This window comes from Athene noctua, chromosome 20 (assembly GCF_965140245.1).
Source record: "Athene noctua chromosome 20, bAthNoc1.hap1.1, whole genome shotgun sequence".
Lineage (NCBI taxonomy): Eukaryota > Metazoa > Chordata > Aves > Strigiformes > Strigidae > Athene > Athene noctua.
In genome coordinates, this window is record NC_134056.1 from 2,225,587 (window position 1) to 2,341,219 (window position 115,633).

The 115,633-nt window shown below is 46.5% G+C and overlaps 2 protein-coding genes across 6 annotated transcripts; one reads left to right on the forward strand and one right to left on the reverse strand.

Moving 5' to 3' along the window:
* Window positions 1-14,715: 14,715 nt before the first annotated feature.
* On the reverse strand, window positions 14,716-52,334 carry LOC141968648 (carboxyl-terminal PDZ ligand of neuronal nitric oxide synthase protein-like). 2 transcript variants are annotated; one of them, XM_074923572.1, is made up of 11 exons: window positions 52,124-52,334; window positions 48,106-48,177; window positions 24,229-24,321; window positions 23,492-23,550; window positions 22,010-22,118; window positions 21,471-21,612; window positions 20,929-21,089; window positions 19,189-19,356; window positions 18,042-18,207; window positions 17,256-17,613; window positions 14,716-16,825 (listed from the first exon to the last, which is right to left on the reverse strand). In XM_074923572.1, exons 1-11 carry the CDS (start codon window positions 52,226-52,228, stop codon window positions 16,336-16,338), a joined length of 1,923 nt encoding a protein of 640 aa, XP_074779673.1. In that variant the 5' UTR covers window positions 52,229-52,334; the 3' UTR covers window positions 14,716-16,335. The 2 variants fall into 2 exon arrangements, with proteins under 2 accessions (XP_074779673.1, XP_074779674.1); XM_074923573.1 differs by lacking the exon at window positions 19,189-19,356.
* Window positions 52,335-62,217: 9,883 nt separating this feature from the next.
* TTLL11 (tubulin tyrosine ligase like 11) lies at window positions 62,218-115,042 on the forward strand. 4 transcript variants are annotated; one of them, XM_074923843.1, is made up of 10 exons: window positions 62,218-62,611; window positions 69,316-69,412; window positions 71,194-71,327; window positions 79,216-79,791; window positions 80,392-80,487; window positions 81,015-81,133; window positions 104,833-105,090; window positions 107,508-107,614; window positions 111,008-111,339; window positions 111,411-115,042. In XM_074923843.1, exons 1-9 carry the CDS (start codon window positions 62,249-62,251, stop codon window positions 111,295-111,297), a joined length of 2,040 nt encoding a protein of 679 aa, XP_074779944.1. In that variant the 5' UTR covers window positions 62,218-62,248; the 3' UTR covers window positions 111,298-111,339; window positions 111,411-115,042. The 4 variants fall into 4 exon arrangements, with proteins under 4 accessions (XP_074779944.1, XP_074779945.1, XP_074779943.1 ...); XM_074923844.1 differs by having other exon boundaries at window positions 111,511-115,042; XM_074923842.1 differs by having other exon boundaries at window positions 111,008-115,042.
* Window positions 115,043-115,633: the final 591 nt, after the last annotated feature.

The window sequence follows — 115,633 nt, forward strand, 5'->3', positions numbered from 1 at the left end:
TCTGTGAGGTGGTGTGCACCTTTGCAGTTTCTTGCAGATCACTGCCAGCATTTCAGAGCAGCCATGTACTGCTGAAGAAAGATAACCCCTTTCCTGCAGAGACTGAAATTAGGACAAGCTTGAGGTCTAATTACATTCAGCTGAGTGAAATGAGGTTTGGCCAAGCAGAGGATAAATTGTTCTGGGATGTTAACACGTGTCACATCTGATCTTTTGTTGCTGACCCACTCCAATAGTTAAGCAACCTCACAGAAAGTCCTTTTAGAGATTACTTACTAAGTTTTGCTAATAACTTACTATTGTCAGCATAACATATGAACATCAAAAGCTGAACATCTGCTTTTGAATAAACAGGCATGGGCATTCCAGTAGTCGGCCCCTAATCATAATTAAGAGTATTTTTCCCAATAAATTGCTTCTGAAAAGAATGACATGCATAAATAGGGGGGCAGGTTTTTTAAGCAGCCTTTTACGAACCCCACCTTTAAGCTGGCTAGTACTGTAAGCAAAAAAAAAAAAAATGATTTATGCTGCAGCCTCAGAGGTTTAAGGTTGTTCATCTGTTTCATGACAGCTGAATCTGCTGCCTCTTGCGTGGTTGGTCCAGTAATGATCTGACCACGTTTGAAAGTCAGATTTAACTGTCCGCTCACCTAAAGTCCCTCTTTATTTTCAGTCAGGAGTGGGCAGGTGAATGTACCGAAGAGAACAGCAGAAGAGGACAATGAAGAGATAAAGTCAAGTAGAATTCAGCTGTATCATGAGCACTTCTTCCATTAACCTCTTTGAGATAACTGCTGCTTGTCTTTATCTCTTGGCTGACTCTCTGAAAAAAAAAAAAAAGTGTTGCCAGAGGTCTGTTCCTTGGCGCTTCGGACAGTGCCTGTGTTTAGCTGTTCCTGTTCAAAATCATTGCGTGGCTTTACTCAAACATAGATGCCCCCTTTGGAGCTGTAATGTTTTCTTGGAAACTTTAGAACAAGTGAATGTCAAGATTGAGTAAAGACCATAAAAGTATTTTTGAGGAATGTCTCTTGACATTTTTTTGGCAGCTGGAGAGCAGACGCATACAGATACAACACAGATATTTTACTGGCGATGTGGGAAGTGTTATTTGTTATGTTGTAGGCTCTTAGTTCTGCCAGAGCTTCTAATCACGTGTGTCGAATTAGCAAAACGTTAAGCCAGCATCGTGGTAGCTTGCCACACCGTGGGTTAGATTAAGCAGAACCTGCTCTTTCAGATTATGGATGGGAAGAGTAAAATCCCAGTGTACTTTCTAACCTCGGTAAGGTAGAAGGGTGCGTTTCTGGCGCAGCAGAACTGTGGCGCTAGCTGAACAGCATCCTTCTGAAAAGAAAGTTTCCTCTTCGAGACATCTGGCAGTTTGATGTGCCCTGGTCTCAAATGGCTCTGCTGAGCTCCCAAGGCAAAAGAGCTGGAGAAGGTGTGCAGTAAGCCAGAAAGGCCGGGAGTCCACCAGTGACTCCCGCTCTGCTTATAGCCACCAGATCTGAGCCCGTGGTGGGAAGCAATTGGTTTTATTTAACTTCCTTGCAAGCTCCATAATTCTGTTGCGTGTCATATTACACCTATTATCCCTGCTGTAAAATACACTTTTAGAAGTTAGTTCAGGTGGAACCAGCGTTTCAGGCATTTATAAGCTGAGATTGGCTGTGTAAACCACCTGTGTACTCCCCTTCCTCTGCCTTCAATTGCAGTGTGGTTCTAGAATAGATAAAGAAAGTAATTTCCCCCACCCACATTCATAAGAAAAGAAAAACCTGCATTTTTACACCTGGGATTCATCATTTTAAAGAACCTTTACCTCCAGAACAAGGATACTCCTATAAAACTAGAGAAGAAAGTTGGAGCTCAGGATAACTCTGTAAAATCATCTTGAAAGCTTGTTGTGTACTCTTGTACTAGACGAGTTTTGAAACTAGAATCCATCTGGGTATTAACAGGAGATTTAAGACTCCCTCTTGTGGTGGCATTAAGCTGATCTTGGGCATCTGCGTGAAGATTTTACCATCACGGACGTCTGAAGGCTACTTCACTATCGCTGCTAGACACTTGGTTAGGTTTTCTGTCTTTGCCACAAAATTCACTTGAACATTGTCTCTACTGGATTTTTCCTACACATAAAAATCTCTTGAATTGAGTATGAAATAAGAAGAGGAAGAAAAATGGTTTGAAAACGTTCTGTTCACCCCAATCATGTTTGGTGTGACTTAAGGAAGTTAAGGTGGAGCAGAAGTAGATGGAGGTGGTTGAGAAATTGCAGTGTAAAGTGTATTTGCTTCTCTGGCTCCAGAAAGGGGGTGTCCTGGTGCTGCCGAGATCAGGATGGTTCTGAGCCTGTGGGGATGGTGCTAGCAGTGTGTGACAGGCAAACAGGGGAAGCAGGTTAACTGCAGTGTTTAACTTCGTGTAAAAGCACGTTATTTCTCTTTATTAGGAATAGACATGACCTTACCGAGTGGTATTAATAATGTAACCCTGTGCTTCTGTTAATAATTTTATGGTTATGGTTTTTCATGTGAGCCCTTCTAGCTGGGGCCTTGATCTGAATCTGACACCTCCTGCGTGGTTGAGTGTGGTACAAACAGTACTTTGGCAAAGGGAGAAGGTCTGAGAAAATACAGAACAGCAAACTAGAGGCAAGAAGCCCGCGGTGGTTTTTTGGATATTCCGGCAGTAAATCAGCCCCGCAAGCAGAAGCAGATGCTGGCAGGGGGGTGGGTCCCAGACCCCAAGGGCAGGTGAGCAGCGCTGCTAGGTGCAGGGGTTATTCCTGGGTTTGATTTCTTGCTGCTTCAACAAGTGTCTCCGCTCCCTTACACGTGCTGCCAAAGCTTCGGCAAGCCCGACGCCAGCGTGGCTGCGGGTTCCTCTCGTGGGTGATGTCTGTGCTTGGGGGGAGCCGCAGCGAGGGGAGCTGCGTTGCCGGGGTGTTCCCCATCTGCCTGGCTACTTGGGAGCTGCTCTGGGCTATTGCAGGGCTGGGACAGGCACAGAAGCTGCTGGGACACGAAGAGATTTGCTGAACCTGCCTGGATCCAGGAACAAGGGCTCAAAGAACAGAAATTAGAGCCTTTAGTAAGGTAAAAGCTCTTCTCTCCTGCCTGCATCCCAAGCATCTCCCTGTTGCTGCTGCCTGCGAAAGAGCTCAGATCATGTTTGTCTGTTGCAGATGCCTGAACAAAAGGATTCCAACCTGCGTGTTCCCGTGCTCTCGGCTGGGCTGGCGAATGCAGATGGTTCAAGTGAGTGTTTCGTTCCCGCTGTGTTCTGCAGCACAAAATGGCGAACAGCTTTCGCTGTTTTGATAGGGTTTAAATTAATTTCTCCCTTCTCACCAGGGGAAATGAGGGCTGGGAAGAACGGCCATGCCTGTTGCTTTGTTAAGCTCGGCTTTGGCTCCGATTTTGGCACCAGGAAAGCAAATAAAATACAGGGAAAGGTAGCTTTGTAAAAGAGCTATGGGTCTGCTCCCAAGTTGATAGGTTGAACCATACAAAACAGCGACTCTGAGGCATTGCTCTAATATTTGTAAAATCAGCATGGCAGCTCTGTTAAGGGCTGTGAGTCACCCCGAGGGTGGTTCAGCTCTTTATAAGTAGTAGCACAGCCTTCTGCTTCCATGCGAAAGGGAGCGAGAATTTTAATGGAGTCAGAATTACCCCTTTGGTTAGAGCACTGGCTGACCTCTGCTTTGTTCTTGCTGCCTCCCGTTTACAGCTGTGTGAGAGTGGAACCTGACCCATCTTTGTCTGGGAGAAAAGGACTGGATCGAGCCCTTAAACGTGAACCACATCAATTGTCACCGTCCCTCCCCGCCGCCCCTCCTGCCCCCAGCCCGCGGCTCTCTCCAGACTCCTGTGTCTGAGCTCTGCCCGGCCGGTCCTGCAGGACGTGGTCAGGTGTGGCCCGACTTGGCTTTTGTGTCCGGGAAGCCGCTGACAGCAGGGCTGACCCCGGCCATGTGCAGGCAGCGGGAGGCTCTGCCTGTCCCCAGGCGCGGCCTCGGGCGCTCGTGGCAAGCCTGCACTCCAGGCTAAACAGAGGAAGGTGAGGGTCAGCGGTGGAGAGCTCTGCCCAAGACTCAGGAAGCACATTTTGGCAGAGGAAAGAAATACAATACAAGCAGGGAGGGAAACTCAGCTTCCATCCAACCCCCTCCAAGAAGCTTTTGGCTCCCTACAGCTGCTGGAGTCTTTACTATCAGTTACTGGGCTCTTTATTGTTACAGGCTTTCATGTGTTTGTTTTCTGTCTTTACACCAGTATGTTGCGGAGGGGAAAGAGCGGAGCAATAGAGGAGCAGCACGGAGCGGAGGGTAGAGCCCTGCTCTGGGGGACAGGCAACCCGGCTTCCCTTTCCTGCCTGCCACTATCTCATTGTGTGGCCTTGGGGCATGTCACTTCCCTCTCTGCCCTGGCTCCTCTGTGCGATGGGCTGGTTCCACCCAACACAGCTCTCCCGGCTTGTTTACTCTTTGTAAAAATGTCTTTGTCCTTGTGAAGTGCCTTAGAGGAGTGATAGGGGAAGCTCTGCAGGGCCGGGGCAGGCAGGGACCCATCGCTGGAGGGGACCCGCAGCCGAGGGCTCTTCTCCTTCCCCAGAGCAAGCGGCCGCGCAGAGCCAGGGTGTGCGGGTGGGGAGAAGGTCTGCGTGGAGGGGTGGGAGATGAGAACTGTCACTCGGAGCATTCTTGGAAGGGTGTTTCCCAATTTTCAACAGCACAGGGCCTCTCCTGCCTGTCAGAGATCGTAAGGGCAACACCCTGCTCTCGGCTCTGCACTGTCCTTGGCGGCGGCAGGGCGATGCGCGGCCACAGGATGCCAAGGAGCCAGGGAGGTGCTTGCAGGAGCGAAAGTCCCCGAAACACACGTGGCACCAGTGCACGCGGCGCTGGTCCTTGCAAACCCCTCTCTGCTCCCCATCATCGCTTGCTCAGAGCCTTTGTTTCTTCTAACCATGAGTGAAACCAGTTGTGGGATGTTGTGTTCAGGGCATGACATAATCTGAGTCTGGGACTCTGCTGGAGGAATCCTTTTGAAGATTTACTAGTCTGGCTAATTACAATAAAACTATAAAGGTGCTGCACTCTAAATGATTAACAGTTAATAAGTGGAGGTTTCTTTTTTCTTGTGCTTTTTGTTAGGAAACAAACCAGAGCAACTCTGGCTACGTCAGTGGCATTTTCTTTGCGGAAGGAGGTCTGTCAGAGGCACGCTAACACATTTTTACAGAGGCACTCTCCATCCCTGTGTTGCTGGTAGCAGATAATTTGACTAAAAATCTAAGTCACTTCTTTGCTTCTTTCCCAGTATGTTGCCTTTCTGTGTTTCTTTGAGCTTGTGCAGTGACAATAGCCTGCAGGATTTACCTGCTGTTTGTTGACATTTTTACTTTCTGATGCGCATCCTTACCTTACCCTGTGGAGTTCAGCTGTGTCAACCCCAGGGGGATGGTTTGAGGAAAGGCAGCGTTGGCTGGAAATGCCCCCTCCACCCTTGTTCCATCCCTAAACGCCCACATTAACAATGCACTTAAAAAGCCTGAATTTGAATATCTACTTCCATACATATAGTCCTGTTTAGCTGCTATTGTCCTTAAAATATTTGCTATTCATCTCAGCATCTTCATCATGGTTTTGAGAGGATGTGTCATCACATGTCCTCTGTAGTAAGTCCGTAGTTCTCTTTCTGTGCTGCACCTCCGTGTTCCTGCTCACCTCTCCCTTCCCCTGCGCTGCCACCTGGTCTCCGGCTGCTCTGCGAGGGCTGTCCCCGAGGTGTAGGGGCTCACACAGGCAGGTACCACCCCTGTAGCTTCAGCATCGGTGGCCCACGGCTGTGAAGTTCTGTGTGCTAAACGGAAGCTGCGAGGGGTGAAGGTGTGGACGGGGTGAAGGTGTGGACGTGGGAGAGCGATGAGGGAGGGGCTGGGCTGGGCTGGGCGCTGGTGGGAGGCGGCAGCAGCGTGACACCCCCAAGACTCTGAAGCCCTGGAGAACCTCGGTAACGCCAAACCCCACCTTGGGGTTTCCTCCAGCCATCACAGGCCAACCGCCCCATGGATCTGGGAGGGAGAAAGGCCAAGCCCCACAAACGCTGCTGGAGCCCCGTGTCCACCTGTCTCCGGCATTTCCAGAGTACCGGCAGCTCCCCAGGAGCGACTGGAGCTACTGGGTCCTGGCCCCGGGCCCGGCCCGCTGCCGGGATGTGGGTGGCTGGGCCCTGGTGCGGCAGGCAGAGTGCTGTCGGAACAAAACTGAATTGAAGTGGTTCTTTTCCTCTCCCCTTGGCCTGCGAGGAAATCTTTTTCCATTTACTATAAAACATGGTCCTTAATAGTGCTGAAGTGTTCTACGTATTTTAAATAAACATGAGTGGATTTGAGCCCAGGAGGACATGAAAGAATGCAGCATTTGCAGGGTACCGGCCCGGCACACATGTCAGCAATTTGGCTGCCTTGTGTACTTTGGCTTTTAAAAAAGCATTTAAAAGTAAACAAATGAAGAAAATCTGGCAGCTGGATTTCAAAGTAAATTGCTTTCAGCTGATATACCCTGTTTCCAGCTTGCTTGGGTAGTATCAAGCCATACACATCCAGCGAGAAGAGCGAGCGGCCAAGGAGAAGAGCGGGGGCGGGAGAGAGAACAAAAGCAGGGAAGTTCTGTGGGTTTAATTCTTCCATTTCCTTCCTTCGCACCAAACACTCCCTGCCTGTCACTGCTCTCGTGACAGACAGGCAGGTTAGTGCTTCAGACAGAAAATATGCTCCATCTTCTCTCAACCCCTGTCCTGCTGAGTTCTGCTTCCCTTCCATCGGGCCTGGAGCGGGGATGGGATGGGATGGGATGGGATGGGATGGGATGGGATGGGATGGGATGGGATGGGATGGGGAGGGATGGGATGGGAGTAGCATCCGTGGGATGGCATTAGCTGGCAGAGCCGAGCCTTACGCTCAGCTGTGATCTGCAGCGCTGCTTGAGCTGCCCCATCAAACCCTCACCCCTGCAGCTGCCTCCACCAAGGGTGGGGACAGCCCCGTCCCTCAGCCCCGTCCAGGACACGGCCCCAAACCCTCTAGACCGACGGGATGAATCGGTCCCTCGAGGGATCCGCGCAGGCGTGGGCCAGGGCGCTGCTCCCCCGGGCCTGCCAGCCCAGGGAGGGCATCACCCCTCCACCGGCGGAGGGAAGTGGAGCTGGAAATGGCAGAGATAACAGAGTCGTTAGAGGAGTGCGGGCTGTGGTGAGGCCCCGCTCCTCCGGAAGGGCCTGCTGCGTCCCTCGAAGGAGGAGACTCAGCAAATGCTGACAGATAATAACGAGGTCCCAGGCTGGACAAAGAGGGGAGGTTGCTGAGGTCACGCTTTGGCTCAGCTTTGGTCTCCTTCTGCTGTGGCTCGCGTTTCCTCAAGTTTATAAAACTTTCTGCGGGTTGGCTCAGTGGAAAGGGCAGAGGAAACTGGTGGGTCTTAAATCCTGGCGGCGTGAGGCCAGGGCAGGGCTGCTCTGAGCCCAACAGAAAACATTCCCCAGGGCTGTGAGCGGTGAGCGGTCCCTGCTGCGAGCTCGGGGCGAGGGCAGCAGCCACCAAGTGTCCCTGAGGGGCTTCCACAAGCTCCTGCGGCGACATGGGAGCATCAGGGGTGCGATGCTGCAGGCAGGGCTGCCCTGGCCTCAGCGCCCCTGCAGAGCCCCACTGGCCTGAGCAGAGCCCAGAAAGCCCTGGGGTGGCCTCGGTGCGAGCTCGGTGGCTCATGGCCCCGTGGGACGGTGCATGTGGCCAGTGGGACCTGCGGTGGCATTTGTCTGTGTCTCTGGGGACCGAGGCCATGCTGCCAGCAATGCCCATGGGGCCACCCTGGTGCTGCAGTGCCCCCCGAGCACCCCCGAGGCGGGGAGGGAGGCAGACAGCAGCAAAGGAGACGGTGTCCCTGCGCAGTGCCGGGCTCCCTGCACCTTGCTGCGAGAGCCGGCTCTGTGTGATGCTCTGTGCAAGGCAGCAATTGGAATGATCCCCTCGAACGGCTTTTCTCCTCCCTGTAACTCAGCAAATGAGCTCCTTTTCCTGGCTTAGGACTAAACCACCCAGCTCCTGGCAGCGCAGAGGGGCTGCCAGCTGTAACCTGCAAGGCAAAACCTTCTGGGTGAGCCTCTCGGAAGGCAGAAGGCAGCCGGGGCTCCGCCGGCGTCCTTGACACACGCTGCCGCGATGGAAGCCAGCGGGGCTGGCTGCGCCGGCGCTCCGGCACGGCGCTCATTATCCCTTGGCACAGGAGGCCCCTGGCACCAGTGTCGGGAGCTGGCAGCGCCCACACGCACCTGCCGGCACCAGCGAGCTCACCGGCAATTTCTTGGCTCTCATGAATGTGATGGAAAGTCATTTTTTGGGCCCTTTCCTCTCTGCCACCCACACGGGCTCCAGCACCCTGCCCTGGCTGGTGGGCGTGCTGGGGAGGCAGCCTGCCCCCCCGCAAAACATGGGCAGGGAAGAGGCCACTGGATGTAACACAGAAGAATCTTCTAATTTCTATAATATTTTTTTAAAGTAAGGCAGTCGGCTCCCAGCTGGTCCCTGTGGGTAGCAGACAGGGCTGTTGAGCTTTACTCCAGCTGGGGAAGCAGGTCTGCACCCTCCAGGTCTCACCAGCGTTTAATCACTCCCTGGATGTTATTTTTGCGAGTGAAGCAGCTGAGTGGGGCCCCCAGCCTGTCTCCCACAAGCCACAGGGTCTCCTCCACGCTGGGAAGAGCCACCCCACAACTGGGAAGCTCAGTGTGTGTCCCCCATGCCTGCTCCTGGGGGACCACTTTGCTTTGCCTCCTTCGCACGGGTTCATGCTCTCTCTGCCTGGCTTTTGCTGCCTGCTCTGTCTGAAACAAAATGTGGAGGTAACTACCGTCACCTCCTCCGTGCTGGAGGGTTGTGTTTGATCCCAAAGTGCCAGTGGGCCAAGACAGCTGTGGTGGGCTGAGGAGGAAATTGGGAACCGAAATCTCTGAGGTGGGGTTGATGTGAATAAGTGTGGACATCTCCAGCTGACCCCACTGCTCTGGGTCCTTTAGCGATGACAGAGGTCAGACAAATACATCTCCGGCAGTCAAGGGTTTGATTTTTCTCCTCCTGACGGGGTTTCACCCAGGAGCTGGTGCAAGGGCAGCGTGGGGTCTGGCCGAGCTGCCACATCACTGCCCGGAGGTGCCAGCGTACGCGGGGAGGGGGAGCGGGACCCCAGGGCCAAGCAGAAGCTGCTGCATCGTGGGGTTCCCACCGTGCCCCCCACCAGCCGACCCCAGCAGGGCTCAGGGCAGCCCCGTGCCAGGCACAGCGTGCCCAGTGCTGGAGGACTGAGGGTGCAGGCAGCTGCCCGCGGCACCGCGTGCAGGCAGGAGGCTCCGGGGACCCTGGGGAAGGGGCGATGCAGAGGGTTTTGCTCTGGGGAAATCTTCGGCAGGATGGAACCGACCCCCGGTGAAGACGGTTGCTCTGGATGTCCCTGTGATTAACGGGAAGCATATGTAAATGTATATGGCCGTTGCCATAGCTACCGCAGGAATCCCGGCTGGTGCTGGGGAAGCTGCAGCCCCCGGCCCAGCCTGGGTCAGGATTTGCATTCCCAGCGCAGTCGCACCCCGCGCACCCCGCGGTGCTGGCACAGGAGCAGCCGGGCTGTGCCAACCCCCGTGCCGCTGCCGCGTCCCTGGCACGGGCAGGGGGACAGTGCCCTGGCACATCGTCCCACCGCTCGCTGTCCCGTGGCCGCCGGCTGCTGCATGGCAGCATCAACCCGGGGTGCTGCAGCCTTTCGCCAAGACGGGCGCACCCCAGGCTGGTCATGGGCTCCCCAGGGAGAAAACACCCTCGTGGGAGGGACGTGCCCGATGCCCAGTGTGCCCGTGACCCTCCTCCTCCAGGTGCACCAAAGCCCGAGGCCCACCCAGCCCCGCCTCACAGCAGGCCAAGGAGAAACCCTTCCCGGCAGCTCCCGTCTGGCTGATCCTCTAAAACCGGGGGGGAAAAGGGGCTTCCCCTGCACGGAGCCTGCCTGTGGCTGTGGTGAGTGCTGTGGGTTCGGTGTTGCAGGGGGGTGGGCTGTGCCACGTGTTGGGCTGTGTCACTCCCCAGTGTGGCTGCCACCAGCCCTGCCAGGGGCCCTGGTCCCTCGGTGGGCATCGCGCATGCTGTTGGCAAGTGCTTGTGCCCGCACATGAGCCCTGTGCCCCAGGATGTGCCAGGTGGCCCCAGCTAGAGGGTGAGGTTGAAACCCACTGGTGTTCAAGCAGTCGGACCTGAGGAATTCCTGGTTACCTGTTGTTTGCACATCTCCTTCCCCCCGTGGGATGAGTAAAGGGGGTTAAAACTCTGTAAAGGAAACCAGTTACTCCTGTAAACCAAGAAATGTGGCGGGGGTGAGAACTGAGCCTGCACTTGGTGTAACTCGCGCTGCGGATGCCGGACCGTGGCCCTCCCGGCGATGAGGGTTTCTCAGGGATAAGATTCATCCTGAAAACACTCATTTTCATATTTACCCTCAAACTGTTTTGCAAACCTGACTTGAAGCAAGACCGTGGATTGCTGGTCCCAAACGGAAGCCCCTCCAGGTGGGATGGATGGGGCTGGGCAGGGACCCTGCGGTGCCAGCTCAGCCCACGGCTGGGTGCGGGGACCCCCGGGAACAGGGGGACCCCAGGTCCCACAGCCCCTCCCTGCCCAGCCCCGTGTTTCTCCACTGTCCAAGGGCTCAGCCATTACCAGTGACAGGCGCGTGCGGCCGGGCTCTCTGCCTGCTATTTCCTTATAATTTAAGAGCCTTCCTCACATTAATCTTTTTATTTTTATTTTGACAAATGTATGTTTCCAGGAAGTTGCTGAGGTCAAAGCAGCATCTGTTGCTCGTTATTTTGGGGGATGCAGAGGGTCTTTGTGAGGGTTTCCAAAGCAACAAGGAATTAAGTGGTTTGTAAAGCAGAGAGCAGGAATGAGGAGCGGGCTGGGGCTTCCCGAAAGGCGGCTGAAGATGCTGATGAAAATCAGATCAGCTCGCCTCTATTTTCTTGGAAACTTGATCTATTTTTCTTGTATGACTGTCAGCCTGGCTCCTGTATTTCAAGTGCTTGGCCACCTCAAGCTCTGTGTTTGGGTTCTGGGATGGGCATGGCCCCGGTCAGACTTGCTCTTGCTGGGTCACGCTGTGCCAGCGGGGAGGACACGGGCTCTGTGGGATGGGAGCAGAGTGAAGCTTTTTGGGAGCAGCAGTGCAGGTCCCCGGTGTGGCTCTGGCTGGGGACACGGGCCGGTAACCCCCAGGACAGTCACCAGCCCTCTCCCTCCACCCTGGGCATGTCCCTCATGCCCCAAAATCACACCACAAATTGCCCAGCACACCCCATGGAGGGACCTGTGGCAAAAGCTGCTTTTTTCCTTCAAAACAACCCGAAGAGAGTCCGGTGCCAAGGCGAGGGCTGTGAGGAGCCCAGGAGATTTATCGCTGAGGAAATACTTTCTCCAGCGAGGGCCGACGGCCGCAGCAGGAACAATGGGAGATTCGCAACGTGAACAAAGCTGATTTCGTTCTTCTTTTTATCAATGCATTTTCCTTGCGGAGCCTCCCTTCCTGGAAGTGGGAGATGCAGCTTCCCCCGAGCGCTGGCTGTGTAATCAGCAGGAATGGCCATATCCTGGCTGGGAAGCGAGCTGTGAAACGCTGTCGCCCGCTGTGATTTATGAGCCCGTGGCAGCGGCCAGCGGCAGGGCTGGCCCAGGGACAAGGTGCCAGGGCGCGTGCAATATCCACGTATTCTTTCTCCTCCTCGCTGGGTCCCCGGGGAGCTGCCAGAGGAAGTTAATGGATTAGACACACACGTTCCAGTTGATTTTTATTTTTTTATTGCTGTGTCTTTCCAAATGCCTTTAGCAGACGCGCGAGCACAATGGGGTCGGGTGGTGAGCATCCCGGTCAGGCGGGCAGTGGGGCAGCAGCCTGCCTGGAAAGGTCAATGCAGAGACTATTTGCTTGGGGACACGGGGACAGCCTGTCCTGAGTGGGTATATTCCTTCCCTGCCGGGGAGGGCTCGCAGGGCTGGTGCTCGGCACCAGCTCATTGCCATGGAGGGGCAGAGTTAAGGTGACTCCAGATCCTCGGCAACCGGTGCTGACCAACAGCTTCGGGGCATCACAGCACCTTGCCCGGGGGGTTATTGGTGCCCGTCAGAGGCAGCCGGCAGCGAGCAGGTTCCTCACCGTGCCCAGGGCTGTAACATCCTTCTCGGGGGGCTCACGCCCGTGAGAATGGGCAGTTTTACTCCCGGGCTCACGCTCCTGCCACGCCGCATTATGCAATCCTCACCCGATACCGGGAATATGAAATAATTATTCCAAGTGATCAGATTTTAATTATGCCACACAGAGGATGATTATTGTACGCCAAATTGGTGCCGAGTGCTTAGTTATGTATATGCCAAATTTAGTCTATACTATTATACCCAGTGGGTGGCCGTAGACAATCAGGAAGTAATTAGTTTTGCTGGAGGTTGTTCGCCTGCCTGGTTCGCTGTGCTGTCTGGGGAGCGTCTTGCTGTGCTCTGTGAATACCGCGGGCTTTGAGTTCAATACCGTCTTTTTGTGACAAGCTAATAAGCTGTCTGCATGGCGGCCTGTAATTAGCGCTGTCGATATTCATTTGGAAACGGAGACCGCGCTGAGCGGCTCCGCTGACGGCGCTTCCCTTTGTCGAGGCTCTGGGCCGGTCCCTCCTCGCCTCCGAGGAGCGGCGGAGGGATGGGGATGCGCCCGGGGGATGCGTTCGTGTGTGCGCGGCACCCTCAGGCCCCGCCGAGGAAAGCGCCCAGCCACGAGGGGCTTGAGCCCCCGACACCCAAACCTGCCCCCCACCCACCCCTGTGCCAGCCTGGCCCTGGGCCTCATCAGGGAGGTGCCGCTGGGGCCCCGGGTGAGGGGTGTCCGGGGGCCCTGGCCTGTGGTACGGGCTGGGAAGGCTGAGCCAGCGCAGGGAGATGGGGACGTGCGGGGTTTGGCTGGAGTGGCCGTCCCCTCCCCAGAGCCACGGGCTGCTCCCCCCAGGAGCCCTGAGCATCGCCGGGAGGTGCCGAGGTGCTTCATGGTCGCACCTTTCCAAGGCGGCCTGATCCTGAGGGGTCTGGGCTCAGCTGTTGGGGCCTCGCATGCAGAACTGCCGGGGGGCCTCGGGCTGTGCTGGTCACTGGGACCACTGGGGCATCCCCCCACCGCCCTAGGATGCCGTTTGCAGCGGGTCAGTGTCGTGGGGCACCAGGAACCGGCCGCCTCCACAGGAACAGCCTGGATCTGCTGGGTGGGAATTGTCTGAAGTCCAGAGCAACTTTTACCTCTGTTACACAAAGGAAACTTTCCTCCTCTTTTTGTTGGAGATGCTCACTCCATTGAGATGATTGGCATACTGGAGAGCTGAGAAACTAAATTGTTTATACACTAATGAATAGAAGCTTGATTGCAAGATCCTGTTTGGAAAATTATAGTGCTGAATTGAAGCCGTACAATTACATCCAAAATGCTGCATATTCATTTCATCTGCTTTGCATAGAGATTAACAAGCGAGCCCTAAAGCAGACTCTGAAATTAAAGCTAACACCAGATTTAGTCACAGGTTACAAACTAAATGGCATTGTTTGATGGATATGAATCTTTACCACCTGCCTGCCTGATGATTGCTAGCAGCTTACCAGACAGCAAAGGAAAAAGTTTCTTCCCATGAAGGAAGCATAATAAGATGCTGGGCTGGAAGTGCCCCCTCCCCGTGCAGGCAGCCCCCCCAGGCAGATGTCTGCAGTGGGCCTGGGGAAAGGGCTCCCGGATCCGTCGTGCCGGAGGCTGCACCCGCTCCGTGGAGGGATGGAGAGTGGCCCCCAGACCCCCGCAGAGGCCCTGGGTGCTGGGTCCATCCAACCTCCAGTGTTGGGCTGGGTCCCTCCAGCTGGGTCCCCTTGCTGCAGGGGGGGGGGACAGTCCCATGGGGTCCCCCATCCTTCCTGCAGCCCCCGTGCTGCATCACCCATGGGCTCCCTCCCTCCCCTCAGAGGGGCCAGGGTCAGGATGCTGCAGAGGATGGGGGTTTCTTGCCCCTCAGGGGGGTGGGCAGCCGCTGGGGGGTCCCTGCACCCCGGCACGTGGCTGGTCCCATCCCATCCCGCAGCAACGGGCTTTGCCGCCCGCCTGTGACCTGCCTCCTCTCCCATGGTGCTCCCACCCTGCGTGCTGGAGCCAGGATCTCTTTGGGGAGCAGAAATGAGGACAAGAAAGGGCAAAGGGGGGGCGTGGGGAGCAGGGCTGTGCCCGGGGGCTGCGCCAGGCAGCAGTGTTTGGTGCTGTGCAGCTCGGGGAGGGGGGTTTGCATTGGAAATGGGCCCCGTCCCTGACAGAGGAACCTGTCCCGTGTGGCAGCACGTGGGGGACATGGGACCTGCTGCTGCCGCCAGCACTGCGTGAGGGAGCGGGGGGCAGCTGGGCCCCGTGTTTGAGCTGGGGCTGGAGGACGGGGGGGGTGCAGGCAGCAGGCTGGCAGCTCGGGGCAGCCCTCATTGCCAGCAGGGACCTTTGGGGATACTGGGGCGTCCCCAGTCTGCATCCAGTGGCAGCAGTGTGGGCCCCAGTGGGTCACAGACCACAGCACTTGCTCTGCAAATCAGACACCTTTATTTATTTTTTTTCTTTAAAAGTCAGTTACCAAACTGCAGAGTACTTCATTCCTACGGATGGGCTGGTCTGTCTCTACCACACTACAGGACAGCCCAGCCGCAGCTTTACAAGGCCCAGGCCCAGTCCCAGCACCGGGTGATGCCACCAGCCCCCACCCAGCTCTGGGGTGCGGGTCCTGTCACCCCCCCTCCCCGTGGGAGCAGGGCTGTGCCGGGCACAGGCAGCACGGCTGCTCCGAGTCTCCATCTCCTCCATCTCTGTGTGACACTTCCCCATCTCGACTCTCCAGCACTTCCCCAACTCCCTCTTGCAAACAACCGAGGGGGATGAGCATCTCCTCGGGTCCTTCCCCAAAACCTGACCGGGTCGAAGGCGACACGTGGCACCGCCAGGGCCTTGCCTCGGCCCTTCACCCAGGGCTTGGCTTCTTCCTTAAACCTTAACTCATCCCAGGACTCTCACGCTTCCATGACCAAACCCAAACCACATCAGAAAACCTTAAAATCAGCGCGACGGAGCAGCCTCCTGCCTGCAGCCACTGGCGGCTTGGAGAGGTATGGAGGGTTCTTCCACCCCAACCCCAAGACACGGGGTGCACCTTCCCTCCGGGGGGGGGTCACCCGCCCCAGCAGTGGGCTCCCAGGGCCAGCCCTGCACCCTATTAGTAGTGTCTGGGGGGGCTGGCCCCAGCCTGTGCGGGCAGTGGGTGCTGGGGCGTGGGAAAAGGCACCTGTGGAGGGAGGCAGTGGTGGCTGCATGTGGGGACGTGGCGGTGGGGCTGCCGTCCCCAAAAGCAGCGTGGCACTGGTGGACACAGGCTGCCCTGGGGACACCTGGCCCATGGCAGCGTGGTGGCAACCTGGCACCCACCTCAGGGAGCAGGGCAGGGGGGCAGTGCCATGGCTGTGTGCCGGTGACAACCGATGAACCGATGAACCGATGAACCGGGTTAGTGACAGCAGCCTTGTGTCGGGGTGTTCCCCACCCTGCGCCGTGTCCCTGCCTGGGGGCTCCCGTTGGGCAGCTCCTGGGGATGTTTCTGCCGTGGAGCATCCCGTGGGGAACACTGGCTGGGTGGAACGTCCCCGGAGCCAGTCAAACCAGTGCCATCCCCATCCCGCGTGCCCTGGCCTGCGGCTGTGCCATCTGCCGGCTCCTCGCCCTCCCGAGCTGCCCGGCAGCGATGGCACCACTCTGCCAGGGGCTGGCAAAGGCACCCGTCTGCTGCAGGAAGGCTGGGCTGGTGCGGGACTGCCTGCAGCCGCCCGGCCAGCAGAAGGGATGTAGTGACAAATACAAACTGTGCCTCTGCCAGGCAGCAGCAGCGGGAGGTGCCCGGAGGCTGGGAGCCCATGCAGCACCCCGCTGCGGGGCAGGCAGTGGATGGGGGGACAAGGCAGCGTGAGCTGGGGCAGCCTGAGGGCAGGGGGCTGGCTGGGTCGCATCCTGTGTGGCAGCCCCGTACATGGTGGGGAAGAGCTGCTGCGTGGGACAGGGACAGCGACGGGACATGCTTCCCAGCCTGGGCATGGGGGCCCCCAACCCTGGGGGCTGGTGGAGTGTTGGGGACAGAGCTGCTGGCACTGCCTGCCAGCCAGCTGCCACCTCCTGCAGTCCCACTAAGAGGGGACCCTGCTGGGCCCCAGGGCAGTGTCCAGCTCTGGTTCAAGTAGCTCATCTTCCGAGAAGCTGATGTGCAAGCAGGTGTCATCCGCAGGGGAGAAGGGCAGCGTGCTGTCCGTGGGGCTGCCCAAGGTGGCCAAGTCCTTGGCCAGGGCCTCAGTGGCTGCAGGGTCGTGGCCACTGGCCAGGGGGGACATCTGTCCACTGTCCCCAGTCCTGTCCTTGCCCAGAGCGCGCTGGCAGGCTGCGGCAGGGCCGGGCTCCGTGCTGGAGGCAGCGCTCCGGGCAGGAGTCCTTGCCTCGGGGTCCAAGAGGGTGAGCGGGCTGGCAGCGATGCTGGTGAGGCTGGAGACGCTGGGGCTGGGCAGGCTGGCGTGGGCAGCGCTCTCGAGCTTCACCTCCACTTCCAGGCTCGGGGAGGTCTTGCTCGACCTTTTTCGTAGGATGGGTGGGGGCGGGTTCAGCTTGGGAATGGGCTGCTGCCGCCTGGGAAGTGAAAGCAGAGAGAGGAGGTGATGGGCAAGTATTTACCTGCATGGGGGGGCCTGGGCTTGTTGCCCCAGGCTCTGTGAGAGATGCTTGTTTGGTCCCATCAGTGCAGCTCATCACCTACAAACGTTGGAGCTGGGTGAAGTGATGTGGCAACGACCATTTCGTGGCTGGGGACAGGCGCAGGGTAGGCAGTGACCCCCAGCAGGGCATGGTGGGTTCCTTGCCCCAGCTTATTGCACCTGAGCCTGTGCACAGCCCCTGGGCTACCTGTCCCTGCCCCTGAGTGCCCAGAACACAGCCCGTCCTCCTCAGCCCCTGCTGCTGGGCCTCTGAAACGTGGCCAGGGCAGCAGCGGGGAGCGGGGGGGTCTGCTCAGGGTGTTCCCAAGCAACAGCCATCAGGAGATGGAGGTGGCACATCCTACCTGTCCTCGTCCCCTCTGTCCGTGTCGTCCACCTTCTGCCGGCCGCTCCCGTTGAGCAGAGAGAACTCGCCGACCTCGGAGCCCTCCACGCGCCGGCTGAGCCCGTCCTGCCCCTCCAGCACAGCCAGGCACTCGTCCCCGTCCTTGCTGCCGTAGCGGTGGCCGCCCCTCTCCAGGCTGACGAGGTTGAGGTAGGAGTCCCCGGGGCCCAGGGCTGGCAGCGAGCCGGGGGCCACAGGGCTGCCCAGGATGCTGGCAGGGGTGGAGGTGGAGGGCAGGTGGATGTCCAAGCTGTAGTGGTTCTTCAGGTTCAGGGAGAGGGACTGAGCCAGGGACAGGTTTTGCAAGGAGCGGTCAGCTGGTGAGAGAGGGATGAGGGGCACGTGAAGAGCTGGGGACCTCCAGCCCAGCTGCTCCTCTGCACCGTGAGGGGTGCAGAGATGCTCTAAGGCCCCCCAGAGCCTGCTGGGAGGGTACTGGGAGCACCCCAGCTGCTCCCTCGGACCATGAGCAGTGCAGAGATGCTCCAAACCCCCCCAGAGCCTATTGGGATGGTACTGGGAGCACGCCAATTGCTTCCCAGGACCTCAAGGGGTGCAGAGATGCCCCAAAGCCCCCCCTGAGCCTGCCAGGATGGTGCCAGGAGCATTCCAGCTGCTCCTGGGACCATGAGGGGTGCAGAGATGGTCTGGAGGGATGGTGCTGGGAGCACCTCAGCACCCAAACAACCCCCACCCTGGGGTGAGGTCGGGGTGGTGGACCCGGTGCAGGGGCCACCGCGCTCACCCGGCTGCCGGTGCTGCTCCCGGGCTTCCAGCACCGTCAGCTGCCGCACCAGCAGGGAGACGTGTTGCAGGAGGTCACGGTTGGTCAACAGGAGCTGCCGCACCCGGGCCTGCGCCTCGATCCGCGCCGCCGTTTCGGCTGCCAGTTGGTCCTTCAGCAGCTGCACCTGCGGGGGGGGACGATGCGGGATGGGGGGTGCGGGATGGGGATATGGGATGGGGATGCGGAGATGGAGGATGCAGGAGGGGGGGATGCGGGACAGGGATGTGGGATGCGGGATGGAGGATGCAGGATGAGGGATGCAGGAGGGGGGGATGCGGGACATGGATGTGGGATGCGGGACGGGCCGAGCAGCTCCGGGATGCCCCGGGATGAGCCGCGCGGCGGCCATCGAGCGCCCCCTGCCGGCCGCGCCGCAGCAGCCCCCCCCCCCCCCCCCCCCGGCCTTTCCCGGTTCCCTCAGCCCCGGTCCAGCTCCGGGCAGGGGGATGCGGGGACAGGAGGGGGGGTCCTTTACCCCCTCGGTAACGTGAAACGAGGTGGGGAGGCACCGAGTTCCTGCTCTGATGCCTGTTTGGGAGAAGAAGCACTCGGGGGCGGGGGGCTCGCTTCCACAAAATGGGATGAAACGGGTTCCAGTGGCCCTGTGGGGACCCCCTGGGACCCTGCCAGAGCCGCCTGGGCTTACGTGTGCAGCCAGCTCCATGCCTGGGGGTGCTGAGCTGTGCTGGAGCAACGCTGCGAGCTCCACTGCGAGTAACGCTGTGAGTAATTCTGCCAGTGATGCCGTGAGTAACGCCACAAGTAATATGGCGAATAATGCTGTGAGTAACACTGCAAGTGATGCTGCGAGTAATACTATGAGTAGTGCTGCAAGGTCTGCTGCAAGTGATGCTGCGAGCAATCCTGCGAGTAGTGCTGTAATACCCTGAGTAATGCTGCGAGTAGTGCCGCAAGCTCCCCTGCGAGCAATTCTGCAAGCTCTGCTGCGCGTAATGCTGCGAGTAATGCTGCGAGCTGGGCTGTGAGCAACGCTGCGAGCTCCCCGTCCCGCTCCCACCCCAGCACAGGGCTCCTGCCGCCGCCAGCCCAGCCTGGCCGGAGCCGGGAGAGCAGGAGGGCTGGTGCTGGCCGAGGGGCCGCGTACCTGGGCCACGGCCACCTGCGTCTGCTGCTGCTGCTGGAGAAGCTGCTGCTGGAGCAGCTGGAGGCAGTGCTGGGAGGCCAGCGGGGTGATGGAGGCTGAGGAGCAGGGGCTGCCGGGGCTGAGCAGCTGCTGGGAGCTGGCCGGGTGGAGGGAGCAGTTCTCGGCATCCTGGGCACAAAGAAACGGGCAGGGTGAGTGCACCGACCGGCTCAGGCCGGGACTCGGATTGGGGTTGCCCACAGCGCGGAGCCCAGCGTGGCAGAGCAGCCCCCGCACCCCTGGCACCATGGGAGCGTTGAGGGGGGGCAGCCCTGGGCTCCATGTCAGGCTCTGCACGTCTGTGTGATCCCCAAGAGTGTGTTTTGGGGCAACTCCTGCTCCCAGAGAGCTGGCAGGGCTGCATCATCTGCATTTGGCCGTAGCTCCACACAGGGAGGGCAGGTCCCCAGGGAGGAAGTGGCAGGGAGTGACCCAAACACCCTGTCACCTCCTCCATGACGAGGCTGCCCAGGCTGGGCAGTTTCTTGTTGCCTGAAGCATTTGCCAGGCGCAGCAGCAATGGAGTGTCAGCGCCATCAACGTATTCAAAGTCTGCAGGGGTCCCAGCCCTCGGAGATAGCCCGTGTGAGAAGGCAGCGCATGCACTGACCGATTTCCGAGCAGCTCCGGATGCAGCCGTGAGCCCCCCGCACCCCCATGTGGTGCTGAGTCCCGGGCTCTACCAGTTCAGCCCAGGGTGGGTGAGCTCACAGCCACCTCATGTGCCTTGGGACCGTGTGGTGGCCTCGTGCATGGCTCACCTGGCCCTCCGTAGCACTGGGGGTCTCAGCAGGCAGCCCAGAGCTGAGCAGTGTGTCCCCCCCAGGCAGGCAGCTGCCCCCCCCGGCAGCGGGGGGTGGTTTAGGACAGTTCCCCTCACAGAGTGCCCCACTGGGGGCTGGTCTGGGGCTGCTGCCTTTCCTGCACCCTGCCCTCCCCTGCTGGGGCAGCTCCAGCACCCCAAAGCAAAGCGCAGGGACCCCCGGCCTGTCCAGCCACGGCAGCGAATCCCACGGAGCGCGTTTCACCGCAGCTGTTTTCAGCCAGACCCTGCGAGCGACACAATTGTGTGAGATGAAGCGATGCCATTCAGGCCGCCGGGAAGCGCTCGCAGAGCTCTGCAGAGGAGCTATTCATTACGGAGAAACCGGGGGCCTGCGCTGCCGGGGCTGAGCCCCCTCGCGGATGCTGATCCCTGGGTCTGGGGGGGTGAGGGGAGCCGGGGGTTGCTGCCAGGGCAGTCGGATGAGTGACTGCTGCAGAGCGGCACTGGGGGCACAGAAATCCACCCTGTGTGGCAGGGAAATGGTCGTCTTGCCAGAGGTGCCTCCTCTTAGTTTCTGCCTGTTGTGTGGATGCTGCTGCGGGAGCAGGGTCCTGCCTCGCTTCTCCTTCCTAGTGCTGGGTGACTGCTCCAGCAAACCCCTCTGCCTGCACCCCTGGGCTCTTCCCAGTCACGTTTGAAGCCTGCTCAGCCATGCGCCGCAGCCCCGCTCCCAGCTCTCTCCTCTCCCCCTGCCCCAGGACACAGCTTAGCTGTGGGTAAACTGGGTGCTGGACATCCCGACCTGCCACAGGGGCTGCAAGGGGGGTCTGCAATGGGGTCTCCGTGAAAGCCCCTCCAAATCAAGCCATGATACAGTGACCCCTAGCAGAGGGACCCCAGCAGTGGCAGAGCACATGGACCGTCCCCTCCATTACCTGGCAGTTCTTATCCTTCGGGGCTTGCCCAGGTTTCAGCATGCCGAGGTCCCCCCTGGCAGCGGGCAGCTCTCCGGGTCCCCTCTCGGACACACAGATGCTGTCAGAGTCGATGCCAACCTCGTCTACATCCGCGATCTTGGAGCCCTTTATCTGATGAACTTCAAACAAGACGGATAAATAAACCCGAGCCCCCCACCCTCACTGCAGGATCGCAGCAAGGAGCCGCGGTGGCACCTCAGGGATGAGGTCAAGACTTGTTTCGAGTCTTGGTGTGCTGTGGAGGGGCAGGAGGAAGGGGCTGGTGCCTGCAGACCCCCAGCCCGATGGACAAGGGGGCTCAGCCTCTGCCTTCTGTGCCCAGGACGAGTGGGCAGACAGGGTGGATTCCCTGTGTCCCCCATCCAAAAGGTCCTGAAGCTTTGTCACTAGAGCTGTCCCACGAAGGACATGTCACCTCACAGCTCCCCACCCCAAGGCATCCCCGGTGCCCCTGCTGAGGGAGGGGTCTGCCCGTGCGCCCCCAGGGAGCCGCATGTCACCTTCCAGTGGCTGCTCCTCGGCCGACTTGTCGCTGGCGCCGTCCGCCTGCCCGTCGGCGTTCTGCAGGGCGTGCTGCAGGCTCAGCTTGTGGCACACCTCGAAGGCCTGGCCCACCGTGCGCACCACCCGCATGGCCTGGCTCTGCGGAGCGAAAACCCGCCTGCCGCTCAGCCAGCAGGAAAACGGGGAGCCTTCCCCTCCGCTCCCCGCCCCGGGGCTGCCCCACCTCCAGGTCTCTTCCCATGCTGGGGGGCTCCAGCGTTGCCCACCGTGAGACCCGACAGACGGCGGCCCCTGGCCCCCCGCTCTCGGAGACGGGTGCTCGCATCAACCCGTGGGCCGGGCCAGGCGGGCAGGAGGGGGCAGGCACCAGACAGGATTTTTGGGGATGTTCAGCACTGGCGTTGCCTCGGTGTCTCCCCAGGGATCTGCACCCTCCGACCCAGTGGTTATTGTGGCTCCTGCACGGGAAGGTGTGGGGTCCCTCGGAGACCTCTCGCCCGGGGATGACCCAGCCATCATCCCCGGAGTATCCTACCTTCTTCTTCGATTTGAAGACGTTGCACCTGAAGGAGTTGTTAGCGCCGTCCCTTGCGATGTAACTGAATATTTTCAGGTCTTGCGAGTCGTGTGACACGTAGAAGATTCTAGGTGGGAGAGAGACAAAGGGAATTAAACACTGAAGGGAGTCTCTGTCCCCCAAACAACCTCAGTGGCTCCCGTGTGTCCCCAGGACAGGCTGGCTCACAGCACCCGGGGCTGGAGGAACGAGGCGGTGCTGGTGCACAGCCCCTCCTGCAATTTTCAAGGCAGGAGACGATGGATTTAGAGAGTGTTTCTGGCCTGATGGAAAACCTTCCGGTTTCTGAAGTAGGCAAAAGGTTTTTAAAGACGCTGTGGGAGAGCTAAAAAAATCTATAGTATTGGAAAGCGTGGGGCTATTTTTAGCCCCAGTAATAAATCCCTGCCCAGGCTGCAGCGTGGCACAACTGCCTGTGCAGCAAATGGGTGCAGCCAGCCCGGGGACGCAGGCAGGTGGCACAAAAACCAGCATCCCCTGGACGCCTCTCCCAGGAGAGGATTTCTCTCTCTCCTGTTCAGGCTGTCTCTTTCTCCTCCCTGTGCTGCAAAAAACATTTTTAAAGACCTTTTTGATATGTTTGATTTAATTGGGTAAAAATGTGACAAGTGAGTTCAGCTCTGAATAGAGAAACCAAAGGGATTCTTGAAATGGTTTTATCTTTTACTCTTTTCTGCCATTGGAATTTCTTTGTGTTGAACTTACAATTGGAACAATTATTGCTGATGTACCACATGTAATAATCTTTAAAGAATGGCAGAAGTGAGAGGTAGGTGTGCGGATAATGCATCAGCACGTCCTCTCCTCCTTTTCTCCTCACCAAGGGCTCTGACCCACAGAACTGGTGCTGGTGATCCCAGCCCTTGGGGCTGCGGGCCTCGGGCTCGTGGTGCACTTACTCACTGGGCAGATCTAACAGCCTGGTGCAACCTCTGCTCCTAACTGCATCCGCAGGCTAAACGCCATCGCTGGGGTTGCAGGGCTTGGGGTCTCCAAAACACTCTGAGATCCCATGGCAGGTGCTATGGGAAGTCAGTGCTGTCTTGCCATGTCCTGTACGGGTTAATTCCCTGTAAGCACTTACACCTTAGAGTAAGGCCCTTCTTCAGAAGCACACGGCGAGCCATGCTCTGAAGGAAAACCTCAGGAAGCCTGTCTTCAGAGTTGGAATCAGAGAATAATTCAGGATGAAGACATCTCTGGGGGTCACCTAGTCTAACCCTGTTCAAAGCAGACCCAGCTTCAAAGCTAGATCAGTCCACCTCATACTCAAAAATGTATGAAAAGGATTCCCCATCAGTGGTAATTTCGCAACCGTGTTAATTTTTCATGGTCCTTTGGAAAGCCAGCCTTGGTGGAGGTAACTCAGCAAGCAGGAGGACAGACACGTGTCGCTCAGGGCTGACTTGACCTAGCTGGTGCAAATCCCCTGCCACGTACCTGTACACGGGATCGTGCATCACCACCATCTTACTCTCATCCCAGGTCCACTCCTTTCTCTGTAAGCAGAGAGCAGAAACAAAACTACAGTGAGTCAAGTAAAAATGAAACTCCACCAGGCTCATGTGCAGGAACCCTGGAGAAGGGTGCGTTTGTCCCAAGACAAAATCTGGGCTAGAGTTTGACCAGGAGCAATGGCTGTTTCATCAGTATCTTGGCTAAAAACAGATTTCTTCAATCATTTATCATGTCTGGTCATCTGATCACAGCCTTCAGGGCTGAAAACGGTCCCTAAGATTAATTTATAGCCTCAAATATGCAGAAAAGTAGCATGTTTTGGGGAAGAAGGCTCTGAGCTAGGGCTTAGGAGCTCTGGATACAGCTGCTGGCTCGGCTCAGGGGGAAGCACAGCCTGGGCGAGGAGCTGAGGAGTGCTCAGCCCAGGCAACGTGAAAAAAGCCTACTGGTATTAACAAGAAAAAGAAACTATTTCCTGAAAGCTTGACATTTTTTGGTAGAAAAGAAAAAAAAATCCTCTTCCCACGGTGTCATTTTCCCACTTTTTTCAGCAAGGTTTTGTTAATAGTTTGATGAAAAATGGAGTGGTTTTTTTGTGAAAATTCTGGGTGGTTTTTAAGAAAAGGCCAGTTTTGGTAGAAGTGTGACTATCCCGAGCAGCAGTAATACCCAGATGTGCTCTGGCCCCCAGTGCTCCAGCTGGGCTGGAGAAGTCTCACCTTCTGCTTCTTGCGCAGAATCACCTTCACCCCATCCACGGACACGATGATGCTCACTTTCTTCTTCTTAATGTTCTTGGCTTTGAATTCATACTGATGGGAAGAAAAGTCCGGGTTAGAAGAGAAGCTCTGTTGGGGGGGTATCTGGGACAGTGTGCAGTATTAGTCAGTGTTTTACATGAAAATGTCGGGTTTGTGTTTAATCCCAGCTCCTGAGGGAAGTGGGAATTTGTTTTATTCTGCTAAGAAAATCCATGTTGGGAAGGACCTGCTGCTGTAGCCGGGATGCTGGGCAGGATCCTGGCTTTGTCAGGCGTGTCCTTTGGGAGAGGAGAAGTGGAGCTCGATCCTCTAGACTACATCCAGAGGCATCGATTCAGGTCTGGGAAGAATTTCCCTGAAGCATGGGCCCTGCCTTGTCCAGCAGGATTCTGCACCAGAGGCTTGACAGGGAGATGGCACTTGCAGCAAAAACCAAGCAGAGATTTATGGCCTCTCCAGTGCCCTTGTATGTCAGCACTGCAGTGCAGGGGGAATATAAAATCACTTATGAATTGCAGGGAGGGCCAGATGGGTGGCAATAACGCAATTATACCTCAGTCATTTACATAATCACATTAACCTCAGTGGGCTCGGTATCTCTGGAGAAAAACCCAGCTCCTCACCTGCAGGTGTCTTCAGTCTGAACTCACCTCCACTTGTGTTAAAAATTAAACTGCTGGCTTTTAAATGTTGCTTTTGCTGACAGCTAGAAGCATTGCAGAGCCCTTCCACTCCAGAGACCTGTGTTTACAGTGCTGATCCTTACTGGCCCCATTTTAGGCACTATTTTCAGCTTCCAGATACAGCATTTCGATACTCCATATTTTTCACAGTCCCTATCTGAAATCCAGCCTTCCTGGGCCAGATCCTCAATTTATCTAAACCAGCACATCCGTTACTGGCAGTGCGGATATTAAAAAAAGCAATCCTTTGGATTAGCTTGATGTGCTGGAAAGCAGAGGTTACAAATCCCCTGTTTTAACAGTCTAATAATGTCAAGGGTGCTGTAACAGAGCTGGGACTCAGCAAAGGGGACATCACGGGGACAAGCGGCCGCAGCAAGGTGATGAACGTGAGCGAGCATGACCGACCCAAGCCTCAACCTGTGCCTGCTCTGCCCTCACTCCCCCATGGCTCTTGGCTCCCTCCACATGCTGTTAGTTGTGGTCTACCAGAAAACAGGCTGTGGAGGGCTCTGGCCGTATCTTCCATCAGTCTGTCAAATTGGAAGCAGCTTCTAAGTTTTTCCCGCTAAGGTACCAGGGTGGTGCAGCCCCCTCCGTGGCGTCCTGTCCCCCTGAGGACAGCCAGCCACCATGGAGCCTCCCCGGGGGCTGCTGTGCCGGCCCGACGGGCTCATGGGGACGGGAGGTGCCTCCGCTCCATCGTCAGCCCCCCTCTTTCCTGGGATGCCCCTGCTACATCACTTTGGAGAATCAACACAGACTGTGTGATCTGTAGACACGGAGGACAAGGCGATGCCAAGCGGCGGAGTGCAGCCTGCAGCCTACAGCCTACCTACGCTGTGTAATTAGACATCTAATTAGAAATCTTATCTCTTTATACAGTCGGTGGAGCTGCAGGTAGCAACTGAGATGTTAAGAGAGACTGGGCACCTCTTCCAGGAGCCTGAAGTTGAAGGACTCTGTGTGTGGCACCCAAGCACTGCGGAGGAGATCTGCATCTTTCCAGCTCCTCAGCACCCATTGTAAGCCACGCCAGCCTCACAGGCAGAAAACTGGGTGGCTTTCATGTTTATCAGGCTTTTGATGCTGCTCATTGAATTCTTAGCGCTCTGCAAGGTTTATGGTATCAGACAGATCCCAGATTAAACCATAGCCTTTTGATCTCCCCATGAATTACTACTCTGAGACAAGCTCTTTAAAAATCTATCTATAGCACCATTGTGTGTGAAGCCAGAGCTAAATTTGCTATACGCATTTTTTATTTATAGGGAGGAGTGAAACGATGGGTGAGGCAGCGAGTGCCTCCTGCAGACTGCTGCAGGTCGGGGGGGGCCCACGGGAGAGGCACACACCTGCGGGGCCGAGGCCGGGCAGCCGAGCTCGCTGGCTTCTCCCACCCTGTGCCCGAGCAGCCCCTCGGTGCCCTGGTACCCCCCGCCCAGCACGCTGGGCTGGAGCTTCCCCCTCCCCTACGCTCAGCCCCGCCAAACTGTTTCTCCTTGTCTGCTAGCATGAATGTCAATAAAACCGGGATAGATTGTTCTGCCCGCTAAAGAGCTATTTATCTTTCTTTATACACAAATGGCTGGGAAAATACTAGCCGAGCTTTCCAAGAAAGAGAGAGCAATACAGTGTATTTTCCCCTTGTAGCAACAGGGGTGCAATTACATTCAAACAAGGCTCTTTACTCAAAGGCTTTAAGCAAAGTCCAAGTCTGGATTTTGCAGAGATGCTTTTTCTTTCTCTCTTGGACAGAAATGAACAATTGGGAGCAGCAGCAGTGCATCGCCGGGTGCTGCCAGGAGTGATGGCAAGTCTCTAAACCCAGGGAACTCCAGCTGCCACCCCACACTGCCCCAGCCTGACTTCGGGACAGGTCCGGGGCTTCAGCCCCCAGCAGAACCGTACAGCTGGAGTGAGCTGCCCGGCACGCTCTGCCCTGGCCCACGGCGCGAGCCGGTGCCGAGCCGCCGAGCCATGCTGGGGAGGAACATGGGGCAGGTGGGAGCAGAGCTAAGAGCTTCTCCCCTGCCCCAGGGACACACATGCCCCACACACAACATCAGAAGCAGTTTTGACCCTTGCAATCTGCAGGCAGCACCCTCAGGCTCTGCTCAGGATGCGGCCCTTTGCCACAGCATCATCAGCGAGGCAGGAGGCCGATGGGTTTTGCCTGTCGTGCTCGCCCCGTGCAGCTCGTGGCCGCTGCTGCACCCTCACCACTGCACCAGCAAACGGCCAACGCATGCTCCCCAGCGTCCCAGTCAGGGCAGAATTAGCTTGGCCTGAAAACAGTTAAAACTCATTGGGCCCCAAATTCCTTTCTGAAGGCTCAAAACCCTCAAGCAGCAGGAGCTGTAGGATGGCCCAGCCCTGACCAGCTGCTCAGCACACGGAGGGCACCGTGCCCCAAGAGCAGGGCTGGGAGAAAGCCCCGCAAGCCCACGCTGCACCAGCTTGGATTGGACTCTCTCTCCATCTCTACACATAAGAGGCAGATGGGATACAGCTTCAGTCTTTTAATTGCTTCCTATCAAGCAGGAATCAGTATTTTAATTAACCGTGATTTATATAAAGACACATGAAAAAATGCACTCCAAGAGAGCAGACTTTATCTCCTATAAAAATGTTCATGCTTAAACCAACACACATCTGAACACGAGGCTCCTGGCTAACCTGGCACTGTCGTCAAAAAGGAAAGTCGTCACTGATTTTTTTTTGTCTTACTATTGAATTGATGCGAATTTTTTTTCAAAATTTATCAAGGATACTGACAAATCCAAACCCACACAGCAGTGTTCATCTTCTCTGCTGCCTTCCGAGATTTGATCTTTATTCTCCTGCTGCTTGTGCTATCCTATGGGTGAAAGCTTTCCAGATGTTAAAGGATCTGGAGTTGCCCTTACAAGTGGCAATTCGGCAGGCAAGCCTGGCAGCTTTCTTAGCTATGGAGACAAGATGGGACATTTTATAAAAAAAATCAGGTCAAAAAAGGGCAATGTATCTCATTAATTTAGCAGCTTCATTAATTCTATTTCTGATGTGTCTGACCTGGAATACTTTCCATTTCTGCTTTTAAATCCCTGTGTTTAAGTCCTTGCCTTTCATACGGTCCCACATACTGTTGGCATGTAATATTAACCTACCCAAGAGCTAAAGACTGTATGACTAGAAATGTTAATGGCGCCGTGTAATGCATATTTCATCTGATAATTCCACCCAAGCAGATATAAATTACACATGCAGTTACCAGCTTCCATCTGCTGATGAAAGAGATCGGCTAATGCACGTTGGAAATCATATGCAGCTTCCAGCACTAAGAACAACTTGCATGAATAGAGTTATTCAAGGAAGCAATTCTTAATGTGATTAATTACTGAAGGTATCAGGGCCTTCATTATGCAAATGAAAACTGTCATAAAACAGTTTGCACGTCTTAGAGGCAGCCTCTGTTTCCAAAAAATGCATCTTCCCCATTAACAAAGAGCAAAGGGCCAGACCTGAGAGAGCTGGCAGAGCCAGGACACGCTCCCTGCCAAGGTTCAAATGGTGTTTGCCGCTGTGCAGCTCGAGTTGTATTAAGGGAAATCAAGGCAAAGGCTCTCCAGGTTTTTGAAACAGGAGTACATCAGTGCTCCCAATTGCTGCTGGGTATGTACTTCGTCTGAATGCCCAAAGGAAGATGCCACAGACTTGGAAATGGATGACTTCTTCCTGCAGCTGGAAATTCTCCAGGCAGCCCTTAGCCCACTGCCTGCCCCCAGCCTCCCCTCGCCCCGTCCCGCCCTGGCAGGCTGCAGGATCTATGTGTCCATAAACAACCCCACAACAATAAGCAGTCCCAGCCCCTTCCCAAACCTTGCCTGCCGGACAGACACGGGGAGCATGGCGATGAGGAGGGGGAAATCTGCTCAGCCCTGCGCCCCAGCAGGCAGCGTCACCCCGGCAGGACCCACTGGTCCCTGCTCCTGCTCCCAGGCTGGCACACGGCCGTGTGGGAGGCATCCTTCACCTGCTGGAGGAGGCAACCTCCGACACCGCATGAGCGCCATGTTAGGAATTAAAGCCCTGATGAATCCAGGTATCTCAAGTTTAGGAATGTTATTAATTTCAAACCAAACTGACCCAGAGAGCATGAGGACAGGGCGTTATCTCGACTGCTGTTTGAATTACTGCTGCTTGGAGTGCTGCTGCTTGGAACTGATGCTACAGAAAACTCCTGAGCTCCTCTCCCAGCGCGGGCAGCTCAAACGAGCTGACAAACGAGCAGCCGGTTCCCACACCCTTTGGCCCACAGGCTCCAAACCCCCCGTGCGTCACCGCGGCCCCTTCTGCATCACATCACACCTTCCCGCCGGGCAGCAGCTTTTCCACCGGTCAGCCACGGCCTCCAGCTGGAAACCACTGGGTTATGGCCTCTCCTTTGTTCACCTTGGGAAGCATGTGCCTGTCTGAATCCTATGAACTCCCAGTGCCCGGCGGCGGGGCGCACGCTCCCGGGGACGTGGCCGGTGTGAATGCGGCTGGGCATAGTCTGGGCCTGTGCTGCAGTAACTGGGCAACACGGACACAAAAGCAACGCAGGAAGCAGTGGAGACCAGGAGTGCACCTCCTGCCCAGTGGAAAAATGAGAATTTATGATCCTTGGAAACATAAAACTGTTTAGTGGAAAGCAGAAACCGAAGGGGGAGTACAATAGGCAAGGAGAATGCTGGCAACATACCCAAAGTCTTTTTTTCTCATTTAAATTAGCTCCTTCCACCATCCAACAAATTCTCTGTAGATACCACAGACCGCTCCCCACACAGTGAGCTGAAGGGGGCTGAGGAGCTATCACGGCCCCGCTGGGTTTCTGGGAGTCCCTGGAGGGGCAGCAAGGAGATGTGATCACAGTTCATCCCACAGGATTGATTTATTTATTCCTAGTTCTGTGCTCTGGCAGCAGTGTTGCTGCCTGCACAGCCAGGCAGGACTCGGGCTTCTCCAATGATGCAGAACAGCACTTGCAGGTTTGTGAGCCCTGGAGTTGGGGCTGGGGTGCTGGGATGTGGCTTCAGCCCGTCTGTGGGGAGCAGCTATCTGTCCACGCTTCTGCGCCATGCCACGGGTCAGGGCCCACCCTTCGGCTGGCCCAGCGATCCCTTCTCTCCTTTCCCAGTTCCTCTCAGGAGCTGGTTGGTCAAGAGCTGAGTTTGCACATTTGAGTGCAACCCTCTCTGTCCCCTTCCTAATCCGAGCGCAACCTCTGGTGACTGACACCGTGCCCTTTCCCCTCAGCACCAGCCGTGAGGTTCAGGACCCCAGTGAGGACCCACCAGAAGGTCCTACCAGGCTCTCCTTCCCAGGACTGGGTGCACTGGTCCTTCCCTGCCTGGCAGTTTGTGCAGATAACCCCCCCCCGAGACACGGGCAGCAGGAGCAGGGGCCCCGGCTCAGCGCACTGTCCCTGCAGAGCTCCACAGGCTCCTGCTCGAGGAATCAAGCTAAACCACAGGCTCAGCCTCCACACAGCCCACCCAGCAATGCCAGTGTTCCTGACCACAGCCTGAGCTGCAGAGACCTGCTTACAGACTAAGCTTTGATTAGTCTTGGCAAGAAAAGCACCACGGGATAAACTAACCACAGATGATTTATTGATGGGGTTGCTGCGGCTGGCCTGGAGCTGGTGCCCTGCGTGCAGCAAAGCTGCAGATGCTGCTCAGGTGCAGGAGCTGGAGACAACTTGTCACATAGCTGTGAGGAAAGGATTAACAGGAAAATTCAGCCTATGTGTACAAAATCTCCCTAGCAAACCACATCTAAGGTACACAAAAATCATCTGCTTTGCAATGCTGTCTTAGCCAGGCAGACAAGTAACTGCTTTTTGAGAGCTGAGAAGTGGAAGCAGAGGTACTTGTAGGTTGTCCAAAGGGCAGAGGATGGACTCCAGGATTATGGAGTCCCAGGACAGCCCTCCTGCTCCAAAGCCTCCCACCAAGCCCAGCTGCCTTGCTGGGACCATGTCTCGATGAGCTGTGCTGACACCTCTGGCTCTTCTCACTTTGGCCACCTCACAGTGACCAGCTGTGAGGTGTTAAAGGTCCTGACCAGCCTTACCTGGGCCCTCTGCCCACACCCCCACACACGGGCCCCCATTTAAGCTCAGCTCTGGGCCTTCAGTCCTTTCTTCAACTCCAGCGTAGTAGTGTTGGGCTTTAGCTCAGCCATAGCCATGCCTAGCCATGATCCCAACCTGAAGACTGACTTCCCAGCTTAGCCTCAGACCTGTCTGATCAGTATGGACCTGGACTCTTGGTTGAACCTGGCTACTCCCCAGGGTCTCTGCTCACCTCACCCAGGGTTGATAGGATGGGGTCCTCCCTGCCTGGTGAGGCCCCTGCCCTGCCAGCCATGTTATCATGGTTGGTTTCTGGCTCCTCCTCCGTGAGGGAGCAAAGCCACCCTCGCTGCTCCCTGATGCCAGGGCAGTGTGTAGCCCCTCACAGCTGCCTTGATGCAAGGAGATGCACAAGCATCTCAGTAACAAGGGGTCTGTTTGCTAAAGCCTTCACTAATCCCCAGCCTTGGTGGTCAGTCCCTCGCTGCAGCTAGAGCTGAGCAGTGATGTGCATTGAGGGGGGAGGAAGGATGGAAGCCAGTGAAGAAACTGCAAAAACTTGAATTAAGCTAAGAATATATTTGCATTTCTGGAGTCTCCTGTTTGGCACTGTCAGCACTCTTTTAATTGGTCTAATCTGCAGGTCTTCTTGGACCTGTGCCCCACTGCCCCTCAGCCAGCACAGGGGCACTTCAGCTGTGTTTGGCTAGTTCCTGGCTCAGCTCACAAATGCAGCTCCAAAAGTAGCTTCTTGAAAGTTGCCTGTAAATGGAAAAGGGCATGCGAGCTTGGCCCTGCCCTCTTGTGCTGCTCTGGCTGTGGTTTAGGTCTCTGCAGAGATGCAGGTGTTTCCCGTCTCCCTCTAGGATGCCCTTTAGGGGACAGGGGTTTCTGGAAGAGGCCACACCAGGAATGCTGGGCATGCCTGGCCTGGCTGCCTCCTGCTAACTCCCGGTTTGGCTTTGGAGATCCTCTGGGGTGATGTGTGTGAGTGAAGCCACAACAATGCTTAGGGACTAAGAGGGGAAAAAAATCCCTTAGGAAGCAGTGCCAAGCGTCAGCCTCCTGCAGGCTTTTGGAAGCCACAGAGAAGCAGTTTGTCGATAACAGGAGAGCAACCTGTGGATCCAGGCTCTCTCGACACTCCTTCCCCCAAAGAGCTTTAAGGCTCTGGTTGTACTGAAATAAAGCACTGACAGGCTGCTTCAGCCCAAACAGCCTGTGTGCCCTCTATGTCCCCTTGCAGACACCCTGCCTGCTATCATCTGAGACTCCTCCTGCCTGTCACCTTGGTGGAGTGAGTGTTCATGGAGAGACTGAGGTAAACAAGACTCCAAGCACTGCTTTGGGAAAACTGTTCCTTTCAGGAAAGGAGCTGTACAGCCTGGCAAAACATGCCTGACAGTTTTCTGCTTATATAAATATTCAAAACCAGCCGCACTGGGAGCTGACTAATCCGAAGACCTTCCCTGAGCAGGGCTTTCCATGCTTCAAATTGTTTTGCAGACATGAACCCTGAGCTATAGCTTTTCCATGAGGTGAGCAGACATTAGTCAGAGTCCCAACATGGGAAACTGAGGCTGGCTTGTTCACCAAGAGTTTACCTGGCAAGTCAAGGCAGAGCAGAGAGCTGAAATCAGGAGTTTCCAGCACCCACTCACAGTGGGGATTACACATCCCCACTGCATGTACAAACTTGTGATCCCCAGCGGGGCTGCAGTCCCCATGGCCACCCAGCAACTGTCTGTGGAGCAGCTCAGGACCCTGTTGCACCCTGTTGTCTTGAGCCATGCTCTCTCTGACTTTGAGAGCCTATTTAGAGTGTAGTTGGATTTGGAGAGAAACACTAAACTGCTCCGTAGTGTGAGGATGGAGAAATGCAAGCAGGAACCCACTTCTATCTGTAGGACTGAGGTCTGCTCCTCTGCAGCAAGGTGCAGGTAAAGGTCTGCCTGATGCCCCCCTGCTCGGGAGGGCTGGGATCCACCAGTTGTACTGGATGGCCTGAGAAACACAGGTTTCTAGGAGGGCTGCCCTAACTGCCAACAGAGCGGGGGTTTGCTGTGGGTTGTGCTTCAGTTTGGTCATTACACCTTTGAGAACCTCCTCCCACTCCTCTGTTTGGGAGAGAAGCTGTGGGGCTCGGATGGGGCGGGCAGGAGGTTGTGAGGATCCCGCCTCTGGCTGCAGCAGCTGGAGGTTTTGGCAGATAAGGGGGAGGCAGGGGAAAGAGCTGCCTTTTATCCAGGTCTCTTCTGCCTTCTGAGGAATCCTGCTTTCTGAGGCCCTGCAAAGCATTCAGATGGGCACGTTAATACAGACCTTCCTCTTCATCCTTCTCCCCATCTTCAACAGATCTTACCCTTGGGAGGTCTCAGACTGTTGGAGTCTCAGGCAGCCTTTAAGGATAGCTCAATCTTTCCATCTAAAGGTGAGGTGGCAAAGGACAGGGTTGGAGTTTATACATTCCTCTGAGCCAGCCAGAAGGATGTGGAGCAAAAAGTGGTCAGAGTTACACCCATGCGGGAGAGCAGGGCTCCTGCAGGTGATGGGAACTGGTGGGGAGACCAGCAGTGGCTCTTTAGTCTTTTCCACCTCTGAAAACAGGCAGACTGTTCTGGAACACAGCTTCTTCGTCTGTTTTTTAAAAAGGGTGGGATAAAAGCAGCCTTTTCACTGCCTCCTCCCTGTTAAAGAGATACTGTGCTACTGCTGAGCTCCATCCCATGAGGCAAAAGCAGCCTTGCAGCCCAGAGCAAGGTGACATCATCTGGCCTTTGGTGCCTCTCTGACAAAAGCACCATTGTGTGACTGTCACTTTCAGGAACCCCCTGCTGTCCCCAGGTTTAATAGGGAGCTTTCCCACACGCAGCCCTTCAGTCCTTGTCTCACCATGGCAGGCCAACCCCTGCTCACAGGGAAGCTGGGTTTTATTTTCCTCCCTACCTCTATTCATTTTGCAGGAGAAAACAAATTACCTTTTCCGTCCGCAGTGCTTTGGATGATTAATTAGCTTCAGTAATGAAGTAGTGTCTTGGGACCCCACCCCGATGGAGTCTCATGTACCAGGCACTGATTGCACATGAACATGAAAATGATCCCTACCTCAAAGAGCTGCTAGGTTACTGCAGATAAAAAGTGCTAATTTCATTAGAAGCAGGTCAGATTCACCTGAAATAACCCTTAGAAGTGAAACTGCAATTAGACACTGTGATACCTTCGAGTAATTCTGTATTTCCCTACAAACATCAGTTTCAAGAGACCTTGCAGAGAAGGTCCTGGTTTTGTACACACGTTTTGTGTCCTAGTTGCCCTCCAGTCTGGTATGTAGGACAAGAGGCAAGTTAGAAGACTGAATTGTTTTAAACCTTGTTCATCAACGTTCAAACCACAAAGCTCAGAAGAGCAGGAGCCAGGACTCTGTGGCAGGCTCAGAGCTCCATGGAATAACGTCAGCCCCTTGACATGGTTGTGGGAAGGTAACAGAATATTTTGTGCATCAGCTTCTTATCCACAGAGCAAGGATGTTCATCTTCTACCTCACCCATTCAGTTGTTCTGTTTACAGCCAGTCCCCTCTAAGTGACAGCATCTAGTCGGCAGGGCCAGGCCACCAGATACTGCTCCTGCAAAGACATCAGCAGGGAGCAACTGAGGATTTCTGCTGCTCGCTCCAAAATCCCTATTGTACGTTTGGTCCCCTCGCAGTGCTGCCTCTGAGCCTGACAGGTCGCTAACGAGCGGCACATCAGTGAGCTGCAAGAGCCCTGCAGTGGGAGAGATGCTCCTCACTCCCTTGGTACGATGGCTGAGCTGGGCAGGGAGGGAAAAGAGGGGCTGATGCCCTCAGAAGCAGGAGGGGGAGATGGGATGGGGTGATTAACAGGACTGCTTTGCTCTGTCTCTGGGAGCTGCTGTTTATTGTTTGGACAGAGAATAAAAATTGAAAGCCAATTTTTAGTTCTTTTGTGTCTCTTCACAGGAGGGTTTGTTACAGCTGTTCTTCAGGGAGCAGAGCACCCGTGCAGACCACGAGCAGCCTATGGCCATGGGAGCTGGGCAGGACCCACCATGGTGAGACTGTGTGTGGGGTGGGGGCTCCAGGGCTGCTTAACGAGGGCCCTGGCAGGGGCTCACACTGGCACAGCATCGCCAGGGAGAAATCCTAATCCTGCTGCCACGCTGAGGCTCTGACAAAGGCAGGTGCCAGGATTGCAGGCCTCTAAATAATGCAACACTTCCCTCCGCATTTATGTAATGATGCTATTTCAGTGTAGGCAGTCCAAGTGAGGGAGGATGGCAAACCAGAGGCGAAGGCAGTGCGAGAGGCAGGCTGGGGGAGCCACGCTCTGCGTGCGGGGATGGGGAGGAGGCACCGGCGCTCCTGCGCCTCAGTACAGGCAGGGGAGGTCAAGATGGAGGGGGCAGAGGAGGCCCAGGTGTTCAAAGCGGTAACTACGTCAGCCCAGCCCCTGCTCCCAAGAGGCCCAGGTGTGACCTCCTGTGCTTCTCTGCTTCCAGCACCCGTGCTGCTCTGCAGCCAGGAGAAACCGTGCGGCTGCAGCCTCCTCCTTAGAGCCTCTGGGACTTCAGGATGCGGGAGAGTGATGCTGAGCACGTCCGCCCGCGGTGGATACTCCTCCAAAGGAGAAGGAGGAATCTAGTTTGCTGTTGAGAATCTGGAGAAGCTACATCTGCATGACGAGCACCTGCTTTTGGTAAATGCTGCAGGGAGGGACCATCTTCTGGCTTCTAACTTGCTATCACACACCATATGCATCTCGGGTGCCATCCCCCAGCTCCGGAGTCTTGTGGTTTCTCCTAGCCACCCCCTAAGGAAATTAGCATTTTCCTCACGTATCTACAGCAGAGGTAGGAAGCTGGACTTGGCACCTCTATCTTTGAGCAAGCAGAATTCAAGCTAGAATGAAGACTTGGGTCTCCATTTGTATTCAGAAACAGCACTTGATTACAAACTAGACCAGAATGAAAATGTGAGGGATGCTGAGCTGCCTAGTGTGCTGCTCTGTGCAGACCAGGTTTCATGCCTCGTTTGCTAGGTGCAGGCAGGCTTCATTCTCTTTCACCCCAGAGAGCTCTTTGTTAGCTCAAGCCCTGGGTGCAGCTGAACCTTTCTACTTCTCAATGCCAGCAACTTTCATGAACAGCCTTGCTATGTACTGGTCTGAGACAGAGACTGAAATGATCTGCTTTATTCCCAGGCAAGGAGACTTTTTCTGTGTAGCTGTTAATACTATCAATCTCCAACAGCTCCACTTGAGAAAACATTTCTTAGAGAAAGCTCAGTGACTTGGCCTCCAAGCGCTACACAGAAACGATGTGTCGGCATCTGAGAGCACCGACTGTACAGTAATTCCAGCCAGGAACAGGCCTTTGAGCTTGGAGGGGGTCAGTCACCGTAGGGCCACAGGGACTGCGAGTGTAAGGTCTATTAGTAAAGACTTGGCCTGCAGTACTGAAAGATCCTGCCTCCTTAGTAAAACCAGCAGAGTCAGGTCTGATGTTTAGATGCAGCTATTAAGAGGGATTTACTAAAGCACACAATTCCTAATTCCCATTGACTTCAGAAAAAATCTTGGTTGCTCTGAACAACACGCAGGGCACAAATGTCTTTTGAAATCCGCCCAAGAGCTCTTGGACCATGTGCAGTCCTGGAACACAGCAAAAGCGAAGCCAGCAAGAGCTCACCCCTCTCCTGCCAGGCTGCCCCTGGGCAGACATCAGTCGCACCCAGGTATTACCCAGATGTGAAGCCGTGAGCAGAGGCAGGCACAGCACGGCTGGCATGCTGCTTCTCACCAAGTGGTCCTTGGGTAGAAATTATTGACTGCTGATAAAATTGCCAATAGACCACAGTAACCCTTCTCCGTGGCAATCCCTAAATCTAAAGAAAGTTCTCTGGGTTCTCCTCAAATTGTCCATAAAATCTTCTTCAAATTTGGAAACAAGACTCTTACTATAAGAGAAAGAAAACTTAACACTAATTGTGTCATTTCCAAAACTCCAGAATATTATGCAGTTCAAGGACTCCTAGCCTCAAGGGAGCCACTGAGGTTAGTGAATCATGATGACAGAAACAGTCTGGGTTTAGATAGAGGGAATTATGAAGAGGGTTTTATGCTATCAGCATTTACTGTCACAGAGGTGTTGTCATCAGAACTGTACCAGAGCATCATACAGCCAAGGCAGAGGCAAGCAGCCCGGGCTGGGCTTCCAGGCTCTTGTACAAGAGGCCACTGGATGATTTGTCAGTTGTTTGCAAGCTCACGGTGCTGGGCAGTGTAGAGAGGCATGCCAGGGTCAGCTGGGTATGCAGCTACTTCACAGATGGGTAAGTAAACATGAAGAACTTGTTACAGCCAGCCACAAAAGCAGCAACAAAGAGTAGGAACGCACCTGGCTGTTCCCTGTCCCCCTGCTCAGCAGTGACCAGCAGCCACCCTTGGGGCTGATGCTTGGTTCCACTTTCCTGATGCCTGCTCTGCTCCTCAGTGCCACTCCTGGTGTCCCTGGGCTAGCAGTGCTGTCAGCAGCTGGGTGTGGACCTGTGGCCATTAATACATCCCGCACTGCTCGCATACAGGTCAATGATTAACCACAAATGGTGTTTGCTGCCCCAGCTCACAGCTTCTCCTGCTCTTGGCTTGGATGTAAGGAAGCAAGACAAGCAGGAGACCAGTATTGCCCCGGGGGGCAACAACATCAAAATAAGAAAATGTGCCTGTGCTGGAAGTTTGGACCCCATAATCATTAACAGCAGGAGCGCAGGCTGCAGCAGGACTGAACTGGTCCGTGATGGCTTTGGGATCACTGACCTCCATGAACTGCCCATGGCTCTGCGGTAGGTACAGGGCACTTGGAGGGGCAGCAGGTTTGATGGCAGACACCAGCGTTTGGGCCAGTTCTACCAAAGGACCCACATGCCTGAGGAGTAACTGTGTGCCTTATGCCCTCCTAGAGCCAGCTGTAAATGCTTTGTCCTCCACCACACCACATCTTGTCTTAACATGTCCCACTGCTCTTCTTCCCGTGAAAAAATAATTTGCTTTTAGAGAGAAAATCCTGGAGCTCGGAGGATTTGGTGGGATTCCTGGAGTATGCTGGGCCTGGCTGTGTGGGCAGCAGGGTGATGCGGGACCCTGGCCTGTGATGCTCTCTGCAATGCAAGGGGCCCCATCCTCCCCTCCAGCAGACCCACTGCCTGGCAGTATCTCTGCAGCAGCAGAGTGACAGAAGGATGGAAGAAGGGGGAAGTGACTCAGGTGTCCTGAAAACAGTCAGGCAGTTGCCAATTAGTCCAAATAACCCATCTGGCCTAGGGAAAAGCCATTTAGAGAATGTCTAATCACTGCTGCAGGAAAAAAAGAAAACCATTCTGTAATGCCTTTGAAAAATCCCTGCTCCCTCATCAAAGTATCCTTCCCCCCAGGGACCCATTCAAGACTTTTATTCTGTAGATTTATCATAGAGTTATTTGGTCAAAACCTGAAGTAGCTTGTCAACGTATTATGTTAAGTAGTGCCTATTGTTTGCCTTCAGACCTCATTTAGTGCAGAGCAAAAGCAGAATGAAGAAAGCAAGTGTAGAACCAAGCTATTGTTGGCAAATCTTCATTTACTAGGCAGAATTCTGCTTTGTGGTCATGGTCCTTCAAGGTTCCCTCTCCTCAGAACACTGAACCATAAAGTACAAAGGCCCTTGCATCCGACAAAGTCCAGACACCATCTACAACAGCACCTGCTGCTGCGGCACTAGCTCTAGCCCTCCTCCCGTGTCCAGTGGGGACACGCTTAACCCAAGAACAGAAAGGCTGAGGTCAAAGCATGAGGTTACACTATAGCTACAAGCTGATTTTTTTTAATTTTTTTTTTTTTTTTCTCTGCATGTTGATAGCTTCACCCATGTGACAGGTTTAAGTGTGTTTATTTTCACGGACAATTCTATTTTGTTCCTGGTCCTGAAACTCGTCAACCTGCTCTAGTGGAAATCAATGCCTGCACTTGTATTAGCAGCCCAGGGAGGGTCTCTGCTCCACCAGCACAGCAAAGGCTCTCCATGCCACGGGCAACCCGTTCCTGTGCCCTTGCCCATGCACTTGTCTCTCAGATTAAGGCACCTCCTTGTTAACAAGCTAATCCAATGTGCTCTCTACCACCCTGGTTGCCATCTCAGTTACATTTTTTCAGGCACCAGTCAAGAAGCGGCTTTGAGTTGTGGCTGATTGTTCTACACCAGAATGTAATTTGAAAGCCATTATACTTCATCTCCGTAATACTCTACAACCAGTAACATAATTGTTGAAAAAGCTACTTTATTTCAAACTAGATAAAAGCTTTGCAGAGATCTCATACACTGATATTTTAGCTTGTGAAAGCAAATGCTTCAGTAATATAGTAATACTGTTAAAGACATTTTATTTTACAATTAAAAGGTGCCTACCTCATAGCCAAGATTTAGAATCAGACAAAAAGCTCTGTCTTGTTCTATTTAGTACTAACATTTTAATTTAGCTTTTATCTGTTTAACCGCTGCTTTTATTAGCCTTCCCCTAAATTCCAATCCATCATGACTCTTATGCAAAACAATATTAATATGCCTCACTAGTTCCACCCCCTCGTTGGAGAAGCCATCCAGTTTTCAGTACTCTGAGGAAGGCATTAAAAGGTCGCTGTTGCTTAGAGATGGCACATTTCACTGACTGATCCCTCCATCCATCTGTTATCAATCATACGTAGCGCACTCACTGAACAGGGTATAAGAACTGAGGCATCTATAATCACCAGTCACTCCTCAAAAGTAGGTCATAGCACGTGGCTCCTGAAAAGGCTCTAAACTGTCTTCTGTTACAGTGGCCTGTATTGACAGCTATACCGGTCCCCACTCATTTCAGCTCAGAAGTGGCGGAAGATAACGAATCATTATTCCGCGGCAAGAAGTCCAGAGGTGATTTAGGGTTGGAGATGAGCAGGGTGGAAACCTGCAAGAAGTTATAAGTCATTGAGGTGGCTCTATGACATGGTGAGCCATCCCCCAGCAGTGAGCAGAAGGCTGGATTCTCATGTAATCTCAGAGGTGTTTATTCCTCTCCTCCTACTCAAGGCGGATGAGCAGGGAGTAGTCAGTTCTCCACCATAGCCACACGATGCCGCCCAGAAACACTGCGCATGACGCCACTGCAGAAACATCTCATTAAGACCTTCCTCCCTTTGCGTTATGATAATATAAAGCAGAAACTGGATAAAACGATGTGGAGTTAGTCTGAGACATGGCAGATCCAATTCTTCTAGAAAAGCAGCTTCCACGTTTTTAAAGCCATTTCTTCAGTTCATGAAAATTAAATTTTCTCTTAGGCTAGTAGAGCAGCATACACATGAAACACACTTGAGCCTGCCAAGGCAACCATAGACTGGAGAACGTACATAGAGAGGCCTAAGGAGCTGCACCTGCATCACCCATCCTTCCAACCCCAGCTCTCCCCCTTCCTTGGGCAAGGGACCTCTGGGACATCCAGTCCCACCTGGTGCTTTGGCTAATTAGGGCTGCAGGGGCATAGTGGGAAAGGGGAGAGGTGGTAAAACTCAGGGGCAGGGTAGGCAGCCCTTCCTGGAGGTGGGGTGGGAGCTGGGTGAGGAGCAGGGGCTGGGAGGTTGAGGCTCTGTGTTTCTGCCCGTTGCCAGGGGAAGCCCTGCAGTCTCAGGCTGAGGCCACTTGTTTTGCCTGGAGAAATGGATTCGTGCCAGACCTTCTGCCAGAGGACTCGCCTCCTTCCTCAGCATCCTGGCAGCACTCATGCTGCACAAAGGTAAGACCCACAATGTGGCTGTCATCTCCTCACGTAAGGTGGCTTCCCCTCCCAAGGGCATTTCTGTCAGGTCCGTTATCTTCTTAAAGACCAGCAAACGCACTGTGGGAACCAAACTCGGGTGCTGTTTGTAGTGCGGAAGAGTAAAATGCTTTTCAGCAGAGCAGGGTGCTGAATAGTAGTAGTTTTGGTACTGCCTGCCCTTGTTAAACCCACTAACTAGTCCTCTGGCATGGGAGAGGGTAAAGAGCCTGATAAGGGGGCTGGAGTGGTGAAGACTCCAGCAAAGGAGTAATAGGAAAGGATGTGAAATCCACTTTACTGTGAAAATGGGCTAATGTGTGTGTCTGGGCACAGAGACCCCTGCAGAGCTGCTGACTAGATGCTAATTAGAGCGTTCAGGTCTAAGGGCCTCTGTCTCCACACCCAGATCTCCCTCTCTTGGGTAGGAGGAGGTAAGAGGCTTCCTGGCATGGCTCAGGTAGGACCCTCAGAGCGTGGTGCAGGACTCCTCTGCCTCCCAGGAAGTCCAGCCTGATCCCCATCCCTGTGCAGGAGACTCTGCGATAGCTGCAACAACTAGAGGAAGACAACCTAATGAGGCATTAGGGCTAAACTTAGCTGCAATTAACACTAAATTACCATTCTGAAAACACTTGCTGTATTTTGCCAGGGCCTGGAAAGGTAAAACCAATTAGCTTAATCTTGTGTGGTAGAGACCTTAAACTGGCTCAGATGCCTGACATGGATGGGACCCTGGGAGTAACCGGTGTTTCCGAGACCATCATGCCTGGAGGTGAGCACTCCTGCAGGCGGGCCCGGTAATGAATGGGACACAGCTCTGCTTGGGGCTCCTGGGGAAGAGAAGGGCCATATGGCAAGGATGCCTTGAGCCAAGTCATCCCCTCTGCTCTTGATGTCCTCTTGCCAATCTCATTTTTCTTAGCCCACTTGTCTGAGAGATTGTTCTGTGCCTGTAGCCCTTTGTGTTGACTGGTATCTTCCCTTAATAAAGCAGAGAGCAGGTAATGTTGCAGGCAAAGGTACATGAGCTGCTGGACAGGCAGACAGAAGTAAGAGGACAGAAAGCCATCCATGATTGCCGTAAATCTCCTTCCAAGTCACTAGTGTAAGTTCCTCATTCTTTTCTTGGGTAGACTTGTAGGCTGTACTGAGGATTGACTATAGTCTGATCATGTACCGCCTGTGTGAAGCTGCATGAGCCTTTCTTAGGCCTCTGCTTTGGAAAGGAGCCAAAAGTGACACCAGACTTTCTGCAGAAGGTATCAGAGCAAGATAGTACATGCTCATGTATACTTGGTTTGGATACCTAAAGCCACTGCTCTCTCCCAGAAGCTATAGACTCGGTCTAATACGTATCAGTGTAAGCAACCCTTGCATGGCTCTCCAGAGAAGCAGGGAAGGCATCCTAGAAAAAGATGCTCTCGGAGCACATTTTGGGGTAAATACATAGCCCTTTTGGTATAGAGGAGAAGGAGGAAGAGAAATGTTGGGGAAGCTTGTCTCCCTGAAGTCCTCCTCTCATGTTCTTATACTAAGGTCTGCTGTCTGCCTGTATGCTTGTCAGTATAAGTGTTGACTGGATCCACGACCAGACTATCTTCTACAGTGCTGTTCCTCCAGTGATCTAGTGAATGTCGCTATGTGATGACAATATTTATTTAAAGGCCTTGGGTGAACTGACATGGCCCAGTTCTGTCTGTAAAGCTTCTAGTAAATGAGACTTGGTTACCAACATGGAGCATTTTCCCACAACCACTGTGTACTATCAGCTGTGTCCTTAACTGGCTCAGGGTGTGCTAGAGGGTTGGAGCAGACATTCAAGGTGCTCGTGTTTTACTCTCTAACCGTGTAAGAACTGTCATATGTTTTTCCTTCACCTTCCTGTAAACGAATGGAAGGTGCATGGCATTCTGAGAACTAAGGGTCAGTCTACACCAGCAGTCTGAGGGCTGTTGAAATATTTTAAGCTAGGATTGTTTTCTTTCACAGCCCAGGGCTGTCATTAATTGAGCATTTGAATGCTCTTCCAAAGAGGCTGAAAGGAAAAGCCCTCCAGGAACTGCAGCAGAATAAACTCCCATCCAACAACAACAGATCCCAGCATGCAGCTACAGAGGTCTACACCAGGGCAAGAGCTTCAGCAGTTTGCACTTCCACATCTGAGTCTGTGCTTCAGCTGCAGCAGACCAAATAACTTCATCATAGTGGGAGAGGCTGCAAAGATGAACCAAGAACCCAGCAGCTGGGAGTTCAGCTTCTATCTTTTTTTAGTGCTGATCACAACTCCAGCTCAGATTAACATGAAGCTGGCAGGAAAACTTAGCTCCAAGCATAATAACTTGGTCTTATAGGCAGAATACATCAGAGAAATCTATTCAGCAGTTATCTTGGTGAACTTCTCCTCTGCATTAAGGCTGTCTGTCTGGGAAAACTAAAGGAACCGTGTTCTAGAAGAATGTCATGAACAAGTCTATTAAATGTCTCTACCTTCCAAGTCTGCCACACAGTGATAAATTGAACTGAGATGGCTGAAGACAGACACCCTGTCCTCTGCCAGCTGTCCACCTGGTTCCTCTCCTGTAGCAAGAGCAGATAAATGACATCCATATTTGCTCCTGAACCACTGGAGTTTATAGCCTGGTGTGGCTTTAAGTGCAAGCTGCCTCATGAAGCCAGCCCAGCGTTCAGACTGGGAGCTGCTGGGGTGTGGGAGAGGCAGGCTCTGTGTGGCCGTCCCTGCTGCCTCCGCTTCGCAAGGTTGCATTGTAGGATTGTAACTTTCACTCATCCTGATTTAAACTGATGGCATGTCACACTTCAACACTACCAGTTGATATCTGACAGTCAGTATGACTTACAGCGTGGCTACATTGCATTTCCTCGCTAGAATACTGTGTGGAGAAATTGCAAAGCATTGAGGCTCTGCTTGAGTGTGGATGCAGCCAAGAATGATCAGGGTAACAGGGAGGCTGAAGTGAGAACGCAGGCATTTCTGTTGTATCCTGCGTCAAGATTTATAAATGTTCCTGCTTCTCTGGCACACTGGCCTCTGGGGAAAAAGACTTCTCAATTAAATTAAGCCTAAGAAATGTGGAGGTAACAGAAGAAACACATTAGTCTGGATGCCTGCCTCCTGTTTGTTCATCCTGGTGCTTGGATGGGCATAGCACCAGTTGGCTGTTCCCTTATGAAATGATTAAATAATTCAACATCTGGCTCCTTTCTGAGTGTTAATACCTGCTTAGGTCCAAGCTAGACCTTCCAATCAGACCTGAAATTTCTAGGCTTCTTAGAATCTCAAGTGCAAATTCCAGGGAAACTGATTCTGCGCTGTAAAGGTAATTAAATGGAGTGACTTGGGGAATTGCTGGCAGCAGGCCGTCTGTGGGGATGACAGGCTTTGACGCTTACTCCTGTCATGTCCTTGTGCAACTCATCACTCAAAATAGCAGCATTTCACAAGGGCTGCTTGACTGGCTGCGAGGTGCTGCACTGAGGGTAGAGGTGCTCTGACTGTGTCTCCTCTGGCCAGTGCTAGCTCTGCAGAAGCAGGGGAATGGATGCAGGACGTGTTGTGATGTTAAGCCTTCACATAAAGCCATTCCCTGGTCTCTCAGGGCAAGATTTCCCAAGCAACCTCAGGAGCTTCAAGAAAATGTTCTGTGTTTTACGAAACTCATCTTTACCCCTAAGCTTGTACCCATAGGTGTCTTTAGCAAAGCTTTCCTGTTACTGTTTGTGTTGTGTGGTCTCCACGACCTCTTTCCTCTTAAATTTTGTGAGATCCTTTACCTGGCTAAGGGGAGAACTCGGCTATTTAGTTGTTCACTAACAGGCAGCAACAAGTCACGCGTCTAGGCAAAGGGTGATCCTGCTGAATCAGGGAGCTATTTGGGCCCTCAAGAAGGACTTTCACATTCTTCACATTAGCTGCCACTTCTGCAGGAAGAAAAATCTTATATTGTACATAAGCTCCCTAGAGTGCTGAGAAGGCTCAAATATCTGCAGATGAATCCACTTCAGGAGAAAGCCAGCTCCACCAGAACGCTGACTCCGAACGCAGGAGTCGGAGCGAGCGCTGCCAGACACCCAGACCTGGATGGCCTCGGGCAGCAGGAGACAGCAGATGTGGCGTGCGGCTTCTCCCTGGGAGGTGGAGGAACGCCTGCCTGCACCGGGTGCTTGGAGCTGTGCAATGAGTTGGACTCTCATAAACAGCAACTCGACGCGCCTGTCAGAGCACAGTGTACTTATTCAAGTAGCAAACTAATTTCATCATCTTCCCTGCCAGGGCAAAAGGAGGCAGAGGGATTAGTTTGAACTCTGGTGATCATATAATAACATGGCAGCTGTATGTAGCTAATAATCCACTGGATTAGCAAATTTAAAGTTGTCTAGCTCTGCATAATGGAAAGCTAAGAACAGCAGCTTCACTGTTCTACCTATTGCATTTGCATTCCCTCCAGTGGGAGCACAGAACATGACGAGACAAGGTTTTCCAGTCTGTTATGAACTGGGAATCTAGTGTGTGCCTAATGGAGTACTGCTAGTAATTCTACAAGCATCCATTCAGTCAGGAATATGGACTTAAGCTTTACTGTGAGAGTGCATCTTAAATACCGACTGCAAAAGAGTGGACTGCAGTTTCAGCAGACTAATGTGAAAACATGTCATTTCAGGCACGCTGGGAGTAATGTCCTATAGCCTGTGCACTCTGTATGTCCTGAAGTCTGCAAGCAGACAGCTCGGCTAACGCCTGGAGAATACCACTGAATTCCTCCCAGGTTCCCTGGCATAATTCATATGCAACTGGCAAAAGAGCCCGGTACAAGACACAAGACAGTAAGATGCCAAGGAGTAGACATAGCACCTGGAGTTGCTACTTTTCTTACCGCCCTCTCTCTCTCCCCACACTCCAAGGACAACTTTAAGTGTTAGGTAGCTCAAGGTTTTTCTTCCCTGGGGCAAGTGCTTTTAATCACAGACCGGAGACCAGAATCAGACCTGGTAGTAGGAAGGCAGTTTCAGCTTGTATCCCTTTACTAATGAATAACTACAGTAACCAGCTCTGTCAGAGCCTGGAAAATACAGAGCTGTGACTCCTCATCCTCCTCCCTGGTTCCCTTTTGGAGTGGCAGAAGCAATGAGTAACCGCCTGCCCGTGCTGTGGGGCTGCCCCTGCGCTCAGCCCGCTCCGTCACCGACTGCTCCGGTCACGGCTCATGCTGCCTCCTCCCATGTCGCAGGGCACAGAGAGCAGCAGAGGAAATGTTGTGCTGGGGCTTGTACTGGGCGACTTTTCGTTTCCGCTCCAGCAGAGAATTCCAGAGGAACACTGGAGTGCACAAAGGATGAAAGCTTCAGCACAACGTGCCCCTGCCAAGACTTGGCAGGGCTGCAGGACCTTTCTCGTTCTTACAGTGCAAACTACCACTCACAATAAGATGGTAGCAAAATACTAGTTTCCACCAATAGCTTCTTCCAGTGTTTCCTCCCAGTTGCAACTGGTGCTGCTGAAAGTCCATGGGAAAAAAACTCTAGTACAGACAAGGCCTCTGCATGCAAATGAACGCTACATAAATAACTCCCATCTTCCCTCAGTTCCTAGGTTGTGTACTCTATGCACCAGAATTCTCTTCAAAGACCTCCCAGTTCATTCTTTATGCTCTAATTAAGGATCAGTGCCAATTAACTATCTTCAATAGAGGAGCATCTTCCGCTCAGCAGCCAGGAAGTGTCTGAATAAGATCCTGCTGTACAATACGCACATGAAAAGGGAAGCCCTCCCTTTTTGGAAAGGGCTTCCAAGATTAAAAACCCAGTATAGAATACAGGATGCTTACTTTAAAAATATTGTGTGATAAGATTAACTGATGGCATCCATGAATGCAGAGTGGTTTCTTATATGCTTCATGTAGCACTCAGGCATGCTACTGCCCTGCCAAGTCTCTGAGCTAGATACCATCATGGCAATAGCAGGGGTGAAAACAGAATGCACCACTTTCTAGAAACTGGTATTAAAAAAAATACTGTCTGCTTTTTCTTGCAAGAGTGTTAGCCAGTCAAAGATCGGCAGAAGTGAAGCGTCAAATCTGATGCTAAATATTGATTCAGCTCAAAAATTACCAATAGTTATACCAGCATCTAAGTTGCCCTGGTAGTTCTCGCTTATTGCCTTTAGCTCCTATAGATGTTCACCTGTTCCATAAATAACCAGGCAATTTAGACTGCTGCTGCACCGTGTTCTGAGCAAGAGCTGTGCTAATAGTCTGAGCAGGCAAAGGCAGGGGAATGTCATTTCTGAGCTTGGCTGGAGATGAATACATCAGCTCCCCAGCCGGTTACAGGCTAAGTTTAAAAAGCACTATTCTAAATGAAAATTAGATGGTTAAACACTGCGGGGGGAGGGGGGGGAAATAGGATAATCCCTTCAAAGCTTGAAGTGGAAGATTCTCAAACCTTCTTCAGTTGATGTGAGACATATGAACTGCCTCAGGATTAAGACCCCTGCAAAACTTGAGCCAGGCACAACAGCTGCACTGCCTTTTGGGGTAGATACACTTGAACTGGTTATACATGAAGCAGATGTAAGCTAGCTACCCTGCTAATCGTAGCTAAATCTGGTGACCATTCACAGGCTGTTCTGAAGAATAAAGGGCTACAGGAGGAAGAGCGCAGACTTGATGATGAGAAACAGGAACTGTAAAACTGTACTGGAGGATGGGGGAAAGCAGCAAATTATTCCATAAGCAGCAGAATCCACAAAGTCTAGCCTGATGGGATTTACATTCATAACATCTGCCAGGCCACTTATATTTCAATATATAACAACATAATGTATTTGGAACTGCCAATGAATTTGTGCTTTTGTGGAGCTGATTGTGTACATCTCCTTTTTCACACACACAAAAATCCAAACAGGCTAAATGCATCTCTTAGGTTCAAGAATTTCAATGCCTGCTCAGCAGAGACTAGGGTTTTATGTCTGAGTTTTGCTAACTGAGCCCTTCGCAAAGAGCAGGGGATGGGTCTGTCCTAATGTGGCTTGGGAATTTCTGGAGAAGGTTGTAACAATCCTGATTGTGCTGAGATTTGAGCTCCAGATAGGAAGGGTTGGGGGGAAATGCAGAACAGCACACTGCAACCAAGTCACTCCAGTGAATGTAACCTTTTATTCCAGGTGGGGTTCAGCTCTTTTGAACTTACCCGAATCCTTCTCATGGCTGCCACAATCTCCACGCGGCTGTTGGGCCTGGGTACGTCCAAGCTACCGATGTACTGAAAGACAGAACAGTGAGATGTTTGTAAAGCAATGCCCAAGTTAATGGTGTAGGCTGCTTCAAAACAAGCAGTGTCTCGTTAATTTAGTCCCTGCTTGGTTAGATTCCCTTGACCCAGGACACAATAGGAATATCTGCTGTGGATAATATTATCAAAGTCAGGAAGAAGTTCATGGATTTCTAATGTCGGGTGTGAGCCTCTGACCTCATTCAGATTCTGGATGTGCCTTTACCAGTGCTTTGCAGGGCAGCATCTGTTGCTAATCAAGTCACGATCCCGTGGGCCTGAAAATGGGACTGTCCATCCTTTGACATTCCTCACTACACCTGCTTTTAACAGACTCAGAGCTAAAAGCACTTAAGAGTTGAAAAGTTGCCAGGATGTGCAGCAACTAGGTTTTCCGGAAAAGGCTTGTGATACTGGCCTAACTTTTCAGTCTGGGCTATCCTCCTTCTGGACACCATTGTCCCTGCTTGGTTGGACCAGCTCAGCTCTGCAGAAGCCTGGTAAACTAGCTTAAATCTGTGTCCTACATGAGCTGTTTTTAACTATGCTATGGGAGCTTCAGTCCTAAACGAGCTGCCTGGCTGAACTGCGACAGCGGCTGCCCTTGGCATTGGGTGTCTGCATTTAAGTGTCAGCACCAGTCCCAGCAGGGCCCCTTACTGGGGCGCTGAGCTGCGGGCAGATGGTGGGTTCCCAGCACCTCCGCCTCTACCACTTCACCACACCTACAGCTTTCTGCAAGTCATTTGCCTGTTCCCTTGCATGCAATAGCAGTATGTGGGTTGTTAGGGAAGACCTGAAGGCAGACAGCTTCCTGCTCTGTGCTGTTCCCTGCGCTGCTTGTACTCTCCCTTTACGCCGGGTTGTAACGCTGGTGTGCCAAAGCGGGTTCCGGTTGTACCTGTTGGCAGGAGGCGGCTGCTGCAGGGCGGTGGGACCTGTGGCAGCACACGTGGCACAGATGCACAGGAGGGAGTGCTGCCCGCATCACTGCCAAGCGGAGGAGGCACAAAGCTGCCAGCTCAGCCTTGGGAATGAGGAAAACATGCAGTGTCCTAGACAGTCACCTCGCACGTGGAACAAAAGGACATTACAGTTGTGCAGCGCTGTGGCTCACAGCTCTGAGGAATAACTTGCACGTCCGGGGCATGTTAGTGAGAGCAAGAAAAATGCCATCTGAGTGAGAGGGTGAGCAGCCCGATGAGAAATGCGAGCGTTCCGCCAGCACGGGCTGGTGCCGGGTGCGGTGCTGTGGCCCTGGAGCCAAGGGCAGGGTGCTGGACCCAGGGCTGGCAGGTTCCCAGCAGGCTCTGTCAGCTCCCTCAGTGCCACACAGCCCATCTCTGCACAGCTGTCGCAGGCAGGTTAGTGAGGGGAGCAGAGGGCAGTTTACAAAGCTTAGTTACCCTCTCAAGAGCCTTTGGTTGATGAATTGCATCCGGGTTTTGAGTGTGTGTTTTCAAGTTGTGGGGTTTCAAGATTTTTTTTTTTTTTTGAAGTTGTTCCCCTATAGAGAGGGAAGGGGAAGGGGCAGCTAATCAGGAGGCCCATGCAAATATTCAGGGTGATAATATACATATGAACAGAGACAAAACAATTCCCCAAGAGCAGCCCCATAGCTATCACTGGTACTGACACAGATCTGGTTTTACTTCTCTACCGTAACACCTGAAATGGGTTTTATCTTGGAAAACTTCTACTTGGTAGTGCTTTCAGAGATGAGTTCTCCTGGCTCAGTATTTACTGCTCTTTCGCCTGCCTTGAAATAAACACCGCAAGCAATCTGAAAGGTCATCTGGCTTTTCTGATGCTTCTGTAAATGCCTTTGCAAAATGGCATTTTTAAGAGCAGTTAAGTTCAGCTATAGCCTTTGGTAAACCACACAGACCATGAGAGTTTGAGGGCAGCAGGGAAGGGAGCGATAGAGCCAGGATTTCCCTCTGTGCCGGTGGCGAGGGCACATCCGTGTGGCTGCAGATCTGTGGTCTCTTTGCTTTGCAGGCATCTCCTTCCCTGCTCTGTGGTGGCTGTCAGTACAGTCACAGGTAATCCCGATCAATCCCGCGCAGCCGGCTGGCCTTGTGATGAACAATAGAGCTGCGGTGGGGAACAGGCCACGCTACCAAAGATGAATTAACAGGTGGGGGCAAAAGGAGAGCTGGTGATGGCTGAGCCAGAAGAGATTCTCCCAGACTCCCTGCTTTGGCCTTCCTGTAGAGTTTGGGTACTTGTGCTCCCACGCAGAGCCCTGCCAGCTCACAAAGCTCTGCAGAAACAGCCCCCTTTCCACAAGCAGCTCCCGGTATTGACCTCGTGAAGTTTGTCACTGAAGATTATAGGGCAAGTAAGACAGTTTGGTATGTAGAGATTAGGGACTAAATGTGGTCAGTAAGATTGCCTGGTGCGAGACACCTGGCAGGCAGTTACGGCCTTGTCATTGTCAGGGTTGCAGCTGACTGTTGTGCCACAATGAGTGTCCTAACTGGAAGAGACAGACTTTAGAGCAGAACGGAGTAAGCACGTTACTAAGGTAATGCAAACCCCATCTCAGACCCACACATCTTAACAGTGTGTTATCTACTCTCCAAATAGCTCTGAAGCTGTCAATCTGAAGAAGCCCATTTCACTCAATTAAAGGTACAGTTGCTTTACATCTTTTAAAAAAAAAAAAAAAACAAAATAAGGATTTTTCTTCTCCTCAGCACAGTCTGTGGCATAAAAAAATGTTAACTTAAAAAAAGAAATCAAAGATTAATTACTTTTCCCCTGTAAGGAAGAGAGAGATTTTTAAAATATGTGATTAACTGTCTATTCAGATCCATCTTAAACCTTACAGCTCTTTTAGCAGGAAAACCAAAACGCACAAAATCCATATTTCAAAGCTTTATTTGAATATATATGCCCCTTCTTTCCAGCTCAGGAGACAGCAGGCGTGAATTCCATTTCTAATCTGTATTAGGCCACCTGCAAAGAAGGGAAGGCAACCCTACAGTTGCTCCAGCAAAATGTAATTCTTCTTGTCAGCTGAATTATAAACCCATTCCCTGCGCTGTCTACAGAATGTCAATTCCAATGGAGTCACTTTCGAAGAGTGATGCTGCGCTGCCAGACCGTTTTCATGATCAATATGAAATTTCTGACAATATCGGTATTTCCTTCCGACACCTGAAGACTTGCACGCATCTAAACGAAGACGTTGCCCGCCCAGCTTTTCACGCGGGGACAGGTCAGATGGAATAAGGCACTACCGTGGTTTTAAGCAGCACGTAACAGTCTGCTGGTTTCCAGGGGAATAGAGAGCTTGTGCCCTCACTGCGGCAGGAACGGGGGTCCTGCCCGGCAGGGGACAAGGACGGGCACGTGCATCTGGCACCGACAGCCCCCGCGGCGCTGGCAAGAGGGGTCTTTCCAGATCGGTTCTCAAATGAAGCGCACAAGGTGGCTTCTAAGGATTAAACAGCTGAAAAAATACTAAGAAAAGAGCAAGAACCTGTTTGATTGTGATCATTAAATGTGAGGCTTTCATCGGGGGGGTTTGTGGGTTTTTTTAGACCTCCTTAGATCCAGCAGAGTCACATGGGCTCGGGGCACTTGCAGGGCTGAAGAAAGACACCGTGGGCAAGGCTGGAGGGGGCACAGCGAGCCCCGGCCTCGAGCCCGCGGTGCCATCGGCCCTGTGGCCACTCGCCCTGTGGCCAGCACATGCCCTGCCGGGGGCAGCTGTGCCCAGGGCTGGTCTGCAACGGGCGAGGGTAAAGAGGGCCCGGCGCTGCGGAGGGAACCGGCCTGGGGAAGCCTCCGCCAAAGCCCCCCGGAGCCTGGCAGGGGCGAGGGGCTCTGACAGGCTGGGGGGGTGTCCTGCTGTGCCACCCCCTGCCCGAGCGAGGCGCCGGGCCCGCCGCCGCCGGGGGCTGTGGGGAGCGCGGCCGGGGCTCACCTTGGCCTGGAAGTGGATGCCGTGCTGGAAGGCCTCCTCGTTGTGCAGCGGGACGCGGGAGTCGCAGCCATCGTCCACCAGGTTGTACCGGTTCTTCACCGGCATGGCGGCGGGCGGGCGGCCGCCTCAGGCCGCGGCCCCGCCGGGCATCCCCGCCGGCAGCGCCCGGCCCCGCGGAGCCGGGGCAGGGGTACGGGGCTGGCGGTGCCCGAGCCCGGCCGCGTTTTGAATGAGCGTCCGCGGGTGCGAGCGGGGCCCCGGCCCCCGCCGCGGCGCCATTGGCCCGAAGTTCCCTCATGTGATGCGGGGGGCGGCGGGAGCCCGCCCTGCCCGCGGCCGCCCCGCCTCGGCCGGCCCCGCCGGGACCCGCGGCCCGGCGCTCCGCGGAGAGGCAGCGCCCCTGGAGCAGCGCGGGGCTTTCCCGAACCCCCGAGCCCGCTCCGGCTGCCGCCGAGCGGCCACCCCGCGCTCCGGCGTGAGCGCTGGCCCCCGGCGGGAGCTGGCCTCGGCCCTCGGAAGGCGCAGAGCCCCCGGAGTCGCGGTGCCGCCTCGCGAATTCGACTCTGGGAGCTTTAATGAACACCCGAAGCACCGTGTTGAATCCGGGCGTGTGGAGGTTTTGCCGTTCTGCGTGTCCGGGGCTGGCCTGGCCTGGTGGTGCCGTTTTAGTACAGAGGAGCGATACCGGGTCATAACCTCTGAGGGCACAAAGCCGCCAGACCCCAGTTTGGAGCTGGAGATGTGCGGTGCGGAGGTGTCCTGAGCACGCCTCGGGCTGGGCGGTGGGGCCGTGGGGGTCAGCTGCAGCACCGTGCTCCTGAGGGCAGGGGTTACGGACCGTCTCCTCTTTAACCCAATTGTTTGCTTTTTTGGACGGTGCAAGTCACGCTGTATCACATCAGCAGCACCTGCTCTATTTCCCGTGTTAGAAATTCTAAAAAGACAGCGCCCGCAATGATCCGGGATCTCACTGCAGCTCCGGCGCAAGAATGTAGGCTAGCACCACTATATATTCCAGTGTTAATGTGACTGACAGCTCTGTTAGTAATTAGTACGTGCCCTCTACCAGAAGCCCGTCGCACAGTTGGTGTCCACTGGCCAACTCAATCCACCCCCAGGATCCCAGCCGTGGGCATGGGATGTGCCCGCTGTGCCCGTGCACCCGCGGTGCTTTCCCCCCCGCGTCGTCCCGGCGGTGAGGCGAGGCACTCCGGGGTGCCCGACGTGCCCGAGCTCTCGGCAGGCAGCGGCACATGCTCAGCTGCAACGGCGAGACCCAAGACGTGTCTTCTGACTGTTAGTACAGCCGCGCTCCTTGCTCTTTACAGGAATGATCAGAAATGGGAATTGCGGAGAATCCAAGGGGTAGAGGCTTATATGTTCTCCAACTGATCTCTGGGTTCCCAAGAATTAATTTTTGAGTGATCAGTTGTAACTTTTTGTCATACAAGTAACTCCCCAGGCAGAGGCTTGAACGTTGCTGGACACCACCTTTTATGTGGCTTTCACATTAGCAAGAGAGAAAATTTTGGCCACAGGCAGACAGCGCACAACTCCCTGTCTCCATCTCGGGACTGTAATCATCCTCACTTTCTTGGCATCTCTGAGTACTTATAAGTCAGTGGGAGATGGGCAAGAGCCAAAAATCCAGAAACTTACAATTAAGAGAGGGAGAAAATGTCCAAAGAATTAACATGGGTTCACTGACTGTGAGCCTACATGTTCAAGTATTTTGTGGTATTAGCAGCTCATTCTGGCACTCGTGCTGGGGTGGATTCTGTGGTCAGCCTCCTGTCTTTGCTAAATTTTTCTGTTCTCAGACAGGCTGCTCTTTCTTTCTTCTAAGCTATAATATTGCATTACCCTCTCATTTAAATATTATATTTTTGCTAATCCCTCTTTGGTACAACATAACTGAAAATAGGTTTTGTTTCAGGTGTGTAAATGCATAAATTGATTTCTGCCCAGTATGTGACTCTAGATACACATCTCGCCTGCAGATGCATCGGTTTAGTTCTTTGTTAGTGAGTTTTTGTGTGATCTTATGCTGTTGTCTAGTGTACTTAACATTTCATGGCACTTTTCTTATCTTGTATGAATCTTGATTTAAAAAATATATTCATTGACCTGAATGAATAACCTAGATTTTGTGTGCAAATGTCCTTGGACTGATTGAGCAAGATTCAGTCCTTTGGTTCTCCTAAGCCCATAGAGGAGGAGATGCCACCCATTCAGCCTGTGCTTATGCTTCCTTTGATGCTAACGCCAGCAAAGCTCAACTAGTAAGGGGAAAAAACCTAACACAGCCGCTACTGGTGAGTCTCTACATTGATTCTGCAATTCTGCATTTTAACTGAGGCATGCATGAACCTGTCATGGTGCTGAGCTGCTGAAAGTTTCTCCTCATTACCCTCACATTGCCAAAAGAGCATTCCTATATAAGTGGGAGCATTATGGACTTTGCTTGGGATAGTTACATTTTTTAATCTGATAGAAAGAACAGGATGAAATAACAAGAATGGCCTTTTTATTTCTGTTCTGGTGCTCTCCAGTATCCCACAGATTATAAAATCCTTTGGGTAGGGGGAAAGAAACATCTCATGGGAACGCTGAGAAAAATAAGGCAACTGTGATTTAATAAAGCTTGCAGTGCCAGACTGTGTTAGATCACAACTGAATGGAGGTGTTTAATATTCCATGTTCATTAACTTCTGTGAACTTTTTGTGGGGCTTAGCTCTTCTAAGGTTAATGGTTTGGATCTGTGTTTGAGAATTGAGTCTGAAGGCTGCTAAACTTAAAGCTGTTAACTCTGTAGTTGGGCAAAGAAAATTCTTTGACTCCGTTGCAGGTATGAAAGCTGCCTTTTCTATATATGCCTTTTCTTCTGGCTAATAAAACTGAGCAAATAAGTGGAATTAAAGTTACACAGTGCATCGTCACAGATTTAGTATAAACAAACCCCTGCTAGCATTACCCCTTCTTGACGTGAGCAGTCAGCCAAACTTCATAGTGGGTGTTTGCATAAGATGGAGGTACTGAGCTAGTTGTTCCTTTGATGTGCAAAGCACACATAGAAAGTCCCATTTCTCTGAACACAGTAGGAGTGAAGCACCAAAGACAGCTTCTTGGCTCAGAGCTTCAAGTGTTTTTGCAGAGAACAGGTTTATATCAGCTTTCTTTTTCAGGCGCGGGCTACCAAGATTTCTTTCCTTCTCTTTCTCTCACATGGATGCACATTTCTGTCTGCGTTGACATTTACTCTGGATGGAAATCCCTCTTCCTATACAGCTTAATTTTTTGAAGACACCTCAAATGTGGTGTAAATCAGGCAGTGGGTATTATACGCAGGGCGTTCTTTAATCATTTTGTCAGCTGGTTTGCAGGGAAGGTAGCTGTTGCTCCCATCTGATCCTGTCAAGTTTCTTCCAAACCTACCTTCGCAACTCAGATAAAGGAGTTGCAGAGGCACTGCATGCTTTCCAAAGGAGACCTGGTATTAATGCCAAGGAATTTTCCACCCTTCTGCTAACCATTTTAAGCACTTCTGCACAGCAGAGCTGCAAAGATTTTAAATGATAAATAAGATGTGACATAGCAAGAACAACCAGACAGACATCCAGTAATGGCAGACAAAACCTCTGCTACAGGAAATCACTTCCCTATCACACTTGTGAGATCTGAGAAATCTCTGCACGCTTACTATCTTAGCAGATTTGGTTTTGTCATGCAACTTTACCAACGTTATTAATATCTATTTGTGCTGGTGCAATTTTGAGAGCCAAGTGTATTATCCTGCTAGCAGACTTGCAGTGCACCCGTGGACATCCCTTTGGGATTTCGCAGATGAATTCACTTGCTGTTCTCCAGGAGATATTTGCCTGAAAGCAGCATTGCTCTGTACATGTTTAATAAAGTGGCAGAATGAAGCAAAGTATGCCTGATTCATAGTTACTGAGAAGCAGCAGTAACTGCCATAAAGTTTCATCAATTAAGACCAAAGGGACTTAACTGACTTACCGATGGCTTTATAGGACAGAAAGATGAATACAGGTGAATCATCTGGGGTGTGCATCAAAGCAATAAAACCCTTCCCTAATTTCAGTGGCTTTGGATTTTCTCTTGGTTATATATAATAGTAATTTAAGAGTCAGGGAGTTGGTTTTATGCATAATATGAACAACCAGCTTCTGTCCCCTCCTCCTACAGAGCAGGATGAGCTGATGTGGGGGAAGGGGAGGACAGCATATTATGGGAATAACCTGCTTTGCTAGCAGAGGCAAAAAATGGTGTATTGGATTTGGATTTCCAAAATTTCAGACACATTCTATTTCCCTTACAATTGCTTTCTTTACTTAAGGCAGCAGAATTAAGCAGTATTACTACACAGCAAAATCTGTTGGCTTTTCTTGGTATCTTAAGATAGTCAGCGATCAAGAGGTGCAGACATAAGGGGAACAGCATGTCAGGAGTTCTCCACAACCGTGAAACGTTGGCGTACAAAGCTACTGCAAGGTCAGAGGGTTACATATGTGTTTTTCCCTCTGTCGTTCTAGGAAGATGTGCTCTCCCCTAGTGAAAAAAAGATCTGGAAGCAAAGAGAGGTAAAGATTTATATTCCCCACTATGTAACTGCCCAACTTCATTTAAACGAGTTGATCTTGAGCTTCAGTTCAACAGAAAAAAAAGGAGCAAATCGAAAACCTCAACCATTGCCAAATCTGGACTTTTCTGTGTCAGTAAATTATAAAAATAAAGATGAAGTAGTTCAGAAATGTGTTTTGACCTGCAGTTCCTCTTGTTTGCTTTATATCAGATAATTCTCACTCATGATCACTAGGTGATAAACTAAAATCTTTGTTTAACTGGGTAAGCCTGGGGGCACCATGTCCTATAAATGCTGCAGTGTGATGAAATAAGGAGGCAAGCATAGATAAATTAGGTCCTGTTGACTAAAGCTGTGTGATGTTATTCTCAGTTGTATTTGGGATTTGAAGAAAACAGAGAAAACTCGCAAGCAAAATCTTAAAGTGAGTCTCTGAGGCTGCCACATGATATGAACTCAGATGTGGCATGTGAAACTGTCATTCAGCCCCCTCAGTCAGTGTCATACCGTGTCCTCTGCAGGTACAGGGTCTGCCTGGTGTAGACGGTTGTACCAGATTTGTGTTGCTCCAGAAGAAACAGGAGCTTAACGTCTCGAAGGTTCGGCTTAGCGCAGCCAGGCAATCCGCCCGTTAGAATTGCAAGCCTCTTTCATGCATGGCCGGTTCCACAGTTCCGTGCAGCGGGACTCGGGAATGAAAAATGTCATCTACAATTATGCATATTTTCATCATCTTCTGTCATGGAAATCCCCCCACCCCAAGTATGCAGCAAATGTTTTGTTTGTATATGTAGGTCAACCACAAATCTTCAGTGGTCTAACATAAACTTTGGAAGGATAGGTTGGTGTGTACAGATTTAAACCCAGTCTGAATCGTAACACCACCACTGACATTTTCCAAGTGGAGTCTGTTTACTAGATATGTTTTCTTCTGACTTTTCGTTTTATAAAGCATTGCATTCTTATTGATTTGTGAAAGTACAACTGACAGACACAACTCACCATCACTTCAAAAGGAACTATTAACTTCAGGCACAGACAGACAGTTCTTAATAAGTAACTTTTTTTTTTTTTTTTATTAATAGCTTGAGGAATGTACTCTATTTCAAAATGGTACATTAAATTATTTCTGCAAATAATCCTTATTTTGCCATTGGCAGGAGGCCAGTTTGATATTTTTAAAAGATTGTATGCTGTGGAAGGTGTCCCTGCCCATGGCAGGGGTGTTGGAACTAGATGATCTTTAAGGTCCCTTCCCAACCCAACCCATTCCATGATTCTATGACTCTTTTTGCAAATTACATGCTACTAAATGTTTTCCCTTTCATGGCTATCTTAAAAAAAAAAAAAAGAAAAATATAGAAAAGAATACATTTATTGTCATTACGATGCTAGATAAAAGCTAGAAATTTGATCCAAACTCAGCAGCCAAAAAGCTTGCTGGCAGAAGTAAAATTTATTATTTAAGAAAAATGTTACTTATTAAACTCGTAAGCTTGATGTGTTCGTATGTCTAACTCATGAACTCTGTATACCATGAGTTGGCAGTACAGTTCACCTTCAGTATGAGTTGCTTGGATCAGCACATTATCAAGATGTGAAACTCAAACTGTTCAATTTACTGTCTGGGAAAGGGTAATTCTTAGAATTAGGTTTTCAGTGAGGATATTCCTGCAAATACATGCAGAGTAGCTGCTAACACAGTTTCGGGAAATGGGCTGATCTCTGCACTGATACTCCAAATGTTTCCATCCGTGGGCTGCATCTGTAAAAGTGCTTTATTACCAGCCTCATCCTTGGATCTGACAGTTATCGATGCACATCATGGGGAGGCGTGTATTTGCACACACAAACATCAGGTTAAGCATGTCATGGTATAATGATTCAGTAAGTTATGATTTAGGATAAATGAGAATGAAGTTGTTGGACTAAGAGATAAATAAAACACTAAATTCAGTGTCCTTCCCCATTTCCATAAAATTAGATTAGCACCTCTGTTATATTTGATATCCTGAATTTAACTAATAAAAGCACAGGGACATTACATTAGGAGTCAGATCAAGGGCTCTTATGAGGCCAAAATACTGTGAGATTGGAATTGAAGTATCTCTTGAAGGTATGTGATGCTGTGCTGATAAATATACACCTATACCAATTCTCTGCCAAATTCCCTCCTGTGTCGGAGAGCACACTTTGTTCAGTCCTGCTGACAAATACCCTCACTGACACTGGAACATGATTCAGAAAAAAATAATCATTGATATTTTTCCCAGCACAGTCTAACAGATGTACAGTTCTCCTAGACAGGATACACATTCTCATTCACTTGTTATCTGGCCTGGTTTTGGATGGGAGAGACCTAATTTTTTCCCCCTTTCTTAGTAGCTAGAACAATGCTGTGTTTTGGATTCAGTGTGGGATTTGGTATGAGAAGAATGTTGATAATACACTGATGTTTTTAGTTGTTGCTAAGAAATCATGGACTTTTCAACTTCCCATGTCCTGCCAGTGTGCAGGTGCATGAGAAGCTGGGAGGGAGCACAGCCAGAGCAACGGACCCAAACTGGCCAGTGAAATATTCCATATCGTGTAACGTCACACTCGATGTATAGAGGAGGGGTGATCAGGAAGCTCACTCTTGCTTCCAGGATTGTGGTTTCAGGATTCTCTCTTCTCTGGAGTCACTAGCTGGGAACGGGCTGGGCATTGGGCCAGGGGGTGGTGAGCCATCACATTGTGCATTACTCGCTTGTATGTTCTTTTATTACTAATTATTATTGTAATTTTACTTCAGTTATTTAATTGTTTCTATCTCAGCCTACAGGTCTCCTTACCCTTATCCCTCCAACTCCCTCTCCCATTCCCCAGGGGTGGGGGGGATGTGTGAGGAGCTGCGTGGTGTTTGGCTGCCGGCTGCGTTTAAACCACTACATTATCACAAGACAGTAACAATTTGTTCTTACCAACAACTCCCTCTGAGCAAGGTCTCAGGAAATAAGCTTGTGTTTTAAGAGCACACAGTGACTTTAAATTTCCTTTCTCCTCACAGGGGACAGATGATCTAAAGTTTCATATTTCTCTCCTGCTGCTAGATCCAACTTGCAGTATTCAGCGGGATACACTCTCCTTCTGCATTAACTTGCTACCTTATTACTACTCAGCCTATACTTTACTCCCCTACCTTGCAGTACCTGAATACCATGTACAGTCTGACTTCATGCTGCACACTACAGACCATCTCTATTTATCTCAACATGAAATGAAGGTTTTATCCATACAGTACAGTGCAAACCAGGTATCTGATAGATTACAGCCTCTCTGGTAGAAAAACAACTAGTATGTTATTGGCTGGTAAGAAATGTGGATAGTCATAATTAGATATAAAAATATTTCCCCTTTGCAATCATTTTGTTTGGTATTTCCCATGCTTCAAAGCCTATTAATGCCTTAGATCATCTTAACTATTTCCCCGGCTTTCCTTCAGCACTTGTGACATCGGCGAGGATAAATCTTCTAATATATGTTAAAAAATGTTCATTTGGGGCTTGGCAGTAAAATAAGAGACAGAGGCAGGTCACTATTTAAAATTACACTCCAGCTGGCAGTCACCAACATCTGGTGCCGGTTGGTGAGACAACCGGGATGTGACCTTCAATGACGGACACAGAAAAGACCCACCTGGACAGATCAGCCTTTCCAAAGTGACAGGCCCCTCTGAGCTCCTGCTGGCACAGGGAAACGCTCCCAAGTTTTTAATTAAGAATTGTCACACCTATTAAAGAATAATGCACATCGCTTAATAGCAACCTGAGAGCAACCAAGTGCGAGCTACGTGACCTCAGCCTTCCTGGTTACTTCACGCTGTAAGACACAACAACACTGTAATTAATTAATTAATTAGTTTCTTTGTTGCCTGCAAGGGTAAATGGCAGAAGATGGGTGATGCACTAAAAAAATACATGTAGAGTTAGGTGAAGCTCTAGTTTGCTGTTGAAATAAGACAGTATCGAGGCGATTAAGCTTTGGAAATGACTGCTGACTAGTGGAAAAGGGTCCACATGAACGGAATCACTGTTACTGGCACGTTGTATCTCATGTCTTGGCTTCTATAAAATACCAGGGACCATGTGAGGTGAAAATGAGATATTCATCCAGATGTTCCTAAAACCTGATCTAGCAGGGTAAAAGATACATTCCAATCTCCTCCTGGTCTGAAGAGTTCCACAGTCAGGAGCTTAAGTCTTTAACTCGCAGCTAACTGGAAATCCCCAAATTTTGCTGCATTTATTTAAATTTGTCTTCCGTTTTAACGATTTCTTCTGACGTCCTGCTTCAGTCCTGCTCCGTAGCAGGAGCACGACTCCAGTGACAGCTCCTTCACACAGAATCCTGATTATTCCTCTTTTTTTTCTCCCCTTCCCAAGTCCTGCACCTAGCCCCGCAGCCGGGCGGGATTTGCCAGGGTGCAGCGCCACCGCCTGCCCGCGCTGCCGCTGCTGCCCTGCACTTGCTCAACTCCCTAAATCGCGGGGTTTTGCTGCCACTCAGACAATAGCCGGTTCTTATATATTCTCAGCTTCATAGCCTCTGAACTAATAGGAGGGATTCACGTAAGACTGGTACGACTTTTCGTTCCGATATCGCTATTGTAAAAACTTTTTTTTTTTTTTGTAGTATTTTCTTGCTGTGCGTTTGACTTGCTCAGGCCATGTAAAAATGTATTGCAAATCCAGAGATTAAGGTGACTCTTGCAGCATTCAGTTTAAACTGTGCAGCACTAAATAAACCATGGAAACATCCGTCTCGGAAGACATTTCCAGCACAGAGAGTTTAGGGCCAAAGGGCCCTTCAGCCAACGTGCCCCGTGCTCCCCCTCAGAGCAAGAGGCCCAGCACCACTTTGCCAGCTCCATGCCCCGGCGTGGGCCAAGCTGCTTTTGATTAAAAATAATTCAAAATACACAAACTAATCAGACTATGCGGTGGACGTTAGTCCAGAACACTAAGTTGGTTGTTACTGGACAAGGGTGAGGAAACTCAAGAGCTAAACCATGGTGCTGCTCTGAGGTAGAGAAGGGGGGGCTTTGTCTGGGAGTCACAGCACCGGGCTGCCCTGCCTCACGTGAAAATCACTCCAGCACATGATGAAGGAATGGGTTTAACTCCTAAGCCACGCGGGCAGGGGTTTCGGTGGCAAAGGCAACGGCTGGCAGACCCACACGCCCGGTCTGAGGCGGGGGCCGTACGGGGCTGATCTCCCGCCCGGCGCCGCCCGCTTCCAAGATGGCCGCCCCGCCCCGGGCCGCGCCTCTCCGAAATGGCCTCCCCGGAAGAGGCCGGCGGCCCTTGCCAGCTCCCAAAATGGCCGAGGCGGCTGCAGGACGTCGTGGCCTGCGGGGCGGGGCGAACGCCGTCCCCGCCTCACGGCGATTGGCCCCTCGCGCGCCCCGTCCGCCGCTCCGCTCTCATGGCAACGGGCGGGGAGCGGGGGCGGCGGCCGGGCCGAGGCAGCGCGCCGCGGGATGGAGCCGGCCGGGGCCCCGCCGCCGGGCTGCGCCCCGGCCCGGGAGGCGGAGGAGCCCCCGGGGTCCCCGGCCCTCCCCGCCGAGGAGCCGCAGGGCGGCCAGCCCGCCGGGGCGCCCCCGGGGGAAGGGGCGCCGCCGCCGTCCGCCGCGGCCGAGCGGGACCGGGACCGCCACGCTGCCGGCCCGCAGGGCCCGTCCGGGCGGGCGGCGCGGGGCAGGGGGCGGCGGGCCCCGGGGCGGCGCGGAGGAGATGAGGGGGCCCGCGCCGCCCGGCGGCCTCGAGTCACGGTGGACAGCTCCAAGGCCAAGACCTCGCTAGAGGCGCTGAAGATCAGCCTGCGGCAGCTCCGCTGGAGGGAGGTGAGCGCCCGCCCGGCCCGCGGGGCGCCCGGTTACCCGGGCCCTCGAGCCCGGCCCTCGGGAGGCTCCTGGGGCTCTGCCCGGCGCTGCCTTCCCCTTCCCCGCCTGCCCGGGGCTCCGGCAGGGCCCCGGCGCGGCCTGGCGGTGGCCCCAGCTGCGGCCCGTCCCTCCGCTCCCGCCGCTGCTCTGCTGGGAAACCTCCCCTCTGTTGCCTTGGGGTCTGCCTCCGGCGAAGCGCTGCCCCTTCCTCCTCCTCCTCCTCCTCCTCCTCCTCTTCCTTCCCCTGCCTCCCTGAACCAGCGCCGAAGCAGGCTCCCGTGGCCGGGGGCTCATGTCAAGGCTCGAGGCTGATTTGATTCGTGACCAAGAGCGCTGTCACCAGTTATGCAAGCCAGAATAGGAGTAATCGGATATTATACTTCAAATCTTAAACAGATCAGTGGAAAGGGCAAGAGAGAAATCAACCCCCATGTAGAAATGTTTGGCGCGTTGTGTCAGTTTTCCTTTCACCCGTCCCTCGCTGTGGGTACGTGAAATAAGGCACATGACAGTGGACAAAAAGTACGACCTGCTGTCTGACCCGATGGCAAAGCCTCCGCACCAGGGATTATCTTGAAGGCATGTCAGAGAGCATTGGGTATGACTGAAATAATACTCAACCACTTAATAAAGCATACATAACAGTCTTTAGCCTTCTAAATTATTGTATGTAGAAAAGGGATGGCTTTTTTTATTTTTCTGCAACTTGTGTCTTATGTTTTCTGTATGCTGTGTGAGGGGTTCAGTGTCTGCCTGTTTGTGCTGAACTGGAGTCATGACGATATGAGAGCTGGCACAAAACTGATGCTTTGAAACTTCTCATTTAAATCCTGAAGAGATTTGTAACATAAACCTCATTATAGATGCTAAATTGTTCTCAAATTCTAAAGACTTTCTTTCCATAATAACTTTACAAAAGGCTTTATAGAAGTTGAGGTGGTTTCTAGCAGCTTTTTGAGGAATTTCTGTAAGAAAGGGGGTACTTGGGATCCATTTGGAAGAGCGAAGCTTGAGGGTACATGAAGTGGAAGGATAAAACCTGAGGATGAACTGTTTCTTTGTGCAGGGCTAGGGTGCAGCAGCGTGATCTACAGCACCTGCTCCACTTTACAAAGCTGTCTTTGGGACGCCTGCTCATGAGATACTAATATTTCTGTGCACCTGATTCTTTTTTAACAAAAATTATACAGACTTGGGGTAGACAGTATATTCTATTGTTACTAATCTCAGTTAAATGCTGAAAACTTATTTTTTTGAGGATTGAGTGGCAATAAATGCTACCTGTGTTTATTCATAATGTCCTAAATGCATAATGCCGCAAAGACATAGATGGTCCTTGCCAGGAAGAGTAGTGCTTTCTCATTCTTTGTCCTCATAAAACTTGTAACACTTTTGTTATTTAAATCCAGTGGGAGAACTTTAAAATCTCATTGCACAAATGCTCCAGTTCTCAACCTCTGCTCTTAAGTAACAAAACACCAGAGGCCAGAAATTAAAACCTCATCCGGGTACCTCTCTAACCCCTCAGTGCACCTGTGGAGTGTCTGTCAGCAGACGTGCTCCGTGTTTTGCTTGGTGACATACAGAGAAGGGGGATTTCACACTCAATTCCTTTGTTCTTATGGTTAAGTTTGATGTTCAGAGTGCCCGGTGCCATTCCAGTGAGTGTTTCTGAACTACGGATTTAAGTTAGCCTCAGGGATTAATGAGCCATACCTACGGGTTAGTTTTGTCTTTTCTGAGGTTTTACTGTTTTGCATATCTGTCTCGCGCTTGGTATTCTGTCCTACAAATTGACTTGTTTCACATGCTCTTGTTCCCCTTCTGAATGTCTGTGCTGTATTAATCAGCATTCTCCTTCCTTCTCTGCATCCCCCAACAGCAATCGCTTTTGCCTTTACTACATCTTTGTTTACTGTCTTCCTCAATATCCTTTCCCATCCGTCCATTAGTTCAGTCAATATTTTCCATTTAGTCTGTTGCTTCCTCTTCTGGCCACTTAGTACTCCTAATAAAGAAGAGACCTAATACGGAATTTTGTGATGCTCGGCTGTAACATCTAGGTGGCCAATAGTTCATTCTCTCCAAACAAGTCACTGTAATGGTATTTCTGTATATTTTTCAGCTTATAAATAGGTTAATAAATATGATTGTAATGTTACCTTTTGCCAAGAAAGGATTTATTGGGGGGTGTAGGGATAGGACGAGGGCTAGCGGCTTTAAACTGAAAGAGGGCAGATTTAGATTTGATGTAATGAAGAAATTCTTCCCTGTGCGGGGGGTGAGGCCCTGGCACAGGCTGCCCAGAGGAGCTGTGGCTGCCCCCTCCCTGGAAGGGCTTAAGGCCAGGTTGGATGGGGCTTTGGGCAACCTGGGCTGGTGGAAGGTGGCCCTGACCGGGGCAGGGGGTTGGAACTGAATGGGGTTTAAGGTCCCTTCCAGCCCAAAGCATTCTGTGATCCTGTGAACTATCCCTGATGGCCAGAGAGCCTTGGCGATACTTGTGCTGTTACAGCAGGACCAGCAGAGGGAACACAGATGTTGTTTGTTGTAGGATCCATACAAATAATGTGGAAAAAAAATCTTAGAAGTAGTGATGAATGCATATGTGTTAAATACTGGTGTTTCAGGGCTGGTATTCTACTGTCATGCCTTGTATAATAATTTTCAAGATGATTGCGTCTTGGGCTTTGATTTGGTGTATTTGACCCTTCTCACTCACCACTTTTACATTTTTTTCTCATTGCTGCTTTTGTTTTGTTCTTCTCTGTTTGCTGCTGGATGTATTGGCTTAAATATTTTGTTAGGCAGGAGACATTATAGTGGGCTTCTTAAAATGGGCTCCTTGTTATAGATAACGTTTTCTCTCTAATGGATAGCGTCATTACAGTGACATATAGGCTAGTTGTTTTTTGTTTTAAGTTGTACGTTTTTAAATCTTCTTGCTGTAGTTACCCTGACTTCCCAGAAGAGCTTTGTTTCAGTAATAGTCTATTTTTGCAATATGCTCCCTGATAATTTGTAGAAATAAGACATAATGCACCATGTGATTATAGAGTTATCTACATGGTAATAGTTCATTTTAATAGACTAACATATGGTAAATGCCATTAGAGTATTTTTTATTTTTTTTATTTTGGTCTTATCATGGCTAATATTGGTGAGCAGTTTATTCTATGGCAGTGATACATGAGGCAGAGGTGAAAAAGTCCAAGAGAGAGTAATTTGACTATTGAGAGTCTGTTATTGGAACCAAAAGACAGAAAAAAACCCTCTTTCTTTTCAGCTGTGGGAATTTAGAGTAAATTAAATTATCAATCATGATAGCCCTGTCTGGAGTAATGCGCAGGGGTGGACCTTTTAAAAAGCATTGCAGAATTTTAATGTGCATGCCAGTGAAGCAATTACTCCCGTCGCTAGTTTGGACTATCTGATTTAGTGTGTCAGATTCTTTAAATGAACATGATATGCCAAATGAAATAATGGGCACAAATTGAGCTTGCATCCTGAGTTTATTCTCACTTAATAAATTATTTCTTTGGCTAGCTTTCAATTACCAAGAAAATGGAAGAAGCAGATGTCTTGGGCATCAAATATCCCAGCATTAAGCGTTTCATTTGTCTCGCTGTTCAGTAGCTGCATGGAGGCGTAGAAATAGTTTGAAATTTTACGCTGGGATAGCTGACTAGAAGACAAGAGTCATCTAGCTTGTCATTAAACATGATAGAACAGCGTGATGTGACCCGTGAGACAATTTAAATTACTGGCTTCTAATCAAAAGGTAGAAATGATCTGTCAGACAGATTTGACTATGATGGATTATTAATTGCGTCAAAGTTGTGGAAACAGTTCTGTTGTCTTTGTGGCTCCTTGGGTTTTGTTCTGACAAATGCCCCCTGACTCTGAAGAAAAAAAGACTTTAAATACATCGCTCAAGAGTTAGTGAATTGGTTTCACCCTGAAAGTTGTTTGCGGTGACGGATTCTAGGACCAGACTCTCAGGATTTCTGCACAGGGTGAATATACAGCAGCTCACCACCTCTGGGCCGCCACGGCTGTGAGCTCCCAAGGCCCCGGGCTGGGAGCACCGTGGCTTTGGCGTCAGTTTGTGCAGATCTGACCTATTCCGGCTGACACCAGGTAGCCACAGACAGAAATCATGAGAACAGAGGACTGCTTCAAGCATCCACTTTTCTTTTTAGCGAGTGCTCTGCACCAGGAACTGGCAGAAAGGCCTCTTTTACCGGAATAAGATCAATTTATATCTGCTTGGCACTGCCAGAGGGAGCAGAGTAACACTATTCTTATGTAAAAGTATAGCCTAGATGATAAAGAAGCCTTCCCAGCTCATTCAGGAAGTGAGTTTGATCCCGTTGCTGGATAAATCCAAATAATCTTGATTCGTCAGGAGTGGGGAAGTTGCTGTGCTACCTGAATTGCTGATGCGGGGGTGCGCTGCTTCCATTTTCCAGTCCAGAGGTGCTCACTCTTCATCTGTTGTGAAATGATTTCTGTGCAGTGTTTGTAAAGTGCTTTGATATCCTCTGTAGATGAAAGGTGTTATATAAATGCAAATTTCATTCCTTTCATTTCAATTTCATTTAATAAATAAATAAATTGCTCAGGATATAGTGGGAAGGGCGCTCTGAGACCTAATACTGCATCTGTATTCTGGATATACCTGTGGAGAGAGGTTAAGGCCACTGATTGTCTTTCAGAGCCTAACAGAATTAATTTTCACTTGTACAAAAACAGATTTTGCGGGCTGAATAATAATGAAATAAGTGAAGAATCCAGTGGCTCTGTTAAATTGGGTATCTCATCCCTATGAGTAAGGAAATAGAGAAAGGATGCAATGCTCAATTAGCATTTTAAATTAATTTTTCAAGGCTATTTACTGAGGAAACTGAAATTTTAATTAAAGTAGCAAATAAAGTAATTCACTCAAAGCTTTATGAGATTCTTTTTTTCCCTGTCGTATTGGAAAAAACAATCCCGTGCTTAAAGAAATGTTTTAAAGCAAGAAAAATTACATTTGGAGTAAAGAACAAGTAGTTTCTGCAAAATACTGTGGTTCTTTCAGTAAGTAAACGGTACCAAAGTCATTGGGTGATGAGGGTGGTAGATATTTCATACAAGTGTGTCCTAAAAATGCTGTGGTCAGAAACATAGCCCATTTATTTGAAAAAGATGTAACCTAATAATAGAAGAGATTCCTGTGATCGTGTTCCATATAGTATTTAATGACATTTACATGGATATGCAGAGAAATGTTTTTTTTGGTTTGGTAAAAGGGACTGTGTCTGAGAGAACAAGTGTGGAAAATAAGAGTACCTTTTTCACACAAAACTAATTATTAATTATTATAACATAAATTACAGGTGTTTGATGTTTAACAGTAATGTTTTTGCTTTGCATTGTTGGTGCTGCTAATTCATGGGGCTTTTGATCTTACTGCTGGTAGCTTGCTTTTTTTAAACCATTTTACTACTATTAGAAACTTGCTTTCAGTAATTGGCAATGCTGTTTCAGAGCTCTGCAGACTGTTTAAATAAAGTTGATCTTGTTAATAGAGAACTGTATTCTTCTAATTTATGGTGAAATCTTGTGTAAACGGGAAAAGAAGCTCTTAAGTTGTTGGAATACTTAATATTGTTGAAATAATTGCCTTAGTCCTTAGTAGTTGAATTACATATGCTCAACAAATGATTAATTAAATTATAAGCTTGTCTTTTAAATACAAGCTATTAGTACCAGAAAGGAATTAATACTGTATAATTAGTACATATAACTGAATATAAGAAAATGAATATTATAGTTATATCACTTACATATCTTGCTTTGAATATCCATTTTAAATTTATTGCAGCTTGGACTCCAGTGTAAATCAGCTTGCTCAGAAAGTGCTTTGCAGTTGCAAGTTACTATTAATTTACACCAATATTAATAACTACATGTATTCCCTGAAATAAAGTTCTTCTAGGGAATAGAAACGTTCCTTGCTCGTGCTAGACTGGGAGCACGTGGAGATGCCACACGTTTGGGGGTACAGATGCAATTTGGGAAAGGATTTGGGTTACAGAGGGGCAGCACAGATACAAGCCATAAGACTCTTGGCATTAAATAGTAATCTTTTTAAGAACAGGAGTTGATTTAGTAACTGCCAGCAACGACAATTCGTCTGTGACCTGTAGTGCTTTTGTCCTTTGATGGTTGCTCATCACCCCTTAAACTGGGGAGGAAAAAACTCAACCCAAAACACTGTCAGAGTTTGTTTACTTCCCAGCTGTAACACTTGCCTTCATGTGCCGGAATTAAGTGCTGCTTAATGAAATTTTATTCTCTGTAATAGTATTTTAAATTACAAATGAGTCGTGCCTTAATTGTGGTTGATAACAAGCTTGGAGTTTCTCAGTACAGATCATGCCTCTCAGTTATTTGTTTTGAGTTTCTAGAAACCTCTCACAGTTTTAACATCTTGAACTTTAGAGTCTTGAACTGATCAAAATATTCTTAGTTTTCCAACTCAGATATGAGCATATTTTCTTCTGTCAGTCAGAATACTGTCCTTGAATGGATCATATGTAATATAAGTGTTTAGAAAAGTAAGGAGTGAATGGGTATTGCCAGTTTGCTTCAAAACTTGTCTCCTATCTCTTTTCCAGTTTCCCTTTGGCAGACGCTTGCCGTGCGATATCTATTGGCATGGGGTATCATTTCATGATAATGATATATTCTCAGGTCAAGTCAACAAGTTTCCAGGTACCTTACTTCTGTTTTGAGTTTAAACAAATGCTTTAAAAACATGATTCTTTTATTTTAACTGTTCCTGTGTTCGACTGTTTTTTAATGTGAATTATCTGCCTAATCAGCTGATAGTATTTTTAGCATTTTGGTGATTTCTGCTGAGGGGGTATGAATAGCAGAATAGGTATTTTGAACAATTTCTGAACTGAAATTTGTTTTGGAGAGGAAGTGTTTTGGATGAAGAGAATGCTTCCTATGTATGAATTCAGGAAAAATAAGAGTGTTAAGCTATAATTTAAGTGAAGTACGCAATTATTGTCATCTAGCATTGATAACAGTGCTCTGTGTCTTTGGATTTGGTTGTGATTCAAAGTGGAAAGAATCTGTTTTGTTTGCGCTCTGGCTTATCTCAGGGAGAAGCTCAAAGTGGAGTCCTCAAATGCGTTTCTTAATATTGAAGAGTTCGTGTCAGCCCTCATCTTATGATGACTCTTCTACTTTTTAAGCTCCCTTTTTTTCTCATTTAATCCTGTTGAGATCTCTCTAAATAAGAGCTAAGAGCTTAGGTATTGACTTACCTAAGCCCTTTACTCAGATTTATTGCTGCTGTTAGTATGCTGTGAGAGTAAGAACCCTCAGATACTGAACTTTATGCTTATTTACCCTGGCTTTCTCCTGTCTCTGGGAAGTTCACATTCAAGTATCGAATGGTGTAGTTTTCTGGGGGTTTATATCTGTGTTAGATGAATGTTAGTCTCTCTATATTCTGGCTTCTAGGTGGTGAGTGGCTTCCACATGAGTCAAAACCAGAGCCCTTCAGATCTAATTTCCAGGAAAATTGCGCTAAAAGCTGGGTTTTACTAAATTCTTTCTCTTGAAGAAGAGGTCTTGTTACTTCTTAGCTACTTGTGATAGATTCTGAAGAATCAAACAATTCAAAGAATCTGAAGGGGTCGATCCTCAGAAAGACTTAGAAACCTTTCTATAAAAATAGCTTTTTGGTCTTGCTCCCGATGGAAATAAGACTTCAGCAGGTGTGTGCGTGTTCCCTGTCACATTCTGTCCTTGTACCTTTGGAACCTCCTGGCCAAAATCAACCGTGCTCAACAGAGGTTTGTAGTCACAGACTACTGAGTTCCTGTAGGTTTTGTGGAAAATTGCTGACCGTGTAGCAAAGAAACCCACCAATGATATTCTCACTGAGAAAGAAACCGCAGCGTGAACTAAGCCGTGATACTTGAAATCACATACAACACGGGAGTAACCCTGAATGCCCTGACCTTGGGAAAAGCTTCTACCAGAGCTCATGTGGATCTGGAAATGGCAAGATCCAAGCATGAGATTCAAAACTGCAGGAAAGCAGTGGAGTTTGGCTGCTCCCACAATAACCTTTTCTTTCTGACATAGTTACTTAAATGAATGCAATGTAAACACAAAGTGGGTGATTATATTTAAATTATATTTTTGGCCTGTTCCTGGAACAAGTGCAGGCTAGGGCAATAATCTCGGATTCTGGCAAAGACAGTCGTTACTACTTGACTAAAGCTTTCACTCTATTATTCTCAGCTGTATTTTTGATAATTTTTTTCTAATATGATACAGTAATACATATATTATGAAATATGGCAGGGGAATGCTACAAATATTTAGGTAGATTTTAAATTTTGAAAGGTTTTCGGTTTTACTGAAAGCAGTGCCTACCAGTAGGGTGAGTAATGCTATAACAAATTACTTTTAGGATGAGACTTCAGTGTGCATTTTTCATCGCTTTTAGACAATGTGTGTTCTTTTCCCAGGCATGACAGAGATGGTACGTAAAATTACATTAAGTCGGGCGGTGCGAACAATGCAAGATCTGTTTCCTCTTGAATATAACTTCTATCCTCGATCCTGGATACTGCCAGAAGAATTTCCCCTCTTTGTGGCTGAGGTAGATTACTTTTACTCTCAGAATAGTATAACTTGCTGGATATTGTTGCCATGTCATTCTTTAGTTATTTTTATACCTACCAGATTATTTAAGATCACACTTGGGTGCTGTGGATGACATCTTTTTCAGTTTGCCTGAGATAAGACATAGTCTGGATGAAGTGCTTTTGTTATGTTCTAGAATAAACTTAAAACTAGTTCTGCTTCTCTGCAATGCCAGAAGAGATGTCTGAAAATTAAACATGTAGAACCATAAGCCCTTTCACTGGATATTCTCCTGAGTTTAAAAGGGCTGAGGAGGTTCCAGTACAGTAGTGCATGGAATGTGGCACTTCACCAGGTTCATTGTCACCGAAGTCTTTAGTCCATCCTGCCTGTTCTATCCAAATCCTTCAAAAAACCATTTTGTACTGTGCGTTGTTAAATATACTCTTGTCTTCCTGGGTAACTGTTTGAATCTCTTGTCAGACTGTTGCTTTGCTTAAATATTCAGAGTGTAATAAAATTACATTCTTTTTCAGCTTTTTTTGAAAAAAAAGTGATGCTCTATGTTGGTGTTTGGTTCTGTTATTACAAATATTTGTTAAAATATTGTATGTGTTTGTTTTAACCCTGTCTGACTTGCCCAGTTCATTCTTGTATTCTACAGTATGCTCTGCTTGGAAAAGTGAGAGGAAAAGGTATGGACTTTAACAGAGTTATGTACTGTGTGTTACTTTTTAGATAATTACCATATCCACAATCCAGTGAAACCCATGAACATCTCTTTATATATAATCTTCAAGTGTGCTGGGTCACTGCTATGGCACCGCTAGTAACAATAAAAATGAATAAAATCCCAATAGTACTTCAGCCTTATTGCTTTAGATCTAAGACCAATTTGTAAAAGGAGGGTAAATTATCCAATCAATTTAGCAATGACAGGGAGATAAGTGCAAATAACTTGGAAGTAAACTTTCAGAATGGTGCAGTCGGGTTCTAGCAATGACCCTTTTGGGAATTGTGCCTGCCTTGGTTACAGGATAAACTGAGCAGCGCCTGGCAGTGGGCTCTCTACATCAGGTTAAACACACAGACCCGCAACGCTGTCAGCAGGTGGCACTGCAAATAAATACTTTTCTCTGGTTGAACGGTTACTGGAGTGAAAATGATTCGGTTTTTGTTCCAAGAATAACAGATGTCCAGTAACACACTCCTAGGAGTTTCCTTTGCATATGTTCATCCATCTGTGTTTGAGAAAAGCATAGTTCTTGTTATCAAACATTATATTTTATGTTGTAAGAGTTTATGTTCTACTTAACACAAGTTTGTAATGTAACCCCTCCAAAACAAGAAAAAATACAAACCAAAAAATTCCAAATCCACTGTGAACCATAAATGGTTCAGAACGCTTTTCACTTGCAATTTTGTGAGTTCTCCGTCGGAGCTCTCCAGTCATTTCTGTTGTTTATTTGTTCGTATGTGAGTTTGTTTGCTTTATAACCAAGGGACCCTAATGCTGTAGCTCTCCAAGACTGAATTTTCAGCTTATCCACAAACAAGTACAAACCAGCATTGGCAGTGCCTGCATCTTAGACATCCCCCGTAGGACCTGGCATGCACTTGAATACGTGAATGCCATGTGTACATTTATGTAAGGAAAAGGTGATTTAGCAATCTCTGGTATTTCTGAAAGTCAAGCTGTATTGTCATGGGCCGCACCTGCTGAGTATGTAGCTCTAGATGTGGCATGCTGCACCTCATGTTGCTGTACCTTCCCTGTTACTAGTGTTCAGGTCCTTTAGGGCATAGTTAATTACCAAAAGTCACAAATTCTGTGTTTGTGTAGCTCTGGGTTAGACATGAGAAGGTGGTTGGGGCTGTTTGTAGTATAGGATTTTGTTGTAAAGCGCTGGATTGAGAAATGAACACCTATGAGATTTTGCCTGTAATAGAGATGACCACTGGAAGAAGAAACTACTTGAGAATTTATATCTCACTGCCTCCTCCTGAAGCACTACATTTCATAACCATTTTTCTCTCAAACACTGTGCTTCACTTCTCTAGATGTGATTGTGAACTTTTATCATACATTTGTGTCAATAACTAAATAAAATGCTGTCAGCTTTTCCCACTTCCCCCTCTACCTACATCCAGGTAGAAAACACTGCAGCTAATCTAATATTAGCCTTCTGTGCTGTAAAAGCTGATAATTGATGAGAAAGCTGTACTCTTGAGCTTGTTGTGGATGAGCTTCATATTGGGAAATACCAAGAAAATGGTAGTTCCCTTAGTGTCATGTATTGCAATGAAATGGTGATAGGATTTTTAACAAGGGCTTAAAAGTTCATTTTACTAATTAAATATATATTTAGCTATTTTCAGTATTCACCTTTTTTTTACCTTCTAAAACATTTTGTAATAACATGTCACTGTAGCAGAAGATGAATTACAGATAAGCAAATCTCTCGGGTGTGACAGTAATCACCACCTCACTAACGGGGAAGAATCTGTTGGAATCTGTGTGAAGAACTTATTTCTAATGGGAAATTCCAATTTCTGAAAAGTAACTAGCTTGGGATTCAAACCAGGACCTTGATTGCTTTCATACTGCCGCCTTTGTGTTGTCTGTGAAGATGATGAATAGGCCTAGTATGATTAATTTTTAATAAGAATCTAATTTGGACAGTCTAATTTCCAGCACAGCATATTTTTGGTGGTTTAATCAGGTTTTCAGCTTTTGGATACCTCTTAGGCATAGACATGAACGTTGTAGTCTTAGTGCTGTCAAATCTTATAGCCCATTATATGCATTTTTTTCCAGAACACTATATTGATTCAGCCTCTGTTTCCTCATGAAAGGCAAACCTGGAACTGGATCAGATTTTCATACCGTTAGATATCATACTCTCCTCTTGCTGTTGACTGTAAATGGTTAACATGTTTTCAAAGATAATTTTCTTCTGTCAAGCTAAGTACACAGAAATATCTCATTTCATAGAGCTAATTTTCCTACATGACTGAATTTTCAAAGTCTGGACAAGCCTCCTCATAATGAGAATCTGAAAGAATATAGTTGAGAGGATTGTGAAGAATTTGAAGGCAACTGTCAGGAATTTCCTCAAAGATCAAGAAGCCATCTGCTTTCTTCAAGACAGTCAATCTGCTGAAAACCAGTCTGACTCTGGATTACTATTCCCACTTCCCCCACTGTCCTATCTTCATCTGCCATGTGTAAGTTTTGATGGACTAGAAGGCCTGAAAAATATCCAGTCCGTGTGGTCTCATCAAAAAATGGACTAGAAAATGATGGAGAAAATTATTTCCTTTCCAGCTAAATGCAAAGAGTTAAATAAATCTATGAAACCAGTGATTGTTAAAATGCAACACCTCAAAAGCAGGTTGCTGTTGCAACCAGAAAGTCCCCAGAAAGCCCTATCCTTTTTGAAAAGGTGCTGCTGTAGCAGAGCAGAAGTAGCCTGAGGCGTGAACAACAGACATGGGAATGGGAGGCAGATTGGCCCGGCTGGTTTCACAGAGGTTCTTTATTACTTTCTGCCGTAGTAAACCATGATTGGCACTTCGTACATACAGCTAGAGTCATAGCAGGGTATGTTTAGTCATGGAGGTTTAAGATTAACCAAGGATCTTTCTGGGATGCTATCTTTAACAGCGGTGAACCAGGGAAACTCCCCTAGTATGCAGAGTAATGTCACGTCAGGGGAAGATTATTCTTTAGTGGTAAAAAGACTAGGGCATAAATCCTGCTTGCCTTCTTTGCACGTCTAGGCCTGCTGATCTACTTGGACCTATTTATCCACATGCCGTTTATGTAGGCCTGATCTCCACTGGGACGCTTTATCCTTCAAACTGGCCTATTTTGAAGAAGGATCTCATTGAGTTAGTGTGCCACTTGTCCATGAGAAAAATCCTAGTCTAAATAACTGATCTTGAATTTCTGCTGTAGTTAGTAGGAAGGTTTTTAGCAGTGTGATTCTCAATGAAATAAATTACTGGATGGGATGGAGCCAGAAGTCCTTCAGGCCTTGGGAATGTCACCACGAGCAGAGCTGGGCCTCTCACGTGAGTCAACAGCTGAATGCAGTCAGAGCACGGGTGCTGTCCAGAAATCCCCATGGTCTGAGTGCTGCTCAGCCTTTGCCGGTGCGCTAGTTGTTTCTCTTTCATACTGCAGTGCCAGGGCTGATGGTGGCAAATGATTGTTTTTTTCCTTTGTTAGATTGTATCCTCAGGCTTCTTAAAGTCAATCTCCAGTTGTTGCTGGCGAGCTGCAGGCCTGTGTAAAACCAGATCACTGGCTTCCTTCAGCACGTGTCTGGCTGAACGGAGGGAATAGCAGCTACGGGTCTGGGTGCTGTAAAATGTGTGAATGTGAGAAAAGAGCGATCTGTACTGTGACATCCCTCCGCTTTGAAAAGAAGAGATTCTAAGTGCTTTGTTCTTCTGGATCCCATGAGTAGGTGATAAACATGTTAGCTTGCATCCTGCCTTTGTTAGGGTTCCCTGTGCCAGAGCTGGTGGGAGTTTCATGAGCTACGGTCCTTCAGCATCTCTTCATTGAAAGCTGGATTTTATAGTTGCGTTTTGATAAATTACAATTTGTGCTGTAATAATTTATTTCCTCCTAAATATTTGTGAATGCAGTGCTACTATATGTACACCCACAGGGACTTTAAGAGCTGGGGGAGCTACAGAGGCTTCCTCACGCAGGTCCTGTTGCTTTACCATGAACTTAAAGGGCTGCTTGAGAGGGCAATGCAGCTGTTCATTTTCCACTGCTTGCTCAGTCCTGCACCTCCAAACCCATTGCCAATTAATGCCACTTCCCTTGGGTTTTCTTTTTGTTCTTGGTGTGTGCCAGTTGGATCACTACATTCACACTCCAGTTGCCAAACAGCTTCCGACAGCAGTGGGCACCACTGGTGCTGACGGACTGGGAGCGGCGGCAGACGGGTCTTCAGTCAGCCTGTACCTCAGGTAGCTGCTTTTTTCCTCTATGCCTCTGAAGACTGAGACATGTTAACTCACTAGCTTAAATGTACTCACATTCTTTCCTTGCTACATCCTGTAAAACATGCCATATTTTATGAATAATTTTTAAAATTAATCTAAGATAATTCTAAATCCTTCCTGACTTCTTTCTTTCTCAATTTCACTTCCACTAATTGTAGCATCCAAATCTCTGCAGTTCTTACTTTTGCTATACAAGTAATAAATTAAAATTTATTTAGGCAGTGGGAGATAGGCATGTAACATGAAAGATCTGATATTCAGCAGATGTGTCAGGCCCTTACAGTGACCTAGTTACTGTCGTCTTGATATTTTTCCTCCTCAAATAAAACGCATTGAAGCTTGCAAAGTTTAGTTTGCTTCTTGGGAATGCGAGCTTTGTAGGCAATTTAGATGGCGCAATTGCTCTTTTAGCTAAAAAGATTGATTTTTTTTTTTTTTTTTTTTGAGAGAGAGTTTTGAGTGAATATATGCCATTTACAGAAGTGCAGATTTGAATCCAACGGTTAGTTATTGGTGCCATGTTTAATTCTGACTCACTGTATCCAGTTGGGAATGACATTAGCCTCCAAACGGTCCCTGCTAAATGAATGGAGCAGTTCAACATGTTCAAAGGCCAAAACAACCTTATTACAATCATCATGTTTTGGACTGCCAACTGTTAACAGTCTGTTCCAGGTGGGATTATCTAATTTTCTCACAGATAAAATAACTGATTCTTTAAAAAGTGAAATGCCCGTTTTTCTTTCCTATTTTTTTTTTTTTTACTTTTTAATGTAACTCCCATTAGCTTGTTAAAACCAAAAATTCCAAAGATATTTATTGTTGCTTTCAAGAAGCTAGTTTCTATAAAAGGCTGTTGTCTGTTATAGTGCCAAGCTCTGTTTATGGTCCAGAAATCAAGCTGCTGATGTCAATATGTAGAAATGACAGTGGGATAGAGCAAAACGTTCCGATTCAACTCACTTTTGAATTTGAGACATTTGGATCTAGATCTGAGTTTTAATCTTTCTTTTTTTCCTTTTTATTCTTACTTTTTGTGTGAGGATGCAGACACCTCTCTGTAATCCTATAATTCTCTATAATTTATGTTTCATTTTACTAAGGTCACATCTGAGATTCTGTAGGACAGTTCTGACAAACTTCCCCATTACTGTTACCATCATTTCTATTTGTGGTAAACCATTTCCCTTATATGCCCCAAGAATCTAGAGCACAGTGTGGAAAAAAACCCTCAAGATATGGGTATAATGGTTTATCTTGTACTCATGGATATCTACAGAGCAGCGAGAGAACTGGATACATGAGTATTGAGGTCTGTGCTGCTGTAAACAATACAGAAATAGGTCATATAGTCCTCCAGTGACATTCTTACAAAGTATTAAAGTTGACTTTAACAAACAGAGATCTTGCATGTCAAGACGCTACAAACAATGGAAAGAAACTGATACTGAAGGGTACTGGTTTGCTAACCTTTTTTTTTCTTTTTTAATATATCTTTTTTTTTCTTGCTGTTTCTGTGTCTTGATGATTGTTATACACAGGCTCACAGAGTGTTAGTAGATGTCAGGATTTCTTACCTGCTGTTTCCTTTCTAGTGGGGGCATCTCCCATCACCCCATACTTAGTAAGTTCAATTGTCAGTATGTGTCTTTTGAACAAAACGTTTTCCAGAATGATTCTCTTAATTTAACTTGTTAGCAGGAAAGAGTATTTGACATAAGTTTTTAAGAAATCTGCAAACTGGAAGCATTTATCTGTGAAAGAAACAAAATGTATCTTGTGTAGTGACTTTTTTAGGCATTTTTGCATGTTAAAATGCGTTATGCCACGTAGATATTGGTGTTGGCTGTTTGCGAGCTTGTACACTAGAGCGCACTGTGTTTCACACTGAACCATTCCAGCAGTGGTGAACGCCTGAACGCAGACTGAACATGTGCACTAGCTTGAGGAAACAGCAGGCCAGGCATGGAGTGCTCTGTAGATTCATCTAAAGTTTTTGATTTGGTACTAGGCACCATCAGATTCTCCAGCAACTTTCTTCCCAACATGAGGTACATCTGAAGAAAGTGTCTGAATGGTCATGTGCTACGAGCAGATCTTTCCAATGCAGATCAAAGCCACTGAGAAGAGTTGTTGAAATTGTGATAGAATTTTCTTTATTTTGCATTGGATAGAAAAGTAGTAATTGCATGTTAGACCTTAACGGGAATTCCAGTATAATTTAGAAAACCCTTTGTTTTGGGGAGTGGTGGTAGGTAGCAACTGAGGCATAAGCTCTATGCTTTGATTAGTAAATCTGTGGTATTTGCTTCATATCTGTACATGGCTCAATATTCCCTAATTTTATTAACACTGGGTATCTGATTGTGAAAAATATTCAGTGGTGGAAAAGGGTATTATCAGTGCCAAATTTTTACTTTCTCTTTCCTTCTGTTTGTCTGCATTCATACCTCAATAAATAAGGTGCCTTTCCTTAGGTTAATGATTATCATGGTCAGTAGTTGTTCGAAATGCAGCATGAAAGCTTAACTGCAGTTTCGTATAGTGACTAATAAAATGGATCTTGTGAGATATACAGCATTTCATTCTGTAAATTGGTACATAACGTTAAAAAGAAGTTCCTGAAATCGTATACAATGGCTTCTTAAATAAAATGAGCCTTTGTCTGTACTAGTAATTCCCTACTCATGCTTTTTTGTTTGTCTTTGTGCTTGTCAGCACTGTTTACCTTCTACCTTTTTTTGCACGATGTTTACTACTATAGTGATGTCGTAGTGTTATTTTTTTTTTTGTTTATGAATAAAATTTGTTGGCTTTCATAGTCCTTCTTCCCCCCACCCCGTTAGGGTCTTTCAGTATAATTCTTTTCCTTCTAGGTTCGTATGATGAAAGACAGTGATCCATCCTGGAAGCCCACTTTTATTGTAAAACCTGATGGAGGGTGCCAGGGGGATGGAATCTACCTCATTAAAGACCCAAGTGACATCAGACTGACGGGAAGCATCCAGAGCCGGCCAGCTGTGGTCCAGGAATATATTTGCAAACCACTGCTTGTTGACAAACTGAAATTTGATATTCGTCTTTATGTCTTACTGAAGTCTTTAGAACCCTTAGAGATTTATATAGCCAAAGATGGACTTTCTAGATTTTGTACAGAGCCCTATCAAGAACCCACTCTAAAAAATTTGCACCAGGTTTTTATGCACTTAACCAACTATTCACTAAATATCCATAGTGGGAATTTCATCCATTCTGACAGTGTAAACACTGGCAGCAAGAGGACTTTTTCAAGCATTCTGTGCAGACTGTCTTCCAGAGGAGCCGATGTCAAAAAGCTGTGGTCAGATATCATTTCACTGGTGATTAAAACAATTATTGCACTGACACCAGAATTGAAAGTTTACTATCAGTCTGACATACCAGCAGGAAAGCCTGGGCCAACTTGCTTCCAGGTAGGTTGGAATTTCTGCCAGGAATGCAGTTATTTCTATATATGGATTAGTTTTCTGGATGTTTAATTCCTTTTCTAAAAGCTTTCTCTATGTTGCTGATCACTGCTTGGATGCAGTGCATGCACTGAGTAGCGTTGTGTGAGCTCAGAGCTTAGGTTCTCTTTACCCAAGTTTTATCTTACAGATCTCAGTCTCCTGACCTATATTACTATTAACCATAAATGCATACGGAGAATTTTCAGTGGGTATCACTCGTTAGAAGCATTCACTCCAGTTTCCATCTTTGAGATGTTGTAACTATGAAGCTTTGCAGCTTCTTAATGCAGCTGTGGTGATGGCAGTTTTAAGACCCACCTGTCATAGGTGCTAAGGTTCTGTGTTGACAGATGCAGCATTTAGAGATGGGGTTGTGAAAGTAGCCATTAGTATTGAAGACAAGTAGTTTCTGTAATTATTCAGCAATATAGCATGTTTCTCAGTTATTTTTCTTTTGTCCCTCCAATGTTTTTTCTTCCTGAACATTGACATATGGATGAGCATTGCATCCTCTAGAAGGACACTTGAGTAGAGCTGAAGTAACACATTGCTTGTTATGCACAGATTTTAGGGTTTGACATTCTCCTGATGAAAAACTTGAAGCCCATGTTACTAGAAGTAAATGCAAACCCCAGCATGAGAATAGAACACGAGCAAGAGGTAAGACCTCTCAACGCGATAGGGATTTCGGAATGAAATTGTTTAGGTTCATTTTTCTGGTCTTTTCCTTGTTTGAAAGATGAAAGCTGTCTGCTAATATGAAACCTCTAAGGTTTTCTGTAATTTTCTGCTTTGAAATCATTGCTAATCTTATACAGTGGAAGTATGATTTATTTGAATTGTGAAAGCTCTCCATCGTCTTTGTCGTAAATACCTTTATTCATCATCCCCTGCAGTTGACTTAATTGTGTTTAGGGGATTGCTAATAATTTTTTTCATGTTTGTATACATAATATAAATGGTAACATTGGCAACAATCTTTTTTTAATATTTCCATTTACTAGAGAAACTTGCCAAAAATTGTTGTAATATCATACTGAAAATGTTATTTGTGTATCCTTTAAGAAGTGTTTTGTAATTCATCATTGTGTATTTAAAACATAAATGACATGCATGAAGTTTGAGCAAGTGTGGAATAAATAATGCTTAGTTCTCTACTGAATATTGTATCCCTTTGTAATTTAAAGCTTTCTCCTGGAGTATTTGAAAATGTCCCAAGCCCTGTTGATGAAGAAGTGAAAGTAGCTGTTATCAGAGACACTCTTCGTCTAGTGGACCCTCATAAAAAAAAGAGAAAAGATATCCAGTAAGTGTGTTGACTTTGTTTTTTGCATCAGTGCCTTGCAGTAATTATAAAAGTGAAATATTTTTTTCTCGGTTATGGTAGTTTAGCCAGGATGATGAGTTCCCAAGTGTACATGTGACTTTCTGCATCCACAGTGTTAACTCTTTCAAAAAAGCTTGTAGGTTATTAATTGGTGGTGTGGTACAAGGAGAGTACTCAGATTTGTGGATCTGTCAGGAGAAGGTCAGGGAAAAAAACAATTTGTTGTACTTTCTGTTTAGTAGCAGCAAGTCCACCAAATTGTATCCTCACAGCTCAGCACTGGCCACTTCACGTGCTGCTTTCTTACAGGGATGGTAGAAGTGTGGAAAGAACCGTGCAGGTGCTCTAGCTCAAGGAATTGAAAAGGTCCACAAACTGCTGGTAAATCAGGCTTTATCAGTTCCCCTGGATTATCTTACCTTTGATTCAGAACCAGTGCAAACAGTTTAGTAACTCAGATTTATTTATTCGTGTTTTTACTTGAGGCCTCTCTTTTTATTCAAAGCAGTCATGAGATGTAAATTTGTGTATTAATTTACTTGAAAGTCACAAATTACTCTGAATGAATCGCCCCATTGGAGCTGAAAAGTATGAATATTGTATTTAGAAATTGCTTCCTTGATCTGTGATAATAAACATAGTTAAATCTATGATCTAGAAATGAGAGGAACTGCCTGAAGCAGCTTGCACAGAAATGCTTGTGGTGGGATCAGGCTGAGAGAAATAATACATTCTTTTTTGATGAAACACCTTGTTTTAAGCAGTTCCCTGGAGACATGAAAGGGAATTTTTTTTTTTTTTTTTTTTTTATCCCTAGAAATTCTTGCTGATAAGCCTGCCTCCATACTAAGGTATGGATTTTGTTCTTCTCTTGACACTTAGTGGCATCCTTAAATATATTATTTATGTTCTATAATGATTTCAAGTGTTAATTTGCTGTCCTTTTGTGGACAGAATCCCATGAACAAGACATAACTGATAATAGTTACAAGTTCTGTATTATTGTAATATTATTATAAAATCAAACTATTCCTTCAGAGGCAGTGCCACACGTAGAGGTTGCTGTGGTCAGTGTACAGAATGTCTTGCAAAGCAATCTGTAGTGTGTGTTGCCTGTACTTAAACCTTCACCTTTAAGATTACTTCAGTGCATGGAGCTGAAAAAAGATCATTTTTTAACCTGTAATTATGTAACTAGTCATGTCTTTTTTTTTTTTTTTTTAATGCTGAAGTTATGTCAGGCATTCATTAACTACATATTGGCTATGGAAAAAAGGCAAATGATAATTAGGAATGAAGTCATGGAGAATGCTGGTGTGTGTGGAATGCTCATTCAACTGAGGATTCTTCTCTGATACATTTTGAGCATTAAATAATTTATAACGGGATTAGTTGGTGATGAGATAAACCATTGGCTCTTCACAGCAAGAATTGATCAGTGATGCAGCTTTTTTCAGGATAATCTGGTTAAGAGAGCATCTTGTTGATGAATATCTGTGTGTCTTCACCGTAAGACAATCCTGTTTCTTGCTGCAAAGGGCAATACTCTGATAACTTTGTGTGGATATACAGGAACTCATGTGGGACAACTGCCCACTCGTTCAGCTGAGATTTACCCCTTCCACTTCCAAATACTTCTTATTGAACTGGGCATGGTATGTGGAACTTCCTGAGTAAAGGACCCTATTCTGATCACCTATGGAGATTTACACCGAAGTAAAAGCATTTAAGAGAGGAACTGAGCACCAGTAGCTTTTGCCCTGTCTTCACTAGCAAAGGTTTTGTAACGCTTTCACTGGTTTCAGTGCATTTCAACCAGTTCTCATGTGTGCTCCCACATTCCCTCTCCAAACACTCCTACCTGTAACTGCAAAGAAACAGCCTCATTCCTCTCTTTGCAGGACAAAGATAACAATAATTGACTGGAGGTAGAAAGCTGGCCAGTAGTTTGCCTATCCATTGTAATACTTACTCTAGTCTAATTGCACCTGGCAGCAGGGAAGGCAAAATTTGGCCTATTAATAGAAAAAAATCTGAAAGAATTCCTGTCCTGACAGCCAACCAGCAGCAAACATCGTGGACTGTAGTTTTGATGCTAATTAAGTAATGGACATTAATCTAGGTAAAGTTTTAATGATATATATAATACTGAGTTTGAACACATGGGAAATAACTGAGCATGCTGAGCTGTATCTCAGGTAAATATTCAGCTGTGGAGATGGATTTGATTTCCCTCTAATTATGTCCTAGATTGAAATAAATGAAGCATCTAAGTGCGAGTGAGTTTTAGAAGTCATCCTGAAGTACTTCATTATCGAGGAATAATAATACCTCAGAAATGTAGTTTCATTTTTCTTCATCTTTGCGGAGTTTTGATTATTTTTTCCCTCCCTCCATTCATGTGATGTAAAATACTGAAATAAAATCAATAAAATTGAATAAGATCGGTTTGTCATGCTATACATACCTTTTAATTTTTCCAACACAATTCCAGTGTTTACTGGAATGTGAATGTAAAATGAAATGTTTTATGTGTTTATCTTGGCACTGCCAGTAATTAGTCATTGAAAATCTGTAGTGATCCAAGTTAAAATGACCTTGGTTAAAAATACTTAGTGGCTACTGTTGTACAGAATATGGCTGATCTTTTCTTAGTTTTAAGAATTTGTCCTGACCATTAAGTACTAAAGTGTGTGATTAATATTTTGTGCATATAACATGTTTAAAGAGAAACTTTAAATGCATGCAGATTTTTTTTTTTTTTAATCTCTGTTGAGGAGAATCTCGTTTTCCAACAGAAGAGGAAATCTTTTCTGTTGTAGAGACGAAGGAAGGCTTTGTGTTACTCTGTGATGCAAAGAACATAAGGAATTAAAATAGAATAAAAAATGCCACAGGCCCGTGTGATGCTTTAGGGAGGGATGAGCAGGGTGGGTGCTGCACAGTGACAGCTTTTCCCTGATGCTACGCAAGCCCTGCCAGGGAAACGCAGAAGACCTGTTCTACATGTCAAGATCCTGAAGGCAGTGGGTATCCCTATAAAGGTTAATATCCCCTTTTGCTGCATTAATTTCCTTGCTGCTTCTGAGTCCTCTATGTTAGCACATTTGTAGCCGAAGTTTGACAACAGCAGAGTTTCCAAGTGACTATTAATAGAGAGATTTGGAGTCACGTACTGCTCTGCAGGGTGAAGAGGTATGTCAGTGGCTCGCAGCCTCTCAAGAGCAGGATCTGAAAGTGGCTCTGCTGGTTGCTTTCTCAGGCTGTTTTCAAGCCATTCTGTAGCCCAGAGGGTGAGTGGTGTCTGGCTCTGCCTGACCAAATAGACCCTGGGTAGCCCTTTCTGAAATGAAGGTAGATAATCAACTAAATGTTATGTGTTTTGTTTTTACTTTTTTTGCTTGTCTTCTTTTAAAAAAAAAAAAAATCCAGCTAAAAATGCATGTTATAGAAAGGATTTCTGATTCTTTGTTTTTATTTTTCCTAATGAAATTTTGCAGGAGTCAAAATATAGAGCGTTGGTTCCTGGACTAGTCCTCTTCTTCTTAGGCATTCTTAATTTAGAACTCAAGTTCCACTTATTAAGAAATTAAAAATATTTAATAAAATACTATGAAAGATACTAAATCTTTGATTTTGTTTGTGTGGCAGTACTGTTCTCGTGGATTTTAAGGCCTGAGTAGATCATTGCAGTCATCCAGGCTGATGACATGCTGGAACAAACACAATCATTTGTGGCTGAGCTGGTTTCTTGGAAAGACGGAATCTTAAACTCCTCTGTAAATCTGTTAAATATTATCAAACAAAGCTTACTTTCTTCTAGCATTACTACAGAGTGAATTCAGGGGGTAGTGATGGCCAGCAATCCTGATTTCTGTTCGGAGCGTCTGTCACTGCTAATTTCAGAATTACTGTGATGTTTTTTTCCAGCTTACATTTTATTTTTTTTTTAGCAATGACTTGAATTTATGATCGAGTGAAGACCTTCAGTACCAGATTGTCCAGCTGATCACTGTGTCTTCAGGAGGGAGAATTCTTCCTTGAGTGAGAAATCTAATGCAAAATAAGATAGGGAAATGTAATTTTACTGGGAAGTGATCACAGTGTGCATTTTTATCCAAGTCTGTAATAACCAGACTTTCTGACCATGTTGCTTATGCCCAACTCAGAGTGAAATCCGTGTCACGCAGTAGTATAAGGTAAGGGGTTGGTCTGTGCTCTGTAGTGTTTCTACAAAGAAACTTGTATAAAGCTTGTACAGTATTAAATTTGCTCTGGATTTACTTGCAGCAGAGGTGCTGTTCACAGCGTACTGAAGGTGGGAGAAGACTTCAGCTAAAGGAAATTTGCACAATTAAACGAATGGTCTAATGACACCGAACAACATTTAAAGTAAATCAGCGTTACTTATGTAAACAGCAGTTTAATTAAGATAATCACTGATGCAAATCATTGTTTATATTGTGACTCCAACAGAAAATCCATTTTAAAAGGCTCCACAAACTTCTACTTTTTTTGTGCCTGATTTTGAATCTTTATAGTAGTAAAATGGTTTAGTTTCAGAGTTTGTTTATTTGTTAGCAATTTATTCTTTTAAAAAATTGCTTTAGATTTGAGGAGCAAAAAAGGAGTCTCAGTCTTGTATGCAAATACTGTTTGTTCTCCACTGGATGTTAGATGTAAACTATTTGGTGGTATAACTGCAAGCCATGAGAATCGTTTGGAGCAGATCTGCTCTAAATGTTTTAGGAAGATCATTTATATCATGCCATCAGTGCTAATGACCTGCTTTCCCATCCTGTCAAAAATATTTGTGCCCTAGTTTATTAATGATAATTAATCCAGCAGTAGTAAGAGACTTCTTTATATATTTGTAGCTTTTGTTTATTCAGTGTCCCAGTATGATCCTTTACATTTACATATTTCAATACAGAAAATAAGCATCTTATTCTTTTGACAAAGAAAGCGTAGTATTATGACATGCTTGTCATTAGAAATATGAGTTGCTCATGGAGTAAAATCTGCTTTTTACTTTCTAGAGATGATGAAGATGCAGCCCCCTAAGTAATATAATAATTTTTATTCAGCACTGAAATAGCCATTGACAGAAGAAAGAATTGAAACACTTTGGAAATGAAATGTAATTTAATCTATGGCTGTTACAAAAACAATCAATTCATTGTGCCCACAAAAACAAGTGCTTTTGTTTTATTACCTATTATGGTATTGCTGTTTCATTGCTAGTTTATCTTTTCTCGGGTGCTATTCTCTGTACGTACCATTTCAGTGTTCTTCTAATGAATTCAGCCTTGAAATTTATTTGTGATGTTCTGATTTTTTTTTTTTTCTTCTTTTAAAAATATGTCAGGTACGATTCTCTTCTGGATTCTGTGGCTCTAGCAAACGTCAAATATGATTAACTAATTCTCTGAGCAGGAGGAACCCCAATGTGGTCTCTCTCAAAGTTTTGCAGGATCAGCATGCGAACATTGGCTAATGTCACTCTGTTCAGAGAGCACCCTGTAAATATTAATATATGTCAGTTTGACTTGTTTCTCTTTTGTGCGTTTCAAAGACATTTTCTAAATCACAATGTTATTCTTAATTTCTTGATATTGAGGAGCGATTTTGTACTTCCTTAAAGAAGGAAGAAAAAAGTCGTCAATCACCTGTGTGGCTGTATTCCAATTATTTTCCAGATATTTTTTATTCAGTTTCATAACCTCTCCTGATGTTTGTGTCACATTTAATGGAAATAAGAAAACATACTGTGCAAAAATGTCTTGAGAGTATGATTATCCTAGATTTTTAGGATGATAAAGTAATTCTTGCCATTGATTACTGTGTTTATCTCACTATACCTATTTAAGGTTATGATTGTGTGACAGGGGTGGTTTAAGAGGGTCGAAACCTCGGTGTATAAATATATGGAGAGACTGGATGGGAGAATACTGGTGTTGCAGCTATCACTGATTGGAAAATAATGACTGTTCTTCAGTCTTGTTGTAAAAAATCTTAGTTTTCACTTCTGTGAGTAACTGTATCATGTTCCGCAGGGATTCATTACTCAGGGTTGTGAGGTTGCATTATATGGGGTGAGTTTAGTGCTTATAAAAATGTGTACTAAACCTAGCGATGGTGGTATCAGTATTTTGGTTTCCATTTGCTAATTGACTTTGAGCTAACTGCTAGAGCTTTAGGCTGATTCTTGTATCCCTTTCCAGTCACTTGGAAGTCCGGTCAGGTTTTCAGCCATTCAAATGCTTCTCAAGCACCACCTCTTTATTCCAAGCCCGAAAGTGTATAAACTCATATGTGTGGCTTTCTTGAGATTGATCTTTCTACTCTGGTTCATTTTGGAGGCTGACACAATTTTTTTCTCCATCAGTCAAAATGACCCAGCATTCATATTCAGGATCATTCTGCCAAAGCCCTTTGAAAGCACATTGAATTAGACCCTTTCTCTTTCCTAGAGGGCTTTTTGGTTTATTCCTTCATCAGGCAATCTGCCAACTTCAGTATCAATTCTTGTCTGTTACATTAGCCCATGCGGCTTTTGATGAGTTAGACATGTGAGGAGACTTTTAAATGTGATGTTTGTCAGTGTTACTTCAGTTCAGATTAGTGAAATGTTAACTTTGCTTTTCTGTAGTTGGAGAGAATTTATTTCTACTGCTATTTCTCATCCTGCTCAAGAACTGGCCTCAACTACTCTGTTCAGTTCTGTGAAGCAAACTCTGTAGGTGCCTTGATCTTTGCTCTCTGTTCTTGATTTTTCAGTTATCTGCTTCATCCTGAAGAGCTTTTAACCTTTCTCCTATTGGTTAGGACAGGCCCTTTTGGAAATTCAATGTGCTACCATGTGAGACGTCCCTCCGTGAAGGGACGGGAAGGATCTGGTAGTGCTTGACTCAGAGAATAGTTCTACATTGGTTTTAAGAGCCACTTAGAGGAAAGTGCCACAAGAGTGTTTAACTACAACAGAAGACAAAATACCGAGTGCAGAACAGCGATGAATAATTTGAATGTGCTGTGGCAGTAGTCCTAATGTAGAAAACAAAAAGAAAATCTGCTGATAGATGGTCAGATAAGTTGCTGTATTTCACACGTAATCTGAAATGTTTTAATGGGCTAAAAATGTGTAAATACATGAGCAATAATAATGTTTCTTCAAAAATAGCTAAAACCACATCCCTAGCATAGATACAGTAGGAATTCAGTAATTTGCTTCAATGTTTTTCTCTGTCAGACCATTATAGGAAGGTTGGTTTTGTGAAAATAACTCTGGACTAGGACATAAAAGATGCAATTTCCATTCCTGATTCAGCCAGTTTACTTGGTGACCTTTAGACAAAACATTTTCCTTGTGCTCCCATTTTCATTCTGTGAAAAAAGGCTGATGCCTTGCTTCTCACACGCATTGCCCGTCTTTCTAAACTTAACAGTGTTCAGGATATGCCCTGTTACTATGCTTAGTAGTATATGAGGTCAGTTTATGTATTGTTGTTACATAAAAATATTACAGAAAAGATTAAGTTTTCTTCTCTGGAAGACTCTAGGTCAAAATCTAAACAATTCAGTAAATATCCCTGGTGGTTACTAAGGTTTGCAAGGCATTCTTCACATTTTGCCAACCTGATTGTTATTAGTGATCTCTTTCTCTTACATCCTCCCGTACAGAGTGCTTAAAGTCATTGCATAGGATCATTAGGTCATTCTTAGGATTTTAAAAGGGGTTTTCTCAATGTCATTATTTGATTATTATTTTCATCTTCTCATTTTAGAGTCCTTTGCTAATGAAATGGAGAACTTAGGGAATATCATTGCAATGCACACAGCACTGAATAACCCCATGCTTGACAACGGATTAATTTACAATGATTCCCGTTTTAACCTTCACTACTGCAAAAAGTGCTGCTATTCATAGTGCAGCTTTGCAAGTGGGTCCGTGTTTGTTCATATATTGTATTCTGAGCACTAATGCCTTGAATGTAAAGACTGTATTTTAACTTCCACATAGAGAATAAATTCAGTCTTATTTTGAATCTCTTGAAATGATCCCATATTGAGGGACAGCTGGAAGTGCTTAGAATATGCTAAGCAAGCAAGCTGATGACAGGCCCAGTTCATTTAAAAAATTTAATGGACAAGAATTGATATGGGTTGCAGAATTTTAAAAGGTTTCATTTTCAGCACTGTGAAATTAATTGGTCCAAAACCGTAGTATGCTTTTGCAGTAATTGGCATGCTGCAGTGCCCCTAGCTCCGGTGTGAACCTAAGTCTGGTTTTATGTTATCAAATTGCAAATGGAGACTAGTTTGTCCAATTAGACTTGAATCACAATGTTTTGAGATGCAGCTAATCTAATTACATTTGTTATTGACATCTCTTCTATTTCTTTTTGCTCTCTAAAATTTCTAGCGAGCAATAGAGGAAGGATTGGAAATAAACTGAGGAATGTGACCTGTCAAGAGTGTTTCCATAAAATCTGAACTTTCCAAACATTCTAATGTATCAAAACATGCTATAGCAATTACATCTCTTAGGTAGTCACACCGTACTACATTTTAAGTTGATCATTAAGAAGTCTTTTTGCTTTTTTTTCTTCTTATGATGATTTTTTAATGAAAACTTTTGTGATAAAATACAGAAAAAAGGAAGGTTTTATCAGAATATGTCACTTTCCTCTAGTCTTTGTAGTGCAGCCACAGAAGTTGCTGTAATCTTCGAGGTTTGCTCAAAAAGAAGGGAGGTCAGGCATAAAGTGGAGTGGCTGCTTAGTCTCCTTCCAAATGGCATAAAAATGAATGTGGAGGCGGTGGGTCTAAATACATCTTTGAATTCAGTTATTGCTTAGGGATTGAGTCTTAATGGTAACAGAGTCTGGCTTAAGGCACGCTGTGTTTTGCATCCCTCGTGGCCAGCAGCAGTGATTGGGGCAAGAGGAGTCCCACTGGCTGCAGTGAGCTGTAATAAAAGCCCTGATAAAGGCTGCGCGGCGGCTCTTCGGGCCTCGGTCCGTAACGGACAGCATAGATGTTGGAGCTCCTTTGGTGTGTGCTCCTGCTTTTCCTGAATTCTGACAAAGTAAGCTTCTTTTGTGTTGTTTTGTTTTGGGTTTTTTTAAACATAAACTCGGCAATACTTCAAAGCATCCCTGGGAGCTTTGTTGCATACGGATGTTTGCTGTATCCTGACGTTGCTGGTGGCAAGCTTCAGGTGGAACCAGTGAAAAGTCACATTAAGCAAGGTCAGAAATTTGCCTAGGTTACATTGGCTAGGATATAAAACAAACAGCAATTTTTGACCTTATTCATCAAGTACTTAAGTGCATACTTGAGTGGTTTGTGGAGTTAGCTCTCCGTACCTTCCAGAGAGTCAGTTACTGTAGTTGTTAAGGCCATTCAACTTTGCCTTTTACCTCAGAAGTAAACAGGCTTGCACAAATAAATGGTAGAGAAGTACTTGATGTTCTTAGATGTTATTCCCACCATTCAGGACTTCTCACATGTAGCCTTCAAGGCTGACATCTCTTCAGCCTGAAAAGGGTTAGTGGTTTTGTGTTGAACAGGGCTTAATTTCCAAATAATTTTCACTACTTGGCTCAGGTTGTTTGGGGCTTCTCTGCCTCAGTGATCTAGGCATCCATCCAGCTCTGAAACTGCAGTACATATTGTCAAAGAGTGTTAATCTGGACTAACTCTTTAACTTGAAAAACTGTCATGTAATAAAAGCTAGACACATGTATTTGTGCCTAGTGAATCCACTGAAAAGAGTACCAGAGCAGAGGACAACATGGCTTAGCATGCTGTCTAAACAGAGAACACTGTTCAGCAACACTCCACACAAGGAAGTCATTTTCTGCTAATAAAATTGATTTAATTGAAATCTAATTCATTCCTCATATAGGGAAAGAAAGTAAATTTATTCTCTGTCTTCTCTACTCATTCTACAAATGCCATCTCCTCTCTTCCTCTGCTAGACTGCATTAATTGCAGCCTGTCTAGTGCAAAGAGGAAAATGAGCAGTTGTTTCCTTTGTTAAGGAAGCTGCTTTATTTTTTAAAGTACCTTCTTAAGAGATGGTACTACATCTTTCTTTTGACGCTGTTCTGCATGACATCCTTGACTTGAAATTGGAGAGACGTGGATTTGACGAGCGGACCACTTGGTGGATAAGGAATTGGCTGGATGGTCACACTCAAGGAGTTGCAGTCAGTTCTTGATGTCTGGGTGGAGAGCAGTGACAAGTGCTGCTCCTCAGGGTCGGGGTTGGGACCAGCGCTGTTCAACATCTTTGTTGATGACATGGACAGTGGGATCGAGGCACTCTCAGCAAGTTCCCTGCTGACACCGAGCCGTGTGGTGCGGCCGACACGCTGAGGGCAGGGATGTGCCCTCCAGAGGGACCTGGACAGGCTGCAGAGGTGGGACCCAGTGAACTTTATGGAGTTCAACAAGGCCAAGTGCAAGGTCCTGAACACAGGTCGGGGCAATCCCAAGCACAAGCACAGGCTGGGCAAGGAGTGGCTGGAGAGCAGCCCCAAGGAGGACTCGGGGGTGTTAGTGGGTGGAAAACTGACTGTGAGCCAGCAACGTGTGCTGGCAGCCCAGAAAGCCAAATGTGTCCTGGGCTGCACCCAGAGCAGTGTGGGCAGGAGTCGAGGGAGGGGATTCTCCCCATCTGCTCCGCTCTGAGCCCCCCCTGCAGGGCTGGGTCCAGCTCTGGGGCACCAACAGCAGAAGGACACGGACCTGCTCCAGCAGGGGCAGAGGAGGCCACGGAGATGCTGGGGGGGCTGGAGCCCCCCTGTGAGGACAGGCTGAGAGAGTTGGGGGGTTCAGCTGGGGAAGAGAAGGCTCCGGGGAGACCTTAGAGCGGCCCCCCAGGGCTGAAAGGGGCTGCAGGAAAGGGGGGAGGGACTCTGGATCGGGGAGTTAGGGATAGGACGAGGGGGAACGGTGTTAAACTGACAGAGGGAGACTTACATTAGATCTAAGGCAGAAATTCTTCCCTGTGCGGGGGGTGAGGCCCTGGCACAGGCTGCCCAGAGGAGCTGTGGCTGCCCCCTCCCTGGAAGGGTTCAAGGCCAGGTTGGACGGGGCTTGGGGCAACCTGGGCTGGTGGAAGGTGGCCCTGCCCGGGGCAGGGGGGGTGGGACCGGATGGGTTTTAAGGTCCCTTCCAGCCCAAAGCATTCTGTGATTCTTTCTTTGCATTTGCTATCATGTCCTCTTTAGTTTTCAATACAAGAAACCTGTTATATTTCGAAGTTAAAAATACTTCTTTTCCTTTTCTTGAAGTATGGGGCAGAGGCAACATCTGCATGCCTTGTCTGTCCAAGAGAGTTCACTGAATTTGCATGTTCATACAGGGAAGGTGATTAGTAGTTAGGCTTGAGTGCAAATTGTTTTTTTCCTGACACATCAATATGCTAATCATCTGAGCTGAGTTTCTGCTATCAGCAAAATAATCTTCACCTCTCCTTACCCCATAGTTTGCTAACATAATCTTTTTTGGGTTTTGGGTGGTATCTTGACTTACTGCAGGAGTAGTGTTTCAGCTACACTCTTCAGTATATAGCTTTTTCATGGCTTTTGTATGTGACAAAATTTCCATTATTAACCTGCAGTTAAATACTTCTTGAATAAAATTTGATTTTCAGAATGTTAGCTTAATTGCCTTGTCTAAAATTAAGGATATACCTTTATTTAATTTGACATTTTTTACCTTCTGGAATCTATGTTTGTGCTGCAGAGAATCAATTCTGCTTTTAAATTAATTTTTCCAGTTGGTCTATAATATAAAATTCAATAACTTCTAATTCTCTGTAATCTTTCTGATACTAAATTACTTCTCACCAGGTAGTTTTCATAAAGTAAGTGTACCAACTATTTACTATAAAGAGAAATTGTGGTGTATATAGTATGTATTTGTGTGTATATGTATCTGTATATTCAGCATGGCTACGTGTATTTTTGTATAACCTGTAAAAATCTCTTCTTTTGTACCTGTGTCCTTGCCGTCTCTCCAGTCTGTATGTGATGTGCACGTGAAACTGTGGCCAACTGTGATAGTTCTGATTGCATGAAATCTGTGGAGTGAGCCTTGAATACTTGGTTTCCAGTTACATCTTTAAGTTCTTCATGTGACTGTACTTCATGTTCTCTTAGGAACAGCACAGCCCACGAACAAATTGATTTAAAAAAACAAGATTTCATGCAACCTCGATGATGTTATAACAAATCAATCAGCCAAGGGCATACTAAAGTACATCACCTTACTAATAAAAGAAACAATTTCTGTGGAGTAGGGCTCCTGGGCCACGTAAGTGTTCTATTAAGGTAACAGTAAAGTGGAATAAATGAATGCATAGGCATGGATTATATCCCTGAATACAAGTGGAAAGTTCTTCCATGCGCATGCATTCTAAGAATTATTTATTTGCAATGTATTTAGATGTCACGGTTAAGAATGGGAGAACTGCTAACAAATAGTTGTCAGCCCTGGTGCAGCTGTGAATTATAGAGCAAATGATCTAATTACCCCACGTCGTCATAAGAAATAACACAATTCATTTACGTATTTTAATTTGATGCAAACCATTAATTCACTGTACTGTAACATAAAAGCCCAATTTTGGTGCTGTTAGTCTGAACAAAACACACTCCATCCTTTTTGTTATGGACTGAAGTAACTGATAGGACTTTCCATTGGCTGCAAAAGTGTTTCACAGGCTTGGATGCGTGATTTGGAGGGAGCACTGAAAAAGCAATTAAAATTGGAATTTTAATGGAAGCAATTTTTTTCAGCATGATTTTTAGATGTTTCTAAATATTAGTAATGAGACAATGCTGTTTGAATGAGGTTTTTGGTCTGAAGAGTTTCTTTGTTTTGAAAAAGCTCTCTTGCTTTTAAAAGGTTTTGAGTAGACCTGTTAAGATACTTGGAGGGAGATAGAAAGGATCCTGTTTCTTATTGCAAATTTAATTTTGCTGATTTTTTGCATGCAGTCATTAATTTTTTTCAGTTGAAGTTGCTGAGATCTTAATTCCTTTTCATCCTTTAAAATAAAATGAAGGATAGCTAGGTTTTTATTTACTCAAATAACCTCTGAAGTGGGATATCAAAATGTGATGTAGGGGCTTTTTTCTTCCTGAGAAAATACTAAAAACAGAGGGATGAGAGACTTGGTAGTTTCTGAACAAGTATGTCCTGTAAAATATAAATTTTGTGACAATCTGTAGAGGAGAGAGAAGCAAAATGAACTTAAGGGACCACAGGAGTAGAAGACAGGGAGATGTGACTAACGTAAAAGATTCCCTGATAAAACCTGCTAGAATAGGGAAATGTAAGAATTTCCTGTTAACTAGACTTTTACACATGGACACTTAAATGGAAATTGTTTCTTAGATTAATTCAGTGGCCAGAAGGTGCCAGAGTTTAAGTGCAGGTTCTTCATTTGTGAAAACAACCTTGGCTGTGCTTCCCTGGGGCAGGTGGAAGTGGGTTGGCTGCTCGGTGCTTGGCCTGGGGTGGTGTGGTGCCCCCTTAGGCGTGTGCTCGCGGCTGGAGCTCTGGAGCCTGCCTCAGGTGAGCAGGGCTCTGGGCTGCCTTTTCCCAGTCCTTGTGCCAGGATGGGCCCGGTCAGCGGCTGTGGGACAAGGATGTCAGAGAACAGAGCCACGGAACGGGTCCAGCTTGTACTGCTAATGTTTTAAGTGTTCCACTACTTTACTGGAGAGAAAAATCTATAATTTATACTAACAAGTTAATATAAAGATATATGGGTGATAAGGTGTTTGAGGGTGTTTTTAATATACCAAGGGGGTTTAGGCCTGAGGGAACTGCAGCAATGCATGTCAGACACTGTTACAGACACTCGGTAGAGTACTGGAGTTCAAATATTACTGCAGTCCTTTAACGTGTTCCCAGCATCACTGGGTAAGATGTAAATGCTGGTTGGTTCCAGAGAGAGTTACTGGGGCAATGCGGGCACTCTTACCCCTTTTCAGAAACAGTCTTAGATGAAGCGCTCAAAGCTGCAGTTTTGGTTTTTTTTTTTTTTGTTTTTCTTTTGCTGCTTAACTTCCTTTCACCTTCTAGGTCTTCCTCCTTCCATTCTCTGTTGCTTTCAACTTCTGTAGATTTTTCCAGTGTGTGATAGTACTGATGGACTGTTTTGTAATAATCTCTGGTAGCTGCTCTCCTCTCTGGAAGAGCATCACCTTAAAATAACACAGATATACATAACAGCTGGAAATACTTTTTTTTGTTTGTTTGTTTGTTTGTTTTCTTTTCCTTCTACACGAATACTTTGATTTGTTGGGACAAAGTTGAAACTGATATTTTTTCCTGGCAAGATGTTTACTTTTCAAGACTTTTTTTCTGTTGTAACTATAGGGTAAGTGCAGGCATTTATTTTGCTAGCACTTGGTCTTCAATAGACGTGGAATGAGAAATAAAGGAAGGATGGAGATTATTTCTCTGACTTTTTTGCAGGAGCTTTATTATTCTCATCAGCTTCAGGCCATCAGCAAGTTACGTGTTCTCAGATACTGCACGTAATGTGTATGAATATTAGATCATAACCATATCTGAGAACTGTTTGCTTATTCCCCTGTTTATACTCACATAATAATGGCGAGGGAGCGCAAAGCGAGTTTTTAAGGGACAGCAAAATTAAGTGCTTGGGATTTTGGCTTCACTTAAGCAGAGGCATTGAACAGAAAAATAACATTTTTTCTCTTACAGATATCCTTCAGGTGTCAGTTCTGTAGGATCCTGGTTTTATTACATCAATCACAAGCAGCTTAAGGCTTCCAAAAACATAGTCACAGACAGATGTTGAGCCTGTCTGGGGATTAGAAATATCCTCTTCCATTAAGTATAAATTAACTTAATCACCAGGTATGAAAGATAAGCAGCATAAACATCATTCCCTGAAGCTTTCATTAAAATTAAAATTCTATTTAAAACTAGGCTCGTATTTTCTATGACTTGATCCCCCTTCAAAGAGATTATATCTTCTGTAAATTTTTACAGTGACAGAGTGACACAAATTAATGTATTGGGGGCAGTGATGTTCTCTATAATTTAACTTCTGCTGCTAGTCATCTTTTAGCAGGAGACTTGATTGGCTTATTTTTAAGTAATAATTGGTCTCTAGTCTCTGAAAAAATTAGAAAGCAATGAAACTGCCTAGCACCCAGTTGCCACAAAATGAAAGCATAAAGCCACATGACTTACCAGCAGTAGTGTTATTTTGTGTATGTAGAATTCACCAGCGTTAATAGGAGGATTACTGCTGATAAAATGCAATTGCACTGCTGCTTTCTACTTCATTGGATGACAGGGTAAAGCTCCTTTTCTACCCTAGCATAATCATGACTGCTTTCTAAGAATAATTTCCACACGGGAAGAAATACCATGGGGTTTAGGTTTTTTTCTGTTCTACTGTAAGACACTTGGTGGTCTAATTAATGTTGGCTTCGGTATATTATCAGGCTTTACAACCGGTTTGCCTTTGCAGTATCACGTATTACTTCATTTTTAAGGCACACTTTTCTAAAGAAACAAAGGAAACTCTGCAGAAATAATGAGGCACGTAAGTACCTTAAAAGCAAATAGTGAACACAAATAAATCTACTAGGAATAATAAAAGCTACTTCCACAAAAAAATAAAGTATTGGGGACCATATTTAATGATCGTTGTTCCATAATAATTTTTTGCTACAATGGAACAAAGTCTTTCAATGCATGCTTTGCATTGCTTATCCATTATTTCATTATGGTAATGCCATATTTTCTGCAGCACTTAGATGGCAGGTAATAGCATAAGCATTTTCTGCTTATTACTTACATTAAGAGTAATAAATCTTCAGCTAGTGCAGACTGATAATTACCATTATTCTTAAAAAGAGAAAGTTGGAAATAAAGAAGCTTAATTAATAATTAGGAAATAACGATTTTTTTTTTTCCCCAGCACATTGTGCCTGAGAGTCCCTAAGTGCATGTCCTCACTTTAATGATTTAAACTATGTATTAGGGAGTGCTATAGAAATAAAAACAGAGCTCAAGTGGAGCTATTACATCCAGTTGGATGCTTATCCCAGGTGTGCAGTATCTGTTTCGTATCTCCAAAGGATGGCTCTTCTCTCTGGTGTGCTGCTGTACTGATTCTGTCATCTCCTAGTAAGGTGGGAGTTTAATGAAACTAGATTTAATCACAGCATCACTGGTGAACACTTAGTGTTGGATATCAGGTTTGAAATCGTTTATTGGATTGAGATTTAGTTTAAAATACAGGGGAGTTAACGCAGCTTTTCTGACTTCTGATCTGTGTAATAGGCTTGTTGAAAACCTCAACACTTCTTTTCATACATGTTTCTTTCTAAAACACCCTAAAATGAAGCCCTTTCTGATCTGGAAGATACTAAGATCACAGCACCTAAATTGTCTAGGAGAATAATTCTTTTTAAAGGATAGTGGAACAAATCCTCACTTCTTAATCAGGGTAGATAAGATCTATTCCAAATTATGGAGAATTTTTCAGACAACTGAGGGACTTGACTTTTTTCAGGTTTCTCTGAAGCAGTGGTTTCTCTGGCTGGGTCATCCCTCCACAGCTATGTTGTCAAGGGAAGGATGTAAATCTCTCTTGTTCCTTATGCTCTGGTATTTTATGGATGGTTGCAGTGGTGTTAGCTGTTGCCCACATGGTGATTTATTTTTTTTTTTTAATTTTTTAAATGGAGTCTGAAAGTTTATTTATATTACAGAATATTGGAAGCTATTCTTTTTGTATTATTCTCCATATGATAGTAGACAACGGCACCTTGAATTAGTATCATCAAGGAGTGAACAGAAATGACCATATTTCTGAGGGCTGAAGTGGGAAGTTGAGCACAGTGTGCCTCTGCATTGTCTCCTGTTTCAGAAATTCCTCTGATCGATGCACAATGCAGCCAGGAAAGACTCTGTACGACTCCTTTGAAAGGGAAGCATTAATCCTTGAATAATACCTGTTGATAACTGCAGTGAGGATACCATTGCTTGTGTGTTTCCCAATACAAACTGCTTTCCTTCCTAGACCATGTGTGTAGGACAGCGCATTAGTTTGTCTTAGGTTTTGAGTTTGAAGTGGAGTCTTCTCAGCACGTGATATAAAAATGTCAGTAATATTCTCACTCACCACTTTGTGCCCTTGGTGTGGAGCAAGTCAGGATCCACACTAAGTTTCTAAATCTTGGAAAGACGCATTAACAATGTGTTAAGGTGGCAAACTTTCAGAGTCTTCTGTTTTCTTTCAAGAGCTATTTAATCTTTAATGAGAAGTGTTTTGTTTTTATAATAAATCTACCCAATCTGAAGAGGCAGCGAACCATCCTTCTCAGAAAGGGGACTGATGTCTGTGGAGCTTCGAGTGTGATACGTGGTAAACAAATTACACTCGCGGGACAGAAAATGGAAAGCCTGCAAGTCGCAGATGCTGTGTGTGAGAGCTACTGTGATTGCTGATGGCAGACTGCAGGGGCTTCAATTTAACTTCTTAAGAATCTGATAAATTATTTTGTTGTTTTTAAGCAAATGGCAAGGCTATGGAGTACACTTTTAATTTACCCTTGGATTCACCTAAAATATGTTTGCCAGCTCTCAGAAACATAGTGTGCCCCATTTCTTTCACCCTTCCAGAGTGAATGCAGTGTTAGGCCTTGAAGGTGCAGGCAAAGTCATGCTCACGATAAGGTTAAAATCTAAGTGAGGTGATTTAACCGCTTTATTTCTTTGAGATATGGATTCTTTTTTCTTGGCGAGAGATGGAAATTCTAACTGCTTTCAGCACTTTCTGCTTCCAGGAGACAGAACAGCTGCTGCATTTTCAAAATGTATTTTGTATGATGTGAAGTTAGTTGTCTGCCAACAACATGGTGATTATCAATCCTGATTTTTAATGTGATTGATTCTGCTCTTTGAAATATGGACTTTTTACTGCGGTTGCTCTGACTGCCTCAAAGCATTCTCGAAATGTTGAATAAACTATGTGTAAGAGCAGTAATGTTTCTAACATAACTTCAAAATTCTCTTGCTCTGTGGGGTTTAATATTCTTTTAATACTTTTATCTTTGTGCAACTTTATTATTCTTTTGAAAGTTAGGAAATGCTAGTGCTATTGACATTTTTTACTTTGCCAGAGGGTGAAGAGGAGATGAATATTCAGTTTTTTCAAACGAAACTCACAAGCGGCCGGTACAAAACAAAAGATGCTGATTATTCGGACAACATACAGTCAGACTGTGAAACTTCTTGCTATCCCGTACTGAGTGCTAGAAGTGTCTGTCTGTTAATAAAAGTGATGGGATTAGTTCATAAAAGAAAACTCATGAATGGTTGATAATGCAGGGACACTGTTCTGGCTTTGACTTAACTGTTTCCTAAATGATTTCTGTGAATGAGCACACAAGTGTATTTCGTACCTACACACTCCAGTAACAAACACGTATCTGTTTCTTGGGAGGTCCGTATACTGTGGTGATAAATGGGTGGGTAGAAAGATTTGTCATGCAAATTATTCTTTGCTTTTAACTATGTTAACATAGTCCTTGCTTTGAGAATAGAGGCTCAGCTGAGGGAATAATTATAGCTTCACAATCCAGAACATAATATTTTCTTTTATTAGGTAAGCAGTTGTCAGCTGATACCAAAATTGCTTAATTTATACTTCTAGCAATGCCCTAAATATTAAATATATCGAGTGAGCATTCTTAGAAATATTAATATTGCAATTCTTACCCAATTTTACTCTGAACTTGACAGCTAAATTTTCTATACAAGTACACAAAATGCATCGAATTTTGAAGCCTTTAATTAGTAGTTGCAAATTTGTTTGTCCCTTAGCAACTTGTATTTGCATAAAGATTAAGGCCTGTCAGAATGAAACGGATAAAACATAGATGGAGGAAACATTAATAAATTAGTAATCATGTATAAAATATAAGTAGACTTAGATGTCGTTTCCATAAGCTTTATTAAAATTGAAATTCTTTTTTAAAGATGCAGTTAATATTTTTTCCACAGCTGATCATTTCTAAAGAGAGATCTGTCATGAACTGCAGAATTAGAGAAATTAATGTATTGAGGTCAGACATTAGTATGTAAATTAAGCTTTGCTTTTATTCTGTATGGCAACAGAAGCATTACCTTATATTTGACCTTTCATTCATTTCGCCTGACTCAGCTGTGTCAGTCAAAACAATTAATTCTACAGAGCAGCTTTAAAGTGTGGGGCTCAGCTTTCTTCTCCTCCCCTTGCCTGTTGTAAATCCCATGAGAAAGGAGCTAATGGAGGGAACCTGCACAAGATTCTCTTCCTGGAGATTTGTTTCAGCAGTTTGGAGTTTCTGATCCCTTCTCCGCAACTCCACTGCAGCACTTGTCCGCAGACATTTAACAGGGTTTTCAGGGAGACTAGAGCTGTGTGTTGTGCCCAGACTCCCAAGGTCAAGTCCTGAACGACACGGTATATAAAGTGTTTCTTGGAAGTCACTTTCTGGAGTGAGAAAGAACCGGCTTGTAAATACACACAGGAGTTTTCAGCAACATCACAAAAATGCGTACTTCTCTGTTTTCCAGCTGACTGATGACTTAATGGTAGAAATGTGAAAATCCTCCTTATTTTTTCATTGTTGCTGGACTTGGAGCTGTATTTCTGCTTTTTGGAGCTGTACTGCCCGTGCTTATACCAGTCTTTGAGTGCATGACCCTTGGGGAGTTATGTCATCCAGCTCACCCTTATGGTGTGGCGATGGCAGATGGCGGCGAAACACAGAACAAAATGTCACGGTGCATTGCAAGCGAGCGTGATTTATCTAGTGCTAGGGCAAAAAAGACTTTGTGCACTCTTTCCTTGCAAAAATGTGCAGATCACAGTAAAATTCTTTTTTTTTATCGACACAGTCTGGCTGTAATATACCTAGCTAGGCAGTTTTTCTTAATTAGTTGTGTTGAGACCACATTGAGATTGGGTGCACACAAGTGTGTTGAATGGATCTACAGGATATAAACTTTTATTGAAGTACTGTCTGTGGTAGCAGTGGAGAATTATACTCGGAATATAGTCAGTGTAAATGCTTGCAGTTAAGGTGAGTGTGCAGAACAGGGAAGTCTGTGTATCAATTCAGTTTTACAAATATGGAGAAGCTCTTGTTGAGGTTTTCTCCAGAAGGTTGTGTTTTCATTAAAAGCACAAATTATAACTTTAATTCAAATTAGATGATCAAATTAATTAAGTTATACAGCATTAGCAAAGGAAACGTGAGAAAATGTTGGGGGAAAACAAAAAAAGGAAACAAAATGTTAAATTTTATAAAAGTAATAACCTGTGAAATCAAATTAAGAAGCATATTATCTTTTTTTACTTAATGGAAGTACAGGATTTGGCAATAAAGATTAGAATTAAGTTTTCTTGTTTTATACATTAGGAAAGTCTATAAAATATTTAGGCTGAAAGGAATAAGACATGCAATAGCATATAATAAAGCTGGTTTTATTTAAAAACCAAAAAGTTTCTAATACAAAAAAACAGTTTTAAGAGCTGTTTCAGTAAAAGTTTGAAATGGGAAGCTGGTTTTGAGTTTTTATTCATGACCTCAAAGGCAGCTCTAGGCTTTTCTCCACAGAAAGGAGGGGAAGAAGGAAATTCTAGGTGGCAATTTAGAGCCTCCCCTTTATTATATTCAACAGTATTTTTTCTTTGACGTAATACAGGTTTTTTTCCTTCAAACACAATTTTCTATGACGCTAATACAAACCAAACCTAGCCCTGTTTAATAATTTGGCTGTGTCTATTCCTCCTCAGCCAGGCAGACAGTCTTCTGTGGCTCCCAGCACTGATGTGTCCAGAGTAGTTGTTTACCATTATGGTTTGGCTGTTCTCTTCATGACCATTTCACATTTGAGGATGGGGGTTGAAGAATGAAAGGCTGAAAAAAACCTCTTCTAAACTACTGTGCTTCCTCAGAAGTTCCGGGGACCTGTTACTTAGCAAGAAGGAGGTACGATTTGTAGAGGAAGTACAGATTTGCAGATGGAGACTGCGCTGAAACGTTGTTCCACAAGTCAAACCTCCATCTCTGTGAGGTAGAGGGGTTGGAGAGCAGACCAGCCTCCCTCCAGCCTCTCTCTTGCATCGAGGAGCGCCGGGGCTATAATTAACTGTTCTGAAGCTGATCCCTTTAACAATCTCTTCAGCATTTTCTGTAAAAAAAAAAAAGACATTTCCTCAGCTCTACTTGCGTCTTTTCAAGTGAAGCTTTATATTTTTTTAACTGAAAACATTCATGATGAATGAATAATGTACAATCAAAACCACTCTTGAATTTAAAATAAGAAGGGGTTTGGGGCTTCCAGGAGTCATTAAAACGAGAGTTATGTTACAAACAACACAACCTTCTCTCCTACTGGGTACAAGGTTTCACATTTTGTCAAGGTCTAGTTCAACTGGCTGAACATTTGAATTTTTAAATCCATGAACAGACCTTTTAAGATTAAAAATAGAAGCCTGCATGCTTATTGTTTCTTGGCTGTACGTACTCTCGCTCTTGGCAGACAGAGGGTACTCGATGGCAGTGAAACCACCATCCAGCACGAAAAAATACATAGGAAAACATAACATATTAAACTTTACTTAACTAAGGACAAGAATACCATTATTCTACTTTGCTATCCGCAGCGGAGTGTTATCAAAGCACTACCTAAGATTTGTATTTATTTTTTAAATACTTTTTAGTCTTTTATCTCAGAAGTGATCACATTTCTAGATGTTCAACATCCGTGAATGTAAGTGTGGCTACAAAAGAAGTGCCATAACTTTAAAATTTTGTAACAAGAGTCTTAGAAGAACAGATGCTTTGTGAATGACAGTGTGACAGTCCCATCCGAGCAGCAATGGCAGTTGTGAGGACTTAAACACCAGAAGAGGCTGAACACGATGCTTTTTACAAAGAACCGTTGCAATGGCTGCTGACATTCAGAGTTCATCTGAATGAACTTGGAGCTGGCATTTGGTGCCCGGAGAAGTTTCCAGCCTTGGTTTTGCACTGAGCAGTCACGTCTGCGGGCACAGTGCGGGCAGGTGCTGCAGTGCATGTGAGCTGCTGCCTGTTGAAGGCGACATCTGGAGGTGTGAATGAGTTCAGAGCCCAGATTCAAGCAGGGTTTGAAACCTGGCCCCAAAAATGTCTTTTAGAAATTAGATATCGTAATTTAGTTCATCCTAATTAAAACTTCTTTTTGCAATTTTTTTTTTTTTTTTTTCCTGTAAGGACCATTTGTTTTGCAGTCGTCATACATCTATTTTCAATATACCTCTCACCAGACGTTAAAACTTTGAAGTATTCTGTATTGAAAGAAAACACAATGTGGCAATGGATTAATGTCTTTCAGGGAAAATTAGTAGAGAAGAGAGTCTACAAATCCCATGGGGATATTTGTAATGAATGACTGACTACAGGATGCTTGTATGAGGGCTAAGGAAATCTGCCTTTTGCAATCAAAGTTGGAAGGCACAGATTTACTGTAGATTTGACTTAATAACTTTTACAGTGCTGTGGGTGGATAATAACTGTGTTGATTGTTATCCTCTGCTGGAACAGAACTTTCTGAAGGACACTAAATCTGCTCAGGAGCACAAAGATCAAGGTAGTAAAAGCACTAATTTTTTTAGTACCTAGTGTGAATTATACTTATTCTTGATGATAGGTACTTAGAAAAATGACTGGAAAGAAAATGAAAACCTGCATATGCTTAGTGGGTGACAAATAATTACCATCAGCTATCAGACTTCCTGAACTTATGAGGATAGCAATCTTTAATTTTATCTAGAGGTGTCAAACGCAGAAAAAAAGTAAAAATATGTCATGCTGAATAAACATGTAATTTTTATTTTGGAACATCATTATCTCGATCAGCTTTGTTCAGCGAATTTGGCAATGGCAATGAAGATGAAATAATGTATTTTGACAGTATGCACAGAGGATTTGAAGAAAAAATAATGGGATTGCCCAGAAATTTTCTTCTGTGTAGTGCTAGTATGCATTTATGTGAACTGTATTGCTTCTGAATGAATGGTGAGAATTTCATCTTTGCAAATATATCTTACCGTACTTTTCATACCTTACATGTCAGGGAAGGTGAAAGTTTTTAATCATTACTGGAAAATAAGTTTAAATAGCATTAGTTTATTACAATCTCCAAGTGTTTCCCATGAAATATTCCATGAAATCTCACGGAACTTGGCTTTTTTCTACATACCTATATTTGTTTGATGCTGATAACACCAACGTGCCGTTACTATCTGGTGTTTCCTCATCTGTGTGGAAGAAGTTAGCCTGTTACCTTTTGTGAGGTTGTAAAGACCTTTTGAAAGGAATATGGATGTTCTGCAGCATCACAGTGAATACACACAGCATCAGAAAACAGTCTGTTCGTTACCCTTTTAAATGCTTCTGTAACGTGATTTCTGCTTTAGGGAACCTCAGTATTTGTTCTTGATTTTTCATTATTGTAAAAATCTCATAAAATAATGGTTTATAATTTAAAAAAAAAAATCCAGAAAGACAGCATATTGAATCTTGTGAGAATAAGGTTAACATAAGATACAATTATTTTATGTGCTGCAGGTGTCAGACATTGGAGCAGGTGTCAGAAGCAAGCGAGGAGCTGTTGGATGCTGGACGGGCAGACAGACTGGAATATGAGGCCAGCAGAAGTCCAGAGGCTGGCCTCCCCTCCCTTTGTCTCAAGCAAGTGTTTCCCAAGTATGCCAAGCAGTTTAACTATCTGCGACTTGTGGACAGAGTGGCTGCACTGTTTATCCGATTTCTTGGTGTAAAAGGGACAACAAAGCTGGGGCCAACAGGTTTCCGAACATTTATAAGGTTAGTAAGGTGAAGGTTACTTTAGGAACTGCTTAAAGCGTGGTCGAGGTGTTGGAAACTCCTGATCCTGTGGGGTAGCACTGCTGTCCCTGGGCTTGAGTTTTGTGGAATGAAAACAGGCCCTAACGTTTGTACGCTTTTAGCTTCTAGGTTTATTAATGCCTTCTAAAGAAACTTTTCCCCATAAATTCCATTGAACCATTGCATATTTGTTAATAAAATAGATATATTTTTATCATTCCAAGCTTCCAAAATGCCTGACCTATGAAACCGTGTCTATTAAGAACCTGGGTCTTTATTCTACGGCAGATCAGTGATACTTCAGGAGATACTATTTGTGGTCTTAGTCAACGTGTCATGTTCCTAGCAAATCATAGGAATACCACTGTGAGAAGGTGACAACTGGCTCACTTGATGCGATTCTGTTGGCTGTGGGGGCACAGCCATCTGCCCCGGGCCACAGGAAAGGATTTCCAAATGCCGGTGGCTGATGCATTGTCACTAAGGATTTGCATTGTGAAATTGCAACTTGCAACAGCAAGGAACTCAATTTACTTTTTTCACATACTTTTTATTTGTGAGATGGTTTTTTCATTGTTTTTTATGGATATATCTGTTCTAGTCATGGTACAAATATCTCATTTTCTGTCTTTCATTGACAATGACAAACAAAATAAGCATCAGCAGCAGATGTACTCTTAAAATACGGATCCTGTTTCTATGCAGATGCATTTAGCATTCAGGAATGAATATAAACAATTTGATTTATACAAATTATGATATATAGAGAATGACTGAAGGCATCTGCTCTATCCACAGACTCATACAGGATTGTTTCCAGTTCTGTGTTTTCTATTGTTTAGTCCAGCCTTAATTTGGCACTTGTCAGAGGAACACAGAATAAATGCCAACGTTTTCTTTTAAGAATATTAAAATAAAATGCCATATCTCAATGAAATAGTGTTTGCAGTTTCCTAATGCATGTTAAATTAAACCTTTTAATATTGGCAAATATTTTGTTTATTTTTTCCCAGAGCATCTATACAAACTCTAGGGCCCTTTTCTGAAATGCTGCCATTACTACCCATTTCAGAAATAAGGTCATGTTTCTAAGGTGTGTGCTGTGTCGTTTTTCAAGAACAAAACACTCCACAAGTGTGATTTTGCGTGAGTGTGCATGTGCATGCAGGCAAGTAGCTGCAGAGACTATCTACTCAGATTTTAGCTAATCAAAATCTGTTCCCTTTCAATAATTTCTTCATACTAAAAGGAAAACGCCAGACATGGCTTTAGTCCTTGCTTGAAGGCTGCCTTAGATTTTCTTGGGACTATCTAGGGCTGGCCTTAACTCTGTTTTAAGGGAGCTCTGCTTAGGCTATTAAAAAGTAAGATTCTTTTAAATTATCCAGGATTTTTGTGTGTGGGGGGGAGATGTTGCTTGTTTTTTCTTTTTTTTTTTTTCCTTTTCTGGCTAGAAATTTTGGCCAGCTCTTTGGCATGTGCACTAGTTTCAGCCAGGCTGCCAGACATCTGGAAATCCTGGACAGATGGCTGATTCTTACACACTGATCAACACTACACGACAGGCCTGGACCACACAAGTGTCAGGTCTCCTACGTGTGCTTTCACCAAATGCCCGAGATGTGTCCCGAGACGCTGCTGTTCTCTGTGCAGTGTTCAGCAAATCTGCTCAGTGTTCAGACATGAAGCAGTAATTTTATGCCTGAAGACTTTCCTCCAACCCTTTTCAAACAGGATCAGTCAGTAAATAAGAGTATTTCTCTGTGCAGACTCTGTCTCATGTCGATAGTCTGTGCAGATTCGTGCTGGATTTTGCAATGTACCAATTAGTTCCATTCTGTTATGGTCTCAGGAAGAGTTACTAGTGATAGCCTGGAAGAAAGCTGTGTAACGATCAAGTTATATTTTTAATTGAAATACTCGGTTTTCTTTCTTTTTTTTTTTTTTTTTTCCCCTGCTTTGTTGCAAAACCAAAATAAACCAGTTAATCTCTGATCTGACCTGTGCCTTTTTGTGGCTAGAGGCTGCTGTGAGCTTGCTCCCGCTGGCTGGATTCAGGTGCACACCTCTCAGCGGGCTGCGCCTCCTGCCCAGAGCCAAATCGGGCAGAGGAGGTGCCTCTGTGATCTGGACAGGCAGCAGGACCAGGTACCTGCAAGAGATGTTCTGCACGTGACCAATTCAGGGCTTGTACCATTTCAGAGACGTACGCAATGACCACTGGCTTGTCTGCTGTGTGTGTTTCATTAGACTGAGGGTGTTACAGTGGGTGTGCACGTATGCCATGGGTAAATTTTTCTTCCAGTGTTCTCTCAGTTGCCCTTGCAGAATTTTTCCTAATTTGGAAGTTTGGATGTAATCAGAATTTCTTCTTTATTTTTGTCTCTTTTTAACAGAAACTGCAAACTGAGTAACAGTAATTTTTCGATGGCTTCTGTAGATATCTTATATATTGATATCACAAGAAGGTGGAACAGCATGGGAATCGACCACAAAGAATCAGGTAACACTATTTTGTATTCAAAGACTATGGAAGCTGGAGTTTTTTGCAATTATGGCAGCTCAAGCATATCTCAAACTACCAATTAAAAAAATGGGCACAAGGCATGTACATCTGAGGCATGTTTACGTACAACAAATTCTTCCTTTTAGTACTGTGGCAGGTTCCTTTATCTGCAGAACAGATCACTCTTAGTTGGCAGTTTATTTATTGGAACAAGTCTTCTGCACGCCCCTTTTTTATGCTTGCATTTTTGCATTTGTAAGGCTTGTTGCTGTTTGCAGAGAAACATTTAAAACCATTCCCAGTGGAACCTTCCACTTAGTTACACTGCAAGAAGGTATGTCCATATTGGAGGAGCTCACATGGTCTGGCACAACCTAAGCAAAGCGAGTGCTATACAGGAGCTAAAAATAAATACGCTTAACTTCTCACTTTGACTTGTGTTCCCCAAAAAACGTTACTTTGGGGACAAACAAAACCACCTGTATCCTTTCCTTTCCCAGAGAGCCCCACCCTGCCCAACAATACACTCCCTTTTTTCCTTTTCATCGTCTTTGTCCTGGGTGAGGGAAGGACGGTAGGTTTCCGCGCAGACTTGCGCAGTGCTCAGCTATTAAATAAGCTCTTGTTCAGGGTGAGCAGCGGTGCTTTTTTGCTACAAGCACCCCTTGCTGTAAATTGTTCATACAGGAGCTAGGTCAAACAGCCAACCTAGCCTTCAGTAGTGAATCACCTCCCCATCTGCTTTAGTCACATTTTTAATCTGAGACAGTAATCTATCAAATAGCAGAGTTCAGGGATTATCTTCCTGTTATATTAATGGCCTAAATACACTATTTAATATATGACTTAATTTCTAAAATGGCTATTACGTTTCTGTATGAAATTGAGTCCATAAATTTGCCAACTTTTCCATAGCTTTTGTAAAATGTTGAATTATTTCGACTGTCCTAATATTTCCATCTCAACAACAAAAAATATGTTCCTGATGACATTTTTGGAGCCATTTATAGTAGGGAAACAGCAGCTGGAGTATTCTGGAAGGTTTTATGCCACTACTGCTTGTGGCCATCAAGGAAGATTGTCAAGGTTCCATTTAAATCAGTGCGGGATAAAGAAATTCACTTCAGTGCTGCTGGTATAAACTGGCATGCTGGTCACAGAGCTGCTGGCTGGCATCTTCCCAGAAATGCTGAACATGGACATCAGTGTATATACTCCTGTGTCTTTTTTAATGCTAAAATAGCAGAAGAATCAAAACTCTCCAGTTTGAGACTGACTTTTGTATTTGTGATCCCACCCCCCTAAAGTACATCTGTAGTTCCCTCCTGCATAAACATCAAGAAACAGTGATACACATAATAATTTGTGAGAGTGTGGTCAGGTGTGACAGCAGCAGAATTATTTGGATATAACCTTTTTTTGAATGTTTGAATGTGCTTCAGAAATGTTAGTGAAGATTATATTTGTATGAAATAGATAAGTATTATTTTGCCTTGCTTGAACATGTGTCCTATATATCCTGTAGAGTCTGTGTAGGTGAAGTCAGATAAGGCGAAAAGAGAATAAGTAAAACAGGCTGTTCACGTGCTGACAAAGAATAAATCCAGACCTACAATGAGAAGGGAGAAAATGAAGGTATAATGCAGAGGAGATAGTATGGTTTATTACGCGTGAACTCCTGTACTACTTTAGGCGGGTTAATGTCACCTTAGTTTCACAGGTATGTAAAACTTGAATATTTACATTTAGCATTTCAGTGTGGGTATAAGTCATTTATGTGGTTAGCCGATACAATTTCACTAGCAAAAAGAATAGAAATGCAAGTGAATCTTCAGGCCTTCAGAAATGAAGTTTTGTTGACACTCAATGACCCAGATGTTTTCTAGGTGTTAAAACACAAAATACTCAACCGTTTCTGTTGGCTTTACATTTGGCCCACTTCCAGCTGTAACCAGTACAGGAACTATTGCTGTTCTTGTAAAACACCAGCTTTCTAACTTTTTTCATTTAAGTGCTTCACATGAGTGTCACTTATGAGGGAGAAAGTGTGTATGCTACCAAAGGTGCTTTCCCTGCCTGCAGCTCACTGTGACTGATAAAATAATTTACTGAGCTGGCAGCTGCTGCTTTCAGATAACTCAACAATTCCTTTGCAAGCTACTTTACAGCCAAGATCGTAAGCGACTCCAGCTGCAGCCTTAGTTGAAATTATACTTCAGAATGTAATTGTAATATTTTGAAAAGGTGCCTTTCCTGCAGCATCAATAAGCCAAATTAAGTTAAAAACCCCAAACCTTTCAATATCTCATCCTAAAATAATCTTCTTAAGTGTATGTTCAAGCTGGGAGAGCCAGTTAAAGCACAAAGCAGCTATAACTGTTCCTTGTTGCTGGCATTCTGCAAACCCAATTGTGGTCTGGGTTCTTAATTAAGAATTAAAGTAGGTATTACTTGAAGGTTTTAAATACAATAATTAGTGTTAATATGCAGCCCCTCTTTCTATTGGCTGTGGTTATGCATTATTAGTAAGATGTGTTCAAACACCACCTGAGGAGTCTGTATGTCAGTATGTGGCTTCTGCAGGGGACTTTTGTTTGTGAAGGGGCAGAACAGAGTTTTATTATAGCAGAGAATAGCAGAGAAGTTTGCTGGCGCTGCACCACCTTCCCTTCGTACACACTTTGGCTATTTTTCATTCAGCTGAAACAAAACTACTATTGTAGAGTTACTGGGTATGGCTGAAAAAATGACCTCTTGACTTTCAAAAGGAAAGCTAAGGATTCGTACTACAGTCTTTGCAGAAGGAAAGTAACACTTCAGATAAACTCATGTGTGCGAGAAGGTGGTACTTGGTAATGGCGTTATCTTTATAGTGCTACAGACTGAAATGCCATGCTGTTTCAGTAGTTCTACATTTGAACTTTTGTTTAGGTCCATCTCTAAATATATAAGATTTAAATGACCCCATTCAGGTGCTGGTATAAACCTGTTTTCCTCTCCAGGTGGATTGTTTTCCTTGAAGTTCAATATGTTGCAGTGTGTCTAGTTTCAATTTAATATTTGAGGCAGCAGAAATCAAGGCTGATATTACACCTGTTTAATTGTACAATATCTTAAAGTCAGTGGTTGCTGTACCAGTTTGCCAGGCTGATGTCAAATAAAACCTTGTCTTTTGGTTTTCGAAGGACAGACAGTGTCTTAGCGAGCAGTCTAGATGGCTGCTGTTTAAATTAAAAGATGTTAACTAACACAATTGTATGTGTCCACACCCAGCACACACACATTTGGCCTTGCTGCCAGAAGAACCAAGCGATATTATTATGTTTACAGAATGCAGTTTGCTAGAGAACGCTGTGCTATGAATCTCCTATAAACACCTTTTCCTTGCAGGAATGTGTTTGCAAGCTTTTGTCGAAGCTTTCTTTTGCCTGGCTCAGAAAAAATACAAGTCCCTCCCACTTCATGAGCAAGTGGCATCGCTGATCGATTTTTGTGAGTATCATCTGGCTGCCCTGGATGAAAAGCGCCTGGTTTGTGGCCGTGGGGTTGTGGAGCGCCGAAGTGCAGTAGTTCCTTGTCAGACAGATGGACTTCACCTTACGCCAGCTGCACATGCACCCCTCCTGAACCGCACTGCCACAGCTAGTAAATTTGCAGATTATAGAAATCATCGCTATTAACGGTGCTGATTCACCAGGACAGAACTGAGAATTAATCCCCAGGTATGTACATGTACTGCAGGAGGACAGACTCTTGAATTCCTGCGTCTGATAGTCACAATTATTTATTTCAGGTTTTTTTAATTATGCTCTTCAAAAAGTCTACTGCCAGCTCTCATTCTCAAATAAATAATGATCCTGATAATGGCTATTTATTTGCCTCTGGACCTACAGTACACCTCACGTGACAAACTGTGCTTTCATCCCGAGTGTATAGAAAACTGCATGTGAAGAAAGGACCAAAATACAGCAGGAAGATATCCAGCATGATGGGATCGGCTGCACTGATGGAGGGGCACGCTCATCTCAAAGGAATTACATTGCTATCTATGCACTGGACGTACCATGGAAACCAAGTATGGAGCTGCAGTCTCAAGTACCAGTTGTGGACTTTGGAGAACTGAAACCTGGAATTATGTTTGTGGTCAGACTTCAGGCTTCGACTCTCTTCTTTCAGTGGCTTGGACTGTACATGTTGGAATCAATACAGATTGGTCATTGTCTATGTACTTACTTTTTTAAAGTCAGTCTTAAAACATTGAAATCATATTTTGGCTTCTACTTCTCTGTACATGTCTTTGCCATGACAAGCACTGTTAATTTTTTAAAGAAAAACTAAAGATGTTTATCCTTTTGCTTCCACAAAACCAATAAGCTCACACTTATTCACAGAAAAAATTTACTTCTTTAAGTCAAATTTGGTGAATCAAGTGGTGGTTTTGTCTTCAGGTACTATGCACTGCTTCTGCAAAAATCTTTACAGTGTAAAGGCCTGAGAGTTCATTTAAATTCCAGTGAAACTTTAGATTAAACTGACTGTATTCTAGGTTTGCTTATTTTTTGCCTTTTGCATGTTTGTTACCCTATTTGGACCCGCAGTAACATCAAGAGCAGATTTTTTTTTTTTTCACATATTCTTAATATTTTCCCTTAAATAACCGTATAACTGTACAAATTAGATCTGTATTATTTAAGAGGTTATTTTGACAAGAATGCTGAGTTGTACAGAGTAGTCTTATTTTTCAAGAAATGAACTGTGACTTCCATAATCAGACTCTTTTTGGGGAGGGGCTAAGCAGAACAGGAGACAGACTGAAAGAACAGGAGTAATTTGGAGCTTCAGGGCTGTTCAGTCAGATTCTTTTTGGTCTCATATTTTATTACAATAATATATGTCTACATCTGAGTTTGATTTTTCCTCCTTTGTTCTATTCTTTAATGCTAATGAGTCTGCTTATGTTCTAGCGTTCTTCATCCTGTCAAAAATCGCAAAGCTGTAAGATGGCATGGCGTCTGGGCATTTAGCTTGGAGTTGGAAAAAATTACCTGAGCTCCATGTCAACATGTTCAGTGGCTGGTGTATCAGAAACGTGACCTTGGAAGCACAATGTCAATGCAGCCCACTTAATGTCACGGACTAAATGCACACACAGTATTGAGTGAGTTTTTACTTCAGGAAAAGTTTAGAGTTCCTTTCCTGATTTTAGTTCCAAGCAGCATGCATTTTTCCTAAGTGGCAATCAGCAGCATGGCAATACAATGCAGAAGTTAACACTTAGCATGTCCCCTACTCTGCCTGGGAAGGGTTCAAGGCCAGGTTGGACGGGGCTTTGGGCAACCTGGGCTGGTGGAAGGTGGCCCTGCCCGGGGCAGGGGGGTTGGACTGGATGGGCTTTAAGGTCCCTTCCAGCCCAAACCATTCTGTGATTCTATGTGTTAATACTGGACGTGGGCATCTCTTCTTCTCTTACCTTTTTCTGTAATTCCAATGAAAGCAGTAGTAGATGATGTTTTTTAGTTCGGTGGTTAGACTGTTTGAAATTTTATGTATTGTACATAAAAAGGACAATTGTAGACTAATACCACTGCCCTCAGCCTTGTTTAAGTTTCATAAAGATTATTGCAATATGAAGATAAAATGCCAAACTCCAAGGTCTGGCATCTGTCAGAACAAATGAAGCTGAAAGGGTCATTTTTTTCACACTTTCATTGTAATATATTTGAAGACATTCACAAGTTGAAAAATGGTTACTTCTCATTTTGTGACATCTGACATTTGTCTTGCGATTGGCAGTGTGTTACTAGAAAACAGCTTATAGTTTCTCTCATCTTGTGATTGATGTCCTGTGAAGAGAGAGTTATAGAAGAGACGGATTTGAAATGCTACAACTGCAAATGCCTTTCCTTACAGCTTTCAAGCAGTACAGTCTATGGCCTAAAATATCCAGGTTTTGCTGTTGTATAAGTTACCCTGATATCAGTGGAATAAATTAACTGTTGTATATAGTGAACACTGGTAAGATCTCTCTCTGTTTTGGAGATCTTTGTATTCTCTGGATCTAATTCAGGTTTTTATAGCCTGTGCATACACGTGCTGATGCAGTATGCCCTGTTTATCTCCCACTTCAAATATGAAGGGTCCCTTGTAGAATAGTCAAAATATTCAATTATCTGCCTCCAGTAATCCAGTGTTCATGTATTTATGTAATTGGAAAATTGAATGCCACATTATTCTCAAGGGGAGGAGGGGGCTAAAACAAGAGTGTACTTTAGAGACTTAATGACAAAGTCACATTTCTCTTCCCTGCCATCTCATGCAGTTTCCTCTGCATATTATTTAGCATCCAAAGCAATTTCACATTGCCTTTAAGTTACCAGTCTGTGCACACGTGAAAAAATGACCAGAGACACTTTATTCAGAACATGAATGCTAATGCACTGGTAATCTGTTAATCCTGAGGTACCTTTCTAGCAAATGAATCAATATATGAAAGATAGTAGGTGTTTGAGGTTTTTTAATAATACTTTATATAGAACACAGCAGTCTATTCTATTTATGACACATATGATATGAACATTGCCTATCAGTGAAGTCTTCCTATTACCAAACACACTGGGTCTGGTATTCCTCACTGGGAATAAATCAGAAGAAAACACTTTATTTAACATCTAAGGAAGATTTGAGGCAAGTGAGTCCAGAATTTCAATCCAGACATCCCCCTTCCCTGCAAGCTTGTATCTAGCCCAGTGTACCCAAATTCACTTGGTGACTCCTTTGTTTGATTTTGAGTTCTTTCTCTGCATAAGGCTGTTGTAACCTACATCACCTGAAATGTGTCTTCTGCCTAATCTGGATGGAGCTCTTGGAATTTAATTGCCCTGTGCCCAAATGCCCAACTACCCCATGACAGCCCTGTTTTGGGAACACTTAAGGTACCCCAAGCAGATGGCTTCACTTGCCACACTTACACAGTTCTAGCTGCTTGCTTTGGACAGGGTAGGTGCATGTGCTTGTGTTGGAAGGGGCTGGGGCCTCTGTGGTGGTTTTGGGGGTGGGTCAGGGCATTGCTCCTGTGCCCCTGGACGTGGGAGCCCTCGAGGGCCACGCTACAGCTGTAGGAAGAGCTGTCACAGGAGCAGCTGCCAGCTGGGGCCTGTTGGGATGGTGCCTCAGTTCTGGGCTCGGTCCTATGGCATGAACAACTTTCACAGTCACCGTCACAGCTCCTCATTTCTCACCAGCACAGCGTCTGACCTTACTCTGATCTCTGATGGACACTGATAATCTACTTCTAAATATTACCCTGTTCCCTCTAATCTGTTTTCTTTTCCATCATGCTTTGCTGCGTTTCCTCCTAATTCCACAATTTTGCTTCTCGGCTTACCTAATAAACTGAGATGTGGTTAGCTTGGACAAATCCATTAGTTCAGCTTCCTGTGTTTCTGGAAGATGCGTGTCTTCATTCTGAAGGTGAATCTATCCTGTGTCATCTCTTTGAGGTGTTACCACGCATCGGTTCCAGCTCTCCTCTGAGCGCTCGGGGATCGATCTCTGTGCCTCCAGCCCCCCTCAGTCCCGCTGCTGTGGACATTACTGGTTTCCAGCATTGGGCTGCCTTTCAGTTTCCCAGAGCAGAAATGTGCCATAAATTACAGCTTGGTCGGGTCCAGCCCTAGCAGATGGAGCCCCACGGGCTTCCCGGAGCATCTCGGGCATCTCCCCGGCCATCCGTCCCTGCCCGGCTCCCTGTGCCCGCCGCGGTCCCTGCACTTCCAGAACCTTCCTGGCGGCGGGCGCCGCGGTGTGGAGGCGCCATTTCCCGCCCAGGGCACCTGCCGGCAGGTAACGGCGGGGGCGCTGGGGAGAGGGTCGGTCCGGCCGGAGGAGGGGACGGAGGGACCGTCCCTCAGCGGTAGGTTCCTCGCTGTAGAGTCCTGAGTGCAGTGAGTCACTTCCATAACAATTGCTGTTGTTTATGTCAAGGAGAGGGCAGCAGATTGCGGAGCCTGCCCGGGC

Excerpts from the sequence above, each read along its gene's own strand:
- LOC141968648 (XM_074923572.1), bottom strand. The coding sequence starts at position 52,228 with ATGCCGGTGAAGAACCGGTACAACCTGGTGGACGATGGCTGCGACTCC. Across the intron at positions 22,119-23,491 it reads ATGCACGATCCCGTGTACAG|AATCTTCTACGTGTCACACG; the intron begins GTACGTGGCAGG and ends TCTCCCACCTAG. Across the intron at positions 17,614-18,041 it reads GGAGCAGCACCGGCAGCCGG|CTGACCGCTCCTTGCAAAAC; the intron begins GTGAGCGCGGTG and ends CTCTCTCACCAG.
- TTLL11 (XM_074923842.1), top strand. The coding sequence starts at position 62,249 with ATGGAGCCGGCCGGGGCCCCGCCGCCGGGCTGCGCCCCGGCCCGGGAG. Across the intron at positions 69,413-71,193 it reads TCAAGTCAACAAGTTTCCAG|GCATGACAGAGATGGTACGT; the intron begins GTACCTTACTTC and ends TTCTTTTCCCAG. Across the intron at positions 107,615-111,007 it reads AATCGACCACAAAGAATCAG|GAATGTGTTTGCAAGCTTTT; the intron begins GTAACACTATTT and ends TTTTCCTTGCAG.